The 144179-nt window shown below is 39.2% G+C and overlaps 2 protein-coding genes across 3 annotated transcripts; one reads left to right on the forward strand and one right to left on the reverse strand.

Moving 5' to 3' along the window:
• Window positions 1-341: 341 nt before the first annotated feature.
• CEP57 (centrosomal protein 57) lies at window positions 342-43495 on the reverse strand. The gene is made up of 11 exons (XM_069554923.1): window positions 42627-43495; window positions 24099-24255; window positions 14036-14215; window positions 13556-13677; window positions 11468-11584; window positions 10798-10875; window positions 9426-9533; window positions 8797-8874; window positions 3425-3663; window positions 2688-2832; window positions 342-1537 (listed from the first exon to the last, which is right to left on the reverse strand). The coding sequence occupies exons 1-11, from the start codon at window positions 42669-42671 to the stop codon at window positions 1307-1309; spliced, it is 1500 nt and encodes a 499-aa protein (XP_069411024.1). The 5' UTR covers window positions 42672-43495; the 3' UTR covers window positions 342-1306.
• Window positions 43496-43565: 70 nt separating this feature from the next.
• Window positions 43566-65095, forward strand: FAM76B (family with sequence similarity 76 member B). 2 transcript variants are annotated; one of them, XM_069554925.1, is made up of 10 exons: window positions 43566-44000; window positions 44849-44913; window positions 45921-45975; window positions 47001-47156; window positions 49610-49809; window positions 53610-53657; window positions 53846-53926; window positions 54574-54706; window positions 57728-57829; window positions 62460-65095. In XM_069554925.1, exons 1-10 carry the CDS (start codon window positions 43914-43916, stop codon window positions 62547-62549), a joined length of 1017 nt encoding a protein of 338 aa, XP_069411026.1. In that variant the 5' UTR covers window positions 43566-43913; the 3' UTR covers window positions 62550-65095. The 2 variants fall into 2 exon arrangements, with proteins under 2 accessions (XP_069411026.1, XP_069411025.1); XM_069554924.1 differs by having other exon boundaries at window positions 43572-44000; window positions 54571-54706.
• Window positions 65096-144179: the final 79084 nt, after the last annotated feature.

A 144179-nucleotide genomic window follows, 5' to 3' on the forward strand; every position in this document is an offset into this window, starting at 1 on the left:
ATGTTGGATGGCATCACTGACTTGATGGACATGAGTTTGAGGAAACTCGGGAGATAGTGAAGGACAGGGAAGCGTGGCGTGCTGCAGTTCATGGGGTTGCAAAGAGTCAGACGTGACTGAGAGACTTAACAACAACAAAGAGTATCTTATATACTGTGAGACAGTTCAGTTTTCTTGGATCTGGTTTCTATGTAAGCATGAAAAAGGCAAATTATGTATTAAATACCATATATTCTTATTGTTTCTTGTAAGAGGTTAATGTTCTATTTAAAAATGTATTTTTTTGAGAGATTACAACAAATAAAGCCTTTATTAACAGGCTGCTAAGGAAAATTTCAGTGTTTCCTTAAAAAAGCTGCTTTATTGATTTCAGTGTCAAATTTATAAAGTTAACAAGTCTTGAACTATTCAAAACTATGATTCACATTATTAACAATGACAATCACGTGTACAGTTAATACTGCACTCATACTGTACACAAATAAATAATCAAGGGATTTTGAGTTTAAGATTAAAAACCATAATGCCTTGAAATGAATAGCATGATTACAAACAGGTATTATCTGAAAATACATATGTATATACTTTACAACACCTCCCTTTCTCTCTTCATTCCAAAACCTCATTTACATCATTAACAATTTGTTTATAGTTTTAAAAATGCTTTTGTGATCTTCACATTTAACTGATTTAAAATGAATGCATCTTTAAAATTTTTAATGGTGAATTAACATCAATGCAAGTGTATTTAATACTGACCAATGTCTGTAACGTCAAAAAGCAAAATAAAGCTATCTTCTTAAATATGTATAAATATTTAAATATCGAAAACCTCCATCAGTAGTCGAAATGGAGCATATTTAATGGTTGTATTGAAAAGCAAAAGCAGGCGATTCATGCCAGGGAAGATTTAAAAATGAGACTTTTCAAACAAACACTGCCTATGGGATAGCCTCATACTTCGATAATTTAAACCTAATTTTACTTATATAATAGAACTATTAAAAAAATCACACCCACAAGTAAAAAATTGGTAATTTGTTTACAAAGTGCAATATCTCAGTACAGCAAATTCATCTCAAACAAAGAAACAGAGTATGTGTGGCTTCTTGGCCTTTAAAACTACCCCCAGTTTCTGTTCAGATGGCTAAACATTTAGTTGTGATATGTAGCACAAGAAGCCTGTGTAATGAAGCTTGGGTCCCTAAATGCCTGCTATTAATTAATTCCAACATGAGACCTGGAAAGTCAGTATCTGATTGATGAGGTACAGATTATGTGAATAAAATTTATGACCTGGTACCAGTCAGTAATCCCAACACAAACTATTGCTTTGTAATGAATTCTGTATGGATTGCATATCTTTCAATAACTGAAGATTTTTCCTGCTTTTTTCTCCAGGTCTCGGTTTGGCAAAGTCCTTCTTATTTGTGGTCCCTGTGGTTGTAGAACGGCTGCTGCTGTTTCCTTCCTCATCAAGAGTCTTTTTGGTGGCTTTTAACTCCTTCTTCTGCTTCTCCAACTTTTGTTTCTCCAGCTATGCCAAAAAACCAAGGCAAGGAAGAAAAAGGAAAAATTAATAAAAACATATGCTTGAAAAAACTGGTATTTCTAACTCTCATACCAGCGAAAACGCATATATATATTTTTCCCCCTGGTTTTTAAACCTTCAAAACTTACTGTACTAGTGTATAGGGACATAAAAACATGTAAACAAGAGGAAGAACATCAATTCTGGTGCTGTACCAGAAGTTAAGGTAATGCTGCCAAATGCAGAACAGGGTATGTAAGAACCAAGAAGGTTTCGGAGGAAGTCAAGGAGGAGGCAAAAAACTCCCATACGGGTAAAGGAAGACAAGAAGGATTTTAAATAAATGAGTAGGAGAAAGGTACTCTTGAAACTAGTCTGAGCAGAGAGAAGCATGTTCTGGATAGATAGAATGTAATGGTTATATATTAGTACTATGAAAAGGATTTTTAAATTTTATTATCATTCTTTTAGAATAATTTCAAAGGGGTAGCTTTATTTTCACTTTAGCTGTTGGCGAAAATAAATTGCTGGTGGTGTTCAATTAGAAAAAGGTAAATTTAATGTATGGAAAACGGACTTCCCTGGTAGTCCAGTGGTTAAGAATCTGCCTGCCAGTGCAGGGAACACAGGTTCAATCCCTGGTTCCTGGAACATTCCACGTCTTGGGGCAACTAAGCCCGTGTACCACAGCTCCTGAGCACTGCAACCACTGAAGCCCACAGTAGAGCCTGTGCTCCGCCAAAGAAGCCACCACCACGAGAAGCCCACGCACCAACCCGCCATAGGCAACGAAGACCCAGTGCAGCCGAACAGATGGATAAATCTCACCGATGTGAGAATATTATGGCAAAACCAAGACAGTATTGTAAAGTAAAAAAATAAAATGAAAAAAAAAAAAACCAAAAAAACAAACAATTCAGTACTTGTAAGATGTATCTCAGATGATAAAATCTACTCAAAGAGACTACAAGACAGTGTCTTCCTAGCCTGCTTAACACCAATTCTTAATAACTAATGAACTGAATTAGTATCTATAATAAGGAAATATTTCTTATAACTATGATAAATATCATCAATATATTTGAAGGAAAGGGTTTTTTGTTCTGTTTCACACTTGCTTTTTAATCATTAGAAATGAGTAAAGGAAAACAGTTACCTGGGCTTGATATTTTCGAACTTTAGTTATTTGATTGGCTTTTGCCTCCATCCTTCCCACTAATGCCTCCAGTTCACACTCTAGGTTGTCTTTCAGTTCAACAGTCGGTGATTCTTGGATAAGTTTTGCAAGCTGCTGGTGATCACTATATAAAACACAAAGAGGTCTTAGTTTCCTATGTTACATGGCTAAGTCCACTACATCTCCCTCACATGGGATCCCTGCTTTGCCCATTAAAAAGTGACTCAATTTTTTAAAATAGAACAAATTTCCCTATTATTAGTGATAGTAAAGAAGTCCAAAAAGGGTACCAGATGCAAAGGAAAAAGTTAAAGCACTAATCATCTATCTCCCCCACAGAGCATTACATAATGTAGAAAAGGAAAGTGCAGAGAAGGATTCTTGTCCTTCACTCACTCACTTCCTAACTTATCAGTTATGTTTAGATAACTCAATGTATAACAAGCTCCCAAACAAGGGAAAAAAACTTGAATATAAACCTTGATCTTCAAAACACTTAACAGTAATAGAAAAAGGAGACACTATGCCCAGAAGAGCTGTTATTTGTTAAAGTCCTAGCAACTTGTTGAGTGGTTGGTAAAATGATTGTGTTCAGTAAATATTTCTTGAAGTATTTAAATATGATAGAATTATTAAAGTCACCAAGAAGTTAAAATGAGGTTTTAGAATTAAATGAAATTAAAAACAAATAAACAAACTGAAACAGTGAAACTCACAAGCTCATTTGCCCAAATTCATCTTGTAAAGTCTGTAGGACTTCAGACAGCTCTTCATTAACACTGCTAGAGGAGGGAGGCGTTGCTGACTTCCTGCTCTTCCCATTTCGTGAAGACACTTGTTTTGCCAAAGGAATACTGCTGACTACTCGATCGTTGCACAAGACTTTACTGTGTTGCTTCATTAGATGCAAGACATGCTGAACATTGGCTACCACCGCATGGCTGGGGCTGGTGGACTGAAGGAAAGAGAAGTAATTGAAGCCACATCTTCTGAAAAAATGTTTTCACCCCCTAACCTGGGTAAAAAGCCTCTTCCCTTCCCCACAAAAAACCCTATGATACAAACTTTCAACATTACAAGTGCATTTCCAGTCTGCCTCTTACTCTCCACCCTACTGTCATGCACGTGGCTTACATGCCCACCTCTGTCAGTTACGGAAGAACATCCCAACTGTCTGCCCCCCTGTTCCCCGTCTCTCAACTCCGTGGTGCTATCAGTTCTCCTCCTATTACTCTGGTCACGTTCTTCTCCTATTTAACACATTCTGACGTTAGGCCCGCTGACTCTAAATCAAGCCCCTGCGGACACTGAGCTACAACTTCTATACCTCAGCCTTATGTCCCACTGTCCTACCTGCTCTCCACTCTTTTAATAAGCTGTACTTGCACATGCCATTTCTTTCATGTGCCAATTTTTATACCATTAAAAAGAAAAATGCACAGTTCATTATATGATTTGTAAAGACTTTCTTAAAACCTCCAGTTAATTATTTGGTCTAGTCTCGGATGACCTATGGCATTTATCTCTATCACAGCATTTATTACAGTAGATTGTTAAGTGTATTTGCATGTCTATTTCACCTGTGAAATAGTGTAAGTACTTCCAGGTTTTAGAGACTGTTACCATATTCATTTTGCTATCCTCTAGTAGGAAGCACTAAGTTCATGTCTGTCATATAAATAACAGGAAAAACCTGGCAGCCCTCTCAAAACTTTTCTGTGTTTGAATACTGAACAACTGTCTCAACATGCAATTTCAGTGCATAAACAGACAGTTGCACCAACTTGGCTCCATAAGCATCAGCTATAGTTTAAAAATGCAGATTCCTGGGCAGCACTCCCTACTCAATCAGTTCAGGGTCAAGGCTTAGAAATGTACATTTAAAATTTGCCAATTGATTCTGATCAGCCAGGTTTGCAAACCACTCTGCTAAGTTAAACAGATGTTTTGTTTACCCTAGTTTTTTGGTTAGGTAGCGAATCAAATTTAGTTATATATATATATATAGCTTTCCTGGTGGCTCAGGTGGTAAAGAATCTGCCTGCAATGCAGGAGACCTGGGTTCAATCCCTGGGTTGGGAAGATTCTCTGGAGGAGGACATGACTACCCACTCCAGTATTACTGCCAAGAGAATTCCATGGACAGAGAAGCCTGGAGGGCTACTGTCGATGGGATCACAAAGAATTGGACACGACTGAGTTTGTATACAATATACAAAGATTCATATACAACATCCAAGTGGGGTTTATTCTAGGGATGCAAGGATAGTTCAGTATTTGAAAATGAATCCAGCATATCAATAATGTAAGAAAGAAAACCCATATAATCAGTATCACTTGAAAAAAAGCATGTGAAAAACTCTAATACCCTTTCAGCAAACTAGGAACAGAGAGAAATTTCCTCAAGTTGATGAAGAGCATAGACAAAGAGCCTAAACCTAATATCATACTTATTGGTGAAAGACTGAATGCTTTCCCCTGAAGAACAGAAAAAGGCAAGGATGTCCACTCTCATCATTGTTACAACATGATACAGGAAATCCTAGCCAGTGCAGTAATGCAAGAGAGAAGTAAAAACGTACACAAATTAGAAAGGAAGAAATAAACTATCCTTATTTACATATGACATTTTTTACATAGAAAAGCTTCAGTTAATTCAGTTCACTTCAGTCGCTCAGTGGTATCCAACTCTTTGCGACCCCATGAATCGCAGCATGCCAGGCCTCCCTGCCCATCACCAACCCCCGGAGTTCTCGCAAACTCATGTCCATGGAGTCAGTGAGGCCGTAGAAAAGTAAATAATAATTTAAAAAAAAATTCCTAGGACTAATAAGTGAATTCAAGGTCACAGAATGTAAGATTAACATACAAAGTCCAAATATACTACTAATGATCATGTAGAAACAAGTTGAAACTCAACACAATTCACAACTGCTAAAAAAAAATTGAATAAAAATATAAAAAAACTGGTTTGGGACTAATATGTTGAAAGGCCTAATGAAAGAAATCAATGATCTAAATAAATGAGATACACCATTCTCACGGCTATCAACAAGGATGTCAATTCTCCTGAACTAATACAGTTTCTATCAAAATCCCAGCAATACATATTTTTGGTAGAGAAGTTTACTCTAAAATTCACATGGAAAAACAAAGGAAGTAGAAAAGCTTCAAGAATTTTGAAATTCTTTCTTCTGTTACTTTTCTGACTCTCCTTAAGATAATTTTATGTCTATTGAATTTAGGAATGAAAAAACTGGAACTTGTATTCTGTCGTAAATTTCATTTTTTTCTAGCCATTAACTTCTATTGCATTTTACAAGTATATTAGTTTATGACAATGTGTAAATAAAAATAACTGGCCTTCACACTAGACAGTTTGGGATATACTCAAATTGACAGCACATTCTTAGCTGTTTGAATAGTATTTCACAAAAAGTACAAATTATTACTTCTAGAGACCTCAGGGCACCTGAAACTATCACAACACTGTTATACTGGCTCTGTGGGAGAAGCCAAAGGTGGGCTGATTTCAGAGAACAGCACTGAATCGTGTGTATTACCATCTGTGAAACAGATTGCCAGTCCAAGTTCGACGCAGGAAACAGGGCATGCAAAGCCGGTGCACTGGGACAACCCAGAAGGATGGGATGGGGAGGAAAGGGGGTTTGGGATGAGGGGACACATGTACGCCCATGGCTGATTCATGGCAATGTATGGCAAAAACCACAATACTGGAAAGTAATTAGCCTCCAATTAAAATTTTTGAAGTTGAAAAAAGACAAGACGACCTTGGGTTGAAAAACCCTATCTTTGAACCTGCCCTGTTCAATCTCTGTATTAATGACTTCAAAGGGAATTAGCAAAGATAAGCAAATTAAATTTGGGGATAATACAAATACAACAGAAAACTGAACTAGATTCTAATCTAACATGGGTTCAGTTCAGTTCAGTTGCTCAGTCGTGTCCGACTCTTTGTGACCCCACGAATCGCAGCACGCCAGGCCTCCCTGTCCATCACCAACTCCCGGAGTTCACTCACACTCACGTCCATCGAGTCAGTGATGCAATCCAGCCATCTCATCCTCTGTCGTCCCCTCCTCCTCCTGCCCAAAATCCCTCCCAGCATCAGGGTCTTTTCTAAGGAGTCAACTCTTCGCATGAGGTGGCCAAAGTATTGGAGCTTCAGCTTTAGCATCAGTCCTTCCAATGAACACCCAGGACTGATCTCCTTTAGAATGGACTGGTTGGATCTCCTTGCAGTCCAAGGGACTCTCAAGAGTCTTCTCCAACACCACAGTTCAAAAGCATCAATCTTTAGCGCTCAGCCTTCTTCACAGTTCAACTCTCACATCCATACATGACCAGTGGAGAAATCATAGCCTTGACTAGCTGGACCTTTGTTGGCAAAGGGTGAATCAATTCCTACAGTGCTTCATTTAATTAAAAATTCTGTGTAAAAAAGTCAATTCCACAAATATAGGACCTAGAAAGGCTGATCCTAAGACTAAGTAAAAGACCTGAGTAAAAGTTAACTTTAGTTGACTCTGGAACTAACGAGTGAAAGGGATGCTATGGCTTTGCTGTAACATGAATTCGATACTAGGCTGAATTCCCAGACCTCCAGAACATGACACTCTATTCTGTGCTAGTCACAAACTGAAAGGCCTATATTCGATTTAGGAAGGAATGGAGTGATAAAGTGGTTAAGAAACTCACAAAGCACATCTTATGAATTGCTGAAGAAAAAGATTTAGTAACCTAGAAGAAGGTAAGGATAAAAATAAAGCTATCTTCAAAAGTTCATCATCATCCATGTGTATCCCTGAGAGCAGAGAAAACCCCACTGAGCAGAATTTACGACGACATATTTCATGTCACTTAAGCATTTCCAAGTAAAGCCTTATAAAAACGTGAAGGGCTGTCTGAGATATAATGAGGTTACATCAGTAGTGTGTTTGGACAGAGTCTAGGACCATTATGCTGAATGTTTACATAATGAAAACACTGGACGGGGAATTGTTATTAAATGGGTTCCAAATATAACTGAACATCAGACTGAGACTGGGCACAGATTAAATATACTCTCTAGGCCCCATACCTAAACAATTCTGATTTAGTAGAATTGTGTCAAGGCTTCATAATCTGCTTTTTCAAATACATAGTCAATGATTCTGATACAGCTGGTCGTCCTTTAAGAAACTGTTTCCAACCCAACTCAGAGATTCTATGGCAAAGCAGAACCATGGTTAGGAGCAACAGATACAAGGAAAAACGTAGGTCAAAAGATATCTGCAATCCAAGAAGAGGTTAAATTTAGGGTAAAGGACAGCCAATGGCAAAATTTTTAAGGAATGATTTGTGCCAGGCACATCTATAAAGGACAAGTGGAAAAGCTAGGAAATTGTTCCTTCCCCAAGCTTTCACTGAGAATTTACTGTGGGTTAAAATAAATAAAATTTATTCCTCAAGCCTCTCAAACTCACTATCTAGAGTTGGGTATTCAAGGTATTGAAACAACCAGAAACACAAACATTAATGAAAAAAGTGGTATAAACTAACACAATGTTAAGCACTTCTTAGAAATCACCCAGTACTTGTTGATATTTGACAAAATTACCATCTCCACATTTTTAAGCACTAAAGAAACTTAAGACTCAAGTCTATTTGTGGCGGCTTCTTGGAGAATCGATCCTTAATAAGCATGTGAAGACAAAGAGGACATGACTTCTTTTCACTTAAATACCTAAATACAAATCAACAGGGCTGACATGAAAATTCCAGTGCTACAAATATACAGTTTCTCATTTCCTTTCCTATCCATAACCATACCTTCACCAAACCAGGGTCTCTGCTTTTGTTCATTACTTCCTTCCACATACACTTCACCTGCTTTCAAGTGTCCCACTGAGGCTTCCCCCTGCACCCCAGTCCTATAAAACTTTCTTCCATCTCTTTCTTACAACACTAGGATCCCTTGGTAAAAAAACAGAGTAAGTTTTCACCATTTACAGGTATACAGGCAAATGAGTGGATTTAATTCAAAGATCTAAGTTGTACAAAAAAATTCAGAGTTCAACCAACTCACCTTTCCAGCAACAAATGGCATATCACCCAAGCATAATCGATAATGTGGCTGTACAGCAAAATAGTTCCTAGAAGCCTTCTGCATGGAAGAGAAGAAAAAGGAAGCAATTTTACTCACATGACGATAAGAGCTGCCTATATAAGACTAACCTGAAACTTCGTGTAACTGATGGGCTCCTGCTTGTTTTATCTCTACTGATATTACGGCCAGTGCTCCTCATACTACTTGTCAACACACATCTTACCCTAAGGAAAGGCTAAGAAAGAAAAAAATAGTACCTGACGAAACAGCAGTTACAGTCTCAGTAGAGAAATTCGCTGTGTGTCTATATGCATGTACGTATGTATATACATACACAAACTTTCAAGAGCAAAGGGTAATTCATGCAATACTGAATAATAACTAATATTTATACAGTGCTATGTAGTTCTAAAATGTTTTCATATTCATTATCTCACTGTTAGGGTTAAAGTGTAGAAGTAGGTATTACTTATCCCCATTTTCCCAATGAAGAAACTTAGAATGAAACAGATTTACTCATCCAAGATTGAAGGACCACATGGCTTATAAGTACTTTCACATAAACTATGTCAAGCAATGAACAGTACCTCATGGTCCTTTTTTCATACCTTTTCTGGTGGTTTTGACTTCTTTTTTTTAATTCTTTTTGTATTGGGAACACATGAAGTTGCCTTATCTTCAAAGATAAGTCTATTTACTTCTAGACCAGTCTGCAACTAGGAAAAACATGAGAGCCTAAAGTCAATACTGAAGAAATAAGTTATGATTCAATGCCATGTAAACACCTACCCAAAACCTACAGCAGTATCATACAGTACAGATTAAAAAACACATCACAGCTGTGTAACTATGTCTTCTCATAGCTATGTAACTGTCTTGAATCAATCTGTGAACATTTGTCCAATATTTTAAATCAATACCACGCTCTCATTTTATCTTGAAGTACTGTCCTATAATTTGTCCTTTCACTTAACCTGGCTCCTTTTAGTTCCTTATTTGAGGTTGGTCTTTAAATTTTACCTAACAAGTTAAAGCCAATATTTCTAACTCAACCAAAGTTTCAGTATTTTCTTCTTTTCACACACCGCATGCACAACAGTGCTAGACACAAAGCAGCTGGACAACAAAGTACAATCTTCCTCTTTTAAAAGCTCATACACTTAAAGGAACTGGAAATCTATGTCCAAAGGAACTGGAAGGTATGTCAAGAGAATGTAATCAAGCCCTTTTCTCTAGAAGTTTAGTAACTACATTAATTTAATACAACAGAAATTCCATAAGCAACTACTAAAGATTTCAAAAAGGGCTGCTGTTTTCAACTTTTCCTTAAAAAATATAATTATATACGTATGTACATGTCTGTGTTGTCTCGAACACTGGTTTTCAAACCTGGCTATGAAACAAAATTGTCTGAGTTTTTGAGAAAAATTCCAATCATCACACTGCTTCACCTATCCTACCTGGCGACCACTGCATGGGATAAAAATCCAGGGCTAGGAATGAGCAGTGTTCATTTTCCTCATATGGTGACTTTAGTGAAATAGTACAGGTCACCAACTCTTGGGCAGCCCACTACCTTCACTACTGACCTACTGTCTGGAGGCAACCAAAAAAGAGAAGCTCTTACAAGACGGGATACTGAATGAGGATTTCAAACATTTCCAGTGGTGACTGATGTGAAGTTCTATACGACTGTAAAATTTTATATGATTATGTGTATAGATTCTGATATTTTTTAAGTCTATTGATTAAAAAAAGAGCTGGCTGAAAGTCCACAACTGGAAAAACCCTAAAGAATTGCTCAGCTTTTACTTTCTGCCTATAAAAACATTTATATTTTTCACATGAAGCTAAGTCTGCAAATTTATATACTGGACCATTCTGAAATATAAATAATCAAAGCAGTCCACATCTACATCTATTTATATATAAAGAATAGTAGGAAATGTGAGGAGCTTACCTGCTGACATTTCAACTTACCTGGGCTGCCTTAGCTTGCATTCGTTTCCTTTCTTGTTCTTCCTGACGGAGTTTTGCTTCCAACTCTTGCATTTTTTTCTAGTGATAAAAATATTAAAAGTGGTAATAGTGAAAAGACTTTCAATGTGTGTTTGCAAAACTTTAATATAAGCAACATAGGTAAGTGTAAACTTTTAGCATGGTAAACATAAGCCTGTGAGTTCACCCTAGTGATGGCTCTGGGCTTGCCAGCGTCCATGACTCTGCCTGAAGACTTCACAGAATTATGAGCGACATCCATGGCCAAGAGCACAGCCTCCGTGTGAAGGCCTGTAGGCTGCATGGCCGCTAGGTCTGGAACCTCACAGTCTCAGTGGTATTAAGTACTTCCCAAATGAATCAATTAAAAGTAAAATCAGCTCAGAGAAAAACTTCAAGTGATACAAGACTTACGGATACTGAAAAACATTTCATCTGTCAATATTTTCAAAAAGAACTCCTTCCTTAGGTACACTACTATTGCAAATGTGAACTTTCTCTCCAAATTTATGTTTCCTCCTAAAAAGAAACTTCCTGTATGTTTCCTTGCTATAAGGTCACTTTTTTCCTATAAAATATCTAGTATTATAAAATGACCAATTTTACAAAAGAACCAATATTATGCACTGGTGAGGAAGAAATTTTCACTGACTTCTGCAAGGGCCTGCATTGTGGTAAGCTTGTTATACTCCTGTTCAAGAAGGTCCAATTTTTCAAGTTGGTTTTGAACATGCGTTTGATCATGTTGTCGTTCTCTTTCCAGGGAGACCTGGGAAACAATATTAAATACAGCATGAAAATACAGCATGATAATCTGACAAAAAACTGAAAAAACTATTACAGAGTATAATAGGCTACTTGTCTTTTCACAGAACTACTTAGATACTGCAGAGAAATTATAGGAACAGTATTAAGATGAAACCATAGAAATGTTAACAAATACAAGTGAAATCTTATCATATACCATCATAACATATGGTTCTATACACTGATAATACTCTTGACAGTATCACACGACATACAGGCTGCACACAAATACTTGTAATTTGTCTGGTTTTCTTAAACAGTTTTAATTAAGGCAACAGTCATGGTATTGGTATCTACCATTTAACACTTCCTCTGAATTCTATGCAAAGCATCCATCATTTTTTTCTTTTCTGAGGTTTATAGTTAAAGATTTGAAGACTACCACCTATCAGATTTAATGACTATCAGTCACAGGATAAACTAGAATAAGAAGTGGAAATATGCTAAATTGAAGTATACACGTAAAAAGTCAAAACACTAAGCATCTGAACTTGTAAACAGTTTATCTTCATATACAAGTCAGCAATAGGCATCATACTAACAGAAATTTGAATATGACAAAGTAATACAAAGCAATACATTTCTCAGGAATTTGCGTGAGCTACCAATTGCCTCCTACCCACCTTAGTGGATAGTAACTGTCCTTAAAAGAATACGTTAAGCTAAAAACTGCCACAAATCACATTTTTTCAGTACTGGAACCATTCTTATTAAATGAACTAGTCAAAGTTTACTGATGAAAATAGAGCTTAATTCAAAGACATATTTATGTATAATAGCTGTATTAGTCAAGACATCTCACTACCATTTTATAGGTGCTTTCTAACCTGTGAACTGAAATATCCTAATAAAGAGCATTACTATATTGCTTACTGAACATGCCTGGCTATTTCCAATCATGTGGCAGATCACCTCCTTCCCCACTCCAACTATCACATAAAAATGTTAGACCCAACTGGCAACAAGAATATAAGGTCACAATAAACTCAATGGCACAGTAAAGAGAACTATAATTCACACTAAAGAACTGCTGAAACATTCTCTATTTAAGAGAATTTTAACTGTCATGCAATCAAGTATTTCTTTTAGGTCTAATATCTCCAACTATGACTAAAGGCTAAGTGAGGTGGAAAGCATTCGATTTCTTTCACACTGCAGAGTGTTCAACAAAATATTCAATTTCTGTATAACAAAATTAAGATGCTAAAAAAGTATTCATGATTAATTCAAATTCTAGATTTACGATAGGAAAATGAGGCATGTTTTAAAAAATATATTTAGGCTGATGTTGAAGATGTTCTCTCACAAATGTATAGGTTACTTAAATAAAAATACCTCTGATATGACAGAACAAAATATTTTTGCTAAAGTAACAACTATGAACAGCTTTTCAGAGTATAAAGAACTTTGAAACACGCTTCCTGACTTGAGTCTTTTAAACAAAATACAAGAAGCAGAGAGGTCCATAATATGCTTATTTATGCTTTTTATAATGTACAAAGAAGTTAAGATGACTTGAAAACTCAAGTGACAGTATTTTTCCAATATAAGTAAACCTCTATCAAATACATCAACAACAATGAAGGAGAACAATCAAATCTCCAGACACCATAACTGATTCCAAGTAATTTCAGTCCTGGGCTATTATACTGTCCCAAAGCAGAAGCTACAGAGGATATGTCAGTGTGTATGAGGGTCATCCAAAAAGCAAACTCTTCTCTACAGCTTTACTGAAAGAAAAAAAACAAACTACTTTTCTCCCAACGCTTCCACTAGCAGTTCTTCAAAATGACAGGTACTATTACCTTTTAAGATACAGAGAGAACTGATTATTTGTAACAGCACCATTAGTCCTGAGTAAAAAGGTCTTTATATCTACCAGATTTTCTCCATAGCTAACTTCTCTTGAGAATGACTCTGTGAAGTAACAAACCTGTTTCTCTAATACAGATGTCCTCTCCATTTCTGCATGCTTTATCATGTTCCGCATGTATTCCAATTGTTTTTCTAAAAGATTACATTTATTTTCTGCAGCTAACAACTGAGATGTCAGTTCTAAAAAGAAAAACAGAAATTAGCTCACTCACAGGACAGTCTAACAATCTGTTTAACATGAATCTACAGTATATATAATAAACATTTTCCAGTACCTCCAGAAGCGTTTTCAGAGGACCTAAGTCATTCACTTTCTGTATGTTAGTCTAATCGGCCTTGCATTCAGATAATAATTTTAATGCAGGACATCAGCACTTGTTCCTCAAAATGCACTCAAATATAATGCAGTTTTGTAGTGCTAGAAGACACTAAGCACTAGAAAACACTAATGTGGAATTTCTTTTAGGGTAATTTTTTAAAGAGTAATTTCATAATACTTATTTTGATGGTGTTTTATTTCCCTCATAACTAAACAAACCTTGATTGTGCTTTGATTCCTCATTCTTTGAATTCTCCCTTTCTTGTATCTGTTCATCCAATACTTTCTTATATTCAATTGTTTCTTTAGACAAGGTTTTCACACTTTCTTCTGCCTGAATCCTTTCAAGTTCTAAACGTCGAATTTTATCTTGAAGATTCTTCAGAGCAGAAAATATAGCTGTCAAATACAAATATGGATACTATAAGATACTATCCATGGAAAAGCTTACTGAAAAAGAATAAATTCATCTAAATAAAAAATAAAATTGATGGAGGATAACTCTTTGGGAATTAATTAGGATCACATGATAGTTGCTTCAAAAAATCTATTTAAAGACATCTTGTGAATCTCTGAAATTCTGCCACGGTAAAAACATTTCAAGGATTTTATAAAATGGTAAAAATATTTAGCTAATCATAAAAAGCCATGAACTGTGCTAAGGCATATTATTAACTATCAATCTTTTGTTTTACTAGTAAGATCACATGCAGAATCCAATTATAGAGTAAAAAACAGTTTAGCACAAAAACTAGAGAAGGAAATGGCAAACCACTCCAGTATTCTTGCCTGGAAAATCCCGTGGATAGAGGAGCCTGGCGGGCTAGTCCACAGGGTTGCAGAGAGTCAGATGTGACTGAGCACACACATAAAAGCAAAAAAAGGACAATTTTTTTGATCTCCAAAAAACCCTAAGCACTCTGCCCCTCAAAAAGCTTCTAATTATAATGCATATTCACTGTAGAAGGCAAATACAACAAAGAAAAACTACTACCAAGAGATAATAACTATCAATTTTGGTCATTACTTAAGAGATTATTTCCCTGTGATCAGTTAGGAGTTGAAAAACAAAGTTATTAGATCAAAGAATATTCATATTTAAAGGTTCCTGAATAGAGCAAAATACCTTAAAAAAATGTCTGTATCAATTTACACTTTTATCAGAAGTACCTGTCTTTGCCAATACAGACCATTATTAATTACAATGTCACTGCCATTCTGATTAAGAAATCCAGGGTACTCCAGTTATTTTATTTTACATTTCTATTAAAAATGTAAATATTTTGATATATTAATTTCATATAACTGTAAGTTCCTATATATCATACAGCAGTGCTAACAATATTCATTTTCATTCTTTTCTTGTTTGATAATTAAAAGTATTTAAGATTGTATGAATTTCCTTCCAACTACTACACTCCGTAAGTTTAGTACTTCTCCATGTCAATCTATAGGTACATTTCTAGAACTCCATCTTTATACATACTTGGCTATGAACTTTCTATCCCACTAATGTCTATTTCTGTGCCAGTTCCACACTCCCTATTTTTATAGCTCTACAATCTATTATTAGTTGATATGGTGAGGCCATCCTTTATCTGAGCGAAGCCTTCTATTACAAGGTGCACTTCTCACACATTATTCTTTTAAGTGATATTCATAGTATTCAAGTCTCCACTGAGGAACACTGCACAGCTCTATTCAGGTCTTCAAGTATTCTCTTAGCAGAGCACACAGAACAAGCCTAGGCTGATATACCACACGGGACTTTTCTACCACAGCCTCCTTCCCAGGCCAGGGGGCTGGGCTATTCCAGTTCCTTTTCTCCAATTAGACTTCCAAAGGAAGTCACTTCCTCTGGGCCTAAAGTTTTTATCTACAGTTGCTACCTGGATTTAAAATCCCAACTTCTCCCCTCAGTTCAGCTCAGTTGTGTCCGACTCTTTGTGACCCCATGAAGCGCAGCACGCCAGGCCTCCCTGTCCATCACCATCTCCCGGAGTTCACTCAAACTCCATGTCCATCGAGTCGGTGATGCCATCCTCCCCCACTGTACCCTAATTCCTAAGGCTTTTATATGATATCAAGACTATTAGTGTCTCTGAGGCTTTCAGCCTTAAATTCACTGTATTTCTGGCACCTAGGTATTTCCTTTCTTGCTTTAAAGCTGGGTCTTACTTCTTTTGTTATACAAAACTGCTATTTGTCTATGACACTATTCTGACAGTAATGCTGTCATCATCCTTTTTATTTGCTATGTTCCTTACTTGTCTCTGCCAACTTTTCACTTTTAATCTGTGTCTTTTTGTTTGAGCATAAATTGACTTTTGAGTTGTTTTTTCAAACACAGTCACACTTGTCATCATATGTAATAAAGGTTGCCCTATTTTTTCACTGTATTTTGTTTTCTAATTTTGTTTCCTTGGTTTTCTCATTACTTTATTTTACTATAAGTATAGTGAACTGTTTGTTTGTCTTATTCACCTCTTTTCTCAGCAATTTCCTCTTACATCAACATGGCTACAACTATAACTGAAGTGTCCGTTTAGTATCCTCTCACAAACCTGGCCACCGCTGACTGACCTACAAGGGCACTCAAACGAAGCCCAGACAACGGCTCTCTTCTTGGGATTTTTGGACTCTGGTCCAAAAAGGTGAAGTCAACGTAAAACTCAAGTATTAGTAGCCATGTTTACCGATATGTGGAAAAAGTGAGTCTGTGGCTAGAGTGAAGTTAGCTAGAAGAATTAAACAAACAAACAAACAAACAGATGGAGAGAAAGTATCGGCCATGTCTGAGTACCTGGTTTCCAATGCTCTTAAAGCCCATCTGTGTATCTGCCATTCTTTTCTTGGTTGTTCAATCCTTCCTTGCATGTTTGTAAATCAAAAAGATTCCTCTTTGCTAAAGCTAATTTCATACTGGGAATTTCTTATAACTAAGTTTTTATTGGCTGCTTTTTCCATTCTAAGTTTTATTAAATAAATCTAGTACTGTGAAGACAAAAAATGACTTTATTCTACCAATGACCTATATTTAAAAATATATAAAAACCTAAGTTTATATGCACACACATCCCTGAAAACATTTTCAATGTCAAACATGAAATTTTACACAAAAAGAGTTCATGTAAGAAATATGACAAACTCTTACTCCATCCATTTATTTTCTGATCCAGATGACTAAATAACTTACATTATATCTTCACTTGAAGAGTTAAAAGAAAAACATTCTAGGTGATGAAATGATTGCTCTTGTTTTTCTTTTCTCGTAGAAAAGTATGTGAGTGAGCTCTGGTACCATTGCGTTTTATGTTCAAATGACTACATTACCTAGAAAGACCCTTGAGTGAAAATATTTTATGTAGAAATGAATAATGAAAAATTCAGACATTTTTAACTTTATATATTTACTGGGAAGGGATATAGTGGGAAATACATTTCTAGAACAAGAAGGATATTCAAATACTGAAAGATGGAAGAGTGACATACTGAAATATAATGTCATACATATTTTCTTTATTTTCACAAACAGACCTTTCACAGCAAACACTAGATTTAAATTTTTTATCCTCTTCACCCTCAGTAACCTTGAACACACATCTGAAATATTAAATACATTTTGGATAGCTGAGTATGAGAGAAAACTGGAAACCTTAGCATTAAAGACAGATACTGAGTTCTCTTTAAACTTTACTTAATCATTTCTGAAATGTGAACTCCATCTTGGAACGAGAGAACCTATTATTCATAATTGAAACTCCAATGCTACATACTCTGTATGGTACATAGGTGGTACGCAGATAATGTTCAGTAAACATATCCAGGAAAGTCTCCATGATTATTTTAAAATTAGAAACAAATGGCAGCAACCTCTTGAATTCTTTACCTAACAGGATTAAACCTCCTATTACTAATTTATAATTCATTCCATTTGCCTAAGACAGTCAGTGATTCCCTTCCTTTGCTGCATTTTCTCCTGTACTATTTGGTGAGCTTTAAAAAATCCTAATGCCCAGAACATAACACATAAAAACAAGTAAACTAAAAATATCAAAGAACGTTTGGAATGAAAGCTATAGATCCAAGAAGATCCTCAGGTGATTCTAACAGGCAAAAGTTTGAAAACTCTCTAGTGACATCTAGGAGCACTAAAAAAACAAAGACGTTCTCCTCTTTACAATCCCAGTTTGTCACTCATTCATAACTTGGGGTGGATTAAGCCGAGCAGATCTCAGCATCACCTCATTAACAACAAAGTTGGGTCTATTTGTTATCTAGAATATTTCTTTCTATCACTAATGTATCAGCACGTTTGCTATAGATTAAGTAGGGTGAGGGGGAGACCCAAATCACTAGCACTCATTTTTCAATTTCCCTAGTATTTTTCTCTCATGGTATCTCTCTACCCTTTTGGCTATTTCCACTTTTTAGCTCACCATTTAAACAGCGCTATTTTCCAGTACCCTTTTCCCCCTCTACTCTCTCTCCAGAGAAATCCTTCCATACACATGGCATCATTCACTATTGTATACCTGTTCATGTCTGAGTTCATCAGTGCAGAGTTCTCTTACACTTCACTTTTATTTTCCTGTGCTTACTCGTCACCTCCACTTAACTCACAGGCATCTCAAATTTGATATAGCCAAAATTAAATTATCTTTCTTGGAAAGATCCCAGTTTTTCTGTAATCTGTCTTAATCACACCATCCACAACAGAAAATCTTGGATTCAAAGATTGCTCCTTCTTCACTGCCCATATCAAAAATATGGATAAATCTCCCAGTCTCCATTCTCCATCCCAACAGGCATTGCTTCAGTTTAATTTCTGATCAAAATTTCAGTCCAACAAACATTTACAGAGCACTCTGTAAGATAAAGGAGAAAATTACAAGCCCTTGCTTTCAAGGAGCTACTATCTAATTTCTGGAAAGAGAAGCTATTATCTACTCTTTCTACATCTGGTGAAAAATACTTACAGAAACAAACATTACTCTGCATGTACTCATAGTCTTTATTATGTTGGTTCTCAAAGCACAGCATATGGCCATACGGTGGGGGGTGGGGGTGGGTGGGCAGTGCTTATTACCAGGTCTGTGAGATCACTGTATTTGTGAGATCTGTGAGATCACTAGTATTCCCATTATACTATTAATACTGAGATTTTAATATTTACTCTTTTCACTGTGTTGATATTTGTAAAGATGATGCGAAAGCAATGCTGGGTAAAATTATTAATTTTAGCACAAATCAAGGTCCTGGCCCTATATAGTTTTGGCATTGTACTCTTCACCACTGCTCCCAGTAACAAAAACAAAGTCGTGTGTTTTTTCTTCTACTGAGATCAGTGATATCAGCAAATTAATTTTTTGATATTGTATAATGAAACATCAGATTTTGAAAGTGTGGACAAGTGAATACAATTAAAAAGATCATGCATGGCTAAAAAGCAACGCAACGTTCAAAACAAAACCAATGGATTTCAGTGGAAAGGCACTAAAAAAAAAAAAGTTTACAGGCTTGAACATTTAACTTCTAGGAACTGACTTTTGGAATGTTCTCTAGGTTACTAACTGATAAGGTAGCTTTGTATGACTAGGGCACTGAATCCTGCTGTACCAGTCTGCCTAGGCTATATAAACAATGTGCTTTATGGTAAATATCATGATTGGTCGAGCAGGCACAAAGTGTTTGCGCCAACTGACTCCAGATAAGAGCCCTTGTCTCTAAGCCTAGTTGTGCAGTTTACTGCTGGAGGAAGAAGTGTGTTTTGCGTGACCAGGAGAAAAAACTTCCGAAGTCTGAATGTGGATTTCTCCAGATGCCACTGTAATAAATAACAGTTGTAATTACAACTGCTTCTGAATCTTAAATTTAATCTGCAACAGTGTAGATGGTCCCAAGGTCCCAGAATATAAAAACCTTTGTTTTCATAATCCACATTGCAACAAAATTTTAAGAAACTATTATTTTCCAAGTTGCGATGAAGTATCAAGGAAGAATAGCCACAAATTGTTAAAAAGGTATTAAAATTTTACTCTTTTCCCAACTGCATGCCTGTGCAAGGCCAGATTTTCTTTCCCACACACTTTAATCAAAATAATTTATCATCATAAGTGGAATGCAAAAGTAGATATGCAAGTTAAGCTGTCTTCTATTAAGCCAGAAATAAGAGATTTACACAGTGTAAAATAAAAGAATGTTACTCTTTGTAGTACGTTTTTTAAATTTGGGAAAATAGTCTTCACTGAAAATCTTATATACACAAGTAATGGGTTTCCTAGACCAAAAATAAATAAATGAAAATCTAAGAACCAACACTTTAAAGGAGATCAGATGCACTGTAAATTGTTATCAATATCTAAGAGAACAGCTATAATTTGACTCCTTTATTGGTCCCAATATCACTGAATTTGTAAAAGATACATCAAGATGTTTTTTCTCTGTTTTTATGGGGAATAACAACAAAAAGATCTTTTGTTTTGGGACAAGAAAAGACCTCAGATTACCTGCCATCAGCCCCATCAGTTTATCTCAGCCTGCTGTACATATATTACCATTTTACCGTCCATAGGTACTATGGTATGTGATTAAAGGTTAGAAGGCACTGGCATGGAAGAACTGCCTTACAGCTACTTATCTAGCTTTAAACATCTAAGCCATTTGTCACATTACTATCATTTGAAATGTACTGAATAACATGAGCTATAAGTTATACTGAAAGTCTTTGGAATGATGTTGTCATAGTACATTTTTTGATGTCAGTAATAATTCCAAATTTGTTCATTTCTTTCTAAAGTTTAAAATTAATGTTAGAATACAACAAGAACAGTTTAATTATCTCTTTCCATGGCATTAGTCAAATTATACTTTCAAAGTGATTTTCAGATAGCAAAGTGAAATTGTCATTTATTAATGAAAATGCTAAACCATAACTAAACAAAAAAAGGTTTAGTTTCCCGCCTCTCAAGCATTAGTGAGAAAAAAACGTTGACTAAGTAGAAAAGAAAAAGTTATCATAGTGAGTATCTATTCCAAATAAGCCTTCACTCATTCAGTAAATATCTGAAGGTTCGTTCAACAAACTGGGGAAAAAGTGGGAAGAGAAAATGGTTGTGATACTGCCTATGTGAAAGTGACCATCTTTGAGATGTTTCTTCATCAGTCATTTTCAATATAACCACCTTATACAGTTTTTCTGAGAGGTTTACATGAAACATACTTGCTTTGTCTGAAATGTTATCGCATTTTCTTTTCATGTTTTAAAATTGTGTTTAATCATTCGTACTGTGGCAATTATACTTACTAATGAATTTCTAGATAAAAGAAGTGTTATATTTTTATTCACATATGGGTTAAACAGGTGTTTGCAAATTAGTTTAGGCACCCTTTTGTTTCAACTGAGAAATGCACTGCAAATATCTTAAAAATTAATCTCACAGTAACATTATTTTGTAAACTATGCACTGACTGTATAATGGAGTACGAGGTAGATAACAGTATCCAAGTATGGTTATGAATGTAAATTCTAGCCTGTAATGGGGCCTTGAAACTGTTTGCTGAAATAAATTTAATCTGAGGTCTTTTAAGAATTTTAAAAATTTAAGTGTTAAGGATTTCTACCAAGAAACATCTTATAAGACATTGTATCTCAAAGATGATGATAAAGAAATTGCTAATTTAATGGTTGATAAAACAACTGATAAAGTGCTACTCATTAGAATACAGCAGTTAAAGACTGGCAATTTAGAAAAATAACAAAAGTTGTATAACTTTCAAACATCCAAAAAAGCAAAAAACAAACAGCTGAAATCAACAGTGGAGCAAAATTCAATTAAATTTTAGCAATACTTTCTTTAAAAAATTAAGCACACACAAAAACATGCCAGAGTTCTAGCAGGAACACAAAGTCTAAGAATAAGATATCAAACCTATCATGATATTATATCTAATTCTGATCTTTACATTCATATTAAAAAGAAAGCAACTTTTTTTTTAAAGTTCAGAGAAAAGCAAATTACTAAAGAATAAGAAAAATTAAACAGGGCAAATTTACTTAGAGTGAAGAGTTGGCAAGGGTTTTATCTAGTGTGTTCATAATAAAGCTAAATTCTTCTTGTGAGTAATTAGTGGCTTTCAGGAAAAGAGAGGGCAGAGAAAAGGAAAGAAGAAGAAAGTAAACAAGAGAAAAAAGAATGTGGAAGGCAGTAAGTTTCTTTTATTCTTTCAGAATGTAGTGTTATGAACTACTTAGCAATGCCCCAGGATAATCAGTAAGCTCCATTATAGTTTTACTGTGGTTTTCGGTACCAATCCAGTAATAACGACTTTTAACACAGGATGATTAGAGACAGAAACCATCAGCCCCCAAACAAAGTGTGGGGCCATGGGACATGAACAAAGGCCCAGCGGGTTCAGAAGAGACATCTGAGGAGACAGAGAGAGGCATGTGTTGAGGGAGTTGGTAGAGAAGACTTCTCAGAAGAAATATATAACCTCGGTTTCAGAGAAAGAGTATAATTCTACCACAGAAAATTTCGCTACAGGGCACAGCATGAGAAGTGCTTGTCAACAATCTGGCTGGCATGGTAGGCAGAAAGGACACCCAAGGAGGCCTATGTCCTAATCCAAGAAGCCTTGAATACCTGTTATATGGCAAAAAAGACTTTGGGAGATATAATTAAAACTATGGACCTTTCAGATAACGAAATTATTTCTGATGATTTGAGTGGGCTCAACGTAACTAAACACATGAACCCTTAAAAGCGGACAGAAGATATCAGAGCTCTGAAGTACGAGTGCCTTGACCCACCATTCCTACGGGGACCTTAAGAAAAGCGCAAGAATGCGGACAGTTGCTAGGAACACGGACTGGCCCGGATTGAAAGTCAGCAAGACAGTGAACCTCAACAACAAGGAACTGAACTGGCCGAGAACATGAATGAGCTAGCAGAAGGTGCTGCCTAGACTCTCCAGTAAGGAATGCAGGCCAGTCAACACCATGATTTCAGCCTTGCAGGACCCTAAATAGAGAATCCTGCTGAGGTCATTCAAGTTTCTGACCTACAGAAACTGTGAGACAGTACATTTTGGTTATTTAAAGCTGCTAAATTTGTGGCAATTTGTTAAGGCAGCAAGAAAACTATTACAGATGGTAAGTTTCAGGGCAAAAATATATTTCAAAGTAGAGCAAAGGATGTGTGGGTAAGGAAGAACGGAGGAGCTGACAGGGATGAAACTGGTAAAGCAGGTACAGTCCAGGTTATAAGAAATCTACAAGTGTTATTTAAGGCATGGAGAGATGCTGAAACTTTTAAAGTGGGAGAGACGATAAATAACAGCAAGTGGCAGCAATACTGTTCACTGGGTATGAGTAAAGGTTGTATAACAATTATCAGTGCAACAGATGATGAAAACCTGAACCAACCAATGAGAATGAAGAGACACAACCAGTAAGTTTGGGGGGCATTTCAGAAGCAAAACACAAGGCTTGGTTCCTGAGTGGTGCTGGAAATGAAAAAAGCAGTCCTAGATAATTCATCACTTAGTCCTGATGATTAGGTGGATGATGATGCTTACTCAGCGAACAAAAGAAAAAACAAAGTATTTTGAGGAGGTTAAAAACAGGAATGGGTAGGGCTTCCCTGGTGGTACAGCAGCGAAGACTCCACACCCCCAGTGTAGAAGCCTAGGTCTGATCGCTGGTCAGGGCTGCAGCGCATGGTGTGACAAAGAGTCGGACACAACGGAGCGACTAAGCATGCGTGTGCGCACGCGCACTGTTATACACACACTCACTCTCTCTCTCTCTCTCACACACACACACACATTCTCTCTCTCTCTCTAACACGGAGCTAGATCCCACAAGCCCTAACAAAGAGTTTGTATGCCCCAACGATCCCACATGCCGCAACTGAGACCTACTGCAACTAAATAGATTAAAAAACACAAAACAGGAAGAGGGACTTTACTTAATTTTAAAATAAATGGAAAACATAAATTAAGAGTTTTAAGCACTGAGTAAACACACAAAGGGCTTCCCTGGTGGCTCTGTGGTAAAGAATCTGTCTGCCAAAGCAGGAGACCTGGGTTCGATCCCTGGGTTGGGAAGATCCCCTGGAGAAGGAAAGGCAAACCGCTCCAGTATTCTGGCCTGGGAAATCTCATGGACAAAGAAGCCTGGTGGGCTACAGCCCATGGGGTCGCAAGAGTCAGACACGACTGAGCAACTAAACAACAACAAACACACAAAGGCAGCACCTATTTTGTTAGGCTCTATTACCTCTGCTGTTGCTTTCCGGATAGGCAAATGTAGGCTTATTTGGGGAGCGTCGCAGATCACTGTTAAGGAAAGGCTTATCGGGTGGATATACTACATATGGAGATGAGGAATGGCGAACCATACTTCCATCAGACTTTGATGGTTCTGCTAAGATGTTCTGAAAAATAAAAATGCGAAATTACCTTTCAAAATTTTAAATCACATATATTATGTATATATACCTATGTTCCACTGATAGTGACAAAAGAAGACATAAAAGTCAATGATCATACACAACAGAATTCAATCATTACTCAAAAATAATAAAACTTTTAAAGTGCTTCACATGTCTAAATGTAGCCATATGCCAAATACTATAAAAAGGAAATAATGTTCACATAACTTGAATACAACTGCTCCACAGAAATACTTAAATGTGGTACAATGAATTTACTACTTTTAAAAATACCTACTGTAAGATATATATTCAGAAAAGTAAATACTACCTTACAGTATCAGGAACTGCTACAAAGTGACTAAACTAGTCTATTGCCAGTCAACTACACACTTCCTAAGTATCTATCAAAATGCAAAATTCCGGGGGAATACAGAAAGAAAATAAGGTACAGTCCTTATCTCAAAAATTTTACATTCAGTTAGGGGGAAAAAAGGGAGGAGCTACTAGAAAACATGAAGTCTTATCAAACACCTAACTATAAAACTTTACTATTTCCACATGTACATCATTTTGTCACTTGTCATGTTGTTTAATTTGGGATTATGTTTTACATGATGATTTTTCAGTGCACGATACTTTTTTGCTTGTTGTAGGTGAAGTGTTGGTAGAAAGGCCCAGAGTGGGAAAAGCTAAAGTGGAAGATATGACTCCTAGCTGCTCGAAACTCTGACATTCCTTTTTCTTATTCAAATAGCCACAGTAAACTAGGTTCTCAACTCTTAACCTTTGGGGAACTATGATTATAAAGTATACTCGTAATAACCTGAGTCCAGAAAAGTAAAAAGGAACAATGAATATTTACAATACAGTACAATGCCTTCTGGGATAAACAGAGGCCATCAAAATAACCATATTTTATTTTATTCTTATTAAAAATGGTGGACTGTATTTCTACAATAAAAGCCATGCAATTTTGCAGCTGATTTAAGAAAGCAAATACAAAACATACACTGCGGCTGTGAGAACTAAAAGCGAGGGAAAAGGGCTTGGAAAGGGTAGGAGATAAATCTCAAGAAGTTCTCAAATCAATGCTACTCTGCTGTGAAAGTCTGTTCACATGCATTTTTCAAACTTTTGGGCAAACTGACATCAAGTTTTGGAGGTGGCTGGAAAATAGGGTGTCTTTCAATTCTTAAAATATATAACACCGCCAAAGCTCTCACAAAACACCATGAATATTCACATAACTTTAAGTATTATTCTTCACAGAGAGCCTTTTATCTCCATACAACCTATGAGAATCCTATCATTTAACTACTATTCAAAGAACAATGATTAGGAAGCATTTTAATGAACACATAAACCATGAGCAAATAAACTTATGATTTTCAAAACAAATTTTATTAGTACTACCAAACACGGTACAGATATTAACAAAAGGATTGTGTATAAATAATTACCAAAAATCAAAACAAAAAGTAAACACCCAAATCAAAAAACGAGAACCATCTTTCCTAAATTCATTGCCTACTAGACCTTGTAAAGTGAACAGTTCAAAATTTGTATTTCTAGCTCCAATAAAAGCAATTCCAACCTCAAAAAAAATCTGTTACATATATATCATCAAAATACTGCTTGGGTTGAGTCAATTGACAAAAATTATGAAAAGTCTTTTAATATAAAAAGGCAAGTTATAATGAAATTGTTTTGACTAGTAATTCTAAATATTTTCCATTTTCTAAGTCTGTCACCTCATTTTGAACATCAGGGTTTAAGCAATGAAAGACAGTGTTACTATGAACGCTTTGGATCACTGTCTTCATTTGCTGCCAGAAGTCTGAAACAAAGAATCGGAAGTCACCCCAAAACAAAAGGAAGACAGAAAATAAAACAGCTTTATGAAGTGAAGTAAAGTGAAGTCGCTCAGTCGTGCCTGACTCTGCGACCCGATGGACTGTAGCCCAGCAGGCTCCGTGGTCCATGGGATTTTTCAGGCATGAATACTGGGGTGGGTTGCCATTTCTTTCTCCAGGGGATCTTCCTGACCCAGGGATCGAACCTAGGTCTCTTGCATTGTAGGCACACGCTTTACCGTGTGAGCTACCAGGGATAAAAATTAATTATAAGAACTATTCTGAAATAAAATTAAACCGAGAAATAAGAAACTGATAACAATTACATACACAAAGTGTCTATTAAAAATTGTAAAGGATAAAACGTGGTACTTCAGTTTTAGGAAGTGAAATCCCATCACATGCTACATAATGATGAACCTTGAGGATTTATGCTTAGTGAAATAAACCTGTTACAAAAAGACAAATATTTTATGATTCTATTTACATGAGCTATTTAAAGTAATTCATAGCAACAAAGTAGAAATGGTTATTAGTAAGACTAAGGAAGGTTGCAAAGGGGAGTTGTTTCATGGATTACAGAGTTTCTGTTTTGCAAGATGAAAAAGTTCTGAAGATCTGTTTCACAACAATGTGAATATATTTAATATTACTGAACTGTATTTTACAAATGATTAAGACGGTAAGGTTGGAGAAGGAAATGGCAAGCCACTCTAGTATTCCTGCCTGGAGACTCCCATGGACAGAGGAGCCTGGTGGGTTACAGTCCATGGCGTCGCAGAGTCGGACAGGACTGAGTTACTCAATTACAAAGATGGTAAGGTAGTATATAAACACCTAAGATAATAATACTTTGGCCACCTGATGCGAGGATTTGACTCATCGGCTCATTCCCTGATGCTGGGAAAGATTGAGGGCAGGAGAAGGGGGTGACAGAGAACAAAATGGTTGGATGGCATCACTGACTCAACGGACATGAGTTTGAGCAAACTCCAGGAGATAGTGAAGGACAGGGAAGCCTGGCGTGCTGCAGTCCGTGGGCTTGTAGAGTCAGACATGACTTAGCAACTCAACAACAATCAGACCCGAGTCCTCACTAATTCAGAGAGACACTTTTTCAAGCTCACCCATGACTTTCACAGTGCTGAACTCACTGATCTCCCAGAAGCACGTGATATAGCAGATCACTTCATCCAAACACTTTCTTCAGTGGAAAGAACACCACAATCTGGTTTTCCTTCTAACACGCCAGTGTCTCCATCAGAATCTCCGGCTCTCTCTCACCTTCCCCTTTCTAACTTCAATGCTGGAATTCTCTAAAGCTTAGTCTTTCCTCCTCTTGTTTCCATTTACATGGATACCTTTGATAATATCATCAACTCTCAGGGCTTTCAAAAAGCCTCTGTTTGCTGATAACTTCCAAGTTTAAGTATGGAATACACACTTTCCCCTCTTGAAACTCCATATTGAAATCAACCTTCCTACGTGCTTCCTCCACTTGGATGTCAATATGAGTATCCCAAACAATGTGTCTATAACCAAATTACTGAATCTACTTCTCAAACCAACTCCTCTCATAAGCACAGGACAATAACTGGTACCACCACCTACCTAGCTGATCTGGCAAAACCCGTGGATGAGTCATTTCTCTTTTATATTCCACATCAATCTTTCTTGTTGGGTCTCTGTCTTCACAATATAGCCAGAAACTCTGCATCTTCTCATCAATTCCACTACTAATTCTCTGTGATCTTTCTGTTTGGACTACCGTAACAGCCCCCCGCCCCCTGAACCATTCTTGCCACAGTCCCCCCAACTCCATTTTCCAGATAGTAGTTGTTATGATTAAGAAAATAATTCCAGTAATGTCCTTAATCAAAACCCTCCCAATTGCTTTCCGTCACAAAATAAAGTCCAAAATTCTTACTATGGCTCCACATTATCTGACAACAGGCTGACACCGACCTCATTCCTCACCAGTCTCTCTCTAAACTACCTACCCGCCAACCCCCCCTCCCACCCTGCCACTCCCCTGCCACCCAGATTTTCCAGCCATACTGACCAACTTTTGGATTTCTACAATGCACAGTACACTCCATTTTCATTTGCTACATTTACTCTGCTCGGAAAGCTCCCTTCCACACACCACTCAGTTATCTATTTGAAAGTATGTCAGTGAGGTAAGGGGAGATTGGTTCAAGATGGTGGAATAGATGGATGTGAGTTCATCTCTGTGAAAGCACTGAACTGAAACTAGCTGTTGAACCACCATGGACAGGAGGATGCAGAAACCCACCAAAAAGATACCAAAGGCAAGGGAGAAGCCACAGATGGAAGGAGAGATTCAACCATGATAAAACAAATCCCATACCACCAGGTGGGCAACACACAAACTGGAGAACAATTACACCACAGAGGTTCTCCTACTGTTGTGAATATTCCAAGCCCCATTGTGAAGATTTCAAGCCCCACATCAGGCTTCCCAACCTGGGGATCTCACAAAAGGACCTGACAAAGATCAGTCCCCAGGGAATCTGACTTTGAAGGCCAGTGGGATTTGACTACAGAACTTCCACAGGACTGGAGGAAACAGACTCCACTCTTGGAGGACACAAACAAAATCTTGTGAACACCAGGGCCCAGGGAAAGGAGCAGACATCCCTCCCACAGGAGACGGAACCAGACCTACCTGCTAGCGTTGGAGGGTTTCCTGGGGAGGCGTGGGCTGGCAGGGGTCACAGAGGGGACGGGGCACTGGCTGAAGCAGGCCTGGGAGGTGGCCCCCTTGGCATAAGCCCTCTCAGAGGTTCAGTTCAGTTGCTCAGTCGTGTCCAACTCTTTGCGACCCCATGAATCGCAGCACGCCAGGCCTCCCTGTCCATCACCAACTCCTGGAGTCACCCAAACTCATGTCCATCGAGTTGGTGATGCCATCCAGCCATCTCATCCTCTGTCGTCCCGTTCTCCTCCTGCCTCCAATCCTTCCCAGCATCAGAGTCTTTTCCAATGAGTCAACTCTTCACATGAGGTGGCCAAAGTACTAGAGTTTCAGCTTTAGCATCATTCCTTCCAAAGAACACCCAGGACTGATCTCCTTGCAGCCCAAGAGCCTCTCAAGAGTCTTCTCCAACACCACAGTTCAAAAGCATCAATTCTTCAGTGCTCAGCTTTCTTCACAGTTCAACTCTCACATCCATACATGAGCACTGGAAAAACCATAGCCTTAACTAGATGGACCTTTGTTGGCAAAGTAATGTCTCTGCTTTTCAATATGCTATATAGGTTGGTCATAACTTTCCTTCCAAGGAGTAAGCATCTTTTAATTTCATGGCTGCAATCACCATCTGCAGTGATTCTGGAGCCCAAATAAATAAAGTCTGACACTGTTTCCCCATCTATTTGCCATGAAATGATGGGACCAGATGCCATGGTCTTAGTTTCCTGAATGTTCAGCTTTAAACCTACTTTTTCACTTTCATCAAGAGGCTTTTTAGTTCCTCTTCACTTTCTGCCATAAGGGTGGTGTCATCTGCATATCTGAGGTTATTGATATTTCTCCCAGCAATCCTGATTCCAGCTTGTGCTTCTTCCAGCCCAGCGTTTCTCATGATGTACTCTGCATATAAGTTAAATAAGCAGGGTGACAATATACAGCCTTGACGTACTCCTTTTCCTATTTGGAACCAGTCTGTTGTTCCATGTCCAGTTCTAACTGTTGCTTCCTGACCTGCATATAGGTCTTGGAGGTTCAGTTGAGTTCAGTCGCTCAGGCGTGTCCAACGCTTTGTGACCCCATGAACCACAGCATGCCAGGCCTCCCTGTCCATCACCATCTCCCGGAGTTCACTCAGACTCACGTCCATCGAGTCAGTGATGCCATCCAACCATCTCATCCTCTGTCATCCCCTTCTTCTCCTGCCCCCAATCCCTCCCAGCATCAAAGTCTTTTTCAATGAGTCAACTCTTTGCATGAGGTGGCCAAAGTACTGGAGTTTCAGCTTTAGCATCATTCCTTCCAAAGAAATCCCAGGGCTGATCTCCTTCAGAATGGACTGGCTGGATCTCCTTGCAGTCCAAGGGACTCTCAAGAGTCTTCTCCAGCACCACAGTTGAAAAGCATCAATTCTTCGGCACTCAGCCTTCTTCACAGTCCAACTCTCATATCCATACATGACTACTGGAAAAACCATAGCCTTGACTAGATGGACCTTAGTTGGCAAAATAATGTCTCTGCTTTTGAATATGCTATCTAGGTTGGTCATAACTTTTCTTCCAAGGAGTAAGCGTCTTTTAATGTCATGGCTGCACTCACCATCTGCAGTGATTTTGGAGCCCCCCAAAATAAAGTCTGACACTGTTTCCCCATCTATTTCCCATGAAGTGATGGGACTGGATGCCATGATCTTCGTTTTCTGAATGTTGAGCTTTAAGCCAACTTTTTCACTCTCCTCTTTTACCTTCATCAAGAGGCTTTTTAGTTCCTCTTCACTTTCTGCCATAAGGGTGGTGTCATCTGCATATCTGAGGTTATTGATCTTTCTCCCGGCAATCTTGATTCCAGCTTGTGTTTCTTCCAGTCCAGCGTTTCTCATGATGTACTCTGCATAGAAGTTAAATAAGCAGGGTGACAATATACAGCCTTGATATACTCCTTTTCCTATGTGGAACCAGTCCGTTGTTCCATGTCCAGTTCTAACTGTTGCTTCCTGACCTGCATACAGATTTCTCAAGAGGCAGGTCAGGTGGTCTGGTAGTCCCATCTCTTTCAGAATTTTCCACAGTTTATTGTGATCCACACAATCTTGGAGGTTAGTCCTACCTAAAGTCTGTAGACTCCAGGGCTGGGTCCCTCAAGCAAAACGACTGAGAGGGATGCAGCAGTGTGCCACCCACCAGCAGTCACTTGGATTCAAGTTTTACGGAACGTTTGGCCTGCCCACCAGAGTCAGATCCAGTCTTTCCCACCAGCAGTCTGCTCCATAAGGAAGCTTGCCCAAGGCTCTTGGCCTCATCCACCAGAGAGCAGACAGAAGAAGCTATAAGAACTACCTTGCCACAGCTTCCAGAATGAAAACCACAATCACAGAAAGAAAATCAAAATGAAAAGGCATTTTTTCTGGATTCCATACATATGCATTAATACATTATACTTATTTTTCTCTTTCTGACTTACTTCATTCTGTATAACAGGCTCTAGATTCATCCACCTTATTAGAACTCACTCAAACTCATTCCTTTTTTATGGCTGAGTAATATCCGTTGTATATACACCACAACTTCTTTATCCATTCATCTGTCAGCGGACATCTAGGTTGCTTCCAGGTCCTGGCTACTATAAATAGTGCTGCAATGAATACTGCAGTACCTGTGTCTTTTCCAATTATGGTTTTCTCAGGGTATATGCCCAACAGTGGGATTGCTGGGTCATAAGGTAGTTTCACTCCTAGGTTTGTTTGTTTGTTTTAAGAAATCTCCACACTGTTCTCCATAGTGGCTGTATTAATTTACATTCCCACCAACAGTGTAGGAGGGATTTCTTTTCTCCACACCCTCTCTAGAATTTACTCTTTGTAGATTTTTTGATGATGGCCATTCTGTCCATCATCTGTCAATGAGGCCATTTTCTCCAATTAGGTGATATCTCACCGTAGTTTTGATTTGCATTTCTCTTTTCATTCCAATCCCAAAGAAAGGCTATGCCAAAGAACACTCAAACTACCACACAACTGCACTCATCTCACATGCTAATAAAGTAATGCTCAAAATTCTCCAAGCCAGGCTTCAGCAATACGTGAACCGTGAACTTCCTGATGTTCAAGCTGGTTTTAGAAAAGGCAGAGGAACCAGAGATCAAATTGCCAACATCTGCTGGATCATGGAAAAAGCAAGAGAGTTCCAGAAAAACATCAATTTCTGCTTTATTGACTATGCCAAAGCCTGTGACTGTGTGGATCACAATCAACTGTGGAAAATTCTGAAAGAGATGGGAATACCAGACCACCTGACCTGCCTCTTAGAAATCTGTAGGCAGGTCAGGAAGCAACAGTTAGAACTGGACATGGAACAACAGACTGGTTCCAAATAGGAAAAGGAGTATATCAAGGCTGTATATTGTCACCCTGCTTATTTAACTTCTATGCAGAGTACATCATAAGAAATGCTGGACTGGAGGAAACACAAGCTGGAATCAAGATTGCTGGGAGAAATATCAATAACCTCAGATATGCAGATGACACCACCCTTATGGCAGAAAGTGAAGAGGAACTAAAAAGCCTCTTGATGAAAGTGAAAGAGGAGAGTGAAAAAGTTGGCTTAAAGCTCAACACTCAGAAAACAAAGATCATGGCATCCGGTCCCATCACTTCATGGGAAATAGATGTGGAAACAGTGTAAACAGTGTCAAACTTTATTTTGGGGGGCTCTAAAATCACTGCAGATGGTGAGTGCAGCCATGACATTAAAAGACGCTTACTCCTTGGAAGAAAAGTTATGACCAACCTAGATAGTATATTCAAAAGCAGAGACCGACTAATGTCCGTCTAGTCAAGGCTATGGTTTTTCCTGTGGTCATGTATGGATGTGAGAGTTGGACTGTGAAGAAGGCTGAGCGCCAAAGAATTGATGCTTTTCAACTGTGGTGCTGGAGAAGACTCTTGAGAGTCCCTTGGACTGCAAGGAGATCGAACCAGTCCATTCTGAAGGAGATCAACCCTGGGATTTCTTTGGAAGGAATGATGCTAAAGCTGAAACTCCAGTACTTTGGCCACCTCATGCGAAGAGTTGACTCATTGGAAAAGACTGATGCTGGGAGGGACTGGAGGCAGGAGAAGAAGGGGATGACAGAGGATGAGATGGCTGGATGAACTCTGGGAGGTGGTGATGGACAGGGAGGCGTGGCGTGCTGCGATTCATGGCGTCGCAAAGAGTCAGACACAACTGAGTGACTGGACTGAACTGAACCATTTTGAGCATCTTTTCACGTGTTTATTAGTAGATTTATTAGTATATAATAGACCTGTATGTCTTCTTGAGCTGCCTGTATATTTTGGAGATTAATCCTTTGTTAGTTATTTCATTTAAAATTATTTTCTCCCACTCTTAGGGTTGTCTTTTGGATAATTTTTCAAGTTTTTTTCACCTTGTTTCGTTTCCTTTGCTATGCAAAAGCTTTAAAGTTTAATTTAGGTCTCACTTGGTTATTCCTGTTTCTATTTCCAATACCCTAGGAGGTGGGTCGTAGAGGATCTTGCTGTGATTTACGTCAGAGTGTTCTGCCTATGTTTTCCTCTAAGACTTTTATAGTTATTGGTCTTACATGTAGTCAGTAGAGGTTGGGACAAATTGAGAGAATAGCACTGAAACATACATTACCATATGTAAATCAGATCGTATGAATTGGCTGTATGACGCAAGCTCAAACCTGGTGTTCTATGACAACCTAGATAAGTGGGATGTGGGAAGGAGGTTCAAGAGGGAAAAGACATATGTATACCTATGGCTAATTCATGCTAATGTATGGCAGAAACCAACATTATAAAGCAATTATGCTCCATATTAAAAATACATTTAAAAAAGTTAAAAGGCAGAAGATTCTGTCCCAGAAGAAGGAGCGAGATAAAGCCCCAGAGAAGTCTGTCAGTGAGTTTTCCCTGCCTACGATTCTAAAGTTGCACTCTTTGTCATTCTATCTTCTTACCCTTTTAAAAACACTTATTTCTACATGATATATTTATTATCTCTATGTCCTGTGGAAAAATAAAAACTATATATTTAGTTTATGTTCCTGACAGATTTTTAAAACTCTAGAATTTTTAAGTAATGGACTGTCTTTGTTATAGTGGGGCCTCTGGCAGATAGTTAAAAAAAAAAACAAAAAAACAAAAAAACCTACCAGGCAATTAGCTCTCAAGAGAAGGGGATAGAGATTGAGTTCAATCACCATGGCTGATGATTTAATTAATCATATCCACATAATGAAACCTCCATAAAAAAAACTCTTGAACAATGAGGCCCCAGGAGTGTCCAGACTGGTCACAGAAGCTCGTTTACATCTTACCCTGTGTATCTCTCCATTTGGCTGTTCTGGAGTTGTATCCTTTATTTAAAATGAAAAAAGTTTTAACTATAAGTGTAGTGTTTTCCTTAATTCTGTGAGTCATTCTAGCAAATTACTGAATGTGATGGGGGAGAGTTAGCAGAACTCCTTAACCTGCAGTTGGCTGTGAAGAAATAGATTCCTTAGGGACATCTGGAACTTGCAGGTGGCAACTGAAATGGGGCCAGTCTTGTGAAACTTAGTGTCCTAACCTGCATGTTTGCACTGCACTATCTCCAGCTAGTGTCAGAACTGACTGATGGGACACCCAGTTGGCATAGAAAAATTGGATGTTGAAAAAACACAGTCATCCTATTAAGAGTTTAAGTTCCAAACAGACAGTAAATGCTTAATCTGTTCAATGAATTATATAAATCTTCTTCAAAATAAGAAAACTTCATAATATTTATAATACTGAATTATCCTGTTCAATAAAGTTCTAGAATTTCCACCGAAGAACAGCAGAAGACCAAGAATAGCTGCATTTCTCTTGAAGAACAAGGCAGATAGTTGCACTCAGATTAAAAAAAAAAATCAAAATCATTAGGAAAGTGAGTAGAGACATAGGCAGAGACGAATACAACAAGGGGACAAAGAGCCCAGTAACACAGCCACACACATATGGAAACTAATATACTGACAGCTGGAACTGTAAACCACTAGGGAAAGAACGAGTTTTAACAAGTAATGCTGAAATAATTATGCATCTTAAATAAAACATGAAATTGGATCCCTACCTCACAGCACACTAATTTCAAGCAAATAAAAGACAATAGGCCCCAACTTTAAAATATGTAGAGAAAAATATGGAAGAATATCATTAAGGCTTTGGAAGAACTTAACCAAGGAAGAATTTAACCAAAAAATAATAATCCTGAAAGAAAAAATAAGTTTTATTACATTAAAACAATGAACTCTTATTAATCAAAACATATCATAAAAAGACAAACTAAAGAGTACTAGAATACTCCTGATAGATAATAAACACCTAGAATACATAAAGAATGACTATAAATCAGTTTGAAAAAAGAAAAACCAATCAAAGGCAGGCAAAAATTACCAATGGGCATTTCATAGAATAACAAAACCCACAAGACTAGGAAAATTATTAAAAGAAAAACAAGCATCTTCATCAATGAAGAGGGAGCACAAAAAACAGGATATCACTTCACAGAACCTCTCAACAACAACAACAACAACAAAAAGACACAACATCACCTGTTAAAATAGGACAGACCTATTAAAATCGACTAAAGGAGATTGTTGATGGGAATGTAAAGTGTAACAATCACTTTGGCAAGCAATTCAGCAATTCCAAATAAAGTCAAAGATGCACCTACTCTATGACCCAGTATTTCATTAAATTATTAACTGAACTATTTTCTCTGTATTCTCTTAAAGAAAAGTGTTCTAAGTTTCTGAACATATACTACAACCCATTACTGAGCTGCAATTCACAGCCCAACCATCACTTGTAAAATTGCTGCTTCTCAGACCTTTTGGTGTCAGGCAGCCCTTATACTCAAAAATTGCTTAAGACCCCCAACAAGCTTTTCCTTGTAAGTGGGTTATATCAGTTGCTACTTATCACATGAAAAAATTAAAACTGAGAAAATTTAAAGATATTTACTACCTTAAAAATAATAAATCCATGTTAGCATAAATATAATTTTTGAATAAAAATTAACTATATCACCCAAAAAATTAAATGGCACTGTTTTACATTTCTGCAAATCTCTTTAACTCTTGCCTTAAAAGAAGGCTGCTAGATTTTATTTGCTTCTGTATTCACCCTGTTTTGGTTGATGTATATAGAGAATCTGGTTTCCCACAAAGTGGCTGGGTAAGGAAGGATACTGAAGATCTCCTCAAAGGTCTTCAGACCATTCTGAAAACTACCATTGTAGAGAAAATTTTGCACATATGGAACATACAGAGATGATCACAACAGGACTGTTCATTATAGCTGGCAAACATGAACAAACCCTAAAAACTCCGAAGCCCATCAAGATACTATACTACACAGAAATATAAAAGGACAACATTTGCTAGTTGTATAATTCGGAATTAACCTTTCTGTACCTTATTTTGCTCATTTGAAAATGCAGATACTAAAGCCAATCTCATAAAATTACTGTAAGGGTTAGATACGTTAATATATAAAAAGTATTTAAAATGCATGCCAGAAAATGAGTGCTACACAAGTATTACACATTATTATAACCTCGAAATGTGTGTGTGAAAGAGTGAGGGTAAAAGACAGAAGCAGGAAGATGCACAAAGGGGCATGAATGTATTCATTTTATGATTTCCCCCCCCAAAAATCTCATAAGAAATCTATGAAACAATCATAAAACTCTTCTCAGAAAAATAAATAAAGAGCAAGTTTGTTAATGGGCCTGGATAAAAAGCCAGAGAGACCAATTAGGAGACTAGCTTGTTAAGTCCAAAGTGATGTAAGAGTGTGTTGACCAGACTATTCAGTCCATGAATTCTCAGGCCAGAATACTGGAGTGGGTCGCCTTTTCCTGCTCCAGGAGATCTTCCCAACCCAGGGATCGAAATCAGGTCTCCCACATTGCAGGCAGATTCTTTACCAGCTGAGCCAAAAGGAAAGACTGAGCATTATTAACCGGAAAATGTAAAACAAATTAAAAAAAAAAAAAAAACACAGGAAAGATATTGTTACAACACTATGCTGACTATATACTTTGTATCATTATGCCTGATCATACTTACTAATACCTCCCTGAGACTCTCCACTAGTGAGTTGATACACAGCAGTCATTCAATAAATGTTAGCTGCTAGCTGCCACTCTTCCTGCTGTTGTTGCAGTGAAAGGCTTGTAAGAACAATTCAAATGCATCACCTGCTTCCACATTGTTCACATTTGAGATTTACAGCTCAACTGCTACTTACAGATTGTGTTATTTGTGAATATACCTAAGAAAAATCCTCGCCTGCTAAAAACATCTCCACTTAGATTACACCTAAACTGGGTCTGGGGCTTCCCCCTTGGTTCTGCGGTAAAAGAATCTGCCTACAACGGAGGAGCCCTAAGTTCAAACCCTGGGTCAGGAAGATCCCCTGAAGAGGGCATGGCAACCCACTCCAGTATTCTTGATTGGAGAATCCCATGGACAGAGGAGCCCGGTGGGCTACAGTCCATAGGGCTGCAAAGAGTCGGACACAACTAAAGCAACTGAGCACCCATGCTGGGTTTATCAATGTTAAATACACAAAAACTGTTAATATTCACAACTCTGAAATCTCATTATGAGTAGCCTGCTGAATTCATGTTGTAGGTTTAAAAGGTCTTTTGTTGTCTTATTTTATGAGCAGTTGTCTGTTTAGCTAAAGTGCTTTATAAATTCTGTTATAAATGCCAGGCTTATTTTTGATAAGACAGTTAAAAGTATCAAAGCATGGCCATTATACATCAATAAATTGTCATTTTTGTTTTGAGACATAGAGACTTCCAAATTAGACATTTTGATTTAAAACATCAAGTTAAAAGAGTTACACTTTGATGTGTAAAGCATTCTAGATATTATTAAGAGCACTCTGGAAGCTGAGAATCCACTTAAAGCTGAGCTTAGATATAAAAATATATGTTTCCTATTAAAAACTCTATAGAACTGTCCCTTGGAGAAAGAAATGACAACCCACTCCAGTATTCTTGCCTGGAGAATCCCATGGGTGGAGGAGCCCGGCAGGCTACAGTCCACGGGCTCGCAAAAAGTTGGACACAATTGAGCCACTTTACTATCACTTTCAGGATTTCTGTCCAGGTTACCTTAAAATACTAAGGGTTGACCACACCAGTAACTACTTTGACTAGATGGCCTTGGCAGACTTCAGTTCAAGTCAATATTTATAGGCATTTTCCTTTCTCAGTCTCCAAATGATGTTTTGAGAGTGGTGAAAAACACTTCTCTCCTAATATTATTTATTTTTTCTCCCAATAAAATTTAATCACAACTCCTATACAATCTCAAAACCACTATCAGAGAAAACTAACCAATCTAATCACAAGGACCACAGCCTTATCTAACTCAATGAAACTATGAGCCATGCCGTGTAGGGCCATCCGAGATAGGTCACAGTGGAGAGTTCTGACAAAATGTGGTCCACTGGAGAAGAGAATGGCAAACCACTTCAGTATTCTTGCCTTGAGATCCCCACGAACAATATGAAAAGACAAACAGACAGGACACTGAAAGATGAACTCCCCAGGCAGTAGGTGCCCAATATGCTACTGGAGATCAGTGGAGAAATAACTCCAGAAAGATGAGAGCCAAAGCAATGAAGAGATGGAACCAAAGCAAAAACAACACCCAGTTGTGGATGTGACTGGTGATGGAAGCAAGGTTCGATGTTGTAAAGACCACTATAGCATAGGGTCCTGGAATGTTAGGTCCATGAATCAAGGCAAATTGGAAGTGGTCAAACAGGAGATGGCAAGAGTGAACGTCGACATTTCAGGAATCAGCGAACTAAAATGGACTGGAATGGGTGAATTTAACTCAGATGACCGTTGTATCTACTACTGTGGGCAAGAATCCCTTACAAGAAACCGAGTAGCCATCATAGTCAACAAGAGTCTGACATGCAGTAGTACCTGGATGCAATCTCAAAAACGACAGAATGATCTCTGTTTCCAAGGAAAACCATTCAGTATCACAGTAATCCAAGTCTATGCCCCGACCAGTAATGCTGAAGCAGTTGAAGATGAACAGACTTAACTAACACCCAAAAAAGACGTCCTTTTCATTACAGGTGACTGGAATGCAAAAGTAGGAAGTCAAGAAATACCTGCAGTAACAGGCAAATTTGGCCTTGGAGTACAGAATGAAGTAGGGCAACGGCTAATAGAGTTTTGCCAAGAGAACGCACTGGTCATAGCAAACACCCTCTTCCAACAACACAAGAGAAGACTCTACACATGGACATCACCAGAAATCAGACTGATTATATTCTTTGCAGCTGAAGATGGAGAAGCTCTATACAGTTGGCAAAAACAAGACCAGGAGCTGACTGTGGCTCAGATCATGCACTCCTTAATGCCAAATTCAGACTTAAATTGAAAAAAGTAGGGAAAACCACCAGACCTTTCAGGTATGACTTAAATCCCTTATGATTATACAGTGGAAGTGAGAATTATATTTAAAGGACTAGATCTGATAGAGAAGCGAAAAGCAAAGGAGAAAAGGAAAGATACATCCATTTGAATGCAGAGTTCCAAGGAATAGCAAGGCGAGATAAAAAAGCCTTCCTCAGTGATCAGTGCAAAGAAATAGAAAAACACAAAAGAATGGGAAAGACTAGAGTTCTCTTCAAGAAAATTAGAGGTGCCAAGGGAACATTTCATGCAAAGATGGGCTCAATAAAGGACAGAAATAGTATGAACCTAACAGAAGCAGAAGATATTAAGAAGAAGTGGCAAGAATACATAGAAAAACCGTACAAAAAAGATCTTCATGACCCAGATAATCATGATGGTGTGATCACTCACCTAGAGCCAGACATCCTGGAATGTGAAGTCAAGGGGGCCTGTGGAGGTGATGGAATTCCAGCTGAGCTATTTCAAATCCTAAAAGATGATGCTGTCAAAGTGTTGCACTCAATATGCCAGCAAATTTGGAAAACTCAGCAGTGGCCACAGGACTGGAAAAGGTCAATTTTCATTCCAATCCCAAAGAAAGGCAATGCCAAAGAATGCTCAAACTACTACACAATTGCACTCATCTCACATGCTAGCAAAATAATACTCAAAATTCTCCAAGCTAGGCTTCAACAATACGTGAACCATGAACTTCCAAATGTTCAAGCTGGATTTTAGAAAAGGCAGAAGAACCAGAGATCAAATTGCCAACATCTGCTGGATCACTGAAAAAGCAAGGAAGTTCCAGAAAAACATCTATTTCTGCTTTATTGACTATGCCAAAGCCTTTGACTGTGTAGATTACAATAAACTGTGGAAAATTCTGTAAGAGATGGGAATACCACCTGACCTGCCTCTCAGAAATCTGTATGCAGGTCAGGAAGCAACAGTTAGAACCAGACTTGGAACAACAGACTGGTTCCAAATAGGTAAAGGAGTACTCAAGGCTGTATATTGTCACCCTGCTTATTTAACTTATATGCAAACTGCATCATGAGAGATGCTGGGCTGAAAGAAACACAAGCTGGAATCAAGATTGCCAGGAGAAATATCAATAACTTCAGATATGCAGATGACACCATCCTTATGGCAGAAAGTGAAGAGGAACCTCTTGATGAAAGGAAGCCTCTTGATGAAAGTCAAAGAGGAGAGTGAAAAAGTTGGCTTAAAGCTCAACATTCAGAAAACTAACATCATGGCATGTGGTCCCATCTCTTCATGGCAAATAGATGGGAAAATAGTGACAGACTTTATTTTGGGGGGCTCCAAAATCACTGCAGCTGGTCTCTGCAGCCATGTAATTAAAAGATGCTTACTCCTTGGCAGGAAAGTTATGACCAACCCAGACAGCATATTAAGAAGCAGACATTACTTTGCCACCAAAGGTCCAACTAGTCAAGGCTATGGTTTTTCCAGTAGTCATGTATGGATGTGAGAGTTGGACTATAAAGAAATCCGAGCACCAAAGAACTGATGCTGTTGAACTGTGGTGTTGGGAGAAGACGCTTGAGTCTCCCTTGGACTGCAAAGAGATCCAACCAGTCCATGCTACAATCAGTCCTGAATGTTTACTGGAAGGACTGATGTTGGAGTTGAAATTCTAGTACTTTGGCCATGTGATGAGAACAGGTGACTCGTTTGAAAAGACCCTGATGCTGGGAAAGACTGAATGTGGGAGAAAAAGGGACAACAGTAGATAAGATGGTTGGATGGCATTACCAACTCAATGGACATGAGTTTGGGTAAACTCCAGGAGCTGGTGATGGACAGGGAGTTCTGGTGTGCTGCAGCCCATGGGGTCGCAAACAGTTGGACACTACTGAGTGACTGAACTGAACTGCCTGAAATAATCTCATCCATCTACTTACACTTAATAGGCTAAGCTTGTCTTTTATCTTCCCTTTCACTGACTTAGTTCCTGGATAACTCCAGTTGTTACCTTCCTGTTTTCCTGTTAATATTCTCTGACCTCTCCACACACTTTGCTACCTTCATTGTGCTGAAACCCTGAGTATCACTTCTAGCCTCAGCAAAACAAATTTTAGCAACAGTCACCAAAAGGTAAAACTGGGAAAAGGTGTATTTTCGCCAAGGTGATTCTGCTGTTACTGTTTCCCTAAATTTTTCCCCATTAACTTCTATGACAATCTTACCCTAATATTCTTCCTCTTTTCTCATATTTTAACAATTCACGTAGCTGAACTCTACCTTCACACTACCTCTGCCTATTTCAAATTATTTCAAGTTTTCTGAAAGCACTTGTCTTGGCACATACTCCAAATTGCCTGCGGTGCCTTTTTCTCCTCCCTTTTCGTCTCCTGGGACAAGCATTTCCTATTCCTTCACCACTCAGCTAGTTCCATCTTCCCTACCCCAAGAACTGCTAATCACTTTCAAGGTATGTTCTTCTAGCAGGGTGGTATTTATCAAACTGTACTGTGTAACAACCTAATTACGTGTAGCTTCTCTTCAATGCTTTCTTCCTTAGTAGCAAGGATTCTCCCCTATTCATCTGTGTAATCCTAGAGCCTGTCTGTATGCCACTCAGGTTTGCTAGACGAAGAGCTAATGGCTCCAACTTGAGCTTCTTCACATTCATTTACTGCCTATCTACTCCCAATGGGAAGGGTCCCGCTCCAACAAAATACTAATACCTTAACAGGCTAGCGATTCTTCTAGAGGTCAATACAGTACTTAACATCAGCTCTTCCTGCTTATTTGCAACCTGGGGTCACTGTAATATAGTGGAAGCGGGAAGAGCGCCCGCGCGCTCGGGGTAGGCTAAGCACAATTTGAAGTTACTGGGAGGAAAGGAGGAGGCACTGAAGGCAAAGAAAGCCGCAGAAGCACTCGACTGCGTGCAACTCAACATCTGCCAATCAAGCCGACTAACTAGAGCGCCCACTTGGTCTCGGAGAGTTTTCAAGAGGGGCCGTTACACCCACGTGACCCGGGAACGCGGTTTTCGCGGGCCAAGGTGTAGGTAGCCATCCCTGCGAGTCCAGGCAACGTTCTGCAAACCAGAGCCGCTACGCCGAAAGGTGGCAGGGAGAGACAGACCTGGGCCGTCTCAATTGCAGGGTGCAGCCTCAAACGAAGCAGTGGGCGCCGAGGCAGCAACCGGGCCACCTAGGCGTACCCCGCGGCTCCCCAGGACTGGGGGGAAAGGCGGGACCGAAAGCGCTCTGAAAAGTGAGACAATGCACAGGGGGCGCCGGGACCGACTCACGGTCTGTTCGGAGGTCAACGGCTTCTTACCGAGAACTGAGAAGCCGAAGTCTCAGAGACCGATGCTGCCGCCATCTTCCAGCCCGCCCAGGGGAGCTCCGCAGCCCCGGTACGCTCCGGGTTCGCGTGGCTGTTCTTCAAGATTCGGAAGCCGCCCGCCAGGGGCGACTCTGAGCCGAACCCCTGATGGAAGGGGCTAGGGTGCTGGTGCCGGGTCTGGAAACCCCTGCCACACACCCCCAGCGGGACGCCCACGCTCGGAGCACACACGGAAGGACCACACGCCCTAACGGACGTCCTGAGCAGCCAATCAAAAGAGCAGGCGTCTTCCGGTGGCGGGAGAACCCGCCTCTTCCCTCGGTGACGTCACAAGGTAGCTCGTTGCTGGCGGAGCCCCGCCGGGAGGCGGCGGGCGACCGGGCGGCGCTCCTGAGGGGCTCCTCCGCAGAGGCGGGCCTTCTCGAGGGGGAAACCTGAGCCAGGGGTTTTGGTTTCTCCAGTGGCGAGTGAGTCGAATGGGATAAAATAAAGCCGAATTCGAAGCCCAAAGCCCTCCATCACTTCCCTCGGGCTAAACGCCGGAGAGAGCTTGAGTTTGACCCGGGGACGCCTCTCCAGGTGAGGTACTTCCCTTTCGGCCAATAACAAATAGGATAAGGAGGGGCCTAGAGATTTGGTCCAATGGAAGTCAAGGGGAGAGAAAAAAAAAAAAGAGTCGGGGCAGAGAGTAAACCTCCACGAACAACTGCCCAATTAGATTGGGAGCTCCCACGCAAACCTGGGACTGGCTGCTGGAAATAGCCGCGACCGGGGCCTCGGGGCGGGGCGAGTTTAAAGCTGCTTTCGCGCGCTGAGGGCGTCTGGCTGTTATTGGCCGGCGACGTCCTCCCTTTGTGGGCGCGCCCGGCGTAGCGGGCGTCAAAAGCTAGGCGGGGCGGCTTAGTGACGCAGTCGCCGCCTCAGCCAATCAGGGGTGGGGAAGGGGAGGCCGAGGAGGAAGCGGATCTGCCGCCGCGCAGCTAAACCGCAGCGAAACTCCCCGCTTCGTCTCCCTCCGCCGCTCTCGGGGCCTAAGCGGGAGCGGCTGGGACGGCGTCACTGGGTGGGCTGGGGCGGAAGTGGAGGCGGAGGGAGACGGCTGCGGCCGCGGGGCCTCGGGCTCTGGCGGCGAGGGTCTGGTGGGCGCGAGGCCGAGGGCGGGGGAGGAGGAGGAGCCCGCGCGGCCCGGGCGGCGGCGGCGGCGGCGGCGGCGCCCGAGTTCCCCGTGGGGCCCCGCCTCGGAGCGGGCGGCGGTAGAGGAGGAGGCTGAGGAGCAGGATGGCGGCCTCGGCCCTGTACGCCTGCACCAAGTGCACCCAGCGCTATCCCTTCGAGGAGCTCTCCCAGGGCCAGCAGCTCTGCAAGGTCCGTGGGCGCTGGGTGGCGGGCGGGCGGGGTTTCCTCGGCCGTGGCCCGAGGGAGCTGGGTGCCCGTGTGGCACTGCAGCCCCCCACCCCCTCTCTCTGTCTCTCCTCGCTGGCGTCTTGGGGGTTTGGAGTTCTCGCCTCCTCACCCAGAGACCCGGTTCTCCGAGGACCTGGGCATCCGCTGGGAAAGCCCCTGAGAGGAGGACAGAGCCCTGCCCTCTTCCAGGCGGCCCGAGAAGGGTCCGGGCCCCAGCAACGTTGAGGGGGTCTCGGGGTGGGGCTGCGTGAGGCAGCCACCTGTCTATGCCGCAGAGACCCCGGGGTGGAGACGTTTTCCTCTCGGTTTTCTGTCTGGTCTGTCCTCTCCTTCCACCGGGAGGCAGAGGACGGTGTTTGCACTTTCTTGCTAGGAACCCGAAGCCGCAGAGCTGATGGCATCCTCCTTCCCTGTCCGGGAAAGCGAAGCGTCTGGCTTGGGAACAGAATGCTCTAAGATTTGGAGCTCCTCCCATCCCATTAAAGCCGGGATGCTGTCTGTGAGCGACGGTGCAAAATAACAAGTAGTTTCACATTAACCAGTCCTTGGGGTCGGCCCTGACAGCTTTCTGTAATTTTCATCTGTTGAGTACCCCCCACATCTAATAAAGACAAAGACACCTAAGCCTTCCCTAAGGAATTATGCTGTAATTGGACACTTATTTGATAAAATCACTCAATTGTCTTCGTTGGGGGACAGATTTTATTGACATTTCAGGCATTTGACTAGGTTGAGTAATAATTTTCCACCAGAAAAGTGAAATTTGGGACTTCGAGATAGATACTGACTAATATATTGTCTTATTACAGGAATGTCGGATTGCACATCCTATTGTAAAATGTACTTACTGCAGATCAGAATTTCAACAAGAGAGGTTTGTATATTGAACAGTTTTTGATTGTTAAAGGCAAAGTATTGTCTGTAAGGAATACTTGAGGCTTGTAACCCCATATATATATTAAAGCTTTTTGAAATAAAATGATTTAGTTTCTCCAAATTTTAGTTGTAAGCGCTTAATACATGTTTCTACATAGTCGGGGAGAGAATGTTCACCAAAAATTAGTATTTTACAGCTATACTTTATACCTGAGGAAATAAAAAATATTGCAAGGAAAATATACAGCCTTGCTAATGAAAAGTGCGAATATCAATTGTTATTATTAAGATGTGAAAAAAAAAATGACAGGATCATCTTTTGTAGTTCGGTGGTTAAGTGCCTTTCAGTGCAGGGGGTACAAGTTCCATCCCCGGTGAAGGAGCTAAGATCCAACATGCCTTGTTTGTTTAAAATCCAAGTAAGGACTTTAAAAATGGCCCACATCAAAAAAACTTAAAAAGGTAGAACATTAGTACTGACATGGACTTGAGGAAAGGTCTATAGCAAAGTCTAGTAACTTGTCACCAGTGGAAGAAAAACACATATCTTTTAATGGAGTGATTCCTGTTAGAGCCTCAGTACCCATAGAAGAGCTTATGAAAAGAATAATGAAGAATAATAATTTCTTCACAAGTAGGTATAAGCATCATAATAGTGAAGAACAAACAGTGGAAGGTTATGTAGGCACTGATGCTGTGCATACATAGTGGCAAGTGAAGATTTTGGAACTAAATAGGAAATGATAGAATTTGAGTTTGTTTCCATTTAAAATATGCAATAAAAACATGTAAAAACATTTAATTAAGAGGAGTAAACTTAGATAATATACAGCCCTGAAAAGATCTTTCGTTGGTATTTTTGAAAAATTATTGCTCTGTGTTAGAATAAGTTTTAAGTACTACTAAAGCAAATAGTACACTTACTGATAGTACACTTTGACTACTTGCTTTAGTTCAACATTGTGCTGCATAAGTTTCATCATCTATATACAATTTCTTTTTCAGCAAAACTAATACAATTTGTAAGAAGTGTGCTCAAAATGTGAAGCAATTTGGCACTGTAAGTATCTTATATTTTTATCTTACTGGCACAGATCTGTTAATGTTTTCACTAAGATTCACCTTTTAAAAAAATATATTGCTGTGTTCGTAAATGTTTCAAAGTAGCGAAATATTTCAGGAAAGAAACTTTCTATGGAGGGTCAACTGGGAAGACTATTTTAAAACAGTCATATTATGTGCATGTTTCTATATATTGAATTTCAGTGTGATGTTTATGATCTTATTCTTTAAAGAGTCAAATATAACAAACTCCTGATTTTAGAAAACCTACATGTCATAATTTGCATAATTATATTTTCCCCCTTCCTTAGAATCTCTGACAGTTTTTGTATATGGCACAGTGTTCAGGAATTTAGTCTCAAAAGTCAAGAAGTTATCCTAGTATAATTCTTTTCTTTTATGTATATTGCACTCATTATTGGTATATTAAAGTCATGATTAGTAAAATTGCTCGCTTTAAGGCTTTCTAAAATCTGGGTTGTCTTGAATATCAAAGAAAATCAAGGTATGTTTGTTATAGTTGAATTGAATTTGCTTGTGCCAAATTCTTTAATTGAAAACTCATCTCTTCCTTGCATCGTCTGTACTTATATGATGAAAACTGTTAAATGTATGCTGAATAAATGATAACGTAATTAAACTAACAGGACATTAGTAGAAATTCTTTCCCTCAAATATGGATATATGAAACTTTTCTAAGTGTGTTCCTTTGATTGGAACTATTTTACATGTAGCTTTTGTATTATATAACATACTGTGCGAATCATAAATACATTTCTCATGGTGTTATTTATTTAATAGAGTAAAAAGTTTCATGAGTGTAGAAATAAGTGTTAGTAAACGAATAAAGTAAATGTCTTTGATTATAATAGGGCAACATAATTAACAAATTTTTTCACCCATTATGACATTTCCTTAATTAACTCCTGGAATATGTCCTGTGCACTGAGATTAGGTTATACACCAGAATTTTAGTATTTTTAAATGTTTCTGTTAAAGAAAATACACGTCTGTTTTTTTCAGCCTAAGCCCTGTCAGTACTGTAACATAATTGCGGCATTTATTGGTACAAAGTGTCAGCGTTGCACAAATTCAGAAAAAAAATATGGACCACCTCAGACTTGTGAGCAGTGCAAACAACAATGTGCTTTTGATCGGAAGGAGGAAGGAAGAAGAAAGGTATGTTTTATTTATGTTATGACGTCTTCTGGAAATTAAATACATCACAAACAAGTTGGAAGTTTTTATGATTAATACATTACTGAAGCTTGATGTATTCTTTGAGTCCCTGAAAGCAGGTGGTTAGATGATAGTGCACAAACAGTACATTTTCTCCTTGTTGGCATCATATGTAGATTCATCTTGATCAATCAAGGTTACTCTATTTTCAAAAGGGGGCTTCCCTGGTAGCTCAGCTGGTAAAGAATCCACCTGCGTTGCAGGAGACCCGGGTTTGCTTCCTGGTTCGGGAAGATCCCATGGAGAAGGGATAAGCTACCCACTCCAGTATTCTTGGGCTTCCCTGGTGGCTCAGACGATAAAGAATCCGCCTGCAATGCTGGAGACCTGGGTTCCATCACTGGTTGCGAAGATCCCCTGGAGGAGGGCATGTCAGCTCACTCCAGTGTTCTTGCCTAGAGAATCCCCATGGACAGAGGAGCCTGGCGGGCTACAGTCCATGGGGTCGCAAAGAGTCGAACATAACTGAGTGACTAAGCACAGCACACGTACTTTAAAAAGTATTCTGTGATGGCTGTTCTGTACTATTTGGCTATCCAACATTTTGTGTGGAAAAAACTGCTGACTGCTTTTAAATCCTTTCAGCTACTTAACCTTTTGCTGGTTGCTTGATGTTGCTAGTGTGAAAAAAACCTGATGACGCTTCAACATATATGTGTTTCTAAGTTAGTCATGTGCCTTTTGATTTGAGGCTCATATTTTGTATCTTTGTTTTTTTCCTCTACCTGTAGTAAAAGTATGTGTATGTGTGTGACGTTGTGCTGCCAAGCATCCACACAGGCTTCCTGATGTCTGTCAGTGTCAATTGATTTGGAGGATGACTGTCACTTGGAGGGGCTCTCCTAGGTCCCTCTACAGCAACTATGTACCCTAGTTGGAAAACATGTCCCTTCAGCATTCTTGTGTGAACAAATAGAAGATAGAAACCTGATTTTTATAGATTTAGTCTTAATAATTTTGGAAAGAAATCTCCTTTCCTCCCCGTTGATACGCATACAGTGGACTTCCATTGTTTGTCATAGTTTTGTTCTATGAACTCGCTGTGAACACTGAGTTAGTGAATACTGAACTGTGACTCTTAGGGCAATACAGGATTAGGTTCCTGCCTCTGGTCACAATCTGGTAGAGTCAGTTAATATCTAATCCTGTTTTGTATATGTCTCTGTTTAAAGACACCTTACTTAATATACATTGTTGATTGATTACATTGAACTCAATAGCAAACAGCACTATAACTGCCTGATTGAATCTTACCTAACATAGCTGTTTTCCACGTAAGGGCTTCCCGAGTGGCTCAGTGAAAAAACAATATACATACCAATGCAGGAGACATGGGTTCGATCCCTGGGTTGGGAAGATCCCCTGGAGGAGAAAATTGCAACGCACTCCAGTATTCTTGCCTAGGAAATCCCACAGACAGAGGAGCCTGGTGGGCTACAGTTCACGGGTCACAAAAGTGTCGGACACGACTTAGCAACTGAACAACAGTTTTCCACGTAAGGTACACAGCTACCTAGTGCTTAGGAACACTATATTACTTTAGCATTACACTTGGGGACAGTGTTAACAGTGAAATCACCAATAAAAACAGTAAAAAAAAATAAAGTAGAATAAAAATAAAACAATAAAAAATACTAAGTAGACTGTGAAAAGGATACTTGTTTATAATGTGAGAGCTGAAAAAAGGCAGCAGAACATCACCTTGTTCAACCTCATCTGGGAACATTTGCAGTCCAGCTACACAAATTTTGAGCTGCTCTGTGCATGTGGGTTTCCACTCCAGTATTCTTGCCTGGAGAGTCCCATGGACAGAGGAGCCTGGCAGGCTGTACAGTCCATGGGGTCACGAGAGTTGGACACGACGTAGTGACTAAAGAGAGATGCATGTGGGTGAATGATCACAAAAGTGCTGCAAGTTGATTTAGGGGTGACAGTTTTTAGCTTGTAGGTGGTGAATTTGCAAATGAAAATTGGTTCTGTGTGTCATTCAATCGCTCCTTTTTTCTGAAAGTTAACAGTTTCGCTGTCATGGTAGATACTTTGTCTTCTTAGTAATAACAGTGATTTAAGAATTCAGGTTAGTGCTTAGATAAGGTTTCTTTGAAATATATCTGTCATCAATTTATGTTTATTTGCCAGTAATAAGAAAACAAATTTCTCTCTATAAATTCAAATTCATCAAACTAATGGATGTCCATATATCATCCTTTGCCATTTTGTGAGCCTCTAAACAAGTGTTTTCCCAAGATTGAAAAAGTCTAATTTTACTTCCATTTTGCAAAACTGTGTGCGCAAGAGAGAGAGTCAAGTTTAACAGCTTATCTTCACCTGGTTTCACTTACAGCCAGTTACAGGTACATTTAATCTAATATGTAAGTATTGTCTTTTAAAAGGTTGATGGGAAGTTATTATGCTGGCTTTGTACTTTATCATACAAGAGAGTTTTACAGAAGACAAAAGAACAAAGGAAGAGCCTTGGATCTTCACATTCAAATTCATCATCTTCATCTCTTACTGAGAAAGACCAGCATCATGCAAAACACCACCACCACCACCATCACCACCACCATCGTCACAGCAGTAGCCATCATAAGTAAGTACTTTGAAAGCATGTTTTCCAAAGTCCTCTGTGGCATTTTAATACCTGATTTTGGTGTTTAACTTTTTGTAAATGCTAGCTGTGTACTAGTTTAGTATATGGTAAGCCTCTTGAGTGTCTAGGGCTATTTCCTCACTTTATTCAGCATGCAGAATTACACATAGTGAGTGTGTTAAGTTGTTTACCATAAATGTGAAGATCAGATATTTCGGGAATTACAGAATAAAGTTATCATGTAATGAAGTCAAAATACAAGTACACAGTTAATACTTCATTGATTCATGATATCAAAAACCTCAATATTCAAAGCATTATTAGGATTTTACTTGTAAAAATTACATTTGCCTCAGTTACTTTTTGGAGAAGAACATGGCAACCCACTTCAGCACTCTTGCCTGGAAAATCCCATGGACGGAGGGGTCTGGTAGGCTACAGTCCATGAAAAGAGTCGGATATGACTGAGCGACTTCACTCTTACTTTGCACTTTCATGCATTGGAGAAGGAAATGGCAACCTTCTCCAGTGTTCTTGCTTGGAGAATCCCAGGGACGGGGGAGCCTGGTGGGCTGCTGTCTGTGGGGTTGCACAAAGTTGGACATGACTGAAGCGACTTAGCAGCAGCAGCAGTTACTATTAACTTGTTTTAGTTAAAATAAATTTTAACCAGTGACTGGGAAATGTATTTTGTATTTTTGGAGAACAGATTGTAACACTATCATTTGTGACTGTGATAGAAGCATTCTAAACATTGAAGATTCCCAAAATGTGAGACAAAAATCTGACTAGTGGTACTTTGCTGTTTTTAAAAACAGGAACTGTATTCAAATATCAGCTACTTGATTTTTAAATTGTCTTGGGAAGAAAAGTTAAATAGTAGTAATATAGTAACCCTTAATGTGTGTAAAGGTTTTTTTTTTTTAAGTGTGGCTTTAGTCTTCATGGAAAATCAAGACTATTAAAATAGAAATTAAAGTGGAGAAAAAAGGGACATGATACACACTCAGGAGAATTTATTATATTTTCTCAAATTTCTCTGAATGTTTTTCAAGTTCTAGGTAGTTAAAACATGGCTTCATGTGCAGAAAACTGATGTCTGCCATATTTAGGAACACGGATGATATGTTTGTATTTTATAGGTCTGTCTAATAGACAACATTTGACTCTAAACTTTAGGCAAGCACATGTATTAGATTATGCGGTTTCATTGAGGCACTGATACTGTTTGCTTCTCTAGCCATTTTTCATTTGTCACTGTGCTGTAGTGCTTTCTGAACATAACGGGGTAGATTACATAGTGCTTTCTAACCTGGCTACTTTGAAGAAATGTTCTGATCTCTGTATCGGAGAATTACAAGGAGCAAAGGAATATAAATCTTCCTTATTTTCACTTCTTGGTTTAGGGAAAATTATGAAAAAATAACTACCGTGATGGTAACTGGCAGACCTGTTTCTCAGACTCAGCTGAAATATCTCTTTTCCTTGTCCTTTACAGATGAATTTGTTCTAGCATGAGGTGAAAGGACACACGCACATTGTGTTTATTAAGATCTAACATTGTCACAGTAACTTAATCTTTTGAAAGAATGACAGGTTTCAAAAGTAAAGGGAAAAAGAATGGATTGATTTTTTAATTTTCCTTTTGATTATTTAAGAAATGTAAATATTTTGTATGTGATGAGTAGGCAACCAGTCGGTGGAGTCATATCCGAAATCAGTGGATGAGGATGAGTACAGACAGTTTACATATTGTGATATAAATTGATGGGGGTTGGAGGAAGAAAGAAACTCAGGTTGATATGGATACCAGAAAAGCCCACCTCAGAAAGCTGAGATTGCAAGTGTTTCTATTAAGTCACTATTGTGATTTTTCTCATTTCAAGGTCTGGACTTTGCCAATGCATATGACTTGCCAGTGCTTTTAATGAAATTTGTAAGAGAAAATGGCAACTGAATTCCTCAGTAGGGTTGCTGTTGCCCACCACAAGTAGAAAATAGCTCAGGTTGATAGAATTTCAGCTGTTGTTTCCCCGGCTTATTTATTTATAGCTGATTCTTAAGAACAGGACTTCCCTGGTGGCTCAGACGGTAAAGCGTCTGTCTACAATGCGGGAGACCTGGCTTCAATCCCTGGGTTGGGAAGATCCCCTGGAGAAGGAAATGGCAATTCACTCCAGTACTATTGTCTGGAAAATCCCATGGACAGAGGAGCCTGGTAGGCTACAGTCCATGGGGTCGCAAAGAGTCGGACACGACTGAGCGACTTCACTTTCACTTTCACTTAAGAACACGGTTAAAAAACTTCTACACCTACAACAGCAATAAATTTTATATACACACACACAAACGCATGTACATATTTCTATGTGTATGTAGCACTGTACTAAATATTTTGCATACATAACTCATTTAACCCTCATATTCCCTACAAGCTATGCATTATATCCATTTTGCAGATGAGGTAACCGAGGCTCAGGGATTCTCAGTAAGTTGCAAAAGGTCGCACAGCCCAGGTCATCTAACACCTCTTACATTGTATAAGGTCCAAGTGGACCCTTGAACAACAAGTTTAAACTGCTTAGGTCCACTTACATACTCAGATTTTGTTTTGTTTTACTAAACATTTACTATAGTTCATGATCTGTGGGTGAAGGAGTCTAGATGCAGAACCTCCTAAATGGAGGACTGACTGTGCAAAGATTTTCAACTGCTTGGAGGATCAGTGCCCCCAAAGCCCCACATTGTTCAAGAGGCAGCATTTTGCGTGGTGTCTGATACATACATAGGAGATGCTTTGCACGTGTTGAATGAATAAACTAGAGGTTAGTGAAGGATTGGCTAATGTGAAAATACAGGAGAAAGGTATGGACATTTCATAGTGAATTATTAAGTGGTTATTAGCATTGTGGCATAATGCAAAAGAAGTAGTACTGTAGTAGTAATTACAAGGGGCTTACCAGGTGGCTAAATGGTAAAGAATCCATCCGCCTGCCAAGCAGGAGACTGCAAGTTCGATCCCTGAGTTAGGAAGATCCCCTGGAGAAGGAAATGGCAACACATTCCAGTATTCTTGCCTGAGAAATCCCAATGACAGAGGAGCATGGCAGGTTAGTCCATGGAGTCGTGAAAGTCGGACATGACTTAGTGACTAAACGGCAGCAGTAATTATAAGGAAAAGTAAAATCACTTGTTTCTATGCGATTTCCCAATATTTGCAGCTTGACTGCTGTAGAGTACAGCCTAATGAAAAACTGGAGACTTTGGAGGAGAGGATTCTTAGGAAAACTAGGAAAGAAAGAAGGAAATTCAGATATTTCCTGGTTTAGCCTGACACACTATTCTGAGCTACCTGAGTTACTCCAGTTCATCTCCATGTAGGATTATTAGGAAGGCCTTAACTTTAAGATAAAATATCTTCTGTCTGAAATAGTAAGGGTAGCCTAAGTAGGATGATTTTCAGACTTTATCATCATAGAACCCTATTATGTTAATTTTCATGCTCATATACCCTAACCCTTAATATGATATTGAATTATAAAAATCCTAATTAAAAAGAAAATTCAGTCCCTGTCATTGTACTTTTCTAAAACAAGATGGCCAGTAGTCATTTGATTAGAATTTATTTTATTAAAATGTGATTTATTCAATATATATTAGCTTAGTCTGAAAACTTAGTTGAATATCCCTTTCATTGATCAAGAGTATAAACATATATCATTTGATTCCGTTGGGAAGAATGCTGTTAAAATGTTGATGTTTTAAATGTTGTTATTAGATGTCATTTGTGTCTTTTTCAGAATCAGCAATCTGAGTCCAGAACAAGAACAGGGACTGTGGAAACAGAGGTAAATATGTTAATATATTTCCTGAAATAGTTTGACATGTATTTTTAAAAATGTGACATTTCCTTAACTTTGTTACTTAGGCTTTTAAAAAATTGATGTTCAGTAATGTTTTAGGGGAAGAAAAATAAATTTCCTTTGGTGCCTCTTCCCTTTTTACTCTAATTATTTTTGTTAATGTTTGGTTTCAGCCATAAATCCTCTGCAGCAATTCAGAATGAAACTCCAAAGAAAAAGCCCAAATTGGAATCTAAGCCATCTAATGGAGATAGGTAAAAATTAATTCCTTTAGTGCTGTGAAAATTCAACTTAGTCGAACAATTATGGCTGGTTGCCAGTTATTACTAGGTAAAAGAATAGAAACAGGTATCTTCTACATTGACTTCTTTGAGTCACCTCGAAGAGTAAACATAATCAGTTAAAATTTTTAACTTAATTTTAGTAATAAGAAAGTGGCACTGAACTATGTTATTCTATTTGGGGCATAAATTTGGGTTTTGAAAAAAAAGTCTGAATTCTCTGTATCTTAATTATTCTTCAGTGAAACACAAAACTAATTGTGGTATTTGAGCTTGACCTGCTTGGAAAATGTTTTTAGATTTAAAGTATTATGAGAGTGACTTTGTTTTAGTTCATTAGCCAAAAGTTTGCTGATGTTACTGTACAAATTGGCTGCCTATTGCTTTACACTAGAAGTATTGACCCCCTAAAAGCTAATACTGAATTATATTTCTGCAGGTGTATGTAATGTGTGCCATTAGTAAGGTAATTTGCCAGTTGCATCCATTTCTGTCAGGTACATATTTTTTTGCATTAGCCTTAAGGATGTTTGTGGAATTGTCTAATTTATGCAATTTGAACACCTGCTAATTTTCCTTCTACTTCATTTAACTGTGTTTTACTTTTTTCTTTTTAGTAGCTCTATAAATCAGTCAGCAGATAGTGGGGGAACAGACAATTTTGTCCTTATAAGTCAACTGAAAGAAGAAGTGATGTCACTTAAACGTCTCTTACAGCAGAGAGACCAGACCATTTTAGAAAAAGATAAAAAGGTAAGTACATGGTTCACTGAAGCCTGGTAAGATTTACATCTTGACTGTTGCTTGATAGCTGCAAATTTTACTAGACTTTCTTTAATAACTTGGTAATGTGTGTTGTGCATGATTCTTACAAGACACAGAGGTGCAAATTGGAACCTAAGCCATCTAATGATGATACATAAAAACAGTATTTCAGAATTTTAGTTCTCAGAATTAGTTGAGGGCTATAAAATTCTGATAATTTCTGGATATTAGTTTCACTAAGCCAGAAATCTAAAGTTAGGTCTAATGTCTTAATTTAAAAATGAGATATAAGTGAATATTGTGTCAATTCTTTGGATAAAAGAAAGTAATTGAATTGAATGCAGTCTTTTATATACCAATTGTCTATTTCAATCAGGATCAAATAACTGAAAATTAATGCTATGGGAATTTCCTATGTGATAGTGATTAGCTATATATAAAGTGGAAAGTAAGTCTGCTTATTAGAACTTTATACATTAGATCAAGAGGAATAATCAAATACATAGTCTGTTTAGTAAAAAGTTGTAATATTTCTCTGCACTTGAGCTGAATTTTACCTCTTTGGGCCTCAATTTTCCCATCTTAAAAGTGAGAGTATTAACACTGTCTCATGGGATGATTGTAATGAAATGAAAATGTGAAGTCCTTGTATAAGTGCTCATAGCAGCTATTACTGGGGTCTGGTCATTTTTGAGGGTAGAACCTATATATCTGTACTTGTTTTATGGTCCTGGACTATCTAGTTTGACCTACTTCAAACATTATTGCAATAGGAAAACATTAAAAATACTCTTCTTAAAATTACAAACGACATAATTATGAGTATAGCTGTCTCTGAGTATCCACGGTAATGCTTGAATCTAAGTTGGCTTGTACTTCTGACATTCATGTAAAAAAAAAAATGTAACTTTTACATTACATTTTCCCTCACCTTGACGGTTAACAGATTTAAATTTATTTTAATACATTTGTACCTTACTTTAAGCAAATTCAATATATGAAATTTAGAATTGACATAAAAGTAGCAAAATTATGAGTGTCGTATGGTTCTTTTTGCTTAGTAATAGAATATTTTCGGTTAGTTTTAATGAAAATTTGTTTTACACTCAAAATTTTAGAGAAATTTCTGTTACACAAAGACAGGTCTATCTGTACTAACCTAGATAAAAGTTGAATAAAATGGTAAGTTTACTATAAAATAGCAGTGATTCCAAAACCAAGTAGTAATGAATTGTGGAATTTTGGCTTCCTTAGATTTTATTTTCTTTTTCTAGCATGACTAGTCTATTAGTGCATTTAGGTAAAAGTTTTCTGTTTTTGTTAGTGTTCCTTTTTTCTTAAACACTGACGGGCATGGAAATTCGCAGTATTTTGAGGAAAATAATTGTAAGCCTAAAATAGCTACATATTTACACCTTGTTCTTACAATATAAGACAGTCATGTTATTTTCTTGAATTTAGTTCACTTCATTCAGTGACTTCTGCAGCCAGCCACATACTAGATCAGAAGGATAAAAAGATAGAATAATAAGAAAAGAGACATGTTCTTATTTTTCAGAAATTTAATAATATGGAGGCAACTTATGATATAGAGATGAGAATATCATAGTTTATCTGTAGTGAACTGGTGTTTCAGCACAGGAATTCCTCTGTAATATAGAAAACAGAATTCAGTTATTCTTTGAATTTGACAAAAGCGAGAGCTTTAATTCAGAAAATCAGAATATAAGACACTGTGACTTCCTTTTTCTCTTTTTGGTGTACTTTGTTTAGTGATTACTGGGTAGGTAGTTACAGAAAAGAACCTGCAAACTTTTAAAACTTACATAATGAAAACCGTTTAAAAAAAACCAGAAGCATGTAGAATCTACAAGAGTGGTAAAGATGGTCTTATTTGCAAAGCAGAAGTAGGTATGCAGACGTAACGAACAAACATGGATACAAAGGGGAAGGGTGGGAGTGGGATTGACGCGACTGTACTGCGCTGCTATCTGTAAAGTAGATGACTAACGGGAACCTGTAGCACAGGGATGTCTACTTGGTGCTTTGTGGTGCCCTAAATGGGAAGGAAATCCGAAAAAGAGGGGATATACATATATGTAAGGCTGATTTACTTTGTTGTACAGCAGAAGCTGACAGAGCAGTGAAAAGCAACTATATTCCAATTTAAAAAAATAATAAAAATCAATCAATAAATTAAAATGACCAACAGCTTTCTTCTACCTGGTTCTTTTATTGAAATTATGTAATACCAATTTATTTTTTAGTGTGAAGTCATGAAATTTTATATCTTTAGGCCATCTATAGTTATGAAGAAAAATTATCATGTAGTAGCTGTCTTTCTCAAATCACTTAACTTTTTAAAGTTGTCTAAGTGCAAATTTTAAAGTAACCCTCTTTCCTTTCTCATTCCATGTTAGTTGTATTTCTGTGTTTTGTTCTCCATTTTTACCTCAGAACTTAGGAGGTATCAGATATGGAGTTCTGGACATAAAGTTTAAAGGAAAAGCAATATAGCTTTCAGTTGATACAACTGTTTCTCTGTTTTTCATACTTGTCCAATGTGAACCTTTTTTCTTCTATCATTGGAAGATTATTTTAACCTGAAACCAGTTGTACAGTTTACTTTGTTTTTATATACAAAGTATGTTTTAACCAAAGCATTTTCCAGAACATTAACCACTAAGCTTTCCTGTTGGCATACCAGTTGCCAAATTCTGTGTCCAGTGAAACTGCCTTAAAAAGAAACAAAAACAGCAACTTCTCAAAATTTTACTGATGTTTCAATATTATCTTAATATTAGTGTTAAGCTAGTAAATTAGATAGAATTCATTTCACAAAACAGAAATTCTAGATAATTACAAAACGCAGGAATCTGTTAACATTCTCCATTTTATAATGAATTGTGAGTTTACTGTGAAAAATATTTAAAATGATGTGTGTTCATCAGGTTGTATATATGCATATGTATGGATATTTATATATCTATATATTTTTTAACCTTTCAGTTAACTGAGCTTAAGGCGGATTTTCAGTACCAAGAGTCAAACTTGAGAACAAAGATGAACAGTATGGAAAAAGCTCACAAAGAAACAGTGGAACAACTCCAGGTAAATGAGATAATTCATGTAAACTGTTAGGCAAGGATGGCTAAACTTGGTTAATAGTATTCCTTCTCTTAAGAGTCATATTGGTATCCCTACTTTATGCATATCCAGAGCACTTTCAGCTTTGATTTTGAGTTTATAATAGTTTTTAATTCTGCTCCCATTAAAAGTAGTTGATTGAAATCACTTGATACAGGGGATTCAGTAGATTAAATCTGAAAACTTTTGCCTGAAATTTAGATGGAGTTTTCAGATTCATGAAACTAAGGTGAAAATTAAGTTTAGTACACTGTGTAGCTATTCTTCTGTTTCCTCCCAGATAGTTGGGGGAGAAGTAGAGGTACACAACCAATTTTCAGGGACCTCAAGTGAAAGAAATTCATGCTGCATGCAGAGATGCAAGGCCCAAGAGTACCTTAACCTTTGGACTATGATTTCCAAAGTGCCAAGCAGAGCTCTGGGCTTCCCTGGTGGCTCAGACGGTAAAGAATCCACCTCCAAAGTGGAAGACCTGGGTTTGATCCCTGTGTAGGGAAGATCCCCTAGAGCAGGGAATGGTATTCCATTCCAGTATTCTTGCCTGGAGAATCCCCATGGACAGAGGAGCCTGGCGGGCTACAGTTGATGGGGTTGCAAAGAGTTGGACACGACTGAAACGACTCAGCAGCAGCAGCAAATAGGGCTCTCAGTATCCACAGGAGGGATCCTGTACAAGCCAGCCTCCAAGTACTGCAGGGTGTACTCAGTAGGGTTTCTGTATATAGAACAACTGAATGGTGATGTCAGGAGTCACCATAGTGACAAAGAGGGTGGTGTCTGAGGTCTGCACACAGAGATGGAGAGCATCCAACATAGACACAGGTTACCCCTTCAAGCCTTTTTTCACCGTGGTCTCATGAATTTAGAAATCAGACGCACTAAGTTAATTACATGTTCTGTCAGTTTATACATTCTGACATTTGTTGTCTTAAAAGCATAGAAGATGGCAGCACACAGACTTTGGTCCATTAGTTGGGAGAGTGCAGCTTGGGAAGGAAGGAATTAATACTGCCCTACCTTCTTTTGACATTGTAACACCAGGGGATATTTGCTCTTCCTATCTTTTGGTTTTGTGTTCTTCATTCTTTAAACATAGCTTACATTGAGTAAGATTGTAAAGTGGATTTAGGAACTTGCTGAAATTCAAGGTAGAGGTTGTCTAGTCCTAATGCTGATCTTACTGTTACAAAGAACTGTGAAGAGAAACTTGAGTAGAACCTGACACATAGTAGACATTCGGATAGTTTGCCGAATGAGTGGTGCTTTATGGAAATACCCATCAGCCCTCTTTTCTGAGAGATTTGCCCTTTTTATATACTAGGCTTCTTGTACATTATCATTTCTCATCCACCAGCAGATAGTAGTTCTATTTTGTTTTACTCATTCGGTTATTAGTGCTGAGTGATTACTAGAAATAAAATCTGCATGGTGATCTCTAGTTTGATGTAGCCAAAACATGAATAAATTCAGAATGATACAGCAAAAAACCTGTGAGCAGTACTTAAATTTTATAAACCTTAGTACGTCTCACTGTTCAGAAGAGCAGTTCGTTGTTTCATTTTGTAGTTGTGAGCGCAGGGGACTTTGACATTTTAGTCTGTTTAGATATCCTTAGCCCACCTCTTCTTGGTTGATAGCTGAAATTTCATATAATAGAATAATAACTAATAATTACATGGAAGTGTACATTTTCAACATAATTTTACATAGGTGGTCTTATTTGCACCTTATTGTAACTTTGAGTTATGTAGTGTCCTCATTTTACACATGAAACTGGAAACATAGTCAGAAGTGGCATAGAAACCTACATCTTCTAACTCAGATTTAACTATACTTTCTCCTGTTCTGCACTGCCTCCCACCTCAGGCTACTCAGGTTTTGTGTTCATTCTTGCTGTTAGACCACTTCCCTGTTTGTGTTATTATTGGTGACCTTCTGTCACAGTTAAGTAACCTCTTTTAACCCCATTCCCCTTAGCAGCCATGTACTAGTAAGGTTCTCTACCTGAGTAAATACAGTGAACTGTTTTTCTCATCTTTTTGTGATAAGAAACTGAACACTGAAGCAGAAAATTTATCATGTTCTAATAGCTCTCAAAACATTTGAAATTATCAAACCTGAAAAATCACTGAGTAACACAAGAAAGAAACTGTCCAGAAAGAACAAACCCCTTAACAAAACCCAACCAACCAAATTATAACCAGATTGTCTGAAATATCAGGAATACCTAATAAAAAATACACCTTCATTTAGGGGATAAGGTGATAAAAAGGAAAAGAGAACTAACATTTGAATGCCTGCTGTATACCAGCCACTGTGTTAGGCTGTGTTTTGTATATTTCATTAGTTCTTTCAACCCCTGTTGAGGTAGATGGTTTGAGTTCTGTTTTACATATGAGAAAATAAATTTCCAATTACATAGCAGATAAATGGCAGAACCAGGAATCAGAGAAGGATCTGTGATTCTTAATCCACATATTCTTTCCTTTAGGCCAGCATTTCTAAACATTTTCAACTTGCTTAAGAGTTCTTAAATAATTGATTTTTGCATGGTGCGTAATAAATACTAGGATAAAACATTTTTAATGCATATAATTAAATATTATTATAAAATGTATTTTAATTGTATCAGAATAGGATTTAGACTTGTCTCCTTTTAGCAACTGACCGTTGATTTTTCTTAAAGGCTTTTTTCTTACATAGTTTTATCAGCAAATTTAATGATGTGATTAGGATACTAAATAATACATGCAGATTGAAAATTCGCTGCTAAAGAATTAAAAGGAAAAACTTCTTTCAATACCTAATGTTTTTTTTAATATTTATTTTTAACTGATTGATTATTGCTTTCTAATATTGGTTTGATGTCTGTCATCAACATAAATTAACCACAGGTGTACATATGTCCCTGCCCTCTTGAACTCCCTTCCACCTGCCGCCATCCCCACCCCTCTAGACTATCACAGGGCCCCAGGTTGAGTTCCCCGAGTCATAACAGCAAATTCCCACTGACTGCGTGTTTACATACGTCAGTGTATGTGCCTCCATGCTGCTTTCCATTTATCTCATCCTCTCCCTCTTCTCCCCCACCCTTGTAATATCTAACATTTGAGTTCTTGTATTTCATACTTAGAATATGATAATTATGAACTCATTGATATTTTATTTTTTAATCATGATGAGAAAAGGTAGTTTAAAAGTTAACTTTTTAATGATTTGTTATGTCATTGTAAACACTTCTACATAATGTAGCTTATAGATCTGACGGAGATCTCTTTGGAGCGACTTTGCAAACATTTCCTTTTTTTATGCCCTTCATTAGTTTCTATTTTAAAATTTGTTTCTTTAGATTCCTTGTTTTAGCCAGTGAGTCTATTATAAATTAAGTAATATATGTAGCTAACAATGAAAAGAAAACAATTTATGACTACCGTATTTACTAGGATGGTCAACTGAGTGTTACACCAATTGATAATGAGTGTGTGTATTTGACTTTCACTAACTGCCAGGCATTCTCATTGATTTGTCCTCTGAGTTTCTCAAGCTAGTTCTAAAGGGAAAATAAAAATCCTTTTAGATCCTTTATGGTTTTCTGAAATTGAATTTGAAACCGAAACTCCTAATTATAACCTTAATTATTTAATAATCATGGAATAGAGAAATGCTGTTAATCATGCAGTCGAACATTAAAAAATGATTTGACTTGCAAATGTAAGATAGCTAGGTTATTTGCATTTTGGGGGTTGTCATGGGTATTAATTAGGGAGAATTGATTGGAGAAGGGTGAGGGAGATGCTGAGTACAAAGCCTGAGACAGGTTTGTATTGTAAGATTGTAAACTGAGAAGGCAGTGTTACCTTGCCATACAAAGGCTAAAATTAAGATAAAACACTGAGGTTAAAAAAGTCTAGATAATAGAAAAATCTTGAGACTTGTAAAGGAAAATGATTTTCAAACATAAGCCACAGTGATGATGTATAACTGCTCAAATTATATCAAAGCTAATACCAGATTAACTGTATGGCAATTAAAAGGAACAACCAAAAAAAGACCAGAAAGATGTGGTTCTGATGGGTGCTTCAAAAAAAATTATTTAAGTATCGTTCACAGAGCAGTCTGTTTGGCAAAGCAATAAAGTCTGTATATTTTTGCAAAAAGGACCTCTTGTGCATGTTTTATAAACAGGTATACACATCAAAATGAAGGTCTTTGTAGTTGTTCTGGAAATGGTCCTCTCAAATTACCACTGGAATTATTTGATCTCATTCATTATAAAATAATACTTATATTCATAGCTTCTGCTTCATGTTTTTTTACAATAAAGCTGAAATATTTTCCCCGTATTTAAAAACTTGACCCTCTTTTAAATGGATTTACTTTAAGTTGCTTTTTGTAACCAGTTGAATCTTTGGACAACAATCACATTAATATAAACATTTATAAAGGGGGCTGACAAACCAATCTAAAGTTTTCCTTCTACATATCAAAGAGATGAGCCTAAATATATCACCTCTTTCATTCTGATAGTGTGTATTCTTCAGCTTGACTTAATATTTGAAATATTTTTAATGGTAAATGTTTTTGTCTCCCACAGGCCAAAAACAGAGAGCTACTCAAACAGGTTGCAGCATTGTCAAAGGGTAAAAAGTTTGACAAAAGTGGAAGTATATTAACATCCCCTTGAGAAAATGCTTATTTGTTAAGTGTTTCTGCTGCAAATGTAAAATTTGAAAAAAATTCTGTGAAGCCCTTAAATTCTGTGTAGTGAAAAAATATTTTTGCACACCAAATGAATTGGCGTGTTTCCTATTCACTTTTGTAATTGATATACAGCATTTTTTAAGTTGTAAAACATTCAAATGAAACTTCAACTGGTTTGAAGTAACTTTTTAATTATTTGATATCCAGGAACTTTTTTGCCAGCAATAGTATTAAACAGTTGTAAAGGAGTGCATGACTAGTGCCCTTTATAAAATGCAACATGCAATAATAGAGTAGGTATGGTTTTCAGAAGTCAGAACAGCAGGGCTTTTTGTTTGTTTTTTGTTTTACACTATGCTAATTTCATATAAATAGTTTTCAATTCAGAAATACAAAAACTTTTGAACAAGAAAAATTGTGAACACTGGTTTTTTGGTAATTGTGTTTATACTTTTCATCAACATGAAATAGAGAATCATGGTGCTTTTATTAAATGAACTTCAGAGTATATGTAAATATGTTTTTAAAAGTTACATTGTTAACATTAGTTAGTAAACTAGTATTTTCATTATTGGTATAGGAATTAATGTTTATTGTACAGTATCCAAGGTAAAATGTGTTTGTTTTGTAAAAACTACTGTAGATTTTTACTTACAAGTGCCTTTTTGCCACCTAATGTTTTTATTTATAGGAATGCTGATCTTTTGTACATACTGTTTGTTTTAAAATCATGTTTAATAAATGTTTGTATATAAATGCATATGTACAGAAGCCTATTTCAGAAGGAAAAGTTGCTAGTAAAATGTTTGAGATTGCATTAAGAACTGACAATGCATTAGACTTGAGATGACTTCGTGGTTTGTTTTTGTGTGGTATGGGAAACTGTTGGTCATTGAATTCATTGAATTATGTTAAAATAGTTCCCAAAAGATTTAATTTTAAATCAGTTATGGGTAGAATAATTTTATTTTTTGTGTCATATGGCTTCATGTTCATATTTTGTGAGTTACATGTTTTATTTTCTTTTATTAAAATTAAAAAATTTTTTCTTCAATGGTCCATATATCTGCTTTCTCTATAATATGTGGTTATCTAAGTTAATATTTATGTATACCATACTTAAATTGTAAGTTTAAAGCAAATCTGGAAAATTTAAATATCTTTTAAATCATTCTGTGATTATCTTTGAATAAATTGGAATCTACTGTAAGATTCAGGCACTATTTATAAGAAAATTATATCAGAGTCTTTAAAATTGTCTATAAAAGGTTAAGGGTAGGGTGGGATAGGTTAGGAGAAATTACTGACTAATTGCATTCTGATCCAGTGGTTTTCAGCCTGTAATAGAATTGATCTCCTACTTAGTAAATGCCAATTCAGACTTTTCAGTTCATTTTTAAAGTATCAAACATTGCCAGGTATACTGTACAGAGTAGAAAGTCTCCTCTTAGGAATTTATGGGCAAGGATAAATTTGTTTTTAGTAAATTGTTATTAAATTTATCAGTTTTGAAGATTGGTTTCTAAGAATGTCATGTCCTCTTTCCTCAGAACACAGGATGATTGTATTAATTGTTTTAACATAATTCATGTTTCAGTAGATTGTTCCTAAAGTTTCATTTTAAACTGATTTCAAATAATTTTTTATCCAGTTTGAAAACATACAATCTAGGGTAATTTTCAAGTGATAGTAAAATATTGAATCAGTCAGCCTTGGAAAAATTAAACCAGTTTGTTTTTATGAGATCTCATGCAATAAATTTCCTAAATTTAATACTCTCAACAATGATAGCTAATGCCTTCCTAACACAGATTTTAACGTTTTCAGGATTTGCTAAATTCGTAATACAGTCATTACCTTTCTTTAAAATTTATACTGTTTGTATTCTGGATTCATAGCCATTTGTCAATCCACAGTGGTCATTGTGGTTTTAAAATAAACTGTGTAATAGTTCTTACACCTTGTTGGAGCTGCTACAAAAGAAAGGTGCCCCTTACCCTTTTTTGTAGGTAAGCGATTAAAAATTGAAATCAGTCTAAATAATTAAGCTTTGTAAATTCAGAAGCTAAAACATTTTAGGGGCTTCACAGTATTTAGTCCTAATTAAATGCCTCTCTTTATTCCACGACCTGGTTTTATAACTTAATTATTTTGCAATTGTATAAATTAGTAATGAGTCCCAGTACCTGGATCTGTAGTGTATTGACCTAATGACCTAATATCCTCTCAATGTGGACCTGTAAGGAGATACTATGGTGTGCCGTATATTGTGCTTTTTTAGGCTGCTTTCAGCTGTTGATTAGCATTTACCAGTGAGGGTCATTTTGGCTCCAGTTATTTATGTATTAATAGCCTGTGAATATTGCAGTCCTTTTTAGATTGTATTGGTCTAAATATGCATTCTGCAGTGAACCTGTTAAGCTGTTCACATGTATAGACTATTGAAATACTGTACCTGTACACATCTGACCGTTGACATTTTGTACTTTTTTCTAAATCCAATATTTCACAATAAAAACTCATCAAAAACTTTGTATTGGTTTCTTGTTGCTGCAGTAACATCTTGCCATAGATTTAGTGGGCTTAAAACAGCACAAATCAGTTCTCTTACAGTTCTGGAGGTCAGAAGCCCCAAATCAGTCTGATGGGGGTGAAGTCAACGTGTGGGCAGAACTGCTTCCTTCATGAGGCTCTAGGGAGTAACTGTCTCCTTGCCTCTTCCAGCTTCTGGGGTGCATTCCTTACATTCTGTAGTTCTTTGCCACTTGCTCCATCTTCACACTCAAATTATAGTATCTTTAAGTCTCTGCCTCTGTGGTCATAGATCTGTTGGTCATAGTGTCTCCTCCTGCTTCTTAGGACCTTACAAGGATGAGGATGTTGTCGGGAGCTCATGGATGATCAGGACAGTCTCCCTGTCTCAAGTCTTTAACTACATCCATAACTCCCTTTTATCATGTAAGGGAACATAGTTGTTTATATGTTCTAGGGTTTAGGACTTGGACTACTCGAGGCAACAGTATTGAGGCTGCCATAAACTTCCACAGTTTTCCCAGTACAAGGCTCTAAAACAATAGATTTGAGAGCATTGATGCAGGCCAAATGTAATTTTCCTACCTGTTAAGACTGCTTTTGGGAAATACTTTTCTGAAAAAATTGTCAATTTTGTGCTATTTCAAAGCAACAATAGATGCATTAAGCTATATGTAATAAAGCCTTTGCAAGTGCTGGAACTTGACTAGAACCATGCTAGATGATAGAATGAGAGTTATGATAGAATAAGAGTTGAAGATTATGACTTATTAATTTATAGCCTGTGTGTGTGTGTGAGTCGCTCAGTCGTGTCTGACTGCGACCCTATGGGCTGTAGCCCCCCAGGCTCCTTTGTCTGATTCTCCAGTCAAGAATACTGAAGTGGGTAACCATTCACTTCTCCAGAATTTATAGCCTAGTTGGGGAGATAATATACATGAAAAAATACCTACAACTTCAGTATTAAAAAAGGCAATAGAAGCTAACAGCTTTCAGCACGAGCATTCCCAGAACCCTGGGCAAGGTTAGTCTATATCATTGTTTTCTCGATCCTGAGCATGTGTCAGTCAGGGATGGGGTGGTGGGGCTCAGCCCGATTCTTGAGTCCATACCTCTGGGATGGGGCCCCAGACAGACATTTCAGACTCAGGTGAGCCTGATTCCTCTGATGCAGAGCCCACACCTTAAGAATGAGCAGTTTAAAAAAAAAGAATGAGAAGGTTTCAGGGACATTGAGTGGAAGCCATGTTGAGAATTGGAGAATAAATTTGGAAAAGGTTTTGGAGATGCATTTTAAAAGCAATTTGGGTAGAGTCTCCATAGAAGGAAGAGATACAAGACCAGAATCATTTTTTTCCAACTGCTTTATTATATAGCCAAAGAAACGGAGCAGGCAAGGGCAAATGACTTAAGTATTGACTTTTATTAGTGTCCTGACATTTTCTAAAAAGCATTTGAGGTCGCTTGGTTTAAGTGATTTGTAACTAGCCAGTTTGCAACAGTTAAAAATCAGTTTTAGGGAGAAATGTGTAGTCATATCAGAGTTAAGTTGAGGATAGGGAGGAAAGTCAATTGGATGCAACAAGCTTATGGGCAGAGAAAATCTCCATTCTCAGCAATGACTTGACATATAAGGCACAGACTTTTTTTAACTGACAAGGAAATGGTAGATGATTCAAGCCCAGTGTTTCTTCTCTCATGTTTAATGTAATAGGGTTGTATTTGGAATATGTAGTGCTAGTCACCACTTTTCAAGAAACATAGTATGAAAACGATTTTGACTAAAATGATTGACTTGTTTCCAAAATAGAGACGAGACCCACAACTCTATCGAAAACGAGGCTAGAGAAATGAATAGTTCATAGGAAAAATGCACAGGGTTCTTCACCTTGTGAAAAGATACTCAACCTCACTTATAGTAGGAAAAATGAAAAAAGTACATGGAGGGACTTCCTTGGTGGCCAATGGCTAAGACTCCATGTTCCCAATGCAGGGGGCCCGGGTTTGATAGCTGGTCAGAAGTTTATGGAGTCACCATTTCTTACCTGTAGGTTTTTCTGTGTATGTCTGTTCAGTCCCTCAGTCATATCTGATTTTAGCGACCCCATGGACTGTAGCCCACCAGACTCCTTTGTCCATGGGATTCTCCAGGCAAGAATACTGGAGTAGGTTGCCATTTCCTTCTGCAAGGGGTCTTCTCCACCCAGGGATCAAACTTGCATCTTTTGCATCTCCTGCATCTCTTGCATCTCCTGCATTGGCAGGCAGCTTCTTAGCCATTTTGCCACCTGGGAATAGGTTTGCAATATTCCAAATCTAACAAAATATTTGTTGAAAAAGTGTTGGGGAAGTACTCTCCTGCATTCCTATTTGTCATTGTAAAACAGTCACTATGGAAGTATATTTCAATAACTATCAAAATTACATTTGCAATTGTGCTTTGACTTGGCGATCCAATTTCTAAAAATCTATCTCAAACACACATATATGTTTTTGAATATATAATATATAATTATATATATATATGTTTAAGAGATTGCTTAAAAACTATAGTATGTCCATGTAATGAACATACTATATACATTATATATATACATATGATGTAGCTATAAAAATAGCTATATCTCTAGAAGCAGTTTCTCTCAATTGTTAATTGAGAGAAGCAAACTAGAGGGAAGTATGTTAAAAGCAGGTTACTATTTAAGGATAGGGCTCTACACATGCGCGCACACACACTCTTATACAAATATCTGCTTATCTGTTTTTAAAACCAAAGGTTTAACCATGATTTTTAAAAAATGGTTATCAGCAAGGGACGGGTATAGGAATAGGCTGGAAGGGACAATACAATGTCGGAAGCTAGAATTCTTTGATTATACCATGTTTTGTTGATTTGACTTTGGAGTCATTTAAGTATTTTTACAAAGTTATAAAACAATAAAACATAAATGAAACAAATGTACCCAAATGTATAGCCAGTTGCTGCCAGCAGATAACTATAATAATTGCTATAAATGCAGTACTTTGTACCTCCCTAGTAGGCGTATCCTAAAGTAAAAAAAGAACTCCAGAATCATCTTAGGCTCTTGACAGTCCTATTGTTGGTGACAGCGTCAGCATTCTGAGATTATTGTGTGGGATTAAAACATTGTGGAATAAGTCAAGAGAATAATTATGTGATTCTCTAATTCCGTTATTCTTCATTGTTTAGGACTAGGATTCCTGGCTAAAGAGAAAGGAAATATAAATGGAAGTTAATATAATCCTGTTTTTAATTAGAATTATCAGCATAAACTCAAGTTACTTTAAGAAGAAATAGATGTATTCAGTAGGGAAAGTGTAAAATGAGCCTACAAGTCTTGTCAGGTCAGATAGCAAGGAAACTATCAAGGACAATTTAGTGGACTCTCAAAAGACTCATGAGCCAGGCAGAAGGTAGCACAATTTGAACATTGATATAGGAAATAATACCTGTAGTGGGTGGAAACACTGAGTATGTTTAAAACACAAAAATCCAAATGAGACTAAATGAAGAGACAAACACACCGTACAATAACTTAAGCACCAATTGCTCACCATTGGAGGATGCTAGCAAGCTAGCTCATCATTTTGAAAAGTTGTAGATAAACAGTAATTCAGTATTTCCTACAGTTCCCATACAAACTCCCATACCACTGGGTATGCAAACAGTAAATGAGGGACCCTTTTTCTTAAAAACAAAAACCCAAAAAACAAGTTCCACTTAATGAGTGAAAAGGGAATGATGGAATTGCAGTATCATTTTGCACCTTCCAAAGAATTAATGAAGATAATAAACATTGGTCATGCTATTGATGAGCTGCTTAAAATACACAGAGATGCTTTCTTTGCATCACATGCTTTCTGAGGGAGGCGCATACTACTGCCCATAGAGTTATTTTGCCAAAAAGAATCAAACTTAAATCTGATCGAGCATCTACCAATTTACAGGGAAGAGAACAACATATATTGTTGAATGACACCAAAGGGATGGTACTGGCACAATTATTTCTTCAGTAACTTTTAAGGAGAAATAAACTGATGGGGGGAAGTTGAAGGGGAAACATACAAGGTGAGAGGCATTAAGAGGGCATCAACCAATCACAATGGGTGGACCTGATCTTTAGTTCTTAAAGAAACAAAAAAAGAAAAAAGTTTCTAACATTTATGACACAATTGGAAATTTGAATACTGACTGGTTATTTAATAACAGTAAGGAATTATGTTTACTTGTTAGGCTTTATTGCAGCTATGTTTAAGATACCTACTAAAATACAGTGAAATGACATGTTTGGTATTTGATTCAGAACAATAGAGGGAGGGAGATGGATGGCAATAAAAATGAAACAGGATTGACTGTATTTGGTAATTAACAGAAATGAGCAATTGGTGTATGGCAATTTATTATACTCTTCAGTTCAATTTTAGTATGTTATTTTTATATAATAAAAAATACCACCATGACTACCACCACTATCAAATCTGCTGAATTATGGCTTACCTTAAACAATACACCTTTATTGAAAAAATCAGGGACAATACCAAAAAAAAGGGTTCAGTTCAGTTCAGTTGCTCAATCATGTCCAGCTTTGTGACCCCATGAATTGTAGCACGCCAGGCCTCCCTGTCCATCACCAACTCCCAGAATTCACCCAAACTCATCCATCGAGTCGGTGATGCCATCCAGCCATCTCATCCTCTGTCGTCCCCTTCTCCTGCCCCCAATCCCTCCCAGCATCAGAGTCTTTTCCAATGCGTCAACTCTTTGTATGAGGTGGTCAAGGTATTGGAGTTTCAGCTTTAGCATCAGTCCTTCCAATGAACACCCAGGACTGATCTCCTTTAGAATGGACTGGTTGGATCTCCTTGCGGTCCGAAGGACTCTCAAGAGTCTTCTCCAACACCACAGTTCAAAAGCATCAATTCTTCAGTGCTCAGCTTTCTTCACAGTCCAACTCTCACACCTATACATGACCACTGGAAAAACCATAGCCTTGACTAGACAGACCTTTGTTGGCAAAGTAATGTCTCTGCTTTTCAGTATGCTATCTAGGTTGGTCATAACTTTCCTTCCAAGAAGTAAGCGTCTTTTAATTTCATGGCTGCAATCACCATCTGCAGTGATTTTGGAGCCCCCAAAAATCAAGTCTGACACTGTTTCCACTGTTTCTATTTCCCATGAAGTGATGGGACCAGATGCCATGATCTTTGTTTTCTGAATGTTGAGCTTTAAGCCAAATTTTTCACTTTCCTCTTTCACTTTCATCAAGAGGCTTCCTTTCATCAAGAGGTTCCTCTTCACTCTCTGCCATAAGGGTGGTGTCATCTGCATATCTGAGGTTATTGATATTTCTCCTGGCAATCTTGATTCCAGCTTGTGTTTCTTCCAGCCCAGCGTTTCTCATGATGTACTCTGCATAGAAGTTAAATAAGCAGGGTGACAATATACAGCCTTGATGTACTCCTTTTCCTGTTTGGAACCAGTCTGTTGTTCCGTGTCCAGTTCTACTGTTGCTTCCTGACCTGCATACAGGTTTCTCAAGAGGCTGGTCAGGTGGTCTGGTATTCCCATCTCTTGAAGAATTTTCCACAGTTTCTTGTGATCCACACAGTCAAAGGCTTTGGCATAGTCAATAAAGCAGAAATAGATGTTTTTCTGGAACTCTCTTGCTTTTTCCATGATCCAGCGGATGTTGGCAATTTGATCTCCGGTTCCTCTGCCTTTTCTAAAAAAACCAACTTGAACATCTGGAAATTAGATATAAGGGAAGAAAACCACCCACATTTCCACCGCTGAGACCTTCATGTTTCTGTTGCACACATATTCTTCTAGCATTATCTGTAAGGGCTATGATCATGTTACAATATAATTTTAATTTCTTATTTTCATTCTTCCTTTCTCCCCTCACCTTCATCACAAAAGCAATTCCTACATTATAAAACCATTTGTAGTCATTTCATAGGCGTATGTGTATGGCAGTAGAGCCCACTATTTTTGGAATCAAATCTGGTTTCAAAGCCAACTCTGCCATTTATTAACTAGATATCTTGGGAGTATATTTATTACTATCCCTGAGTCTCAGTTTCCTCATCTGTATCACTAAGAATTTATAGCATTGTTACATTTAAATAAGATAAAGTATTAATATACAAAGCCCTTTACATATTCTCTGGCACATAGTAGACATATCACATGATTAGGCAAATTTTTTCTCAATCAACTAAAACTTTTAAAAGATAACATGAAGACTAACTGTGCCTTTTCAGTTTTCAAGCACATCTTTTGATGAGTCAGATGACAATAGACTACTGGGATTGATTCATGACTTTATAGTTTTTAGCCATAGAACTAATTTTCTTTTATCAAGTAAAATCTTACCAGGAGTCCCATTATGTAAAACAAATAAAAGCTGAGACACTTTGGTGCAGTCAAGGCAAGAATGATATCCCTTTCATTGTAGGATTCACTATAGCTCATGTATCTATTCTTTTTCAAATTCTTTTCCTTATTAGGTTGTTACCTAATACTGAGCAGAGTTCCCTGTGCTACAAGGTAGGTCCTTGTTGGGTTATCCATTTTAAATATGGCAGTGTGTACATTTCAATCCCCAACTACCTAACTAAAGATAAACAAGCAAGGGTGATGTTCTGGAAGTCATGTGTCTTTGTATGTAGATGGTTTTCTTTAAAAAATCTTAGTAGCTAAGTATCTTAGTAGCTCCCTTCTTAATGTTATCATTAGTGAATACCTGTAATTTATCATACTTTCTGCAATAACTTAATTATCTGGTTGTTTCTTCTAGGTTGTGAGCTCCTGAGAATGAAGATCTGTCTTGCATCTTTGTAGCAACTGGCACAGTGCCTGGCATCTAGTACATAAAAGATGTTTATAATTTAATAGGAAATTCACTCCTCTGAAAGGAAAATACCTGCACAATAAGGTGACAGTCATGGAGAGTCTCAATTAATTCAAAATTAGCAATAACTCAGACATAATGCTAGTTACTAAGATCTTTAGATTATGTGGCATTATCAAGGACTCTTAGCTACCAACATGCACTAACTCAATTTTTACTTAATCAACTAAAACTTTTTAAAGATAACATGAAGACTGTGCTTTTCAGTTTTCAAGCACATCGTTTGATGAGTCAGATGACAACAGACTACTGGGATTGATTCATGACTTCATAGTTTTTAACCATAGAACTAATTTTCTTTTATCAAGTGAAATCTTATCAGGAGTCCCAATATGTGAAACAAATAAAAGCTGAGACTCTTTGGTTACAGTCAAGGCAAGAATGGTATCCCTTTCATTGTAGGATTCACCACATCACATGTTGGTGGCTAAGAGTCCTTGATAATGCCACATAATCTAAAGATCTTAGTGACTAGAATAATGTCTGAGTTATTGCTAATTTTGAATTAATTGAGAATCTCAATGACTGTCATCTTATTGTACAGGTAATTTTGTTTCAGAGGAGTGAATTTCCTATTAAATTATAAACATCTTTTATGTACTAGATGCCAGGCACTGTGCCACTTGCTACAAAGATGCAAGATAGATCTTCATTCTCAGGAGCTCATAATCTAGAAACAACCAGGTAATTAAGTTATTGCAGAAAGTATGATAAATTATAAATATTCACTAAAGATAACATTAAGAAAGGGGCTACTAAGATAAAACCATTTTTTAAAAAGAAAAAAATCTGCATACAGACATATGACTTCCAGAACATCACCCTTTTTCATAAATATATATATATATATATTTTTATTTCTTAAGTTCATTAAACATTATCTATAATATTATCTGTAAGGTACTGACTCCCAAACTTACAGCAACAGTCTGGACCTCGCTCCTGATTTCTAGACTGTCTAATAATATCATCTCCATTTGGGTGTCTACAACGCCTCTCAAAGCTAACATCCACAGTTGTGTGCTCCTGATCTGGGTCCTCAAGTCCAAACAGCTCCAGAGCCAGGTCTTCCTGCTGTTTTCCCACCTCAGTTAATGGCAACGTAATTCTAGTCATTCAGGCCAAAACCTTGGGGGTCAGCCTTGATTCTTTCTCCCTCTCACTTCATATCTGTCCATCAAAATTTCCGTCAGCTGTAACTTCAGAATAAATCCAGAATCTGACCGCTTTTTACCATCTCCATGCCTAGCTGTTGCCTGCCTCAACAGAGAAGCAGAGAGTGATCTTATTAAATGATATCATATCATATCATGTCATCCCTCTCCTCCTACTCCAGTGGTTCTCAACTGGGGGTTATTTGTAGTGTTAGCAATGTGTGTGTGTGTGTGTGTGTGTGTGTGTGTGTGTGTGTGTGTGTGTGTGTGTGTGTGTAGTACTACTACTACTACTAACATCGGCTTGATAGAGGCCAGGGATCTGCTGAACATCCTACAGTGCCCAGAACAGACAAAGAATTGTCAAGCTCAAAATGTCCATAGTGCCAAGATTGAGAGACCCCGTCCCATTCCAAACCCTAACTGGCTTTTCATCTCAACCCTTACAAAGACCTAAAAAGCCTTGACATTAACATAAAGCTTTCTACAATCCTACAGCACTTATGGCCCACCAAATGAAGCAGCTATTCCCTTTTAATTTTTAATTCTGTGATTTTAAACAAATAGGAATGAAATTTATGTAAAGGTTTTACGGATTTTAAATTCCTACTTATGTCCACCAGGGGGTGCGCTTCACTGCTAAATAATACTACACAATTTTGCTGTGCAGAGGAGTCACCCTGGTAAGAGCAAGCATCGTCATAGCTGCTCTTTGTAAAAACAAATTTTGGCATGTATGAGCACACCCTTGTGGCTCTGTCAGTAAAGAACCCACTTGCAATGCAGGCAGGAGGCCTGGGTTTGATCCGTGGGTCCGGAAGATCCCCTGGAGAGGGAAATGTCAACCCTCTCCAGTATTCTTGCCTGGGAAATCTCATGGACAGAGGAGACTGGCAGGCTTCAGTCCACCCGATCGCAAAGTCAGACTTGTTTTAAGTCAGATAACCCATTTGCAGAAACAATTGGTTTTGTACAAGTCCCACAACTTTTCAATTCACTTAGCTGATTAGCTCACAAGAAATGAGTTTTAAAATGTTTGTCTTTGGATGAGTTATTTTTGAACTCAGAAACACTATTTTAAAAAGAGTTACTCTAAAGATTCATCTTGATGTTTTGTGTATATGTCTTTCTCTAAAGCCAGTCCTGCTAAAGCACTAGGGTCATCTGTTTGGGCCTTCCTCCTCCACCTGGGAGGGACTCCTTAGAGACAAGACAGTTACTTAGGGGCGACCTAATGGATCAGGGAGTCAGCAGTCCTAAGTCAGAAGTCCTGCATCTCCAGCTAAGCTGTGTCTCCAGAGAGGCGTGACATGGCCACTACATCACTGAGCAGGTTCGTCAGCATAGCCTGAAGTCCTGGGTCGTGTCACACGGCCTGTGTAGCCATCAACAGTGGCTTGCAACCGGGCAGATCTTAGGGCTGGAGTGCTGTCCTTTGAGTCAGGCTACGAATGTGTTGGACGGCTGCTAGATGACATTTCTTTGTAGAGTTTTTCTCATTTTTGCACATCTCGTGACATGGATTTTTCTTTGAGAAGGTTGTTAGGCCTCCCTTAATCATTAGTAATGATCTGCCAAGATATCGGGAACTCATATAGACTGGGCCATTCAGCTTCTATTTTTTTAAACTATTATTTTTGTTTTGTTTTGTTTTTTCTTGGCCACATGGTGAGGCATGTGGGATCTTAGTTTCCTATGTCCCCTGCTGTAAAAGTGTGAAGTCTTAACCACTGCATTGCCAGGAACGTCCCTTCAGCTTCTCTTGAAAGCCCCACTATTAAGTCAGTGCAGCCAGAAAATTGTTTCTCTCTTGCCCAGAGAACAACTAACCAAGTGCTAGTTATTATAACCACAATGGGGCTTATGAATTTTCTTAGTGGGATAAATCTCCAACTTATTTTTTTGAGGCTCTAGGCCAAATATATTACATGCATGAGCATTCTGAATAATACATCTGGTGTGGCATGTTATTTCAGGGTACAGTTTTAGAGATGCCCTGAAAAGTAATGAGTGAAGCTGGAAGGCATGATGGAGCAGAACAGGTGTGGGGAGGCAATATGAGAGCCTAGAGTGTAGCTGGAAGGAAAGTGGAGCATTAGGAAAAGCACAGTTCAAGCAGAAATCAATAAACACCATAGGCCAGCCTAATTACTGCATCCAACTTGTGTTGATATGAAAATGACTTTATACAAGTCTCACTGAGTCTGGGGTGATGGCATAACCACCCTACAGCTGGGTGCCTTTATAGTCAAACTAAAAGCCAAAACTAACAATTGGTTTAAAGAGAATGTATGTGCTGGTGCTGAGACGCTTGTCACGTCCGACTCTTAGCGACCCCATGGACTGTAGCCCTCCAGGCTCCTCTGTCCATGGGATTTTACAGGCAAGAAGACTGGAGTGGGTTGCCATTTCCTCCTCCAGGGATCTTCCCAACCCAGGGATTGAACACATGTCTCTTAGGTCTCCTGCATTGGCAGGCGGGTTCTTTGCCAGTGAGCCACCTGGGAAGCCTGTATATACATATATACATACATATATGTGTATATGTGTGTGTGTGTGTATATATATATATATATATATAATATAATGAAAAATAGAAAGTAGATCTATTTGAATCTGCATTCTCATTACTTTACATCACTTTCAAATTGTCAAGTTCTTTTCTACTATACCTTTTATTAATGCAAGTTGAAGGTTTAAAAATGGCTGCAGGGATTCAGAAACTTCCTTTAAAAGCCATTCCCAAGCATCTCTCAACAGGAATGAAAGGCTTTTTGTCTAATGTTTTCCTTACACCACCTTGTGATTTCCTCAACACAGCAGCACTAGGCAAACAGAAGTCACAGTGCTGGCTTCTGATGTCACTGCCTGCCTGCTCCTGTGGTTACCAAGATGGACCCTGATTCTGGATCATCTGTGTCGGTGGAGTGGCCTGGCTCCAGGCTGTGAATATCTGTGTAGCTGTACAAACCAGAAGGAGAAAAGGGTGTTTGTTAGTATTTAGTCTCTCCTTTGGGTTAATCAATTTGAGGATGTTGTGATATAAATATTTTTGAATTATAAAGCACTCCACATTCTCTGTGATTTCTAAATCAGCAATCCCCAACCTTTTTGGTACCAGGGACCAGTTTCGTAGAGGATGATTTTTCTCATGGATTGGGATGGGGGGTGGTATGGGCTGGGTGTACTTTATTTCTATTATGATTATATCAATATCAGCTCCACTTCAGATCATCAGGCATTAGATCCTGGAAGTTGGGGACCTTTACTCTAAACAACTGTTCCTAATCCACTTGTGTCAAGGTCCTTAATATTGAAGGAAGAAAATCTTTCAAAAGCATTTGAAAGGAAGTGCAAAACAAACATTTGAATTAGAAATCAGGCTATGAATTCGGCAAGTGCAAACATCATTTGTATTAGGATACGGGATTAAAAGTCATGTTTGAGATGCCAAGATGCAATAGCTGGTAGATTCCAAAGTGAGATGAGCCACCTTTGGGGACTTGGAAAAGGAGGTAACTGAAAACTCAAGACACAAATCTTTTTTTTTTTTTCTAAATTGAAGTATAGTTGATTTACAATGTTCTGTTAATTTATGCTGTACAGCAAAGTGATTCGGTTGTATACATACACATTCTTTTTCATATTCATTCCATCATGGATTGTCACAGGGTATTGCATATAGTTGTCTGTGCTATGCAATAGGACCTATTGTTTATCTTTTGTACAGGTAATACTGTGCATCAGCTAATCCCAAACTCCCAATCCATCCCTCTCTCACCTTCTGCCCCGTTGGCAATCACAAGTCTGTTCCCTATACAGGACGCAAATTTTAAACCTCTCCCTACACTGAGGGTCTAAAAGGTTGAGAGTTGTACCTAGGAGAAAATTTGTTTGGACAGAGCAAAGCTGTAAACCGTTCTCTCCACTCAAGGAGGTAGTTGGGGTGTGAACCCCATGAAAAGAGTGGATCTTCAGTGAATTTACTTGAAGAGCTTGATTTGTTCCCTGCCCCTGGGGAGATACAGCTTCTCCCTAGGAAATTAAATCTGAGAGAGTTGACTGGCCTGGCTAGTTTTTCTGATGGTACCAACTAAGAACATGGTCCTGCTTTGAGATTGGTTTCCACTCTCAGAGATTGTTGCGTCGTATCCTTGGGTAGTGTTTCCAATTGTGGGAATGTAACTTAGGACCAACGAGGAGCTGGTCTGAATCTTGTCCGAGAAGACTGCTTTGGATGAGTAGGAGATGAGCAAAGAGGGGATCCCAGCGAAGGGTCTTCAGTGAAGAGACAGAAGACAAACCTGAATGTTAAGGCGCCCAGTAAGCCTCAGGAAACTCTCTTGTTCGTGTTGTGGGATGTACAGCATGACGATGCCCATGGCCTGGCTAGAGATGGCAGAAGCGCTCAGGAGAGCACCAAGTCCTGGCACAAGAGAAGATGCCAGTTGTAACACTTGCCAAATTCAAAGAGCAAAGCCATCTCAGAAAAACATTAGTCCATTTCAGTTCAGTCACTCAGTTGTGTCTGACTCTTTGTGACCTCATGAACTGCTGTACTCCAGGCTGCCCTATCCAACTCCCGGAGTCCACCCAATCCCATGTCCATCGAGTTGGTGATGCCATCCAACCATCTCATCCTCTGTCGTCCCCTTCTCCTCCTGCCCTCAATCTTTCCCAGCATGAGGGTCTTTTCAAATGAGCCAGCTCTTCACATCAGGTGGCGAAAATATTGGAGTTTCAGCTTCAACATCAGTCCTTCCATTGTCGTTAAACACTCCCACTCTGTTCACTGCTCTTCATCTCCCTGCTTTGGTGCCACTGGGTCAGGGACACTGGCAAGCTGGCAGAAGAGGACAAAAGGGAAGTGAGGGAAGAGAAGGCTGGGACCTCTCTCCCCACCGCAGTGGCTAGTCCACAGCGGTCCTCAGCTGGAGAGGAGAATGCGTCTCAACATTACAGTTTTATTATTATTTTTTTTTTTATGTTAAAGACTTTTTTGATGTGGACCGTCTTGTAAAGGCTTTGTTGAATTTGTTACAATACTGCTTCTGTTTTGTGTTTTGGTTTTTTGGCCATGAGGCCTGTGGGACCTTAACTCCTTAACAAAAGATTGAACCCACACCCCCTTCATTGAAAGGCAAAATCTCAACCATTGGACCATCAAGGTAGTCTCTTAATGTGACAATCTTTGTTTTAATCAACACGGGAAGTGATAGTCGGTCGTGTCTGCCTCTCTGACCCCATGGACTGTAGCCCACCAGGCTCCTCTGTTCATGGACTTCTTCAGGCAAGAATACTGGAGCGGGTTGCATTTCCTTTTCCAGAGGATATTCCCAACCCAGGAATCAAACCCAGGTCTCTTGCATTGCAGGCAGATTCATTACCTGTGAGCCATTAGAGAAGCCCCAGTGAGAATCTTAAAGCAGTGGATTCCGAGAGATTCAGTGATCCAGCCACTGCTTAGGGTCCCCAACAATCCACCTGAGCTCCTGGGAGCTCATGAAGGACATGCTCCCAGTGAACAAGGCCCAGAATTTAGAGAAGGAAGATCAGCCAGAACAAATAACACTGCACAGTGAAGTAGGGCTGCTAATGGGGAGAGAGGAACATTCGAACAGAAGGATCATAAAATACACTTGAAGAACAGCCAGCATGTGGAGAGGGAAGAGACTTTCTTGACCCCAAAAAGATGATTTCCTAACCAAACATTTGCTGATTGGGACTAGTGGGTCTGGAAGAATTATAGCAAGAAATAAATCCAAAATGCAAAGTCGAAATGATGAGAAAATATATTTTTTTCCTAGGATATATTTAGGAGTCCTGACATGAAAAGTAGTAGTAGCAGTAATTTTAAAAGAAGTCCTAGAAGAAAAAAATCAATAAGAAACAGGAGGAGAGAATTTATTATATTATAGTAGAAAACGTCTCAGAATTATGAAAGAATTGAGTCTGCATATTGAAAGGAATCAATGCGTTTCTGGTAGTATTGATTTTTTTTTTTAAAGACATGTCTTGGTAATTCTAAGGGTGGGGAGAAAAATCTCAAACTTCCAGACAAAAAGACTTTCCAGGAAAAAAAAAGTCAGATTTCCTACACAGGATGAGGAATCAGCCTTCTTATAATAGTAAAAGCAACAGCAAACTAACATCCCAAAAAACTGCTTAAAAAAAAAAAAGCCTGCAATCTAGGAACCCTACACTAACCAATGATCATTCTCCTGTCAAGATGAAATCGTGGTCGTGCTAGTAATCAGAGACTCTCGCATCTCTCTTCTCCATATGAAGAAATGATTCTAGAAATGACACCAAACAAAGGAATGGAAAAACGCAATCAGTATGGAAATGTCAAGGGGAGGAAACAGTGGTGAGAAACCAGGCTTGCAAGATGTATTTATTTTAAATCTAATAGATAATATTAGCCTGGGAGGTTTTAATATGTTTAATATGAAAATGAAAATGTTAGTTTCTCACTTGTAGCCAACTCTTTGTGACCTCATGGACTGTACAGGCTCCTCTCCACGGGATTCACCAGGCAAGAATATTGGAGTGGGTTGCCATTGCCTTCTCCAAGGGATCTTCCGGACCCAGGGATCAAACCAGAGTCTCCTGCATGGTAGGCAGATTCTTTACCATCTGAGCCATTAGGGAAGCCCATTTTAATAATAGGAAGTGATAAATATTTGTCTCTTGAAAAGACAAACCAAAGATTTTAACGATCCTCAGCAAAGTCTAAAAGTTGGAGATAGGAAGAAGGACTAAATATTCCATTCCTGAAGTTTCATGGTGAGGAAGGCAGGCTGTCAAGGACAGGAAGTGAAAGGGGAATGAGTATATTTTAAAACTTGGTATCATTAGGATCAGGAGAAAATGGAAAAAATAGAACACCGAGGGTAGAGGAGAAACCAATGGTATCTCTTCTTCAAATAAAAGAGAAAAGCCTGAGCATGATTGAGAACACAGGAAAGGGACTGCAGCCATCGATGGAATGAAACAGGGGTGAAACCTGCAAAATAACGGGGGGAAAACTGGACTGAAAGCAGCTTGATCACACCAGCAAAAATAATGAAAAGGCAAAAGGGAAACCTTGTTCAAAACATAACCACAGGAAGGTAGAAATGACAGAAATGTGAAATGGCTCAAAGAAGAGGAAGTCACAAAGAAAAGAAATGTGCCATAAGAATCCAGTATGAATATATCACATTTATTCACTTATTCATATGCAAAAAATTATGTGGGTATGTACTTGTAAATTTTTTTAACTACTTATCAAGTTTTTTTTTATTTTTAGAAGAAAATCCTTTTGCTTTATGTAAATAAAGATAATAGTGTAATCAAAATACTAATAATATAGATAAGGGTTTGGAAGATCCCCTGGAGATGGAAATGGCAACCCACTCCAATATTCTTGCCTAGAAAATCACATACAGAGGAGCCTGGTGGGCTACAGTCCAAAAGACCACAAAGAGTTGGACACAATTGAACATGAGGAGCCTGATGGGCTACAGTCCAAAAAGCCACAAAGAGTTGGACACAATTGAACATGAGCATATATACAAAGTAAATGTGGAATAACAACTCATGTGCAGTGAACTGCAAGGAAAAATGTAATTTGGAAAAGTAATCCCTCCAGATCACTAAAGTTTAACTAAGTCAAAACATTTAAACTAGATCTTGATGATGCTCCTCTTCCCTCCCCACCACCACGGCCAATATTTTTATATATAACACTTCCTGACATTCTTTGATGGTGATTGCTGGAAAGAATTTAACTTTCCCTTAACTCAAAGATAAGACGCATCACATGTGACTTAGCACATTGTTGCTTGCCAAGGCAATAAGATGTGGTCTTTAAGAACCAAGGCTTTAACTATTTACAATAGCCAAGATATGCGAACAACTTAAATATCCATATGCAGATGAATGGGTGAAGAAAATGTGGTGTATATACAATGGAATATTACTCAGCCATCAAAAAGGATGAAACAAAGCCATCTGCAGTAACATGGTTGGAGCTAGAGATTATCGTACTAAGCAAAGTGAGTCAGAAAGAGAATGACAAATGCCATATGATATAACTTATGTGTGGAAGCTAAAATATGATACAATTCAATATATCTATGAAATGAAAACAGACTCAAAGATATAGAGAAGAGACTTGTGGTTGCCAAGGGGGAGAGGGTATAGGAGAGGGAAGGATTGAGAGTTTGGGATTAGTGGAGGTAAACTAATACATATAAAGGATGGATAAACAACAAGATCATACTGTATAGCACAAGGAACTATATTTAATATTCCGTGACAAACCTTAATGGAAAAGACTATAAAAAATATGTATATATATCTGAGTTACTTCACTGTACAGAGGAAATTTGCATAAAATTATAATTCAGCTCTTAATACTTAATAATAAAAAAAGACTTTAGACTCAGGCACTCATTCAAATTCAGACTCTGTTATCTGACTGTGCAATGCTGGGTGAGTTACTTCGCCTCTCTGAGCCTCAGTTTTGTCATTAAAATGAAGGTCAGTCACATTTGTTGTCAGGTTTGTATAAAGCATCTAAGATGCTGATCCCATTAAATGCTCGATAAATGGGCTATGATTATTCCTTATGAAGGTAAATGGAGGAGTGAATAAGATAGGACACTGGAACTTGCTCACTTGGAAAATCCTTGATAGCCACTTTCTTGTTAATTATTTGTCTCTTCTGAATAAAGAAGAGTGATATCTCTGTCACTGCATAACTTCCAGAGCTGAGTTTCTAGTCAACCAAATTCCGTAGTGATGTTTTGAAAGAAATGTGAAATGGGGAGTCCTTGAGAAGATAACTTTTTCTTGTTTTCATCTTACTTTGCTCAGTTTTAAATGCAGTAATACTGCTGTAACTGTCAGTGCCTGGGGCTGTGAGGATCAAGTAAGGTTGTGATTATGAAAATTCCTATACATTTCATAAGCTGCCATTAATGTTCTTGTTCTTTAAATTTTATTTTTTTGACTGTGCTGGGTCTTTGCTGCTGCATGGGCTTCGTCTAGTGGTGGAAAGCGGGGCCGTTCTCCAGTGCAGGGCGCCGGCTTCTCGCTGTGGTGGTTTCTCTTGTGGAGCAGGGCATCCCAGGTGGCACCGGTGGTAAAGAACCCGCTAGCCAATGCAGGTTAGATGTAAGAGACACCGGTTCTATCCTTGAGTTGGGAAGATCCCCTGGGGAAGAGAACGGCAATCCACTCCAATATTCTAGCCTGGAGAATCCCATGGACAGGGGAGCCTGGAGGGCTACAGTCCATGGGATCGCACAGAGTCAGACACAGCTGAAGCAGCTTAGCATGGTACAGGCTCTGGAGTGTGGGTTTCAGTAGTTGCTGCACGTGACCTCAATAGTTGCCATTCGCAGGCTGCAGGGCACAGGCTCAATAGTTGTGGCCCGTGGGCTTAGTTGCGTTTCGGCATATGGAATCTTCCCAGACCAGGGACTGAACCCATGTCTCCTGCCCTGGCAGGTGGGTTCTTTACCACTGAGCCACCAGGGAAGCCCAAATGTTATTGTTATTAAAGACCAAGTAATACATGCTCCCTTGGCAGCTGAGCTAAACCCATCAGAGTACCTTGAACATGACACACTCTGAATTCTGCTGTGTTCTATGGACTGCCACAAGTAACAAGTCAGATGCCCTTTCAGTGAATGTTCCCCTGGACCACAAGTTCTCAGTGAGCTCCAGAGACAGCTGTTTTCTTTGACTGCCAGCATTTGCCACTCTGACTCTTCTTTAGTCTTTCTCCCTCCTGTCTTTCTCCCTAGTAATTTTTATTTTGTTATTTTTGCATGTCTACTGTGGCTTTGTTTTAATTTTGCTGTGCTAGTGAGTTGCCTGACTTTCCTGGCCAACAGAGACCGAAGAAAGTGCTTCTTGCAATTTTAGTATCCTAACCAGCCAGGCAACAGGTCCAATTCGATAAATGGGACCTTGAGCCAAGATACTCAGGAATATGAATGAAAGTCGCCGTTAGGATGATCTAGTATGTACCAAATTATTTTGTTGAGGCCAGGAACCGTATAACACCCTGCCATGGGGAAAGGCTTTCCCCTGAAGGCAATAGATATTCCCACTGTCATAACTTCATTGAGATAAGTGAGGACCATGTTCCGGGGGAGGGAGGCTTTTGATTCCTTTCTGGGGCTCTGTGTCAGTTTGTTACTGAAAGTGAGGTCCAGCTGCTTGCCTGCTCCAAAGCCAATACAAAAGAGGCAAGGCTAGTGGAAAGTTTGCTTTATTTTGGAGACCAGCAATCAAAGGCTGATTCCCCACTGACAATCAATGAGCAAGAGCTTTTAAGGGGAACTTTCAAGGATGCATAGACAGAGGGAGGGGAGGCTCCATGCAAAGCAGCACCGTCAGTTCTGACAGTATCTTGAAACTGATCATGAGATGGTCTAATCAGCATCACCTTTATTGCTCCCGTTTCCTTGAGGCCAGTTCTTGGAATTGTGGCAAGCTTATATCATGACTACAGTCTTGTCATCATGTGGTTAACTTCTTTTACCTGGTGAGGGTTTCAGTATATACAAAACAGCTCGAAGGATATGGTTCAGAATATTATTTATAGCTCTTGAGGGAGAACTAAAGATCTTTGATTTTAATGCCTAATGGATGTGAGAGTTGGACTGTAAAGAAGGATGAGCGCTAAAGAATTGATGCTTTTGAATTGTGGTGCTGGAGAAGACTCTTGAGAGTCCCTTGGACTGCAAGGAGATCAAACCAGTCAATCCTTAAGAAAATCAACCCTGAATATTCCTTGGAAGGACTGAAGCTGAAGCTGAAGCTCCAATACTTTGGCCACCTGATATGAAGAACTGACTCTTTGGAAAAACCAGAGAAAGATTGAGGGCAGGAGGAGAAGGGGATGACAGAGGACGAGATGGTTGGATGTCATCAGTGACTCAATGGACATGAGTTTGAGCAAGCTCTGGGAGATGGTGAAGGACAGGAAAGCCTGGTGTGCTGCAGTCCATGGGGTCACAAAGAGTTAGACACAACCAAACAACAACAACAACAACAACAACAAATACCTAAACAATTATTTGGTCTTGTTTGATTGCTGCTCTTGCATTTTCTCACTTCTCTGATTAAGCTTATTCTTTGGGTAAAGATTTTCTACAGACAAAAGTCAGGTGGAGGACATGAGGCAGGGGTCTATCCTGGGTAGGGAGATGGTCCCGTAGGGTCCTACTCTGTTTCAAGTAGGCATGGTCTCTGAGGGGTGGGGGGCCTGGAGCAGAACGAGCTGCACCAGCAACAAGAACAACAGGTCAGGAGAGACCAGTGCAAACAAATAACCTCTTCCTTGTGGCAAAAGTTTCCCTGTGGCTCAGACTGTAAAGAATCTGCCTGCCATGCAGGAGACCTGGGTTTGATCCTTGGGCCAGGAAGATCCCCTGGAGGAGGGAATGGCAACCCACTCCAGCATTCTTGCCTGGAGGATACCACGGACAGAGGAGCCTGGAGGGCTACTGTCCATTCAGTCGCAAAGAGCTGGACACGACTGAAGCTACTTAGCACGCACACACGCATGTGATGTACACATAGCATCTCACTCCTTTGGGCTTCCCTGGTGGCTCAGACGGTAAAGAATCTACCTGCAATGAAGGAGACCCACCTCCAGTCCCTAGGGCGGGAAGATCCCCTGGAGAAGGGAATGGCTACCCAACTCCAGTATTCCTGCCTGGGAAATGGACAGAGAATGGAATCGCAAAGAGTGGTACACGACTGAGCGACTACCACTATCACTTTCAATGCTCTAAGGAAACAGGCGTGCAAGAACTAGAGAACTAGGGGGTGGTTATTAATGTTGTACGTAACAAATTACCACAAAATTTAGTGACAAAAGCATTCACCATTTAATTATTCTGAATCCATTATTCTGTGGGTAAGGATTTCAGGAGGGACAGTCTCTAATAAAAATTAAGTGGAGATGATTCGTCTCTGCTTTATAATACCTCAAGTCTCAGCTGAGAAGACTCAGATTTCTAGAATGACTCAACTGGTAACGGACTAGAATTAGCTGGAAACTTCTTCAACTGCAGGTGTGGTGCCTGCTGAGGTGGTATAAAGACTGGGTTCGACTGGAATTCTCAACTGGAATGTCCACATGTGATGTCTCCATGTGGCCTGTGACTTCTCCATGCCTCGCGTATGGTGGACGGGTGCAGCCACAATGTCTGGAGCTCCCTGGCTATTTACGACCCAGCCTTGTAAGTCACATTGTATCACTTCGACTGTACTGATCAGCAGTCCAAACTCATCCTGATTCAACTGGGGCACTGACATCATTTCTCAACAGAAGACGTGTTGAAGAATTGGTAGCTAGTTTTAGAGCCACCACAGATAGTCACGTGTGCAGTAGTCAGATGGTTGGAAACTTATCAGGGAAGTAAGCAGGAGCACAAAGGAAACTCAGACTCAGCTCTAGCTGATAAGAGGTGTGGCAAGGAAAATAGTTTTCAGATCTCCCTGCTGATTGTTAACACTGCTACAATCCTGGCCAGATCAGCTTGGACCCAGGAGCTGCAGGGGAAGGTTATTGAGGGCCCTGGCCGGGAGGCTTTGGACAGGTCGCCATGGAGTGAACTTCGGGAGACCTCTCAACCCAAAGCGGACTTTGGGCTCTTATGCAGGGAAATTTGTGCAGTGATGATACTGAAGATTTACTTCAGTTTGGGAGGTAAAATAATGACACTTGTAATGTTAAAAATGGCAAGACCTTTTGTTTTTATAAAGAATCCTTTTTTTTTTAAAGAAACATGCCAAGGTGTATATAGATAAAATGATATGATATATTTACCTTAATCCAGTGAGAAGATGGGGTATAGGTGAAACAAGATGGGCTATATGTTGATAATATGGAAACTATGAATAGTACATGGGGGTCTATTATACTATTTTCTCTCCTTTTGTGTTACTTCCCCTTATATTTCTTACCATGTATCCAGTTCAAGACTGGCTCAATTCTGAGAGGTTCAGATATATCGACCATAATCATTGCTGAAATGGTAACCCCTTGGGAGTTATTGCCAGGCATAGAGAATGTCCCCTTCTGTACTGCTGTAGCTCAGAGCACATCTGCCTAAAATGACTTCATTATATTATAATGATCCACTTACACATCCTGCTCCTTTAGGAGACTGCGAGAATCTTGGGAACAGCCACCAACTCCAGCCACCAATAGGGAATGGCTAGGATGAGGCATCACACGTAATAAGAGTGAAATAAATAATTCAGTATTTCTGAATTAATAAATAAATGAAAATGCAATTTAACAAATTAATTAAAATAGTAAAAACAAAATAAAATAAACATCTAGCCTGTAACTGCCTGGCAGGTAACTGTATCATCCCTTGGAAGTCAATTAAGAAGGAATTGTTTTGAATGCTTCCTTCTATTGCTCTTCTGGAGACTGGAGGGAGAGAAATAAATTTTGGTTAAATGTCATTGAAAGTTCTCTTGTTTTATTAGCTGCCCACCTGGAGACATTTAAAGACCTTATTTAATTAAAATGTTCACTTCCAATGACTGGCCAAGAGGCCTTTATTCTTCCTGGATTGATTAGATGTACCCTTTTGGGTTAAACAATAAAGCCAGAAGTGTTTCTTCAGAAGGTGTCTGCTGATAATAATAGATGTTACGTTGGTCAAAGGCAATAAACCCTGAGTTGGTCTCCCACCACCACTGAAGTGTGGCCCACATAGATGGTCCCTGCATGGGGAGTTGGATTCTGAAGAGATGGATAATTAGGCAAGAAATTCTGCTGAGAGACATTTTGGATGAAGTGGGGGACATGGTGTACTACATGGGGGAATCCAGAACCAAGAATCCAAATTAACAAAAGCAGTGAGGCAGAGAGTTGTTGCTAAGTGAAGGGGTGCATACATGCATTTAATGGAAATCCTGACAAAGTAACCATTTAGGATTTCTTTGACCATTTGTTCTTTTCTCTTTCCCGAATTTTTTCAATAATGAAAAGGGATTACTGTGATCCTTGAAGGGGAAGGTTAAGTCTTTTGTAGTTTAATGTTAATTTTACTTAAATCAGAAAATCATTTTGCTTAAAGTATAACAGAAAAAACAGCAATTGACTTCCAGTTCCAAATATGATGATGTAACTGAGATTGGACTCGTTCTCCCACCAGAAACACTAGAAAATTAGACAAAAACACATTAAACAACTGTCTTCAGACTCTGAGCTTCCCAGTTGGCTTCATGAAGGAGATGTGGGTTTGATCCTTGGGTCAAGAAAACGCCCTGGAGAAGGAAATGGCAACCAACTCTGGTGTTCTTGCCTGGGAAATCCCATGGACAGAGGAACCAGGTGGGCTAAGGGCCATGGGATTGCATAAGAGTCAGACATGACTTAAAAACTAAACATCAGCAACTTCAAATTTTGGGTAATAGGCAGTGCAGCACTGTGATCTTTAAGAGATCACAATAAAAGTAAGAAAGCAATGTGGAGTCACCCTTTCGATGACCTCAGCTCATAGAGGGAGAGTCTAGGCAGAGTGCTGCGACCCTTTTACATTGAGGACACAGAAACCAGTGGCTGGGAAGGCTCAGACAGCTGCAGCCTCTAGGTCAGGGAACTAGACTGTAGGGCACCGTGCAGAGAAAGAGCACCCGACACTTGCCCAGAGGTCCACTGGAGTCTATAAATGAATTGTAGGCTTTGCATGCAGAGGATAAAAACCCCTCAAAGCCAATTAAGGAACCACTAGGGAGGTGTAAAACAAGCAATTCTCAAAGATCACACTTGACTAGAATCTATCTGAGTTCCAAGTAGCCAAAGTAGTAAGACACTGAACATTAAATGGGGACTCCAGAAAGCTCACACTTTAGAACTAAATCTAGACTAACCCTAGAGTAAAGGCTACTCTTGACATTCCTAAAAACTTGAAAGAAAACCTCAAAAAGATCAAGCTGATCCACAGAGAAATTAATCTCCTGCCAAAACAAACTTTCAGTTCAGTTCAGTTCAGTTGCCCAGTTGTGTCTGACTATTTGCCACCTCATGGACTGCAGCACACCAGGCCTCCTTGTCCATCACCAGCTCCTGAAGCTTGCTCACACTCATGTCTATTGAGTTGGTGATGCCATCTAACCATCTCATCCTCTGTCATCCCCTTCTCCTCTTGCCCTCAATCTTTCTCTGACTTTTCCAAAGAATCAGTTCTTCATATCAGGTGGCCAAAGTACTGGTGCTTCAGCTTCAGCTTCAGTCCTTTCAAGGAATATTCAGGACTGATTTCCTTTTGGATTGACTGGTTTGATCTCCTTGCAGTCCAAGGGACTCTCAAGAGTCTTTTCCAACACCACAGCTCAAAAGCATCAATTATTTGGCACTCAGCTTGCTTTATAGTCCAACTTACACATCCATACATCGCTACTGGAAAAACAAACTTAAACACACTTTAATAAAAACCAATAAAATCTAGGCATTCAAAGTGTAACAGTCACAATCCCCAGCATCCAATACAAGTTATTACATGTGTAAAAAGCAGGACAATGTGACCCATAACCAGGAAAAAGTCAATCAGTAAACCTAGAAATGACAAGAGAAAATTAACATGTAACAGCTTTATAACTGCTATAAAAATATGCTCAGGTATATAAATGCTATTAAAAAAACATGCTCAGAGAAACATGCAGTTAGTGTGTGTGTCTATGTGTGTGTGAGTCATTCAGTCATGTCTGACTCTGCAAAACCATGGTCTGTCCGTGGAACTCTCCAGGCAAGAATACTGGAGTGGGTTGCCATTTCCTTCTCCAAGAGATCTTCCAGACCCAGGGATTGAACCTGGGTCTTGCACACAGATTCTTTACTGAAATTAGTGAGGAAAGAAACAAAAAATTTAAAAAGAAGAAAATGGAACTTCCAGGAATGAAAAAATCAATATCTAACATAAACATATTACAGAATGAAAATACAGAAGATTAGATTGTGTAGAAGAACAGATCAGTTAAGTTGATGCAAGAATAGAAACTACCCAAATGGAAGCACACAAAGAAAAAGTAAATGAACAGCTCCTCAGTGATCTTTCCAAGAATTTCAAGTACTCTACATATGTGTAACTGGAATCCAATAAGAAAGGAAAGGATAGAAAAAGTATTTGGTGAAATAAAGAAAAAAATTCCAAGTTTGATATAAACCACAAAATAATATAGTCAAGAAACTCAACAAACCCCCCAACCAAAATGAACAATCACATAAACAAGCAAAACCCCCCAAACCCACCAAGGCTTATCTTAATCAAATTGCTAAAAATAAATGATAAAGAGATGATTTTGAAACAGCCAGAGAATATCATATTATATAAGAGAACAGATAAGAATGATATCAGACTTATTAGAAAGAGTGTGAGCTCTAATACGTAATGGACAAACATTTAAAATGCTGATAAAAGTACAAAGAAAAAAGCAAACTTGCTAACCTAGACTTCTATATTAAGCAAAAACATCCTTCAGAAAATAAAGATGAGAAAAAACTTATTCAGACAAATACAAACAGCACATGACAAGATTATGGATTTAAACCCAGCTATATCTAGTCAAGGCTATGGTTTTTCCAGTGGTCGTGTATGGATGTGAGAGTTGGACTGTGAAGAAGGCTGAGTGCCAAAGAATTGATGCTTTTGAACTGCGTTATTGGAGAAGACTCTTGAGAGTCCCTTGGACTGCAAGGAGATCCAACCAGTCTATTCTAAAGGAGATCAACCCTGGGATTTCTTTGGAAGGAATGATGCTAAAGCTGAAACTCCAGTACTTTGGCCACCTCATGCAAAGGGTTGACTCATTGGAAAAGACTCTGATGCTGGGAGGGATTAGGGGAAGGAGGAGAAGGGGACAACAGAGGATGAGATGAGATGGCCAGATGGCATCACTGACTTGATGGACATGAGTTTGAGTGAACTCCGGGAGTTGGTGATGGACAGGGAGGCCTGGCATGCTGTGATTCATGGGGTTGCAAAGAGTCAGACACGACTGAGCAACTGAACTGAACTGAACTGATATCAATAATTTATGAAATGTAAATGAACTAAGGATCCTAAATAAAAGACCAAGATTGCCAAACTGGATTAAAAAAAGCAATATTCAACTCTGTGAGAGAAAGAAACCTACCTGTAAGAAACCTATTTTTAAGTACCAAAAACTAGGTTTAAGTTAAAAGAATGGGAAAAAATACCAAGAAAAATCTAATCAAAAGAAAGAGTGACTGTATTAATTTTAGATAAAGTAGACTCAGAGCAAGGAATATTACCAGGATAAAAAAGGGCATTATGATCTAGGCTTCTCCTTTAAGAGTCTGCATGTTGTACACTACAGAGGAAATGAAACTCAAAATAAGCAGAAGAAAAAAAATAATAAAGATAAGGACAAAAGTTATTAAATACAAAGTGAGATAAAATAAAACCAGAAAATAAAACCAAAAGCTGATTCTTTGAAAAAATAAGAGCAATAAAATAGATAAACCTTTAGGCAGGCTGATCAGGACAAAAAAGAAGAAAAGATACACCTTACCAATATCAAGAATAAAAGGCTTGGGACTTCCCTGGTGTCCAGTGGTTGAGAATCCGACCTGTGATGCAGGGACTGGAGTCTGATCTCTGGTTGGGGGAACCAAGGTCCCACGTGCATTATGGCAACTAAGCGCAAGGACAAATACTGAGCCCAAGCACCGCAACTAGAGAACCCACCCACCATGTGCAAAGAGTCTGCATGCTGCAACCAAGATTAGTGGCAGCCAAGTCAATCAATCAATAAACAATAAAAAGAATAAAAGAATTTATCACTATAGATCCTGCTGCATTAAAAGGAAAATGAGGAAGTATTGTGAACCACTTTATGCCAAAAAATTGACAACTTAGATGAAAAAAGCATTTCTTGAAAAGCACAAATTATCAAAACCAACTTAGGTAAAATAGTGTCTATATAGTCCTATATCTATAGAAGATATAGCATTCAAAATTAAAAGATTTCCTATAAAGACTACTGCCAATTTACTAGGTTCCTTCATTAGTGAATTCCATCAAATATTTATCAAAGAAACCACATGTTTTATACAAATATTTTTGGAAAACAGCAGAAATATAAGTACTTCTTACTTGTTTTGTAAGGCCAGCCTTAGATTAAAAAAAAAACAGACTGAGGCATTACAAGAAAACTGTGGACACGTGTTCCTCATAAACATTGAAACAAAATTACAAATGATCAGAAAATGGAATCCAGCCATACATGAAAGAAATAATACAAAACGAACAAATAAGATTTATCCTAGGAATGCAAAGCTGGTGTATATTAAAAAATCAGTATCAATCACCATGTCAACAGAATAAAGAAGCCTCATTACCTACAGAAAAAGCACTGAACAAAATTCAACATATATTCATAGTAAAATATCTCAGCGAACTAAGAATAAAAGGAAACTTTTCAATCTGATGAAGGGCATATACAAAAAAAAAAAAGAAATCATGTCTAAGATCAGACTTAATGGTGACGCACTCAACGTAAGATTGGGAACAAAACAAGGAGGTCTGTTTTGTCAATTCTATTCAGCACCTCATTGGTCCTAGTACATGGTCAATGTCTGTGCAATAAAGGCAGACAAAAAAGCATACAAATTACAATGGAAGAAGCAAAACTGCCTGTATTCAAGTATGACATGATCATATATGCAGAAAAACCCTAAGGAATCTATAAGAAATCTATTAGAATTAACTGAAATGTCATAGGATAAAAGTTAGTGTGCAAAAAAAAAAAATGTATTTTTATACATTAGCCATGAATTACTGGAGGATCCAAGAAAAAATAGTGATTCCAAAGAGTAGGATAAAATGCATGAGGTAATCAAGGATGAACTTAACACTAGGTATTAAGACTGTACACTGTGAAACTTGAAAATTACAAAATGTTGCTGAGAGAAATGAAAGGACACTTAAATAAATGGTAAGATATGTGTTCATGAATTGGAAGACTCTGTATTAAGATATCAATTCTCAAGGACATAGGATTTTACCCCAATCATAGCATAATTTTGTGGGGGGGGAGGGGAGAAATTATCAAGTTGATTCTACAATTTATATGGAAATACAAAGGACCTACAAGGTCAGAACAATTTTGAAGAAGAACAAGAGTAGAGAACTTTCACCACCTGCTTTCAAGATTTCTAAAAGCTATGGTAATCAAGTTAGCATGGTACTGATGTAAGGCTAGAACAGAAGATAGTGGGTGTATATGTGTGTGTGGTATTGAATTGACTTTGAAGAAAGTCTTTTTCACAAATGATGCTGGAACAACTGGGTGTCCACTTAGAAAAAAATGAACATTGTACTTCACATCATTCTCACACAGTACTTTGAAATGTTGAACAGACATAAATGTGAATGCCTAAACTATGAACTTTTTAAAGGAAAAATATAAGAAAATCTTTGTGAACACATATTGGCATAAATTTATTAGGAACACAAAAAACATGAAATGTGAAGAAAAAGTTGAAAAATTTAACTTTACCATAATGAAAATTTTCTGATCTTCCTAAGATACCATTAAGAAATGAAAAGGCAAGCATAGGAAAAAGTATTTTCAACATATTTTCAAAATATATATTTCAATATATATGCATATATATGTATATGTAATGGAATAAAAAGGAACAAATATGAATCAGTTGAACTGAGGTGGATGAACCTAGAGCCTGTTATACAGGGTGAAGTAAGTCAGAAAGAGGAAAACAGTTATTGCATATTAATACATATATATGGAATCTAGAAAAATGGTACCGATGAGCCAATTTGCAGGGCAGGAATAGAGGTGCAGATATAGAGAATGGACCCATGGACACAGTAGGGGAAGGAGACGGTGGGACAAATTGAGAAAGTGGTATTGACATATATACATTATCATGTGTAAAACAGATGACTAGTGGAAAGCTCCTAATAATAACACCGGGAGCCCAGCCTGGCACTCTGTGACAACCTAGAGGGGTGGGATATGGGTATGGTGGAAGGGAGGCTCAAAAGGGAGGGGATATAGGCTGATTCGCATTGTTGTACAGCAGAAACCAACACAACACAATTGTAAAGCAATTATCCTCCAATTAAAAAAAATGTTTTTATATATATATACATGCACATGCATATATATATGTATATATATGGCAAAAACTTGTATCTTTAATGTATAAAGAACTCTTAGAACTCAATAATAAGGAGACAAAAGAAACCAAAGTAGAAAATGGGCAAAAGAGTTAACAGATACTCTACCAGAGACATACAAATGGCCAGTAGCACATGAAAAGGTGCTGACCATCACTAAATATCAGAGAATGAAAGTTACAACACAATAAGATATAATCACATATCTACTGGAATTGCTGCTGCTGCTGCTGCTGCTGCTAAGTCGCTTCAGTCGTGTCCAACTCTGTGCGACCCCATAGACGGCAGCCCACCAGGCCCCGCCATCCCTGGGATTCTCCAGGCAAGAACACTGGAGTGGGTTGCCATTTCCTTCTCCAGTACATGAGAGTGAAAAGTGAAAGTGAAGTCGCTTAGTCGTGTCTGACTATTTGCAACCCCATGGACTGCAGCCGACTGCAGCCTACCAGGCTCCTCCATCCGTGGGATTTTCCAGGCAAGAGTACTGGAGTGGGGTGCCATTGCCTTCTCCATCTACTGGAATTACTAAAATTAAAAAAAAATTGATAATATCAAGACTTGACAATAATGTGGAGTAACTGGAACTCTTGTACATTACTTATGGGAACATAAAATGGTAAGACACTTTGGAAACCAATCTGGCCAATTTTTATAAAGTTAAACACAGATTTACCACAGGACCAGGATTCATGCCTAGGAATCTATCCAAGAGAAATCCAAAGCATATGTCACACCAAAAATTGTACATGAACATTCACAAAAACTTTATTCATCAGAGCCAAAAGCTGCAAATAATTCAAATGTCCATCAACAGTTGAATAAAACAAATTATATCTATTCACAGGACTACTACTTTGCAACAGAAAGAAGCAAACAACTGCAATATGTAAAAACATGAGTTACTCTCAGAAACATGTTGAATAAAAGAGAACACACAAAAGTGAATTTATATGAAATTCTAGCAAAGGCGAAACTCATCTGTAGTGGGAAATGAGGGATTGCTCAGGGACTGGTGTGGGAATAATTTACTACTAAGGGGCACACGGGAAACTTTGGAGGAATGGAAATGTATTCATGATGGTAGTAGTTACCCAGGTGTATACATTTGTCAAATCTTATTATACTGATTGTACTGAGCATTTAAAATGGGAGTATTTTACTACATATAATTTATACTTCAATTAAGTTGGTTTTTTCTTTTTGTGTGTGTGACTGTACTGGGTCTTTGTTGTCCCATGTGGGCTCTAGCTCCCTTGACCAGAATGAACCCAGGCCCTCTGTTTTGGGAGCATGAAATCTTCAGCACTGGATGACCAGGGAAGTGCCTGAAGTTAATTTTTAAAAAAGCACTTTTCATTGCGAAAGAGGAAAACCATTACGAAGCGTGAGTCCCTGCGATGATCACTAGTCAGCCAGCAACCGTCATCCTGCTAGCTGTATGAATTCACGTTGCACTGACTCACTGTCCAAGGCAGGATGAGTATAGCTCCTCAGGTGAGGCTGTGGGGGATTTGCATGGCTGCAATCCATCATGGTCTCTGCGAATGGAAGGTATGAATGAGAGACCCCCCAGGAGCAATAAGAGGGGAGGCCAAAGAGCACCAGTCTGCCAGGTGGTAAACAGTGTCTGACTAGTCTTCACTTCTACTAGGTCCCAGAGAGATCTGAGTAGGGGGCAAAGGCCAGACAAATAGGGGTATGTGTGTGTGGACACGCATGCTCAGTTGTATCCGACTCTTTGCCACCCCATGGACTGTAGCTTGCCAGGCTGCTCTATCCATGGAATTTTCCAGGCAAGAACACTGGAGCAGGTTGCCATTTCCTTCTCCAGATAAACATGTACATACTATTTGTTCTTTGTTAGACTCTTGGCTGGGGCTTCCCAGGTGGCACTAGTGGTAAAGAACTCTCCTGCCAATGCAGGAGACCTAGGAGACGTGGGTTCAATCCTGGGTCAGGAAGATCCCCTGGAGGAGGGCATGGCAACTCACTCCAGTATTCTTGCCTGGAGAATCCCGTGGACAGAGGAGCCTGGCAGGCTACAGTCCACAGGGTTGCAAAGAGTCAAACAAGACTGAAGCGACTGAGCACACACACACACTCTTCGTTGCCTCTGCCTGTTGAGAAATGAATTCTAAGAGATGCAGAAAAGGGAACTGTGTTATGTTAAGAGAGAGCCATTGACATGGAAACAAGGATCATAAGCTCATTACCGCTGTACTCCTAGTCCTTCAGGCTTACATGGTGTTTACCATGTACCAGACATTCTACGTAGACAGATAAACAGAGATACACAGATAGATAGTACCGAGATTGTATATTTAGTCCTCTTGCTCATCCTCATTATCATCCCTGTCTGCTAGTTTAGAAACTAAGATACAGAGAGGCTAAATAATTGGCTCAGAGTCACACAGCTACGAAGAGACATCAAGATTTAAACCCACATAGGATGGTCCACAGTCCACGTTGAGCTGTTGCATAACTCTACCAGGGGTACTGTGAAGTTATCAGCGCTTCCGAATTTCGGATTCACAAGTAGAATCAAGAGGGCCTTCACCTTAGCCCTCAGACTGAGAAGTATGAGAAAATGACCGTTCTCTCTTCCCTTGCTCCTTCTCTCCCTCCCTCCCCCCTTCTTCCTCCCCATCTCTCTGTTCCTTCCTCCTTTCCTTCCTTCTTTCTCTTTTCCCCTCTTTCCTGAGGGTAAATGCCTGTCACTTATTTAATTTTTTATTTAACAAATACATTTTGTGCAGACTCTGTGGGCTTGATATTTTGTCCACTACTGGGCATTCAGAAGTAAATGAAATGCAATCTTGACTTTCAAAGGACCGGACATTCCTCCGAGGTAAACTTGTGAATGACCTATAGTCAAAGGAGAGTGTTGCACACCTGCCACCCCAGTGCAAAGCAGGTATCAAGGCAGCACGACTTGCATGCACATTATCAGAAGCCTGTCTGCACGTCTGATGGGCACACCTAGGCCTCCTTGGGTGGTCCTCTCAGCTTTACCATTAAAGCAATCTGAAGCCATAAAATCATTAGGGTTGCAAGCTTTTAGAGGATTAATGTTCTAACAAATTGGGTGATTTTGCTCAGTGTGGCTGTCGAGGATAACATACTGTGAATTTACTAAGCTCATCTGTGACCAGATTCCTCTGCAGGGTAATTGAAAGTGAATGGAAATGGCTATTTATGTATTCGCCGCCATTAGATGTTGCTTTCATCTCTTGATTTTGTCGGATGATGAGTCAAAATAGACACTGAGATTGTTGCCTGCAGGCGGCACTTTGAATGTTCAATTAACTAGGGCCTGAGTGTAGCACTGGTCTTGAAAAGGCAGATGGTCGGGGACGCTGCGCTGTTAAGCTTCAGAGAGGCCCCTCCAGCCGGATGGGGATATATGTCTGAATTGTGTTTCCTTTTTTTAGGGTTTGATGACCACCAGGGTGTTTGTGGCTCTTAGCTATATTCCAAATCCTATGGTGGTGGTGCATAAAGTTTTTACATGGATGTTAGGAAATAATTTTAAAACCACACACACACACAAGGAGTTCATGGTGAAATACATTGAGGAAGTCAATGTATATTGCAGTGTATTTCAGAGCCCTTAGGATACTTCCAGTAATTGTGAATCTCTAACAAAGGGAAGTATTAAAGTTATCAAAGGTATGCAAGGAAGTCAGCATTTACCAAGCCTCCTGGGCTTCCTAGGTGGCGCTAGTGGTAAAGAATCTGCTTGCCAATGCTAGAGACGTGGGTTTGATCCCTGGGTCAGGAAGATCTGCTGGAGTAGGAAATGGCAACCCACCCCCATATTCTTGCCTGGCGGGCTACAATGGGGTTGCAAAGCATTGGATGTGACTGAGCATGCACACAACTATGTACTGTTTATTACGTTAAATGCTTTACATAGGTTACCTCGTTTAATCCATATAACAATTCTATGGCACGTCTTTGTTTTTCTGGCATGACAGTCCCGAGGCCAGGAATGCTTTCATACCTTTGCCAAGGGCATTATGAGTGAGTGGCTTTGCTGTGATATGAACCAAAAGAGTTTGGCTGCAGAATCCATGGTCTTGACCACAATGCTCTATCTTCTTCCTTTAAAAATGATGTTTTTCCCCAAAGAGTATCTTCCTCAAGCAGAATCCCATGGGACATACTTTGAGAAAGGCGTCCCCAGGATAAAGACAACAAGTATTGCCGCAGCTCAGGCTGAAGATGTTAATGACAGGATGATATAATAATAAGGAAACACAGAGCTGAGGTCAGACATTCTGTGTCTCCCCCTATTTTACTCCTTTCCTCTAAGTACCAAATAAATGAATGAGTCCTAGACTGGAATCAGACCTGACTCTCCGTTTTCCTGAACCTCAAAGTTGCCTTGTGCTGATCTAGCTCATCCTTCACATTTCTTGTCAAGTATCACAAAGACCCCGACAATATTATTTCATTAAACTCTCCCACTTTTGAGCACATGTGATGAGCCAGGCCCTTTGCTGGATACGGCATTCAGCGGATTCAGGCACAGCTGCAGGAATTTCACAGAGATACAAAACTGGCTCTGCTGGTAGGTCTGATCAGGGAACATGGTTTAGAAACGGCATTTTCAGTGGACCACTTAAGACTTAACTCCTGGATGAGGCAGACTTACCCACCCAGGGCTGGAAGGACAGTACAAGTCCTCACTCTCCAGCCTACCTCATACACTTACCCCAGGGCAGTGACAGAATACCGAGGTTCTGAGGGCAGTCAGCCCAAACGGGGAGGCAGATGGTGCTGAGGTGAGCGTGTGCGGTTTCTTCCCCTGCACTTCCCAATGAAGCAAGCAGTCTAAACGGGGTGAGGGAGGGCTGTGAGAGACATTAGAAGTTCCTCCTGTGCTTTTCTTAGAAGGAAAGATAGACATTCCTGCTCCTCTCTGGCTGGAAACAAGTAGTGGGGAAAGAAGCTTTCTCCTATCCAGGATGTTGCTGACTGGAAAGGAAACAGCTAAATGCGTAGAGTCTCTCAAGAAGCTCAGAATCCAGTGGAAGAGACAGGCTGACAAAGAGACAAAGGGAATATTGTGAAGTGAAAATATGCACAAATAGGGGATAAAGCAGAATATAGGAGAGGTGTCGTCTCAGTTTCAACAACTTAAAATTCACATTGTTTCCTTCCCTCCGACAGGATTATATTTTCATGTATTAGTGTTAATCATTCATTCATTTATCCAACTGTTCATTAATCAAACATGCATTGAGTACTAAGGTACATTGAGCCCTAGAGACACAAGGCTGAATAAGATGAGGCCAGAAACCACGTCCCCCCTTAAAATTTTTTTACTTTAGTTGGATCATGTAATGGTGGATTAACTCAGAATCAACCACTGATACACAGGTTATGTGGAAAGTCCTCAAGGAAGTGCCATGCACCAGGTAAACCTGGGGAGAGTTGTACTGCAGAGTTGGGCCGCCATCAGAACACTATACCTTGGAAGGGAGGGGAGAAGGAAAGTACAGTAAAAAATGGGTGAAGAACCTCAGAAATGAGTTTTGGAGGGTCTTCCTTTCAGTGTTCAACTACTCCACAATTTTGTCACATAACAAAATATGTCTCTTATTAAGATGGGCTGGTACTGGTAGAAGTTCAAATGAGGTCCCAGGAAAGTCTTAGAACTGAATTGCTAAAGCCACCGACTGATTGGACTATTGTGATGTCAAAAGATGTGAACTGGTAATTATTCTATTTGTGAAGGGAATATGGAAGGATCAAGGACTTGGAGATGGAGAAGCTAAATTAGCCCTAATGAAATATGATGGATGTAGAAACTAGAGTATCCTAGTTTCCATAAAATCAGATCTGGAAATTAAGAGTGAAAACGACTATATAAAATTGCCATTACTTGCTTGAACTGAAAGGGAACAAGCTATTACTTGCCAGTATGAAGCCTTGTTCTAGAGGAAAGGATGTGGGTCTTTACAAAATCCTCACTCTTTTAAAAAAATTAATTTATTTATTTTAATTGGAGGATGATTACTTTAAAATATTATGATTGTTTTTGCCATACATCGACATGAATCAGCCATGGGTGTACACATGTCTCCCCATCCTGAACCATCCTCCCACCTCCCTCCCCATCCCATCCCTCTGGGTTGTCCCAGAGCACTGGCTTTGAGTGCCCAACTTCATGCATCAAACTTGCACTGGTCATCTATTTTACATATGGTTGATGCTGTGAAAGTGCTGCACTCAATATGCCAGCAAATTTGGAAAACTCAGCAGTGGCCACAGGACTGGAAAAGGTCCGTTTTCATTCCAATCCCAAAGAAAGGCAATGCCAAAGAATGCTCAAACTACCACACAATTGCACTCATCTCACATGCTAGTAAAGTAATGCTCAAAATTCTCCAAGCCAGGCTTCAGCAATACTTAAACCGTGAACTTCCAGTTCAAGCTGGTTTTAGAAAAGGCAGAGGAACCAGAGACCAAATTGCCAACATCCACTGGATCATTGAAAAAGGAAGAGAGTTCCAGAAAAACATCTATTTCTGCTTTATTGACTATGCCAAAGCCTTTGATTGTGTGGATCACAAGAAATTGTGGAAAATTCTGAAAGAGATGGGAATACCAGACCACCTGACCTGCCTCTTGAGAAACCTATATGCAAGTCAGGAAGCAACAGTTAAAACTGGACATGGAACAACAGACTGGTTCCAAATAGGAAAAGGAGTACATCAAGGCTGTATATTGTCACCCTGCTTATTTAACTTCTATGCAGAGTACATCATGAGACGTGCTGGGCTGGAAGAAGCACAAGCTGGAATCAAGATTGCTGGGAGAAATATCAACAACCTCAGATATGCAGATGACACCACCCTTATGGCAGAAAGTGAAGAGGAGCTAAAAAGCCTCTTGATGAAAGTGAAAGAGGAGAGTGAAAAAGTTGGCGTAAAGCTCAACGTTCAGAAAATAAAGATCATGGCATCCGGTCCCATCACTTCATGGCAAATAGATGGAGAAACAGTGGAAGCAGTGTCAGACTTTATTTTTTCGGGGCTCCAAAATCACTGCAGATGGTGATTGCAACCATGAAATTAAAAGATGCTTACTCTTTGGAAGAAAAGTTATGACCAACCTAGATAGCATATTCAAAAGCAGAGACATTACTTTGCCGACTAAGGTCCGTCTATTCAAGGCTATGGTTTTTCCAGTAGACATGTATGGATGTGAGAGTTGGCCTGTGAAGAAGGCTGAGTGCCAAAGAATTGATGCTTTTGAACTGTGGTGTTGGAGAAGACTCCTGAGGGTCCCTTGGACTGCAAAGAGATCTAATCAGTCTATTCTAAAGGAGATCAACCCTGGGTGTTCTCTGGAAGGAATGATGCTAAAGTTGAAACTCCAGTACTTTGGCCACCTCATGCGAAGAGTTGACTCATTGGAAAAGACTCTGATGCTGGGAGGGATTGGAGGCAGGAGGAGAAGGGGACGACCGAGGATGAGAGGGCTGGATGGCATCACTGACTCAATGGACGTGAGTTTGAGTGAACTCCGGGAGATGGTGATGGCAGGGAGGCCTGGTGTCCTGCAATTCATGGGGTCACAGAGTCAGACAACACTGAGCGACTGAACTGAACTGATGTACATGTTTCAATGCTATTCTCTCAAATCATCCCACCCTTGCCTGCTCCCACAGATTCAAAATTATGTTCTTTACATCTGTGTCTCTTTTGCTATCTTGCATATAAGATCACGGTCACCATCTTTCTAAATTTCATATATATGCATTAATTTAGAGTATTGGTGTTTCTCCTTCTGACTTACTTCTCTCTGTATAATAGGTTCCAGTTTCATCCACCTCATTAGAACTGACTCAAATGCATTACTTTTAATAGATGAGTCATATTCCATTGTGTATATGTACCACAACTTCCTTATCCATTTGTTTGCCAATGGATGTCTAGGTTGCTTCCATGTCCTAGCTATTGTAAACAGTGCTGCAATGAACACTGGGGTACATGTGTCTCTTTCAATTCTGGTTTCCTCAGTGTGTATGCCCAGCAGTGGGATTGCTGGGTTGTATGGCAGTTCTATTTCCAGTTTTTAAAGGAATCTCCACACTGTTTCCATAGTGACTGTACCAGTTTGCATTCCCACCAACAGTGTAGGAGGGTTCTCTTTTCTCCACACCCTCTCTAGTGGTTATTTTTTGTAGACTTTTTGATGGTGGCCATTCTGACCAGAGTAAGATGATACCACATTGTATTTTCAATTTGCATTTCTTTGATAATGAGAGATGTTGAGCAACTTTTCGTGTCTAGCCATCTGTATGTCTTTTCCAATCTAGATTCCTTTTATTTATTTTTCTTTTTGGATTGCTGTGGCTGGGACTTCCAAAACTATGTTGATTAGTAATGGTGAGAGTGGGCACCCTTGACTTATTCCTGATTTTAGAGGAAATGCTATTAATTTTTCCCCATTGAGGATAATGTTGGCTGTAGGTTTGTCATATATGGTTTTTATTATGTTGAGTTATGTTCCTTCTGTGCCTGCTTTCTGGAGAGGTTTTTTTTTTTTTTTTAACCATAAATGGGTATTGAATTTTATCAATGGCTTTTTTTTACATCTATTGAGATAATCAAATGTTTTTTACCTTTCAATTTGTTAATATGGTGTATCACATTGATTGATATGCAAATACTGAAGAATCCTTATATCCCTGGAATAAAGTCCACTTGGTCATGATGTATGATCTTTTTATGTTGTTGGAGAATCCCCACTCTTTAAATGTTATGGTTGAGAGGGCAGGGGAGAACCATCTGCCTCCTTCCCAAACCCAACTCAGCAGTTTTGATCCTGCACTACCATTCATAATACCAACACACCTAACACTAACCATCTAACACTAACCATGTAACACTAACCATGTAACACTAACCATGTAACACATTATGTAGCTTACTTCCTTATTATAGTTCTTATTTATTGTCTGTATCCCCCAGTAGAATGTAAGCTCCACAAGGGCATGGACCTTTATTTATTTCTTAGTGTATACCAAGAGCCTACATGAGGGCGCGGCAACTGGAGGTCTTTAACTACTCGTGGCATGATGAATTCCTTGTCATACTCCATCAAGGAACTAAACCGGAGGTAATTTTGTGAAAAAAAGAAAAAGTACTTTTACGAAAAGAAAAACAAAGTATCGTTTGAAAAGAAGAGTGAGTGAGTTGTGATAGAGCAATTCTCAGGGTCTGAATTAGAGAGGAATACAATTGGAAACTGATTTGGTGATTTGATTAGACAAACAGCTTCCCACCAGGTATTTGAATAAGAAAACTGCTGTAAGAAATGTGGACTTATAAAATAATATTTTTCCTAACCCCGTGTCAGTTATTTTAAGACAAAAATGTTCAGATGATCTTCATGTCTTGTGATTATTTAATCCCCTGTCTTGTGGAAAATCATTGGTTACCATATTTCATGGCTTACCAGATCCAGGTAAGCCCTATACCTCTGGACTATTTAGGAATCTACCTGCAATGCAGGGCATGTGGGAGACACCGTTTTGATCCCTGGGTTGGGAAGATCCTCTGGAGGAGAAAATGGCAACTCACTTCCATTTTCTTGCCTGGGAAACTCCATGAACAGAGGAGCCTGGTGGTCTACAGTCCATAGGGTCACAAAGAGTTGCACACAACAAGCAACTGAGCACAAAGATTCAGTAAAATAGATGGAGGCCATCAGTGAGCTTGAAGGTCTTCATTCAGCTGCTGCCATGGATAAGGCATAGAAAACTGTGTTTTTCCTTCTCTATCCCTATAATCGTTTTCTCTTCTGGAGACTGGGTTAATTATATCATGGCTATTTTAGATTGCTTCTGACTACATAATGTGTGTGCTCCATCATGCAATAAAAGGAAGGCTCATTCTTGGGTCCCTGAAATAAAAAAGAAAACAATATCCAACGTTTGTGCAATCATAGTCACCAACTTTATTTCTTTAAGTCATCACCACCAAGTGGTGCTGTGATCGTACTATTATTTGCAAAGACCCAAGACTCGGAGTTGTCAAGTTCTTTGTCTAAAAACACACAGCTAGGAAAGTATTCCAGGTGACACTCAGACCCATGTGTTGGAACTCAAAACGCTGGGCACTCACTCTCTACTGCTCCTAAGTTATCATAGTCTTCATGAAATAATAGTCTGATTGTTATTCTTGTCATAACATTCTGCCTAACAAATTATAGACTATGGACTCTTGAACTTTATGACACAATCTTTTTTCAGAGTAAAATATTTTAATTGTTAAAATAATATTACAATGTCCAATAGAAGAAAAAGAAACTTTATCTTCCAATTTTATTTACTAGTTTCATTTCTCTAAAAATATGAAAAACTGAGTTTAATATCAAGATCAAATCTGAACCATTACTGTTTTGTTTTGTTTTTTCCTATGCTGCAACTGGAGTAGCCAGAAATAACTGCAAACTTCTAACCTTTTTTTCACCTCACCGCTACCAATCTCTTATGCCATAAAGGCCAACAGAATAGGATTATTGTGCGGCGGAATCCAACAAGAGCTCCCTTTACAAGCTCTGTTTGAGTTGTTATCTATTCTAATAATGTTTTAGCATTAGGGAGCTTTAATTTTTTGGAAACTAAGGAAGCATAAGTCATTTAATCTTATTTAAGTTAAAACATGCATTTTGAAATGTTCTGAAAGAGCATCTATTTCAATAGGAATTATTGAACAAATTTTCAAATTCTGCTATATGTGTTTATTCTTGCTTTGGTACAGTGTTGATTGCTGCCCTCAGATCCAATCTTTGCCCTGCCCCTGCTTGGGTGGGCTGATCCCTGTAGGCTCTTTCCTAGGTTCATGTCTCAGCTGGCTTCTGGCTCAGTGTGGTCAGTGGTAAGCCCTGAAGGAGATGGGAGGATGAGAGAAATGGAGATGTCAGAGTTTAATAGGGATCTATTAATTAAACTATTGGGCTTCCTAGATGGCACTCGTGGTAAAGAACCCGCTTGCCAGTGCAGAAGTCATAAGAGATGTGGCTTCGATCCCTAGGTCGTGAAGATCCCCCCGCCCCTGGAGGAGAGCATGGCAACTCACTTCAGTATTCTTGCCTGGAGAATCCCCATGGGCAGAGGAGCCTGGTGGGCAACAGTCCATGGGGTCACAAAAATTTGGACAGAACGCCTGAAGTGACTTAGCACGCATGCAGTTAAACTCTTACGGTTTATCACAGGATATTGTATATAGTTCTCTGTGCTACGCAGTAGGACATTGTTGTTTATCCATCCTATATACACGAGTTTGCCTCTGCTAATCCCAAACTCCAATTCCTTCCCTTTCCACCTCCCTGTTTCATAACCACAAGTCTGTTCTCCATTTCTATGTGTCTTTTTCTGTTTCATAGATAAATGCATTTGTTGATTTAAACTCCACATATATGTGATATGATCTGATCTATGTTTTAACAGGATCAACTCTGGTTGCTGTGTTGAGAAAAACTGTGGGAAGCAAGGCAGACCCATTAAAAGATCTCTATTACACCCCTGACATGTCTATTTCTCTCACCCTCCCTTCTCCTTCAGGGCTCCCCATTGACCACGCTGAGCTGGAAGCTGGAAATCCATTGCTATGGATTGCAATCAGAGTCAGTGATGGCTTAGATGAGGGTGTCAGCAGGGGAGGCAGTAAAAAGAGGTGGATTCTGGATGTAATTTTGAGGGAGAGATGATGGAATTTGTGGAAAGATTGAATGTGGGATAAGAGAAGAAGAAAAGAATAAAAGTGATTCCAAATTTTGGCTTATGCAACAAGGATGGGGCTGCTGTCAGCTGAGTAGGAGAGACAGCAGATGGAGCAGGCTTTATGCTCATGTTCACTGTGAGAAGCCTGTTGAGCATCCAAGTAAAGATGAGGATCAGACAGTTGGATGTCATGGGTTTTTAGTATAAAGCTACCAGACTGGGTGACATTACTAGTGAAGCAAGGGAGAATGGATGACAGGAGAGGTTCCAGGCATTTGAATGTCAGTCATACTGGATGGATTGCTAGCCTGCCCATGCAAACAGAAAGGAGAAACCACCATCAGGGAGAAGATGGAAACCTCAGGGGCGCAGATCAGAACAGGAGCCTTGTTCACTTGTCACTTCCTCTCCTCCCTGACTCCACATCAGAGGAGGATAGGAAGCAGGAAGAGGAGGGGTGAAAGGGGGAAAAGTCAAGCAATGTGCTCCTCACCCTCCTCCAAGTTTCTGGAGTCATTAGTCTAGTTTGCCAGGGCAGGGAGAAAGAGGACTGAGAATCAAATTTGAGACTGAAGTCAAAGGAGCAGCACTCAGTTTTTAAATTCACAATGTGACTATTTGAATAACGGAAAGAGGCTACAAAGTTATGGAGTCAGAATGAGATGCCTGAAGGGAGCCTGCTCCCTAGCCTGGAAACTGATGTGTGCTTGTGACTAATTCAAACTTGGGTCCCCTTGCCTGCCTGCGGTAAAGCTAATCTACTGACACCAGGTTGTGATGAAGGAAAATTCAGTGTTTAGTGCAGGGTGCAAAGCAAGGCGTCCAGGTAGCTAGTGCTTATAAGGCCCGAACTCCCCAAAGGCCCTCAGGGAAAGGGTTCAAAAACAGAGTGGCAGAAGGTGGTTGTGGAGTGTGATTTTTATCTCGTGGACAGTCTTCTGATTGGTTGGTGGTGAGCTAATCATGAATGAACACCATCAACCTTCTGGTTCCAGCCATCTGGGGTCCACATACTTGTGGGCAGCACGCAGTTAACTTCTTCCACCTGGTGGGGGTTTCATTAGGATATGTCTCAGAATATTATTGATAGCCCTTGAGAAAGAACTGAAGGTCCTTCACTTTTATTCACGGTTCGGTTCAGTTCAGTTCAGTCACTAGGTCGTCTCCAACTCTTTGCGACCCCATGAATTGCAGCACGCCAGCCCTCTGTGTACATCACCAACTCCCGGAGTTTACTCAAACTCATGTCCATCGAGTCGGTGATGCCATCCAGCCATCTCATCTGTTGTCCCCTTCTCCTCCTGCCCCCAATCCCTCCCAGCATCAGGGTCTTTTCCAGTGAGTCAACTCTTTGCATGAGGTGGCCAAAGTATTGGAGTTTCAGCTTCAACATCAGTCCTTCCAATGAACACCCAGGACTGATCTCCTTTAGAGTGGACTGGTTGGATCTCCTTGCAGTCCAAGGGACTCTCAAGAGTCTTCTCCAACACCGCAGTTCAAAAGCATCAATTCTTCGGCGCTCAGCTTTCTTCACAGTCCAACTCTCACATCCATACATGACCACTGGAAAAACAATAGCCTTGACTAGACGGACCTTTGTTGGCAAAGTAATGTCTCTGCTTTTGAATACACTATCTAGGTTGGTCATAACTTTCCTTCCAAGAAGTAAGCGTCTTTTAATTTCATGGCTGCAATCACCATCTGCAGTGATTTTGGAGCCCCCCCAAAAATCAAGTCTGACACTGTTTCCACTGTTTCCCCATCTATTTGCCATGAAGAGATGGGACCAGGTGCCATGATCTTCATTTTCTGAATGTTGAGCTTTACGCCAACTTTTTCACTCTCCTCTTTCACTTTCATCAAGAGGCTTTTAAGTTCCTCTTCACTTTCTGCCATAAGGGTGGTGTCATCTGCATATCTGAGGTTATTGATATTTCTCCCGGCAATCTTGATTCCAGCTTGTGCTTCTTTCAACCCAGCGTTTCTCATGATGTACTCTGCATATAAGTTAAATAAGCAGGATGACAATATACAGCCTTGATGTACCCCTTTTCCTATTTGGAACCAGTCTGTTGTTTAATGTCTAGTTCTAACTGTTCCTTCCTGAACTGCATATAGGTTTCTCAAGAAGCAGGTCAGGTGGTCTGGTATTCTCATCTCTTTCAGAATTTTCCACAGTTTATTGTGATCCACACAATCAAAGGCTTTGGCATAGTCAATAAAGCAGAAGTAGATATTTTTCTGGAACTGTCTTCCTTTTTCGATGATCCAGCAGATGTTGGCAATTTGATTTCTGGTTCCTCTGCCTTTTCAAAACCAGCTTGAACATCTGGAAGTTCACGGTTCATGTATTGCTGAAGCCTGGCTTGGAGAATTTTGAGCATTACTCTACTAGCATGTGAGATGAGTGCAACTGTGTGGTAGTCTGAGCATTCTTTGGCATTGCCTTTCTGTGGGATTGGAATGAAAACGGACCTTTTCCAGTCCTGTGGCCACTGCTGAGTTTTCCAAATTTGCTGGCATATTGAGTGCAGCACTTTCACAGCATCATCTTTTAGGATTCGAAATAGCTCAACTGGAATTCCATCACCTCCACTAGCTTGGTTCGTAGTGATGCTTTCTAAGACCCACTTAACTTCACATTCCAGGATGTTTGGCTCTAGGTGAGTGATCACACCATCGTGATTCTCTTGGTCATGAAGCTTTTTTTGTACAGTTCTTCTGTGTATTCTTGCCACCTCTTTTTAATATCTTCTGCTTCTGTCAGGTCCATACCATTTCTGTCCTTTATCGAGCCCATCTTTGCATGAAATGTTCCCTTGGTATCTCTAATTTTCTTGAAGAGTTCTCTAGTCTTTCCCATTCTGTTACTTTCCTCTATTTCTTTGCATTAATGGTTAAACTGCTATTACTTTCTTGCTCGACCATTTTCCTTTCTTTCTGCATTTTCTGTCTTCTCTGATTAAATTTACTCTTCAGAACTTGGGGAAGGTCTGGGAGGATAAAGTTTTTCTACAGAAAAGAGGCAGGTGGAGGACTTTGGGAAGGTGTCTGTTACAGGAAGGCCCCATAGAGTCCTTGCTTGGTTACGGGGTGAGAACACAGTTAGTTTTAACACTTATTAGGGAAAAAAATCTTTTAATGTTCACTACCTGTGAGAGACTACTCGTGAAACCGGCATATCAGTGTCTGATGCTATGAGATCAACAAGAGATACAGCTATGGACTTAAATTCACTCACCTATAAAGAGAAGTAGGTTGGATAAGATGATAATCTCTAAGGTCATTCTCAAATCTCAAATTGTATCACTTAATTTGAAGCACCTAAGTTCAGTGTTAACACATTGGCTTGTGTGAACCAATATTTTGCTAGTGATTTTCTTTTCTCTGAAACTACATTTATGATAACAGGATTTGATCACTTGAGTAACAGTGAAACTAAAGAGCTTTTTAAATTCGGTTACTAAAATACTTTTAAGATTCTGCTTTTAAAGCAAGCATTACCGACAATAAGAAGCAATGTAATTTCTACCCATATGCATCCCAAGTATGTCAATGAAATTTCAGTTTATGCAGACACTTACTTTACTGGGTTTAATGAGAATCTAAAAATAATAATGAATGTCCTATGTGGAGATAAACACGTTGACAAATTTCTTTGACACAGAGTTCCCAACATTGAGGAACACATTCTTCCAACTCATACTTTGGCCTCTTTAAGCTCTCAGATTACTCACTTCTAGCAAACTCAATGACGGATGTGTTCCAGAAATGATTCCTGTAATTCTTCCACATTACTGTAGAAATCAGCTAAGGTCGCAGAATGCAAATCAGTGATTTTACCATACAAAATTTATTCTAGTTTTCCTCCTGGGAAAAACCTTGTGATTGAAATACACCAGTTTTTGAGCATATTTGAAGCCCATTTTGCAGCTGCAAATACACAGATATTAAAACTGGAGCAGCAAATAATAGTCATTGTATCTGAGTGACTATGTTATAAAATATGTAAAACATGGCATCTGGGTGACTAAATTATACAAGAAGAAAAGCTATCTGAAATTGACTCTTGGAATTCATTGTTGTTTTGAGCAAACTTTTTTCCTAAAATTTAGAGGATAGATAAAATTACCAACAATAAGATTTTTGGGGAAGCCAGGTGTATCATTTCAGTGCAAAACAAACAAAAAAAAGGATGTTTAAATATCTGATCTGAAATACTTATACAGTCTTGTTTCTTTGGCAGGTTTGGACTGACCACCTGATTGGAATTTTCATAGAGATGGAGGGATGTAGAAAAGTGCATCTCAATCACTTATTCTTTTATTTAATAGGAATTGAGGTGAAATTTTCAATTTTAGTCAAAAGTAGTAATAAAAGGGTAAGGCAAGCTGCTAATTTAAGTAAACTTGAAATGGGTAAAAAGTGTAAATTTAATAGTTTTTATCCAGAATATTGAGGTGTTATGATATTTTTCCTGTCTTGTATAGTTTTTAAACTTTTATTTCTGTATATCTTACTTAAAAATTCTAAAAATGCTATTTTATTTGGAAACAAAAAATGTGAATATTATATATATTACATATTAATAGTGGTGGTAGTAGCAGTGAAAGTCAGTCAGTTGTATTCGACTCTGTAACCCCCATGGACTCCAGCCTGCTAGGTTCCTCTGTCCATTGAATCCTCCAGGCAAGAATACTGAAGTGTGTTGCCATTTCCTTCTCCAGGGGATCTTATGAACCCAGGGAGCAAACCTGGGTCTCCTGCAGTGCAGGCAAAGTCTTTATCATGTGAGCCACTAGAGAAACCCCATAGCTTATATATGTGTACATACATATTATATATGCATAGATATATATGATATTAGAGGAGGAAAAGTGGAAGCAGCGACAGATTTTATTTTCTCGGGCTCCAAAATCACTGCTGATGGTAACTGCAGCCATGAAAATGAAAGATGCTTGCTCCTTGGAAGAGAAGCTATGACAAACCTCAGTTCAGTTCAGTTGTCACTCAGACATGTCCAGTTCTTTGCAATACCATGGACTGCAGCGTGCCAGGCTTCCCTGTCCATGACCAACTCCTGGAGCTTGCTCAAACTCATGTCCATCGAGTCGGTGATGCCATCCAACCGTCTCAGCCTCTGTTGTCCCCTTCTCCTCCTGCCTTCAATCTTTCCCAGCATTAGGGTATTTTCCAGTGAGTTAGTTCTTTGCATCAGGTGGCCAGTGTATTGGATTTTCAGCTTTAGCATCAGTCCTTTCAATGAATATTCAGGACAGATTTCCTTTAGGATTGACTGGTTGGATCTCCTTGCAGTCTTAGGGATTCTCAAGAGTCTTTTCCAACACCACAGTTCAAAAGCATCAGTTCTTTGTTATTCAGCCTTCTTTATGGTCCAACTCTCACATCCATACACGACTACTGGAAAAACCATAGCTTTGACTAGATGGACCTTTGTCGGGAAAGTAATGCTTTTTGATATGCCGTCTGGGTTGGTCATAGCTTTTCTTCCAAGGAGCAAGCATCTTTTAATTTCACGGCTGCAATCACCATCTGCAGTGATTTTGGAGCCCAAGAAAATAAAGTCTGTCACTGTTCCCACTGTTTCCCCATCTACTTGCCATGAAGTGATGGGACCGGATGTCATGATCTTCATTTTTTTTTTTTTAAATCTCAGTTTTTTTTTATTTATTTATTTTACTTTACAATATTGTATTGGTTTTGCCATACATGGACATGAATCTGCCATGGGTATACATGTGTTCCCCATCCTGAACCCCCCTCCCGCCTTCCTCTCCATCCCATCCCTCTGGGTCATCCTAGTGCACCAGCCCTGAGTACCCTGTATCAAGGCATTGAAACATGTAAATTATCACATGTGAAACAAATCACGAGTCCAGGTTCGATGCATGATCTTCATTTTTCGAATGATGAGTTTAAGCCAGCTTTTTCACTCTCTTCTTTCACTTTCATCAAGAGGCTCTTTAGTTCCTCTTCGCTTTCTGCCACAAGGGTGGTGGCATATCTGAGGTTATTGATATTTCTCCTGGTACTCTTGATTCCAGCTTGGGCTCCATCCAGCCTGGCATTTTGCATGATGTACTCTGCACATAAGTTAAATAAGAAAGGTGACAACATACAGCCTTGAAGTACCCTTTCCCAATTTAGAACCAGTCCATTGTTCCATGTCTGGTTCTAGCTGTTGCTTCTTGACCTGCATACAGATTTCTCAGGAGGCAGGTATGTTGGTCTGGTATTCCCCTCTCTTTAAGAATTTTCTACAGTTTGTTGAGATCCACACAGTTAAAGGCTTTAGTGTAATCAATGAAGCAGAAGTAGATTTTTTTTTGAATTCTCTTTTTTGTGTGTGCATATTGAGTGCAGCACTTTCATAGCATCTTCTATTAAGATTTGAAATAGCTCAGCTGGAATTCCATCACCTCCACTAGCTTTGTTTGTAGTGATGCTTCCTAAAGTACACTTGACTTCACACTCCAGGCTCTAGGTGATTGATCACACTTCGCACTGTCTGGCTCTAGGTGATTGATCACACCATCATCGTTATCTGGGTCATTAAGATCTTTTATGTGTAGACCAATGCTGTAAAGAACAATATTGCATAGGAACCTGGAATTGACAACCTAGACAGTATATTAAAAAGCAGAGGCATTACTTTGCTGACAAAGGTCCATATAGCCAAAGCTATGGTTTTCCCAGTAGTCATGTACAGATGTGAGAGTTGGACCATAAAGAAGGCTGAGTGCCAAAGAAATGATGCTTTTGAATTACGGTGCTGGAGAAGATGCTTGAGAGTCCCTTGGACAACAAGGAGATCAGACCAGTCAATCCTAAAGGAAATCAACCCTGAATATTCATTGGAAGGACTGATGCTGACATTGAAGCTCCAGTGCTTTGGCCACCTGATGCAAAGAAAGAGCTGACTCATTGGAAAAGACCTTGATGCTGGGGAAGATTGAAGGCAAAAGTAGAAGAGGGCGAGATGGTTAGATAGTATCACCAACTCAATGGACTTGAATTGAGCAGACTCCGGGAGATAGGAGGCAGTATAGGACAGGGAAGCCTGGCATGCTGCAGTCCTTGGGGTCACAAAGAGTCAGAGATGACTTAGCGACTGAACAACAACAACAAAAGTATATATGCATATATTTTAATCTCCATATGAATATATATATTTATGGAGAAAGAGAAAAATACAAAATAGGACATATGTGAGCGTCTAATATGTACAACCTCCTTATATGGTTCCTCACAGTAAACTGTGAGATTATAGCTTTACTTACAGATGAGGAAGCATGCTCAATAAATCTTAGAAACTTGTTCGAGATCACGCAGCTAGTTAACGGTAGATAAAGATTGATTTTTAGTCTATTTGATTTTAATCCCATGCTCTTTTCACACTGCTGTGTCATCCCCTTTCTGAAAACCCACTAAGGAAGCAAGACAAATCTACAAAAGAAATGAATAAGTGATTATTTCTTTTACAAATGAATTCTCACTCTGGATTTTTTTTCAGTGATCATTGTTTAAAATAGCATTTGCTTATATATGCAATTCACTGCACAGAGTTTTCAGGAATGTAGGTATTATATGTATTATATGGAGTATTACAAGTATCGTGAGCCCACAAGCTGAAACTACTGAGCCTGCATGCCACAACTACTGAAGTCTGAGTGCCCTAGAATCCATGCTTTACAAAAGAGAAGCCACCGGTAAGAGCAGCCCGCACACCACAGCTAGGCCACAACCAGAGAAAGCCTGCACGCAGCAATGAAGACCAAGGGCAGCCAAAAGGAATTCTTTAGTTAATTAATAAAATGAATGTAATAGACGTGTTCTGGGTTTCAAAAGATCTATGTTGCTATATGCCATATGTATTACTTACTGACATCTTGACCAATCCTTTGAAGAGAACAGAAATGACCCTGAAAGGAGACCATATGTGTGAGGCATCAGGCTTGTCATAAACACCAAGGTTTATTAAATCCCTACAGTGTGTCAAATAGTGCTCAGGCCAGGGCAGACAAATGTACAAAACAACTTTTCTACTGTCAAGTCCCATGAATAGTATGGCTCCAAGGTAATTATCAGAGATTTCTATAGATACAGAGATAGAGATACAGTCACATATTTCTAGTGACGTATTATACATCATGTTTCCCAAGCCACATTGGGTAAGAGGTAAAAGAAGAGGATCAGAAACTCAGTACAAATATATTATTTCCTTCACTCTGCCTATTCACTTGACTCCTTTAAAACTGTTACGGATTATTTCTGAGCTGTCCTTAGGGAGAGTCTCACTATAATGGACGTGGCACAAACACCATTCTACTTTTTTCCCAGCCACAGCTTCTCTGCCCAGGGTAGGGCCTGCTGCCAAGTTTCCCAATGCCAAAGAGCAGATGCTACTGCCCAGGGTGCTTGCCTTGGCTCCCTCCTACCTCCTGCCCCCAGCTTTTCCCCATGCTAAAGCCATTTCATTGCGCCAAAGTCACCGATGGGGACAGCTTTGGTGCAGAAATCTCATGCTGTGTTCTTCACTGGTCTGTGGAGAATCCCTGTCCCTCTTTTGTATCTCATTCCTAGTCTCTGTGTAACTCATGTCCTCAGGCTTCTTCTGTGGATAGAAATAAAGCTACCTTAGCGTGTGCTTCACTCAGTCATGTCTGACTCTTTGCAACCCCATGGACTGTAGCCCGCCAGGCCCCTCTCTCCATGGGATTCTCCAGGCAAGAAAATTGGAGTGGGTTGCCATGCCCTCCTCCAGGGAATCTTCCCGACCCAGGGATCGAACTCAGGTCTCCTGCAGGGCAGGCAGATTATTTACCGTCTCAGCCAAGAATGTCCAAAATTTTCCTATGTCCTCATTTATTGAACTTCAGTAACTTAGCAGTCCCCACCCATGTCTGAGTATCTTAAGTATGGGAATCTGAGAGCGTTTCTGTACATGCAGAAACAAGTCTGTTCAGATTTTTGTACCATTTGAGTCCTCTCTAGACTTGCTTTTCTATTTTCTGGTCTCTTCCCTCCAAGCAAAGAATGCTTAAAAATAGAGCCTTCAGAATCATGAGCCCCAAACACACAATATTGGATTCTGTACAGCACCGAGTCCTTATAATAAAAATGTCCACGTTTGGCTTAAACAAAGCTAAGTTAGTGTCTCTTATTTTCAACAAAAAGAATCTCAACTGAAACAAGTGTGGAAGGAAGGAGTGGTTTGTTTATCTCTGAACACGGTTACTTTTTCTGTTCTGAATCCTTCCAGTTCTTCAGAATTCCCAAGATTATCCCCAAGCTCTCCATTACTAGTTATATCCTACAAAATGAGTCTCTCTCAGATGAATTAATGTTGAGGGTTTAACTCGATTTTCTGAAGTGATTTGTTGTCAGCATTAATTAACAGGACAGATTGTTGGGTAATTTCCTTTTCCTCTGATACTGCAAAGTTTAACATTCTCAGTCTCATTAATATATTTATGTGTTTTATAAACAGTTAAATTGAAAAATGTTCTTTTAATAAACAACTCTCAGTGCAGCTGTACTGCAAATACTATGATCTTATAAAGGTCTAGTTCTGGCTATACACTGAGAGACTTGTAATTTGGTCCTAGGCAAGGAGGCCCATCATTTACTTGTTGCAAGACATTAAGTCAGGCATTTAGTATCCCTAAAATTATTTCACCACCTTTAAAACAGATGACAGATGTTGTGAAAAGGGCACTGTTGTGAAAAGGCAAAGTGCATGGTATTAATAACAGAAATAGTAAACAAGACATTGAGAGTACTTTCTTAGTTTCTTTGTAGAAGATGTGTACAACTTTTTCTTACTTGAGAGCTTTTCATAATACTTTTGGAAGTACTACAAGAAAAATATTTCAAATAGTATTCAAGCTAAAATTAGTAGAGAAATAATGGTGTATTTGAGTGAATAAATATTTTTGGCAGTTGTTCAGTCACTAAATCATGTCCGACTCTTTGCAACCTCATGAACTGCAGCACGCCAGGCTTCTCTGTCCTTCACTATCTCCCTGAGTTTGTGCAAACTCACATCCACTGAGTCAGTGATGCCCATCCAGCCATCTCATCCTCTGTTGTCCCCTTCTCCTCCAGCCCTCAATCTTTCCCAGCTTCAGGGTCTTTTCCAATGAGTCAGTTTTTCTCATCCGGTGGCCAAAGTATTGGAGCTTCAACTTCAGCACCAGTCCTTCCGATGAATATTCAGGGTTGATTTACTTTAAGATTGACTGGTCTGATCTCCTTGCTGTCCAAGGGGCTCCCTAGAGTCTTCTCTAGAGAGAAGACTAGAAGCTAGAAGGCAGAGGAACCAGAGATCAAATTGCCAGCACGCGCTGGATCCTAGAAAAAGCGTGTGAATTCCAAAAGAACATTTACTTCTGCTTCATTGACTACCCTAAAGCCTTTGACTTGTTTGGATCACACCAAGCTATGAAATATTCTTAAAGAGGTGTATTTTAATGAATCAATATTTTTGGCAGTATATAATATATATTTAGGGCTTCCCAGGTGGCCCTAGTGGTAATGAAACCACCTGCCAATGCAGGAGAAGTGGGTTTGTTCCTTGGGTTGGGAACATCCCTTGGAAGAGGGCATGGCAACCCACTCCAGTACTCTTGCCTGGAGAATCCCATGGACTGAGGAGACTGGTGGGCTACAGTCCATAAGGTCACAAAGAGTCGAACATAACTGAAGTGAATTAGCATACTTGCATGCAATACATATTCATGAATTCATTAGAATGAACTAAGAATATGTATTTGTCAAAATCTTCTTTGTAGTCTTTTTAGTGCTTGTTGCAGGTGACATCTCTAGATTTATTATAATCAACCTACCTAAACAGTTGCTAACTCAATCACATTTTAGGATGGGGAGAGGGGAGGCAGGGATAAAGTTTAATTCTGTGCTTGCTTCAGGGCTGCTGATGATATTAATATGCTCAATTTTTCATTAGGTGCAAGACACCATCATCTGAATTAGATTAAAAATTAAGATTAACCAGGCAATGGATTTGGGACTTCTGATGATTGTTCACCTGAGAACATTTCTTATTTGACATTCCAAGTATTTCTTTCTCCTTTCACTCCTATCCTAACAACACCTTTTTTTGTCATCATCTTACACACAGCTATTGTATGTTTGTTGAGCCCTTTGGTTGTTTTAGCATCCTTGGCATTATTAATGCTATACAACATCACATATCCAGAATATGGTTGTGACTCAATTATCTAATACATGTAAAATGACTAGAAGAGTGTGCTCATATAACATCAATGTAATTTAGCATGGGTTTGTTTCTATCAAGTCAATTAATTTAAATAAAATATACCACTAAACATATTACACTGCAACTACTAGCCTGTATTTTTATTCAATAGAAACACATGGATTCTTCTAATTATCAAAAAGTCTGAGTTAGCGGTATACAAGTCAATGAGGTAATGTCTCCTCATGCAGTTGTGTCCTCTAATTTTGTCTCTTTCTCTGTAACATAGTCCCTGCTTCCAGAAATAAATTGGAAGAAACTTCCTTTTGCCCTCTGCAAGATAAATTGAGCTTCTTTGTGTGAAAGCAAAGCAAGTAGAAAAAATGATTTTTTTTCCATTTTGGGCAGCTCTGTAGGGTTGTAGTGTCATTGCACAGCAGGCTTTTATAGATAAGAAAGTCAGGTGTGGAGGGACAAGAGTTCTCAAGGAGAAAGAAGCATATTTGGGGAGAAAGGAGAAAGCATACCTGGCAAGACTGTGATTTGTGATCTACTTGAGAAAAAGGAAGACAGCATTATGGGACAAAACATGGACTAAGGGAGCTAACTTGTATAAGGTTTTAGCTGGGCCTGAAAATAGACATTAAGTGTGCCTGGCAGTTTATAAAATCACATTTAATCTTCATACCAACTCTGAAATGTAGGTATTATCATCTAAATTTTATTCGTGAGGAAATTGTAGCTCAGGGAATTAAAAGACTAATAAGGGACAGGATGAGGAATTTGATGCCAGATCTTCTGATTCTATTAGATCCATTTAAGTCCTGCCTACCCCACCTTTCATAGAGTCTTCTTTGTCATCAACAGAAAGTGTTTGCTAGCTGAATTAAAAGTCAGCCTGTGGTTGTGGGGCCAGAGTAAAGGATAAAGGGCATGGCAACCCACCCCAATATTCTTGCCTGGAAAATTCCATGGACAGAGGATGTTGCTTCCTCCTTTGGGCTCAGTCTTAGGACATCTTTACATATCTGTAACCATTAGACTTTATAAAATCCTCACAGCATAGTTTCTCTCTCTCTCTTTGAGTATTTGCTGAATGTCATCAGTTCAAATTAGATGATAAGTTCCTGAGGGCATGAAGCAGGTTTGTTTTGCTTGCCACTTTATAGACAACAGCCCAACACAATACAGGAGCATAGTAACATTTGGATAAATTTTAAATTATCCAATTATCCAACTATGGATAATTTTAAAAATAAATGTTCTTTTTAGAACAGTTTTATTGATATACAGAATTATTGTGAAGATGGTACAGTCTTCCCATATATTCCACTTTCAGTTTCCACTATTATTAATGTCTTACATTAGTGTGGAACACCTGTCCCAATTAGTGAACCAATATTGATACTATGCGGAGAAGGCAATGGCACCCCGCTCCAGTACTCTTGCCTGGAAAATCCCATGGATGGAGGAGCCTGGTAGGCTGCAGTCCATGAGGTCGCTAAGAGTCAGACATGATTGAGCGACTTCACTTTCATGCACTGGAGAAGGAAATGGCAACCCACTCCAGTGTTCTTGCCTGGAGAATCCCAGGGATGGGGGAGCCTGGTGGGCTGCCGTCTATGAGGTCGCACAGAGTTGAACACGACTGAAGCGACTTAGCAGCAGCATTGATACTATGAGCCTCGCTGGTGGCTCAGATGATAAAGAAACTGCCTTCATTGCTGGAGACCTGGGTTCAGTCTCTGGGTCAGGAAGATCCCCTGCAGAAGGGAATGGTATCCCACTCCAGTATTCTTGTGGAGAATTCCATGGACATAGGAACCTGGTGGGCCACAGTTCGTGGAGTCACACAGAGTAGGACATGACTGAGTGACTAACATTTTCACTTTCAGTTTTCATTGATTTCATTCAGAAATCCTGTGAACTCTAGTTTTCTTAAAATCCAATATCCTTTTAATTTCCAGAATCTCATCTGGAAACTGCATGCTATAGTCCACGGGGTTGCAAAGAGTCCAACATGACTGAACGACTGAACAACAACATCTAGGATACAATATTACACTCAGTAGTCAAGTCTCTTTATGGCTGTGACAACTTCTCAGACATCTCTGTTTTGAAGACCTTGAAAATTTTGTGGAACACTAGTCATATATTTTGTAGAATGTCCCTCAGTTGAGATTTGTCTGATTATTTTTTTTTTCTCTCATGCTTGGATTGGGTAATGTGTTTTGGGGAGGATGACCACTTAGGTAGAATGTGATTCTCAGTATATCATATCAAGGGTACATACTAACGATGTGACTTATCACTGTTGGTGTTAACTTTGATCACCTGGCTTGAGGCAGTGTTTTTCAGGTTTCTTCACTATACAATGTTACTCTTGTTTCTCCCCTTCCCTTGTACTATTTGGAAGAAAATCATTATGTGCAGCCCATCTTTAAGTAGTGGGGATAAGTTGCACTTTCTTTAGGGTGGAGTATCTACAAACATTATTTGGAATTTTTCTGCTCAGATTTATTTCTACTCTACTTACTTATTTATCTAATCATTTACATCAGTGTGAACTCACGGATACTTACTTTATGCTTTGGGTTAGAATCCAATGCAACGTTGTTTTTTTTTTTTTCTGAAATTATTTCAAGGTTTGTCATTAGGAACAGTTTCAGTTGGCTCCCGTATACTTTGACACTCCCCCACCCCTCATCAGTGCAGGGTTTTGTTTTGTTTTGCGTGCTTTCTGACACTACAAGTTGCTCTAGGCTCATTTTTCGTATTTTATGTGGAAGTCCTAAAATCATCTGTTTCTGCAAGGAATTCTCATTTCTTTTCTTGGAGAATGGTGTTAGAAACCAAGATCTGGGCACCAGAAGTGCTCATTGCTGTTGAAATGTCATTGCTTCTAAGTCCTCTCAGATGACAAAGCAAGGAGATAGGTGTATGTATTCTTACCAGTATTTATACACATATCTATAAATATTTTTATATGCACCATTTGTATCTATGTTAAGTTAAATATTAGCTTATACTGATGCCTCCAACTCTAACGTGTTACCACATGGACTGTTCTAGACTCTTCCCATTGCTTGTCTGTAATCTCCCACTCCAATAGTGAGAAACCTGGCTTCCATCATTTGCTATCCATTTATGTACTAATTCATTTCCAATATCCATTAGTGGTTTTAGAATTGTTAACCTATATTTCACAGGAAACAACTTTATCAACTATAGAATATGTAGAACCCTTTTAGACTTATAGACTCCCCTGATTTCCAATGTTTTTTGGGACAGCACCCTAATTCTTTGCTGTCTTCATTGAGGTTGTTTCATAAATCTGTAATATATTTAGATTCCTTTGTCACAGTCTAAATTCAATCCTGGGATCCTCTGACCTCCAAAATGATTTTTTAAATATTTGCATACATTAAGGTTGCACGTTATGTTGTAATGTTCTGCGGGCTTTGACAAATGTGTAGTGTCACATATCCACTATTTCAGTATCATACAGAATAGTTTCATCACCCTAAAAATCTTTTGCATTTCACCTATTCAACCTTACCCACTCACCTCCCACCTGAATATCTGGCAACCACTGATCTGTTTAATGTCTCCATAGTTTAGCCTTTTCCAAAAAGTCGTGTAATTGGAAGTACACAGCATGTTTTTTTAAACCACTGAATGATATTTCATTGTATTAATGAAGTAATGTTTGTTTATCCATTCCTATTGAAGAGCATTTTTGTTGCTTCCAGTTTTGGGCAATTATGAATAGAGCTGATATAAACATTCATCTGCAGCTTCTTATGGACATTGTTTGCAAATAAGTTGGGCAAACACCTAGAAGCACAACTGCTAGTAAGACTTTAGTTTTATAAGCAACTGTCTTCCAAAGTGTATGTACCATTTTATATTCCCACCAGCTTTAAATGAGAGTTCCTATTGCTTCACCTACCTCTGTGCACTTAGCATTGTCAGTATGTTGGATTTTAGCCGTTTGAATAGGTATGCAGTGTTATCTCTTTGTTGTTAAATTAATGCATTTTTCACAGGGAAGAGTACCATTTACTCATGTTTCTTCTAAATATATAATTTACAAATTACCTTCTGGACCAAACCCTCATTTTACAAATCAGCAAACTGAGGACCAGCTACTTTTCAAAGTCCCAGTGGCATCTGATAGAAGGGAAAAGCATACCAAGGCTGTTGGTGGGGCCATTTTCTACAGTCAAAAAACAAACAAACAAAACAATAATAATAATATGGTTAAGCTTGTTGGATAGAGTTTGAAGAAGTCACATGGCAAGAGCTCTTTTTTGAGAAACAGAGACATGAATGGTGAGCATGAGCAGATCCTTTGTGCCAGGCATTACATGGGCTCAGTGAGTGATATGGGGCAATGTTTCTGAGGCTAAGATGGAAAGTCATTGAGCATGCAATCCTGTTAGCTTTATATGGAGAACAGTTCTACTTCCTGACTCTATGATTGCATCTTTTTTAAAACCTAGAAGGATTAGAGTAAATCCATGGGACATTGGAAGGGGAAATAGATCCCTCAATCCTTTATGTTTCCTGTTTGTAAAACAAAAATATGGAATAAGAGCACCTGCTGTTTACCTAGAATTTTTGTCTGGATATGAGAAACTTGGCTGCAAAGTTCACTGAAGTTTCATTATAGTTCAGAAGTCTTGATGTAACAATATATGAGGAAATTCTTTATCTTGGATTTTATTAAGAAAATAGAAGAATTAATCTGTGGTTAGTGAGTCTATATTATAAAATGAAAATTATATGAACTTGACTACATAGCTAATATGAACAAATAGTAGTATATAACAAACCAAAAACCCTGTTCTGGTAGTAATTCTGCTTCCTCCATCCCAAAGAACTGGTGAAACCCTCTGCTAGACAGGACCAAAGAAAACAAACAAACATTTTTGTGTTAGTTCTTTATCCAGGGCCTACCTTGCTATTCTGCTGTGCCTCACACTCTTATATCCCAGACTCCATGTGCAGATAGATTACTTTCTTCATTGGTTTTACATCTAATTGCATAGAATTTTCTGTATTTCTATTTGCAGTTGCCCAAAGTGCAGATGCAGTGTTCTGAGTGAAAGGTATTTATTATCTCTGGCCTTTTTATTCATGCAAGTGCTCAGCCATAATCAAATCTCTACAAGACACTGGATTCAGCTTTCCCTATTGCTTTGCACATGCATGCTCTGAGGTGTACTGTCCTGGTGATTTTTGCTTTGTGGAGGGAAAGAGCTGCTGCTTAAGTGGGGATGACCTGAGAATGTTCCCCAAAGGTAGAGAATTTGTGGATTCTTTAGACTGATCAAGTGGGCATTAATAATTACCTGGTGTGGCAGTCGGAATGGGAGCTCCCAGTGTTATTTTTCCCTACCCAGAATTGGCTGGGGGGTGGCCCTGTGTGCCAACCTCCTTTTAAACAGCAACCCTTCCTAGAGGCAAAGAATGCCAACTGTGTTGAATCATTTTGGGATCTGTAATTTCTGTATACTTGTCTGACCTGAAGGTATGAGATGGATCTCAGGAGCCTGGCTATCATATTTGCTGATTTTATTCTCTTCTCTTTCAAGAGATGGAAGATTAGGGTGGTGGAAGCCTAAGGAGCTCTCCCCCAAGACCTCATTCTTGCTTCAAGATTCTCAGGTCCTTTCTTTTATTCCCCTAAAGATCTCTAGAGTCAGGCAATTTAGAGTCACATTGATGTTGCCACATAGCCGCAGTGGTGTAGGATGGATAGATTGCCAAGAAGAAATTTCCTTAAGGAGGAGGCAGTTCTTACTTACAAGGTGTGGTTTTAGAGACTCTAAAAATCTTTTTTGACTCCTTTACTCAAACATTTCCCTTCCTGATCCTGGCAAAGTTCTTGAAATGTCCCCAGATCACCTACTCTCTCGGGTTTGGGTGCTAAAGTCTTTTGTAAAGTACGTGTGCTGGGCAGGTACAGGAACCAGGAAAAATTGAACTCCGATTAATTTATCAGTTAAGCCATAGTAATTTAGCAAGGGGATAGGATATGCCTGAGGGAAAAGGATATGAGAGAGATTTGATATGGAAAGAGAAGTGATTCTTACCTTGGGTGGTTTTAAATTCCTTAGAGAGTATTTCAAAGACTTTTTCTCCAGAAAAAAAGAAAAAAATACATACAATGGAAGTGATTTTTGCTACCTGGGCATGTTCAAAAGTCAAAACTTAGAGGCAATGTTTTGTTTGAAAAGCTCTTAGCTAATCTTTAAAGAATCTTAAGAGTTGTTTAGAGGTATTTTGCTTTCCAGTAGTATTTACGCATGTTGGAATTTGATTATCATTGATCTAGACCAAAAGTGGTATAAAAAGAATATATATATTCTGATATCTGGCCCTACACAACGTTCCGCCTTTGAAGTACCTATTAAACTTCAGAAGGAGAAAGGGAGTGTCAATTCCTGCCTGCAGGGTATATTCCATTCTGGTTTGGACTATTGAGCCACTATAACCTTAATGCATGCTAACAGGTTTGTTTGTGGTTGAAAGTTAAAAGTAATTAGTTACAGGTCTAGATTCTAAAGCCAGAATGAAATTTAAATGTGCTGTTCCCCTGAAACCAACACAAAACTGTAAATCAACTAGACTCCAATAAAATTTTTTAAAAATGGAAAAAAATCTGTATATTCTAGAACCCGTAAAACTAAAACTGATTTGCTAATGTTGCATTCAAAGGGAAACATGAGTAGTGTCCAATGTTTTAATATAAAATAAAAAGCATTCATCACCCCCCCCCCCCCCCCCCCCCCCCCGCACACACCAATTTTTGGACAAAATGAGGCTCCACTGCACACACAGGGCTAACTCCTGTTTCAGAGCATTTGTTGTTTCAGGTGCTTAAGGGGATAGAAAACAGAGCAGCTGGGAAGGGAATGGGAACGGAAGGTGATGAGAACAGGGCAGAGAACAGAGAGCGAGGGAGGCAGAGAGAGAGGTGCAGAGGATTGTGTTAAAGCCCCTCTGCTGACCTTGATTTTTCCTTGGACCAGCCCCAGCTGGAGACCTTTCTCCTTTGTAAAATTCCCTTTACTCTCTCTTTTCTTTGCTTTTCTCCACCCACCCCAACCCCTTCCATATGCCCAGAGTTCTCCCCTGGCCTCTTAGCACTCAGCAAGTGAAGCCCAAAGGAAGTTCCCAGTTGAATAAAGAAAAAGCATCAAGCAGTCTTATCACAACTTCCCTGATTCCTCTGGGTTTTCTTGTTATTAATTTTCTTATGCAGTGTTTCTGTAAGACAGCTGTGTTTTCAGCTGGAGAAAAGCTTGTGACCTAAAGGACAGGGGAAAAAATTGCCGTTAAGAAAGGGAGCGGAGAATCTGAAAAGTCAGGATTTCTTTAAATAGCAACAGCTGTAGTCAGTTTCCATATTTTCTACAGCATCTTGCCTGGCTGAATAGAAAGTAGATAGCCATTCTCTCCAGTCTGATGGTTTCCAATTTCTTTTTTTTGGCACAGGGTCATGAACAACAAATTTCTTAGTATCTGGAGAGACCATGCATTTATTCACTGTTTAAGCAAGTTCATACATTTGTTAGTTGGGAAGTCAATAAGTGATTTAGGAGCTCTGTTCACTGCAGAAGCTATAATCTCTCTATTGATATGTAAAGACACAGCTCTGCTTCTGACCCTATTTCCTCATTTGATAGGAAATAAAAGGGAGCCCATATGATTTGCCTGGAAAATCCCATGGACGGAGGAGCCTGGTAGGCTGCAGTCCATGGGGTAGCTAGAGGTGGACACAACTTAGAGACTTCACTTTCACTTTTCACTTTCATGCATTGGAGAAGGAAATGGCAACCCACTCCAGTGTTCTTGCCTGGAGAATCCCAGGGACAGGGAAGCCTGGTGGGCTGCCGTCTATGGGGTCGTACAGAGTCGGACACGACTGAAATGACTTAGCAGCAGCAGCAGCATATGATTTAATTTATTATTTGTTTATTGTCCAGATTAAATGAGATGATGTAGTATGTGAAAACATCAACCATAATTTAGCACCTGCAAACAGCTTGGTACATGTTAGTTTCACCTTCCTTCTCTGGACATATCTCTGCACTTCACAAGTTTCTATTCCCATCAGAACCTACGGCCCATTACTCAGAACCCTAGTGTGTACCAAGAAACAACAGGACACATGTATTCGTGCTAAAGCCACTGGGGAATATTCTAATGTTACACATGGAAGAATGGCCCTGGGTGGCTTTGATATTCATTTCAATAAATTTCTATCCCTTTATTTCTCAAGTTAAAACTCTCCTGGTTATATGGACACATATCTCCACCCGATCAAGATGGAAAATCTGTGAGATCCTTTGCCACATATGTAATCTGCAAACTAAAGGATTTTGTAGTCAAATTGCTGGATTTTAAAATTTCTGTCTCAAATATAGTTATGCTTTCATGCAAGTTCCATGAGTATAAAGTTTTTGTCCCATTTCTTCTTTTCATTGTAGAATCCCAATCTCCCAATCATTTAGTGCAGAGTCTGACACATGAACTAAAACTTATTTGTTGAATAAATGAATGAATGATTTTGTCTAAGCAGCCTAATGAAAGAACTCTGCCTCTTTGGAATGTCTGAGAATATTTAGAGATATTCTCAGGAGTGCTGAGAAAAAATGCTTTTGAGCACCTGCTAAGTGTCTGGCATTGTGTTGGGCCCTTGGGGTTTTAATAAGGCAGTCATACCCCCTGCCATGAAATGAGCATATAGCTTAGCAGAGAAGACATAGTGTATTACAAACTGAATACTAGAGGACTGGTTTACGAGGAAAAGAAGGTACAGAGTGTTGTGGGGGCACTGTAGAGGGCCATACTCTGTGAGCAAAGTTTCTAAAGCAAGTGTTAGAAAACGTGAAAACATCTTGAAAACTTAAAAAAGTATTTCAGGTGAAAGGTACTATTATTAAAGTCCTTGTGATTATTAGCTATCTGCTCTGTCTCTTTCTTGGGATACAGAGGGAAGAGCATAGTTGTTGCAAGTATATATGACCCTGAGATGCAGCTAAAGAACCCAGCCTGAATAGGACTGCAAGCCACTTGTTCTAAAATTCTTCTTTTGAGGAAACATCTGTCTCTCTTTCGGGATGCCAACGATCACGTGGGCCTTCCAGCATTAGCATCTTTTCCAGCCATCTGCAGTGTTTGCCTCCCGCACACAGGCTTCATCACTGCACACAAACACTCCTCTTTGCCCAAACTTCAGTACCAGGCTTGACTATGAAAAATTCTGCAAAATCTCCTTGAGACCACCTCAAAGTTTCATAGTCCATGCATCTGTTCCCACGACATTGCAGTTACTCTTTTTACAATATATTTATCACCTTTTTAGTTCATGTGAACGCTAGGGAAAACACAGGAGAAAGACATTATTGTTTGTAGATGTTTTTAGTTTTTGGTTGTCATTGTTTTTCTTTAGAGTCAGAGGCTGGAAGACAGCCTGAGATGACATTTGGTTTCATTTCCTATTAAACAATCACATAGGCCCACTTTTAAATCAAATCTACTTTTAAGTCACTTAGAGAGGATGAAATTCTGTAGGTTTCTCTCATAAATTATTCCAGGGTAAATAAAGCTTGTTTTCAAAAATGCCTTTTACATTTAATTCAAGTATTTCCCATCATCTCTGAGGATAATTGTTAAGTTTCAGAGGTGTAGTAAAGAGCTAAGGTCTTGGAATCAGGTAGGTCTTGGTTCAAATATGACCCCTGCTTCAGATGAATTGTGTGACTTGAGACAATTACATGACCATTTTGTATCCTGGTTTTCCCATATGTGACTTGAAAAAAATAACACTTAGATAAAGAAAGAATGTCTGTAATCCTGACATTGACCTAATTTCTCTCACATGATAAATGTTTGATAAATAGTGCTTATCATTTTTTTTCTGTGTCGTGTCTAATTATAATATATTTGGGAGCAGGAATCATGACTTGTCTGGGTTTATATGCTGCACAGCCCTTAGACAGCACTGTGGATATAATAGATACTCAGGAATTATATATAAATGATTAAAAAATGATAGTAAGTGGAAGAAACAACTTGCTCTTCTCTTAACTAAGTCCATGACAGGGCAAATCATTTGTACTTTCTGAATCCTAATTACTTCATTTGTAAAATTGTCGCTTCATAAATGACCTTTTGCAATTGAATATTTCTGAGGAGTATTTATTCTGCTTTATCAGCACTCCAGAGAAGGATGTTGTTTAGGCAAAATTTCTGAGCCTAAGAATGATTTTTTATTACTAATATGATTTTTAAATACTTTTCTGTATTTTATATAGCTATATTTTAAAACATCTTTCAGGGGAAGTGTTAGAAATTTTGTCATATTTTCTTGATTAGATTTGAGATAAATGGAAGTAAATGTTGAGTTCCTGTTCCCTTCAGTATTATTTCATGAACAGAGTAGAACCAGTATTTAATACTGGTTGCCAAAGTGAAAGTGGAGGTGGGGGAAGGAGATCTAGGAGCAAATTCTAGAACAATCCACTTTATCTGTTGTTCCGGTGACTAATGGCTTCAGCGTTCTCCCTAGAGTGTTTCCAAAGCTCTTTACAGGATGTTCACCTTGACTCTGCCCAATATTCTCAACCTCAGCTAAATGAAACTACATTTTATGACAGCTTAGAAGCTGCAGAAATGTAGCTTGTAAAGCCTGGGCACAGTTCCTCTTAGACAATGATAAATTCACACATATTCATTTGACTGTATTGATTTCTCAGTATTTTAGATGAATAGAGGCTCGAGGTGTGTGATGGGGAGGAAGGGGAAAATTCCTCCCCATTGCTTCTTAAATAGCCTTTGGAATTTCTTTCTACACTTGACTCTTTTCTTAAATGTTGAATGTTCCAAGATGAATATTAACTACATCACAAAATTCTAAGAAAATGAATCATTTTGTCAGTTTTACCTAGAACTCTTATGGATTTCCAAAGAGAATGGTGACCTTCAGTTAAGTGGATAAACAATTAGGTGAAGAAAGGAGCATGTTGGTCTCAGCATAATCTTCTCATCTGATCCACTAAACTGCAAATCTCATGGAGTTCCCAGCATATACACCTGTGTTGACTGAGATACATATCAGTAATACAGAAATATTAGTGATACATGAATAGGAACAGGCAAATAAGACTTTATCCTTGTGTGTGTAGACTTACATAAACCTAGTTTTGTGATATTCTACAATGGAATTATGCTAGTATTTATTTCTTTGACAGGTAGGTGGCATTCCATAGACTTTTAGATGGACTAACTCGTAATCTGGGAAAATTATTTGTCCAACTTCACATTAATTGATAACGCCAATGAGAATAAAATATAAGTTACTTGATAGAATTTCACAGCTTTGTTCCATAAACACTAGATTCATATCTTTATATTCAGCAGTTTGACTTTATGCCAATGACATCAACAGAAAGAAATCCAAACTTAAGGAAATTTCCATGTTGAATCAAATAATTGTAACAAGATATTTTTTCTTAACTTTCTAAATACTATGCCAGTGATTTCATCGGATATAGAGCAGAGTCTTTCCTTTGAGAACTTCCTTTCCCACAAATTGATTAAAAATATTCAATCCAGGAAATCCTTCTGGTACAAACTGGGAAAGTTGATATAAATGAAAATAGGTAAAATGAAAACAGTGGGTAGAATATGACATATTTATTTGATAAAATATCATAAATAGTTATGAAAAGCACAATATAATTTGGAGTCCACTAACATTTATTTTGATATCATTATTGCATATATTATCTTATTTAATGTTTACTTTAAACTAGTAAAGTAGCTTTGACTACCCCTCAATGCTCTTTTTTGAAGACAAGGAAATGGATTCAGGGAGAAGTTACTTAATAGCCCTAAACAAGTATTTGGTATGTGTGGGAACCCAAATTCAATTCTTGGGTTTGAATGTTTTGAAACCATTCAACTCAGTGGTTTTCCTCTTTTTGCTGATGACTGTCAACCTTCTCAGTCAACACACCTGATGACTTTTGTCCATCCACAACAGTCTTCCTCTCTGAGTTGGGAAGGGAAGAGTTTTCCCTTGAGATTCCATCAGAAACTATGTATGGGTAGATGTGTGTAATTTGGAAAAGATGCCAGAGATAGTTCTACTTCCCTACTGCACATTTTAATGGACATTCTCTGTGTTATCTCACACCTTATGCCATGATGGTTTTATTTAAATCTATTGATTTTAGAATAAAATGTCTTCCAGACCTCTTATTTAATAACTCTGCATTTATTTTTTTGTATAAATTTACTAGGCAATAAGTTTCATAGACTGTTTTTGGGTTAACATATTTCCTTTTATCAGAAGTAAATCTTGAAATATATAGGGCAAGAAACTCTTAACATATAGTTATGTTAAAGCTTAAATAGGGGGAAAAACCCATCAATTCAGAGGTTATAATATGAAACTGGAAATCTCTGCTTAATTCTCATCCAGTGAGAGTCTTTGACCTTGCCTAGGATGCATTAATGTAGTAGGAATCATTCCATCGAAGCTCACTCTGATATTCACATGCTCCCTAATATGCTTACAGGATTGGGGTGTAATTCCTTTCCCCATCCCTGTACACACAGGGCCTCTATTTTCTGGCCGTGGTCATCATTGGTTCCTCTTGAGGCTCTCCACCCCAGCCACATGCTGCATCTCCCACAATCCCCTCCCTTCCTCTATGGCATGTTGGCCAAATTACGTCCATACTTAATGTTCTGTTGTGTTTTTTACTGGTTGCCTTGGGATTCCGTCACAGTTTCCTCCAAATTTTTTTTTTTTCAATTTGTTAGCAAAATGAAGTAGTGAGCTTTATGCTGTTGAACTGGGCATAGGAAGAATACAACATTAGAGGATCAGGACTATGTTGTTCATTGAATGTAGGTGCCCTGAGCCATCTGGAGGGCTTCCTAGCTGGCTCAGTGAGTAAAGAACCCACCTGCAATGCAAGAGATATGGGTTCAGTCCCTGGGTGGGAAAGATCTTCTGGAGAAGAACACGGCAACCCATTCCAGTATTCACGCCTGGAGAATCCCATGGACAGAGGAGCCTGGTGGGCTACAGTCTATGGGGTCACAGTCAGACACAACCGAAGTGAATGAGCACGCACACACACCAGCCATCCGGAAATAACACAGGCTGAGTTCTATAGCTTTATCTTCAGTCTTTATGACTCATCCTGCCTGCTAAAAAGAACATTTCTACTTTCTCTCCATGTTGGTGGTTTCAGTATCGAAATGATATCTTTTCAAAATCTTTGGCCAATTTGGATTTCACAGAAAGCACAGCCATTTCAGGTTTTACCTGAGGGAAAGGAGCTGTTATTTTTCGTAAAAAAGCTGCTGTTTGTCAGGAGCCAAATCAGGAGGGGCTTTTTCACAGCTGGCCTTGCTTGTTTTAGAACTCTTGTTGGAGCAGCTGTGAGTCAATGGCTCTGCTTCTAACCTCAGAAATCAAATGAAAGAAGGGAGTCCTATATTTTATATATTCATCACTATCTTTTTATTGTTTACTCTGTGTTCTGTCTGGGCTCTATTGTTAGCGGGATGATGGAGTGACCAAGCCCACAAATGATGTAATTTCAGGAACCGATGTAATTGCCAACCTTTTTCAAGACATCTGAAATCTTACACTGAGAGCCCTTCTCCTGGGACTCGCCTCAAGAGTTCCATATAAAAGTGCAATACCGCTGGGAGGTATTGTATTTTAAGACTTAAATGTCTTTGCACTTAAAACACCTTAAGGCAATGTCAATTCACACCTGAGGGATATTCATTGACAACTAGCCGAAAGCAAAATAACAGGAAAACCAGTGCATCACACAGTTTGCCAGGAAACGGTGCTAAAACAAACCAAGGACAAACTTTGTCAAGTTCACACTTTCTTGGTCCTCCGTACGTGTGCAATAATCATCCTGTTGCAAGAGGTTTTGGCACATCACATTTGCAGGACACATATTTATAGTTTATTGTAAAAATTAACAGTGGTAAGCATTAATCTCAAACAGTAGACAGGCTAATGTACAATGTTAAAATGTGGAATACATGATTTTCCTGCAACCGGTCAAAATGTAATTGAAAAATTGAGAGTGTATTCATCTTTCAAGTAAATGACGGATATTGTTGTTTTGTTAGTTACTCATTCAGATTATGGTGGCCCATTTCCCTCCCTTGATGTCAGAAGGGATTCCCTGGAAGGATGGGAAGCAGAAGCAACCTTTACTGAGTAGAGAGTATGTGAACCCAGACTATGCTTCTCAGCTGGGTCAAAGAGCATGGGGGTCAACTCACAGGGGCATGTCCCACTGGGTCATCAGCACAGAAGCGCCAGAAGTAGAAACTTGGAGAAGAGTTCAGAGATTCAGAGGAGACGAGAGCAGAAAGAGAAGACTGTAATAAATGAACTGCTCAGACAAGTACTGGATGCTGAAGGCAGGGCCAAGAGTGGATCTTTGTGGATTTGCATCACCTAGTGGTTGGCCAGGTGTCTGGGGTACTTGTTCATAGTGTCTGGGATAGGATGAATCTATTCTCTGTTCTATTTAATTGGATGTGTATGTGTGTGTAGTGTGTTGAGTACTTCCTGTGGGCCAGGTTCCTGTTAAACTTTGTGAATATTAACACCATCGCCACCAACACTTACTCTTCTGCACTGCAATAAGTGATTTATGTATATTACTCATTTAATTCTCATAAAAATCCCTTTAGGTGAATGTTATCTCCTTTTACATATGGGGGAGCAAGTTTGATGATATCAAAAAATATGCCCAGGGTTACATGGGATACAACTGATAGAGCTGGAAATTGAGCTTAGTTTACACATTTTCTAAAATTTATGATCTTAGCTAGTATGCTTCAGAGCAGGCTATATACATTAATCTGTTTATAAGTATTAATGAAAACAAAGAATTCAAGAATTTCCATAGCATTGGCTGGGTAATTAAAATTAAGCTTGTTAGGTTATTGGGTCATGAGGAACCCCTAAAGCAAAGAAAAAATTATTCAGTCTTCAGCTTTGCAGGTATTTCTTTCCCACTTTTGCCCATCCTCACTCCATCCTCTCGTTCACCGTGTTGTGAAGGTAAGAGAGTACATGATTAACAACTGGATTCAGAACTCTCTCACAAAGATAAGTTCTTATGAGGAATTACACAGAGCGCAGTGAAAGAAGTTCTGCAGAAGAAAGCATAAGATCAAAAGAAAGCGCCTACCTGGTTTAAGGCCCTGCTCTGGGTGCTGTGTGATATGAATGAATATCATGCATCACCACTGCCTTCCAGGAGCTTAAAAATCTGTTGAGATGTTACCCCAAAGCACATGATACCTAGTGAACCAGAAAAGAATTAAATAAAAAACCTCCAAGAGATATCACCAAGCAGTTTAATTGAGAAATAATTTCTCTTTGTGCACAGTATGAGGAATCACAGAGACTGGAAAGAAAGCTTGCATTGAAGTCAAAAGAGGTTCTTAACTAGTAATCCAAAGATGCACAAACTTTGGCTTGGAGGTGAGACTGAGGCAGTAGGAATGGAATGAATGAAGCCATGGAAAACAACGTTAAGAGATGAGGAGGAATTCAGTTTCATGCAGACTTGAATCCAAGGACTGGTGGCAGGTAAGGCCGAGAAAGTGGGCTGGTGTAGAGGCGGTCAGACCGGTGTGTGGGTGGTAAGAAGAAACCTAAAGCTATCCTTCCACACTCCAAAATACTCCTCTTTCTAATCTTCAGAGCTGGCCCTTCCTTCCTCTTTCTTTATCCTCCAGTCCAAGACACATATGTCCAACTGATGCTTATAAATATTAGCTTTGGCCCTGGGCTTTCAAAGCCTTGGGTGTTTGGGATGCTGACCAAGGAGGGCCTTTGTGAGCAGTGCAGTGGGGTAGATACACTAGGTGGAGCTCTCCAACCAAGGCAGGAAGAGCCTCCACTGACTAGGCAAAGTCTGACTGAGGTCTACCTTCCCCTAAATCTGAAGTGAGTTGCTTTCCTACTTAGTAAAGGAATTACAATGACTTGCTTTAGTGAATCCTTCATCACTTTAATTTTAACTATTTAGCTTTTTCATGATATTTTTGAGGTGTGAGGGCTGGGAGATTTATTTCTTAAAGATGTTTTTGAAGCTCATTTTAGCAGAGGGAATTGAGAGCTGCATTAAAAGCTGGTGCTCTTCTGCTCGGATATCAGGTAGATGATGATCTTTTAAACTCAAACAACTTTCATGCCATTGAGTGTCTGTTTTGTTTCTTTCCTAGTGCTTAAAGTTTTCATGCTATTGCTAAGCTTTATGGCAATAAATAACTAATCAGCAATTACAGCCCTTTCTCAGAAGTGTGAAGGAAACTCTATTTCTGCTTGAGATAAGCCTTGAGAATATTTAGAACAGAAGCTCAGTGTAAGTGGGGCATGAGGAGTTTTCAGTGGTGGGTCACTAAGGGAACATGCATTCCACCACCTGGTCCTTGGCCCAGTGGGGAGAGTCAGGGGTTGGCACAGCATAGGGACACAGGAAACCATGAATTGAGCACCCATTCTATCCATATTTATCTTTGTCCACTTTTACTTCTTCTTTACCTGAAGACTAGAGCAAAAATTTCAAGGGCTAAGTGGAAATATTAGGGCCACCCAGAGCTGCCCTGTGTCTTTGTCTTTTCAGAGCTGGCGATTCCCGTTCCTTTCCCATCTTCCCATTCCTCTTGTGACTGCTGCGATCTTCTCTGAGACTGATGGCCCCACACTCTTCCATTCCACCTGGACCTATTGCTCTGTCTTTCTCTCCTTCAATTAAAATGACCCTATTCCATGCTTGTGATGATTTAATAGCTTAGTCCTTATAGTACTGTTATGATTTCAAAAATTTTAAAGTTCACAACTACACTTATACTTTTGTAACCCCTTGACCCAGCTTTAGACTTGTAAAAATATTCTCACTGTATTTGAGACCCCTTGCTAGTTAATCGGAAGCAATGGCCTTGCAGTGCCTGAGTAGAAGCAAAGCATGTCAATCACCGCTTCCCCTCAACTACATGTTAACATCATGCTTGCCTCAACAAAAGGAGTGAAGAATTTCAGGCACAGGTCAGGCTGATGAAGGAGATGGCTTGTGGGTGACCAGGTCATCAAGTTCTGTCAAATTGCACCTCTATGGGGAGACCATCAAGTTCTGTCAAATTGCACCTCTATGGGGAGAGTTTTAAATCACACAAAATCTCTTGGACTCCTTCTTCTGCAGCTCTGTACCCTGCCAGTATGTTGGTATGGCATATTCAGATAGGAATAATCTTGCTGGAGCAACATTCTGGAAGGCTTGTTGCTAATGTCTGCTCACTCAAATCACCAGAATCTGATTATGATTGTCCACTGGGCACAGCTATTCCAGGTAATTATTTATTATGATATTTTCTGCGGAGTTTCACACTGGGTCTGGTAATGAACACAAGAAGAATTACATGAGGATAATTAAACAACATACCCTAGAATGTACTAGGTCCCACTTGCTAAGTAGTTAACAAGCAAATATACATACACATAGGTACATACCAAATTAACGAATCTTACACATTCAAGCAATCATAAGATTTCCCATCTTAACTCCTTAGAGAACTGGTAAGTATTTGGTCAGGAATGCCTAAGGGAAATATCTATGCCCAGTTCCCCTCCCCATTTTCATCTTGTTCTAGGATGTGAATTTGTTATCTTCTGTATGCCACACTATTCCTTATTCCTCACAGGTCTGTCTTGGAATGATTTATTTCTTGAATCAGAGCTCTTATACTACTTTAGAATTCTCAGGTTCTCTGCAACTGCTCAGAATTCATACTTTGAGTTTCTATCAGCTGTATTTCAGCAGTTAAAGAATCCACCTGCCAGTGCAGGAGACATAGGAACTGCAAGTTCAATCCGCATGTCGGGAAGATCCTCTGGAGGAGGGCATGGCACTCCACTCCAGTATTCTTGCCTGGAGAATCCCATGGACAGAGGAGCCTGGTGGGCTACAGTCCATAGTGCTGCACAGGGTCTAACGTTGCACAGAGTCGAACACAACTGAAGTGACTGAGCATGCATTCACACACTCATGTGTTTCTTTAATGACCCTGCTTCCAAAGTACTACTGCCCAGGTCTGTGTAATGTTGGAACTTCTGGAGATTTTCCTTTTTTCCCCCATCAGTGTGCAGTGCTGGAAATGATATAACTCTCTCCTATGCTTCACTTCATCTTTTGTTTTCAGCCCTCTCATTTAGTGGAGGCATTATGAGTAGTTGTAGACATAACTGGCTGTTAGTTGAAAAGGTAACAACTTGTAGACCAACTAGTACCTTTTATAATGATCAAACCAAAGTCTTGACTGTTATAAAAGTATCATTCATTATAGACTACTTCCCCCCTCAATCTGAAACATGTGGAGGTCTTTAACGATTTTTTTTTGCCTATTCAGTTATGAAAACCTGAGTCTGATATTTGGGTTCTCATCTTCACTCCTGTCTTAGGGCCAAGACAGCAAGCAGTGTAGCCCATGGCACTTCTGCTGAATGTCTCCAGCCTTCTTCCACAGGGAAACCAGTCCAAAGCAAAAAGACAGTGTTACTAAAAGCCACAAACTGTGATTGGTGGGGCAGGCCATGGGAAGAAGAACAGCTTTGGCGCTCCCCCTCTCCAACAGAAAGGCTGCAAGCCCTTAGACTCTCCTAGCCTTATAAGTCCTTCACTACCTTAATGGCTAGTTGCTGGGTGCCCTGGTTGTAGAACCTGGTGGGCTTTCAGTAACCAAGCTGTACCCAGTTCTCCTACTCTCTCTCTCTCTCAAGACAGTGGCAGAAACCTCAGGGGTCAGTACTGTGTTGGTTAGGAGGTAAAATTCTGGACTGAACTGGGGACCACAGAGACTTTTTCATATTCTTTCCATTATGGTTTATCACTAGATATTAAATATAGTTCTCTGCTAAACAGTAGGACCTTGTTGCTTATTCATTCTATATATAATGGTTTGCATCGACTAGCCGCAGACTCCCAATCCATCCCTTCCTTTCCCACTCCACGTGGGCAACCACACAGGTGTTCCTTATGGATAGACTGTAAGTTTTTAATTGAACTGTAAAACACCTTTATCATTTGAACACTACTGTTTAGAAAATGCCATGATTCAAGCTGATGTGAAAATTGTGTGTGTGTATGTATTCGCATGGCTCCTTTCCCAGATCCTAAAGTCTCACTGCTTTCTTTCCTCCCAACAAAAAATTACCATTATGGATTGAATTAACTGGAAATGACAGAGAGCAATGTTTGATTTTATGATTACTATAAATCAGTAGTGCCAGAAAAATATTGGCCTGATAGATCTGGACTCTTTAGTCTGAGTTCCCTGAAGGTCAGTGTTTCTTTAGCATCAGTAGGGTATCTTACAGATACAGATACAGATACTTGAAGACAGTAGTCTGTCTTCAAGTTGCTTTTCTGTTTGGAGCAGAATAGACAAGGGAGAAAACTTTTAAAGCCCTCTTATAAAAATGCTTCTCCTGGTTCCTGCCTGAATGAGTGGCTTAACCATTTGGGTTCTTTCTATGGGGCAGTGTTTCTTTATTAGCGTAAAGGAAGTTAGCATGCTTTGAGAACAGAGGCTGCTTTATGCAACTCTTAACACAGTAATAAGAAGGTACTCAGGTTGCATTTGCTGATTAAGTGATTGCAAAGTCAACTCTAATCTGCCGCTCGACTCCTCTCTCTATTAATGAAAACAAATGTAATCCTGGCACACAAACTTTAATCTGGAAATGGCTTTTAGAAATCTAGTCTACTGAATAAATGGTCCATTAGAGCCCATCAATATTAAGGTTATGAAGGTACATTAGACTAGATGGAAGTGGGTGTCAAAGGGGGTGAGGTATATTTATTTCAAGATATTAATAGATAAAAAATTGACATCTACATTTTTACTTGTTTTCTATTCTTACTGTCAGTCTAAAATATTATAATGTCTGGAAATTATTAAGAGCTCAAAAGGGTTAAGGTTTTACCCTACCTGTAATTTAATACATTAGTCTGCTGCAGTACAATCCCTGGGTTGGGAAGATCTCCTGGAGAAGGGCATGGCCACCCACTCCAGTAATCTTGCCTGGAGAATTCCATGGACAGAAGAGTCTGGTGGGCTACAGTCCATGGGGTTGCAGAGAGTCAGACATGACTGAAGCGACTTAGCTCACACAGTGTCATAGATATCGGCAGAAGATACAAGACATCTGGGCCAGAGGCAAAAGACTTTATTACTCACTGACATAGAAGCAGAGTATCAGGATTTTCTTGTGGCAGTTCCTTGAGTCTTGGTTCTCACAGGGTGATACAAAGAGGTCTAGATGACAGCTGTACACGCAGAGTGTTTCATGGCAGGAGAGCTACCCTCAGCTTGGGGAACTCAAATCCATTACAGTGATCAATGAGGAAGCCTGCCCTTAGCTCCAGAGGAAAATGCTCTATCTTCCAAGGCTGCTTTCTGTACAGATATCCTTGAAAACTACTTCAAAACTGAGGAAGTCAGTGCCTTGCTAACGAGCTGTGCAGAAAAATGAGTCCAATGGAGAAATTGTCCTGAAAGAACGCGATCTCTATGCCCACTGCAGCTCTCCATCCCTTTTGCACTGCTATCTTTAGGCTACCATCTTAACTGGAGTGTAGTGGTCCCCACTGCCTCTAGTTTCTGCTCTCAAACTGGCCTTAGAATGATGCTGGATATTTTTATTTTCCTTGGCTCTGAACACCAGAGGATTCCCAGGGATCTTTGTAATCCCTAAAGATGATTGAAACACACACATTACCATATGTAGAACAGAGAGCCAGGGAAAATTTGTTGTGTGATGCAGAGAACCCAAAGCGGATGCTCTGTGACAACCTAGAGGGGTGGGATGGGAGGTGGGAGGGAGTTTCAAGAGGGAGGAGATATATGTATGCCTGTGGCTGATTCGTGTTGATGTATGGCAGAAACCAACACTATGTTGTAATTATCCTCCAAAAATAAAATTTTAAAAATGAATAAAACTAAAATTAAAAAATTGAAAATAAGGTGACAAATCAACTAAATCTCTGGCAGCAGGAAGTAACATTTATGGGGCCAGTGCTGATACCTGCTTGGCCTAGGCATAGGGAAGGAAGAAGAAATGAAAAGGAGAGGAGAAAGATACAGTGCAGGAAAGAACGGACAAATGAAGGACAAGAGGGAAAAAAGAAGAGGACTAGAGATGCCCCCTTCCCCCATTTTAATTAAAGGGCTATGCATTCACGGGAATGAGAAATAACGAGTGCAGACTTATCTGACAGAGTTTGTCAGCCACGGATTATGACAGGCTGATGAGCAGAAAACCCAAGAGAAGGCGAGAAAAGAGGAGAGAGGGCGGAATCCATGGCATAGTTCAAATCTAACTGTATTCGTTGAGCTTTTTTCTTTGAGTATTTTTATCTGCCATTTCCAATAGAACCAGGGACAGTATTTAGCATCTATTTATGAAAAGTAAAGCAGTGACTCATAGAATGATGGTAAGGCTAAGGCCCCAGAGGAAACTGTGGGTAGCAAAGAAATCAAGCTTTCGCATATTGAACTTGCTGCAAAAGATAAAGATGCTTTTTTAAAAAGTTCTTCTCTTTGGTAGAGTGAAAAATTTAAGGGAAATTTGAAGAAAACATCTTATATAAGTTAAAGGCGAATGTTTGATGGTTACAGTTTACAGAGAAACTTACATTAATCCAGAGTTCTCTAACGCTGGGAATGTGGACTCCACTGGTACCAATAGCATTTGATTGTGAAGTGTGCCTCTGCCTGTAAGGTACCATCTTGATTGAGCTTCTATGACCTGCCCACTAGTGGACCAAAGACATGAACTGAGTCACCTGACTCCAAGCCCAGATTTTGGTCCATGGTGTTAGACTGTAATGGAAACTGGTTAAGTAAAAAAGCAAGGGAGAAAGCATGCCATTTCTTCCTCTTTCTTTTTGCTTAAAGTTGATCCTCCTCTCTAAGACAGATGATATGGCAGGCTACTCTTTGCCACACTCTGCTCATGCAATGAACAGCAGCAGGGGCAAACAGATGCCTGAGTCAGGGGATGTGCGGGTCCAGTGGGCAGAGATGAGCAGCTGCCTCCTGGGATCATTCGTGCAGAAGGGCCTCAGTTTCTAAAAGGTAGAGAAGGAGAGCTTTCCAGAGCAAGCTGCCATCAACAACCAATGTTTTTGGGTTCTTATGTTCTGATTTTTTTTTTTTTCCAGAAAGTAGTTGAATTTCCTCATGAAATACTGTGGTCTTTCTCATCATCATTAAAGTGGTTCAACCTGCTGGGCTGGAAATTTGTTTTGTTTGAGCCCAGCTTTTTTTGGAACGGCTGTCTTGCACAAGTCCTGGAATCCATGGAGACGAGTTAATGGGTACAAAGTGTTAAGTCCTGAGTGAACGAAAATTACAACTATCATCCAAGCAGCATCCTAAATTTATGTTTCTTTCCTAAGGAGATGATGACTTATGTTAGCTTTATCCAGAAAAGAAATTTTAGCCAGTTTTCTCTTTTACCTCCCCACCAGCTTCCTACCTGGTCTTGTCTAGCCCAGTGCCCTTCTGCTTCCCTTATTTCCTCCTGTAGAACATGAATACTACTTTTAATCTCAGGGAGGTATTGTTCAATGATTATTACTCTATTCTGTGTGTTCTCTATGCATCCATCCTATAAATATTGTCTGTCATAGAGCAAAATTGTCTCAAGGGCATGGAGTTTGTTATGGTGAAGTCTCTACAAAAGCGACAAACACAAATATGTGTTGAATAACATTTCACGTTAATTTGAACACAAAGTTGACGATGATAAGGGTGACAAACTTTTTCACATTTACTGAAAGTGTGTAAGTGTAAAGTAAAATCTCTTAGTCGTGTCCGACTCTTTGCGACCCCGTGGACTGTAGCCTACCAGACTTCTCCATCCATGGGATTATCCAGGCAAGAGTACTGGGGTGCATTGTCATTTCCTTCTCCAGGGGATCTTTCCCACCCAGGGATCGAACCCAGGTCTCCCGCATTGCAGGCAGATGCTTTACCGTCTGAGCCACCAGGGAAACCCAAGGGAAGTGCTAAATGTATTCCCAAAAGTCTTCAGAAAAAGAGCCTCAGATGCACTCAAAATCATGGAGAGTGAACAAATAAAAGGAGGAAGAAGAAAGAGGAGAAGGAGAATGCAAGAAAGAAGGGGAAAAGAAAAGGAAGAATGTTACTCTAGTCTTGCCCTTTCAAATCCGTGGAGAGCATTTCCACTTACATATTCTGTCATGATGTGAAATTCAACACGCCTTCACCCAAACTCTCTGTCTTCCTCTCAAAGCAGCTCTCTCGATTAGCATCTCCATTTCAGATTTATTCTCATAGCTTCCAAGCTCAAAACCCCTGAGTCATTTATTATTGCCGCCTCTCTCATACACTCATGTCCAATCAGTAATCAAGTCCTGTTGTTTCTGCCTTCAAAATAATTTCCCTATCTTTCCCTTTCGGTTTCCATGGATACCATCAAATCTCCCTTTTCGCTTCATGCCTGGACAACTACAGTAACTTCCTGAGTCTCTTGGCTCCAATCTACCATGCATACAGCTTCTGTGGAATAATCTGTTCTGTCATATGTCAGGCACTGTCCAGAAACTCTCAGTGGCTCCTCACTGATCATCCTTCAAGTCTAAATCCTTTAAAGTAGCTTGCATGGTCTTCCGTAATCTGACCATATTTCAAGGATTTCTGCTCATTTACGTGATGCTTTTGTGCAAAACTGAGGAGGCACCCACTGCAGGCATAGAAAGCCTGGTGATGTAAGCTTACAAAGAGAAGCAAGCCTTTGTGTGAACACCCTCTGAAGGGTGGTCGCATCTCAGGGAGCATGCCTTTTGCTGTGGGGTACACAGAGCCCTTGGAAAGTAAAGGACATTCAGTGTTTCAACCCCTAACCTCTCCAAGTCCCTTGCAGGTACAATCTCCACAACCATTAGCAGAGCAGCCTCTCAGTCTACTTGTTCCAGCTGACTTCCCTTTGCTCCTGAGTTCACACAGCTTTGATTTCCTTGAGCAAGCTGTACTTACTTTGACCAAAGTACCCTGACTCATGTGTTTTTTGCATTTCCTGAAATATACTTCTGCTTCCTCATAGCTGGGTCATTCTTGATTGCCCTTCAAAATTCTCCTTTAGATGTTATTCTTCTGGGAACCGTTTTCTAATTCCACAGTCTGAAAAAAAACCTGACCTCCTAGATTCCCAGGCCATGATGCATAATCAATCATAGTGCAGAAAGGTCAAGAGCGATGACCCACAACTCAGATTGTGGGCCAAAGCAAACACTTTCCAATTCTGTGATAACTGACTTTATCTGGCCCTGGACTTCTCATTTCTGGAATGTTGGAAATCTTTAAACTTGCTCCTTGTGAAGTAATTCTGTCCCTTTTGGATAATCAGACAATGCAAATGTTCTAACTCCCTTCTCAAAGGAGTTGGAGTGCGAGTGGGAGAATGTTTGCGTGGACCAGTCTATCCAGGAAGAGGTCACTGGTTTCTGTGTTGTTCTTTCTGCTTCCTTCTGATTCTCTGTTAAGCTCACCTTACCTAGTATTTGGGAGGCAGCCTCTGTGCACATTAAAATTGCTACTGAGCATCTGACTGTTGAAAACTCAGAGTCTGTTATCCCAAGGTGAGTGATGCACGGTGATCCCTCCTGAAGAGCTCAGCTGTTATCTCCTGCCAATCGGCGACCTTATGGTGCTTCAGGGACTCCCAGGAGTCCCAGGGACTCCATCTCATATCCTGCTTGGCCTGCCTTTGCCTCTAGCCAGTTTATAGCCAGCATGCATGGTTCACATCCCAGGAGGCATCCAGGAGCTTTGGGGTTCCTTCCACATCTGGTAAGTACCAAGGCAGAGTCAAGTGCACCACACCAGTCCCTGGTCTCCACTCTTTGCTGCTTCAAGGTCAGTTTGGACAGCCTGGGAGAACTCAGTGCTAGCAGGGATGCTCTAGATTTCTCCCTCAATCTGTCTGGGGTTTTTGTGGCAAACTCTTACCAAAAACCCCTCCCGTCTCCCTGTTCTGGGGATAGACTCAGGGACCCACGACCATGCTCTCTGTGCCCTGACCTCCTTAATTTTTTTTTTTTTTTAGTTGTTAGAAATGTTAATCAAGCACTTTTAGCTGAACCACAGGTTGGTAAAATTTACTTTCTCATTAAGACCACTCAAGAAATACATTCTCTCAAAACACGTGTCTTCATAGCACAATCTCTAACTAAAAAAGATAAATTAAGTGTGAAAAACACCAGCATCTCTCATACACAGAGTCTTCTTTGAAAACTCTCATATATGACAATAAGGAGTATTTTCTGTGGGCTCTGACCTCCTTCAAATCTCCTTATCTGACCTCTGTTCCTCAAGTCAGGAGTTCTTTCTTTCCCCTTCCTACTCCTTAGTGGATGGTAACTTCCCTTTAGTTATAAGCTTAAATTTATCTCTATTTAGAGCTTATAATAAAATTATATGTTTAACACTTCCTTTTTTTTTTTTTTTTGCTCCTGTTATGGAAAGGCCAAGTTACTGAACTTTAGAGATACCTTTATTTTTTAGCAAGTTCTGGCTTATATCGCTACAATCTTGCCATGGGCTTCAAGATCCTCTGTTACAAATCAAAAGCTGAACAGTGACTCTTTCTTTGCATTCAGCTATAACAACAACAAAAAAGATCCTCCCAGAAGTAACAATGCATCTGGTTTTGTAGAGGAGAGTCTCACACGAGGAAGAATGAAAAAGGAAACCATTAGTATATTGCAGAAATGTTATCTACTGCTGCACAAACACCTATACTGTAATCACAGTTTCCCCGATCTGTCTTCCCTTCAGTACTAAAAATCTACCATGGGGATGTGACCTATTCAATTTCGCATCCTACTATAAATAAAACAAAAGCAAGGTTTAGGACTACCTCCTAGCCATCCCTGGTCCACTGGGAATGACAGGGGAGAATCTCAAAGGAAAATAAATGATTACAATTTCAATTCTCAAGCATGGAGTAGCATGGTAGAGAAGATGAATAAGCATCATTCTGGAAATTTCTGAGTTCTTAGCTAACTAGATCCTACATTGATTGGTTGGTCAGGTGAGAATCTTGTCAATGGGTCTTCATAGGGAAAAAAAAAACTAGATATACACTGTGTTGTTTTAGGCTTCCTTTAAGAGAATACCATAGGTGGCTCAGACAGTAAAGAATCTGCTTGCAATGTGGGAGACCTGGGTTTGATCTCTGGGTTGGGAAGATCCCCTTGGGAGAAGGGTGTGGCGACCCACTCCAGTATTCTTGCCTGGAGAATCCCATGGAAGATGAGCCTGGCGGGTTACAGTCCACAAGGTCACAGAGGGTTGGACATGACGGGGAAACTGAGAATATTTTATATTTGAGGCTTACACTCTTCAACAAAGGTAGAGGAGAATCTTTTGACTAAAAGGAGGAAGATTTGTTTCAAGTAGAAGATGTGCAAACATCATCCAAATGGAAATTCTCCCAAAGGAAAATTTCCTGGGGAAATCCACTAACACAGAGTCAAAGAAAACTTGCTTTCATGATCTAAATGTTTTCAAACTTTTATTTAATATAAAATGTTTGTTTTCCAAATAATGTCTTACAAGTCTAATAAGTAAGATAAATCAGAGTGAAGCTGCAAAGTTTGCATTATCTCAGAGACTTAAATCCTCATCAGTCTTCAGCATCTCTCCCACTGCTCTTCTTCCACCTGCACACAACACTGAGGACAGATGGAGCTCGGTAGACAATCTGACAAATTCATCATACCCCTTCTATGGAGCAGGAGCTTTGTTACCTTCTGCTGCAAGCGTTTATAAACCCAAATGTGGTTAAAAGAACTACTTTTCACAATACATCTAGTCAATCTGCAACGTGCTTTCTGATGAGCTGTTTGAACACACACAGACAGTAAGAGCTGTCAAACACAGACAGTTTGAGCTGTTAGAAGAGCTGTGAGGATAGCTATTTGCTTGCATGACCAGGTATGTGCATCAATTTTGGTTGGGGAAACAGTGGAAACGGTGGCTGACTTTATTTTTCTGGGCTCCAAAATCACTGCAGATGGTGATTGCAGCCATGAAATTAAAAGACTCTTACTCCTTGGAAGGAAAGTTATGACCAACCTAAACAGCTAATTAAAAAGCAGAGACATTACTTTGGCAACAAAGGTCCATCTAGTCAAGGCTATGGTTTTCCCAATAGTCATGTGTGGATGTGAGAGTTGGACTATAAAGAAAGCTGAGTGCCGTAGAATTGATGCTTTTGAACGGTGGTGTTGGAGAAGACTTGAGAGTCCCTTGGACTGCTAGGAGATCCAACCAGTCCATCCTAAAGGAGATCAGTCCTGGGTGTTCATTGGACAGACTGATGTTGAAGCTGAAACTCCTATACTTTGGCCACCTGATGCAAAGAGCTGACTCATTTGAAAAGATCCCGATGCTGGGAAAAATTGAGGGCAGGAGGACAAGGGGATGATAGAGGATGAGATGTTTGGATGGCATCACTGACTCAATGGGCATGAGTTTGGGTGGACTCTGAGAGTTGGTGATGGACAGGGAGGCCAGGCGTGCTGCAGTTCATGGGGTAGCAAAGAGTAGGACACGACTGAGTGACTGAACTGAACATTGTCTGACAAGGGGAATGAGTCTTTCAAAATCTAGGCCATCTAAACAGTTCATTATATGGTGGCAGTTTA

The sequence above is a fragment of the Ovis canadensis genome, chromosome 15 (genome assembly GCF_042477335.2).
Source record: "Ovis canadensis isolate MfBH-ARS-UI-01 breed Bighorn chromosome 15, ARS-UI_OviCan_v2, whole genome shotgun sequence".
Classification (NCBI taxonomy): Eukaryota; Metazoa; Chordata; class Mammalia; order Artiodactyla; family Bovidae; genus Ovis; species Ovis canadensis.

Bases quoted from the DNA above. Each gene is read 5' to 3' on its own strand.
- CEP57 (XM_069554923.1), bottom strand. From the start codon at position 42,671: ATGGCGGCAGCATCGGTCTCTGAGACTTCGGCTTCTCAGTTCTCG. The intron at 13,678-14,035 runs GTTTGTTTAGTT...TTTTCTTTTTAG, and splicing joins GGAATCAAAGCACAATCAAG to AACTGACATCTCAGTTGTTA. The intron at 1,538-2,687 runs GTAACTGTTTTC...TTTTTGGCATAG, and splicing joins TTCGAAAATATCAAGCCCAG to CTGGAGAAACAAAAGTTGGA.
- FAM76B (XM_069554924.1), top strand. From the start codon at position 43,914: ATGGCGGCCTCGGCCCTGTACGCCTGCACCAAGTGCACCCAGCGCTAT. The intron at 53,927-54,570 runs GTAAAAATTAAT...TTTTCTTTTTAG, and splicing joins AAGCCATCTAATGGAGATAG to TAGCTCTATAAATCAGTCAG. The intron at 54,707-57,727 runs GTAAGTACATGG...TTAACCTTTCAG, and splicing joins TTTTAGAAAAAGATAAAAAG to TTAACTGAGCTTAAGGCGGA.